Source organism: Stylophora pistillata, chromosome 7, assembly GCF_964205215.1.
Source record: "Stylophora pistillata chromosome 7, jaStyPist1.2, whole genome shotgun sequence".
Taxonomy (NCBI): Eukaryota; Metazoa; Cnidaria; class Anthozoa; order Scleractinia; family Pocilloporidae; genus Stylophora; species Stylophora pistillata.
The window spans coordinates 3,602,316-3,745,756 of NC_142525.1; the positions used below are offsets into that span (position 1 = coordinate 3,602,316).

A 143,441-nucleotide genomic window follows, 5' to 3' on the forward strand; every position below is an offset into this window, starting at 1 on the left:
CTTAAATACACCATACAATAAAAGACTCAATAAACGCCATAGCGGCCCACGTGCTGACATACCAAGAGGAAAATATTTACATTCTTTGTCACACCAACTTACAGTTTAGTTCCGCCAAATGTAAATACATTAATCTGCTCATCATATTTCAAAATCTTCTCATAAAAACTACTTTTCCTTTTCAAAAATATTCAAATTAAAAAAAAAATTAAAAACTATTCATGGAAAGTAGATCGCTATATTGATAAGCTCGGTTTCCATGACGACGCTGTTTCCTTCATACGTGGAAAAAGTAATGTTACGTTCACTGCACGTACTGAAGATATCATGTTCCGAAACAAGAGATATTCTGGCTTGCTGGCTGGCTCCCCCTGCTAACTATTACAATGGCCGCTTGTTATTAAGAGCTGAGGATAAAGTATCAACTCTTAGGAGAGTGTTATTGTTATCTATATTCCCCAGGGTTGTCAGATGACCGGTTGCCTCAATGGGGGTTCCTGTGTTCGCGACATAAAAAAGCAAACCTTCTCATGTTCTTGCAAAAATCCTTGGACTGGTGAAAGATGTGAAAATAAAATGGGTAATTATGACGTTATGGGTAATTATGACGTCATCTTTCAAATACATTCTAATAAAAAAATTACTTTTCCTTTCCAAAATATATTTCAATAAAAGCATAGTTGTATTGGTAAAATGGGTAATTATGACGTTAACCACAAAGAAAGGCAAAAGTTTATGAGTTCCACTTTTCATCTTTTTTCAATGTGCCATTTAATAACCTCATCCACCTCAAAAGATTTTCAAGTGAATAGTAAGCCGGTAGACAGTGAAAGCATCATCCTCTGTGAACAGAGATATGGAAAAAATGAACTTAGCTCATAATGGCACCTAATACATATTCACCTTTCAGCCCCTAATTAAAAGAGTGACAAGCAACTAATTTCTCCTCGTAGTATCCTTACTGAATAAAGCAAAAAACTCATGGGAATTTAGGAAGTAAGCATCAACTAAAGAATACTTTGATTGTCAAACAAATTCTCCTTGTCAGTGCTTTTGGAAATGTATAAAGAACAGTATGGAGAAGATGCATATTGACCTTACGCTGTAAAGGGTTAAAGATGCTGAGGTATAACTGTGAGAATTTTGTCTTTGAGTCACGTAATGAATTCTAACTATTTCGTTTCCCTTCATCTTCTAGGGAGCTCCACGTGCCAGGAAATTTATCATAATAAATTGTAAGTTACTGGTAGAACATTTTCCAATCACTCTTAGTTACAGTCAGTACTGGCTTCTTCCAGCATCAAATGATAAAGTCCTGCTGGTCAGTCTCAGTAAAAAGTTCCTGTAATTACTATGAAAATCGACTTTTACATTCCAAAGACGTAGAAGTATTTTTAGCGACTTCAATTCTTAAGACACAGTAATTCACACTTCCAACCTGTTTTTTCGTGGGAAATAATTCAAATTGAGAGCTTTAAAATGATAACACGAAAAACCCACTCTGTGACTAAAGCCTCAACAAGTCAAAAAACAATTATAATCTTAAAGCCTCTTCATAAAAAATAAAAAAGCGAGGCAAACGTTCCAACAGTTTTGTACTTTTAGTCATCTGACCACAACCCTTATGATATACTTCTCACCTATTTCCTTACGGCAGTTCTTTTGAAATGTCTGTACTGTCGTCATTTCTTCTAAGGCTAATGGGAATAAGGCCTATTCATTACAAATAAGTTCTGACAAGGTTCCCGTGTACTGTCACATGACAAGTCTTGGCGCATGCGGGGATATGGATGGACGCTGGTTATGAAGATGAATGGCTCCCTAGTATGTACTTATTTTGGTTCACCAATTAGGGCTCCTAGGTCTTTTACAAGACGTCCACTTAAAACAGTGAACTGCTTTAACGATATCCTATTGCTTAAGCAAAAATGTTTTGGCATTCCAAGATCTCTTTGCTCAGGTTATTTACTAATATTTCATAAGCACTTTATCGTTAAGCATAAAAACAAACAGAAGCCACAATTTACTTGCAGTCATATGCTTGTCATTGGCCGGGGTCAAAATATATTATAGGTCTTTTCAGTCTTTTCTACGCTGACTAGAGAACTTTTCATTACGATTCTAATCTCTGGAGCAATAATCAAACTATCAATATTGACGGAGGAAAGACTGGATTTGACTCACAAGAGACCAAGTTACCGACCTATTGGAACACATCTTTCACCAAGATCTGCCTCGGTATGAAGATCGAACAACATATTAACTTCATACTCTTCAACCAGAACGCTAATTCCCCCTACTCATTAATCGCTGATGGAAACCATCGCACGACGTCATTGGGTCGTGACAACTGGAGGAAACTGATTGGTTCACAAGCATCGTTACAACCCAATTGCAACCGAGAGGGGTTTAATGTGAAGAGCAATAGATCAGGAAGACCGAAAGCTCGCATTGGAATCCTTGGAAACAACGAGAACAACTGCAACACTTGTGACTCTAGAGTTGGGTTCGGCACAAGAAGTTTTCACGATGACTCCAACACCTGTGGAAACGAAGCTAAGTATGGAAATATACATATCAAAGCGATGGGATACATTCTGATACAATGAGAGAAGAACAAGCGATAGAGATGTGGTTCAAAGTCACTGTCGAGTATTGCAGGGTGCAACCTTCCTGTGCATTATATGACGCATGCAAGTAATCTTGTTTCAGGGACTTCGATCCCTGACTCAACGCTTGGAGCACAGGATCTTTGAGCTCCGCATCCATTGGGTTAGGAACGAGATTAGTGTAATAGGCCTGCGCTCATTAAATAAATTACGCTTTCTTATTTATTGCTAAAGCTCGCTATTGAAAAAAGAACTAAATTGTTACTTTTTCAAAAAAAGTATGTGGCCACTGACAGTCTTTTTTTCTTTCTCTAAATTCTAAATTTATAAGCATCTTCTTAAACTCAACGATGATCGCCGTAATTCTCACCAAGAAAATACTGAGCACACTCTCACCAAAATTACGCGTTCTCTGCGGGCTACAATTTAGAGTTTGAAGACAGTGTCCGCTGAGGTTTTCCTTCTCGCCAGATCCTTGAGTTCTACCATAAATTTTTGTCTATTGGTGTCGTCGGTTAAATTTTTGATCAATACCCGCCAGCCTATTCGAGGAAAGTTTTTTTTTTTTTTTTCATTTTCGAATTCAAAAGAAAGCAGTAACACATCCTGTAACATGTGCAAATATTTTTATTGTGTGGAATTTGCAGGTTTTTGTTCCATTAGGAGTTGAAGAATTGAAATACGTTTTTCAATTGCCGGAATATTTGCTAATTCGCTGTCAGCAAATATATCACTTTCAAGGCGAAATATGTTCATGACATAAGACTGCTAAGGCATAATTAGGCGCTTTCAAAGTGAATGGAAACTGGAGATTCAGTTAATGCCGGACTAGGAAGCAATTCAGTTCTCTCAGAGCGTCAACATTTCTGTTGATATTTTTTTGTTAAAGTAACGGGGTAATTAGTTATTATTACAAAAAGCGACAGGTGTCTCCACATAGTGCGACAAGTTTTAATCAAATTATGAAGCACAGGAAGTGTTATTACAAGCTGCAAAGACTATTCCACTGATAGTGCAACAAAACAAGATATGGCTTCGAATACGACAGTTGTATTGTTATTCTTGTTGGGTAATGTACGTTTATCCGCCGAAGACAACCCCAAAATTTCTCGTTTTTTCCTTTTTTGAAACCTTGCAAAATAGGAGACTCATTGGATATGTTGCCAAACGGCTTTATTCATCCATTTTATTATCTTGCGGTCAGCAATGTCTGAGAAACACCTGGTGTATTTCGACCAACTTTCTCGACCGACTTTCTCGCTGTTACTGAAGGTCAGAATCAACAGTATATGTTCTCTGATTATCTTAGGGAGCGGTCATTCTTTATTTCTAATAAGCAGTTGTTGACAGTCAACTCTCTACAGTCCCCCGACCCTTTCTACTTTGTTGGTGACGACTTAATAAGACAGGAAAATAAATACAATGATACGACGAGAGAGAAACTTACTAAATGGCGAGGGTAATCTAGGAAACACGACACACTTAAACAGAACCAAAAATAATTGATAAAGCACGCACTGCTGTGAGAGCGTAAAACATGGCACATATGAGACGGCGTAACTTACCTTAAGTGCGAAAATAATGGTGATTAAATGAATGAGTGAAAAAGAGAAAAGAATTCGCGTAAATTAAATAAACCTACCGTTTCATGGTGGATATCAGAAGGATGCAGAATAATCTGCTTATCATATTCCAAAATCCTCTCATAAAAATTACTTTTCCTTTCAAAAATATTTGAATTAAAGTTTAGTTCTATCGGTAAAGTAAAAAATTAAAACCCTTCATGGAAAGTAAATCCACCATATTGATAAGTTCTGTCACCATGATGACGCGCTTCTCTTCGTACGTGAAAAAATTAAATGTTACGTTCACAGCACACACTGAAGATATCATGTTCTCAAAGAAGAGATATTGCGGCTTGCTGACTGGCTCCGCCTGCTGACCATCACGATAGCCGTTTGTTACTATTAGCTAAGGATAAAGTATCATCAAATTATGCTGTCTTTCTTACTGCTAAAGCTCGCCATTGAAAGAAGTAAATTGTTACTTTTTCAAAAAAAGTATGAGGCGACTGCCTTTTTTTTTGCCTTTCTATGAAATAAAGGTGGAAACCTCGGGTGATATAGAAAACCTTCAAAAGCTCGAATTACTTGCTGGCTGGCTGGCTAACTGGCCGACGCACTAAATGAGTAGCTTTAGAAGACTTTTACGGTACAATTACATTTATATCTACAGCCTGACCGTGCGCATGTCCCGGAGGAATCTGCAATGCGGACGTCTTATTAGGACGAGTTAACATCAAGAAGCGCGCGATCGTTCATTCAACCGGCTAAGTTTATTATTTATTTATATACTTATGTAACGATTTGCACACTAATTACAATGTACGGGTAGTACGAATAATAAGACATTATGTTTCCCACAAGATTCGACAACTAGCCCAGCCCTTTGGTAATTATAATTTAAAAAAAAAAACAACAACAACAACAAAAAAATACCATTTCCCGATCCATAACTTTACTCTTCTACATTTGGGACAGATAATCTTAAATGAACGAACGTTGTCCCCATCGAAAGCATTATAAAGACGCTTAAAAAAATTATGATTTAAGTTGGCAGTTGAATGAACCCAAGGATTCAGCCAACTTGATATCATTAGGGATACTATTCCACATTATACAAATCATTTGTATAATGTGGAATTACACAATTTATATTTGTGTAATGTCTACTAAAGAAATAGTCCCGAAAGTGCGAGGTACGCTTTCTATTTGTCCTTAGATAAAGCTTAATTAAACATTGATTTGAAGTTAGAGTCTACGGTAGGGGGAGCGGGGGCGGGAAGGAGCACTCCCCTACCCTCATCCCCCCAATATCTTTTCATAGTCGCTCGCCCCTATTGGTTCAAATTTCTTTTTCTCCCCAGCCTTCAGGCTCTGTTAAACTCAAAGATGACGGCCGTAATTCTCGTCAAGAAAATACTTAGCACACTCCCGCCAAAACTACGCGTGCTCTGCAGGCTACAATTTGGAGTTTGAAGACACTGCCCCGCCCGGACCAATACTCATGGTCTTAGAATAGCTGAGGAGAATTTGCTTTCTTTCTATAATATCAAGAAATGGATAGATATTCTACTCTTCTCGGATAAGGACGAATAAACCGTAGGCCCCGTCTCCTGCAGGGTTAGGGGTAGGAGACGTTAATTTCCCACGCCAAGATTACTGTGTGGTGGAAGTCCTCCCCTGGGGTGGGATGGGTGGGTATCATACTCGGAGATACAAGCCCTCTAGCTATTCTAAATCCGAGTTTAAATAAAGTTATATGTATGAATACATTATAATAACAATAATAATAATAATAATAATCTATTTAATAATCCATTTATATAGCACCTTTTCTACAAGATTCAAAGGCGTTGTTCACAAAAATTTGATAAAGCTAAAAAGTAAAAATAATCACAAGAAATTGACATTAAAACTAGGCACTAACTACACAATAGATAAATGTACACGATAGATATCGATTCATAAACATTACGATTCATAAGTTCGAATAAAAAGAAATGTTTTAAGTTTGCGTTTAAAATCGTCAATTGAGTTTGCAGATTTAATATCCTCCGGTAAGTTACTTCCAAAGTTCCGGAGCAGCAATAGAAAAAGCTCGTTTACCATATGATTTGAGATTGAAAAAGAGTTTAACTAATAGATTTTTATTAGAGGATCTAAGATTGCGGTTGGGTGTATACAATTGGAGGAGTTCCTGTATATAGATTGGAGCGCAATCATGAAGCACTTTTGTAGGTAATCTAATTTTTAATTTGATGTGAAGGAAAACAGGGAGCCAGTGAAGATCTCTCAGGACTCCAGTAATATGGCAAAATCTTGAACACTGGCTGTACAAGGCGAGTGGCAGAATTTTGAACATGTTGAAGCTTTCGAATACGATAGGATGGTAGGCCGTACAATAAATAATTACAATAATCAAGTTAGAAACTACGGAGGCATGAATAATGATCTTTGCTACATCATAAGTAAGATATTTACGAAGATGGAAGAAGGACGATTTACAGACTGCATTGACATGAGGTACCATTCAAAGGGACTGATCAAAGATAACACCAATATTTCGTGCCCTGGGGGAGCAGGATACGGTCTCATTTGATATATTAACAGAAGACAGTGGCGGCCGAGGTCAATGGGAAAAGGATATTACGAGAACTTCAGACTTGTCTTTATTTAATTTGAGCTTGTGGGAAAGCATCCATGCATCCATGTCCCGAACACAGTTTACCAATTTGGTGTTACTCAGATTCATACCAGAAACAGACGACGTCCTGAACGTAATATATAGCTGAGTGTCAACGGCATAAAAGTGATAGATGTATGTATGTATATGTATGTAGTGTCTGCTAAAACTTTCCTGCTCGCTAGATCCTTGAGTTCTACCACCATGATATTTTTGTCTATTGATGTCGTCTGTTAAATTTCTAATCGATAACCGTCAACCTATTCGAGGAAATTCCTTTTTCTATTTCATTTCCAGCAAAAAACAGTAACACATCCTGTCACATATGCAAATCTTTTTATTGCGTGAAACTTTGCAGCTTTTTGTCCCATGAGGAGTTAAAGAATTGGAATACGTTTTTTAATTTCCGGAATATATGCTAATTCGCTGTCAGCCAGTTCATCACTTTTAAGGCGAAATATGTTCATGACATAAGACTGCTAGAGCATGATTAGAGGCTTTTAAATTGAATGGAAAACTGAAGACTTGGTGAATCGCTAGGATGCAATTTCTCGCGGAGCGTCAAGATTTTTGTTGACATTTTCGTTAAAGTAGTGGGGCAGTAGCGCTTTGGGCTGTTACTGTAAACAGACCCGAAACTCAGACAAACAAATTGAAATTTACATTAGACAATCCCTCACTTTTGTGTATCTTTTGTCATTAAGGTGAGGAAAATGTCAAAACTCAGACAAAAATTGCAAATTAATCACTTTCGCGTCATTCGTGCGCGGCGCTATTAGTTGTTACCAAAAGCCACATGGTGCTACAAGTTTTATTCCAACTTCGAAACGCTGGAAGTGTTATTACAAGCTGTAGACTATTCCATAGTGCGACAGAACAAGATATGGCTTTGAAGACGACAGTTGCATTGTTATTCTTGTTGAGTAATCTACGTTTTTCCGCCGAAGACAACCCCAAAATTTCTCGTTTTTCATTTTTTGAAACCTTGCAAAATAGGAAGCTCAATGGATATGTTGCCAAACGGCTTGATTCACCCAGTTTGTTATCTTGTGGTCAGCAATGTCAGAGAAACACCTGGTGTACTTCCACCAACTTCAAGTTTTCCTTCAAGGGGAAAGAAGAAGGAACTTGTGAACTGAACAAGCACGACATGTCCACTGTTAACGAAACCAACAATTTTTCCGATGACCAACAAACGACTTTCTCGCTGTTACTCAAGGTCAGAATCAATAGCATATGTTCTCTGATTATCTTAAGGAGCTGTCATTATTTATTTCTAATAAGCAGTTGTTGACAGTCAATTTTTTACCGTCCCCCGGCCCTTTATATTACTATACACGACACACTTAAACAGAACCAAAATTAATTAATAAAGCACGCACTGCTATGAAGGCGTAAAACATGCCACATATAGGACGGCATAATTTATCTAAAGTGCAAAAATAATGGTGAATAAATGAATGAGTGAAAAAGAGAAAAGAATATGCGTAAATAGAATTAATCGTTTCTACCGTTTCATAGTGGATATCACAAGGATGCAAATTAAATCTTCTTATCGTATTTTAAATACATTCTAATAAAAAGTTACTTTTCCTTTCCAAAAAATATTTCAATAAAAGCATAGTTCTATTGGTAAAATAAAAAATTAAAACCCTTCAGGGAAGTAAATCCGCTGCATTGAGAAGCTCGTGACGACGCTGTTCTCTTCATACGTGGAAAAATTAATGTTACGTTCACTGCACGCACTGAGGTTATCAGGTTCTGAAACAAGAGATATTCTGGCTTGCTGGCTGGCCCCGCTTACCAACTGTCACGATGGCCGTTTGTTACTAATAGCTAAGGATAAAGTATCATCTTTTACGAGCGACTCATGTTATCTATACTCTCCAGGGTTGTCAGATGACCGGTTGCCTCAATGGGGGTTCCTGTATTCGCGACATAAAAAGGCAAACTTTCTCGTGTTCCTGCAAAACTCGTTGGACTGGTGAAAGATGTGAAAATAAAATGGGTAATTATGACGTTAACCACAAAGAAGGTTTAGGAGTTTATGAGTTTCACTTTTCATCTTTTTTTATGTGCCTTTCAATAACCTCACCCACCCTAAAAGATTGAATTGTCAAGTGAATAGTAAGCCGGCAGACAGTGAAAGCATCGCGCTCGGTGCAAAGAGATATGGAAAAAATGAAACTCTGCTCATATTGGCACCTAATACATATTCACCTTTCAGCCCCTAAGAGTTCCAAGCATCTAATTTCTTCTCACAGTATCATTGCTGAATCAAACACAACAGAAAACAATACAATATCAACCACACAAGTGATAAGAAAAATTAGGGGTTATTAGTTGATCCAATATCAAATTCTCCAATTCTCATTATAATAATTGTATGGCAGATAGTAAGGAGAGTTAGAGACCAGATCGTGGCAGTGAATTATGAGCAATGGACTGAAATAATTTGAATGTTTGTTGTAAAATTTGCATTTTTCGGTTTGAATTTGATGGTCTGCCGCCTTCAGTCATATTCAGGGATTTAAGGAAGTAACTGTAACGTTCTGGAGTTCGCTTATACAGTTCGCTTACAGTTCGCTTACAGCTCCTTTAGTTATTCGTTATCCTAGATTGTATCACCTCCGTTCTCACTTTACCGTGCATAATAAATACTCGAGTAAATGTCTCTTGGGGCCTTGGGCGTGAACTTGGAGGCCTGGACACTACACCTCCTCCCTTTTCTTTAGTGAGGCTTGAAGTCTCTGTAAATTGTTTCCCACGTGGACGTTCTGGCTCGAACTGATCTCCGGGGTTCCGATGGCGCGATTGTCGGTCCCCTGTGCGTCTCTTGCATGACTATATTTCCTTCTCCAGGAACCTCCCCTACTTCAATATGGCGGTTCGTTGGTCGCCTGCTCATCGGTTGTTGTTCTTTGTCCCAATCCAAATCGTCGTGCTCCTCCTTTCCAGCATACTTGAGTACCTTACAGTGGGAAGAATTGCGGGATTTGACTTCCTTTCCTCTCTTCACAGTGATCATGCTCCCTTTTATTCCAATGACTGCATATGGTCGTGGATCATAGGGCCAAGGCATAATTACCGTGCATAATAAATACTCGAGTAAATGTCTCTTGGGGCCTTGGGCGTGAACTTGGAGGCCTGGACACTACAGTAACCAACAACTAAAGGATCATTTGATTGTCAAACAAAGTTTCCTTGTCAGTGCCACTGGAAACGTATAGAGAACAGCATGGAGAAGATGCATATTGACCTTACGGTGTAAGGAGTTACAGATGCTGAGGTATAACTGAGACAATTTGGTCTTTGAGTCACGCAATGAATTCCAATTATCTCATACCCCTTCATCTTCCAGGGAACTCCACGTGCCAGGAAATTTATCGTGATAAATAGGCCTTTTGCAACAAACTGTCACGTGACCGATTTTCCCTTGGCAACGCCATACTGGAGGGCAAGCCATTTAGTCTTTCCTTGACAACCAACAAAGGGCGAGTTGGCGGAGGGGATACAAAGGTAAGGTTAAAGGTCTTTTAAGGCGTTTGTTTGTTATGATGTCACAAGAAAACAACAGGAAAATATCTCTTTGAAATTTTTACATACAACTGAACTAGTCTCGGACTGAAATCAGTCACTAGAGGCCGAGTTTCAGACTCGTGAAGTTTTAGCATGGTCAGTCTCGTTTGAAGTGATAGCGATGGCGGCAACGTTACCGAAAAATCCCCGTGATTCATTCGACTTTATTGCTATCTTACACGGATATTTAAGCCTTTAGAATGAAAATATTGAGTGATAGTTTCGTTTGAATTTCAGGGAGAATAGCCTTGCATCATAATGATATGGCGACTGCTGGTAGCCAAGCTCTTTCGACCGAATCACGACCGAGTTTCTGTTGGAGGGAGGCTTCTCGCTCACAACAAAAATACTAGCATATTTGATTGCAGTCTCGTTGTTCAGGGTGAACTCGAATAATTTTTCTTATATTCACAGGTGTGGAGTCCAGAGATTCAAGCAAGTTTCCTGATATTTCTTTCGCAGAAGTTGAAAGTTTTGCTCAGAAGGCGTTGCGATGCGAACATACCAGGAAAGCCTACAAGTTTTTCGCTGAACCTGGCTACCTTCATGATAAGAAACGTAAGTAAAATCTGGGATATCCTAACTTCTGTGTGCAAATATAAGCTTAAATAAAGTCGTCGGGTGTTTCTTAATATTAAGGTGGAGGAAATCCTCTGGAGGAAATGACTACAAAATAAAAAATATATATATTTAAGTGGTGATCAGCACCTAAACTGAACTGTATTTAAGCTTATATTTGCTATAAGGTTATAAGGGTATAAGGTTATTTGCTATAAGGTTATATTTGCTATAAGGTTAAGATCAAAATACCAAGAAAATTTCACAACATTGAAAATGAAGATTTGTCCAGAATTTACAAAAATATTGTTTTGTTTAGGTAAAGTATATAATTAAGTTGGAGATATTTGCCGTTCTAAGTTAAACAATAGCCTTTTTTTTTAAATTTGTGATTGAAATAATACAGTACATGCAACCAAGAAAGATGAATGCTAGTTAATTAAGCTTTCAGTAGATGAGAGTTTACAAAATAGATTTTTATGTTTAGTTAACATTATTGCAGTGTTTTCTGGACAAAAGCATTACTAGGCTAATTTTTTTTTCGTTTTTTGCAGTTCAATATTCTACTAACCAGGTCAAAGTAACACCAAAGTGATAATAAACCCTTGGTCACCATGGCTTAGTTTCTCACGAGATAGGAAAGTGTATGACAGCTCAGCTGGGGGGAATGGTTACCTCCCATTTGGACTTTTCGAAACCAAAGTTGTCAAGGAAGGCTCAACTGATTTTGATGGAGTACCTCATATTTACAAAAACCCTGTTGCCAAGCAGCTGTCACTGAAGAGAAACCATGAATACTATTACCAATGGAATGACTTTTTCAGTTATATCAATGAGACAACTTTCTTCTGTGAAAGAATTTATTATGATGCAGAATTTTTTCAGATTGCCAAAGATAATGTGGATGCCTTCTTTTTTTATTTTTACTTGTATAGGAACCTCGAAATGTGCAAACTCCTAATAATTTATGTTTCAAGTACATACTAGCTAGTATTATTATTACAACTACAACAACAACTTATTTGTATCCAGAATCAACTTAAAATAAATTAAATGAACAACAATAAGTTGGCTAGGCATGTACAAGCTCAAGTGCATTGTCCTCAAGACTTGATTCTGCAGTAATCTATTACTGTCTCAAGGTTTTGTAATGCTTAGAACTCCAATTAGGATGTTTTCTTTTATTTCATTTTCTCAATACAAAGAAGCTGCATTAACACATACTACTGAAGACAGATATTTACACTCTTAAAAGATTTTATTACCACTAATGTTTTTAAGGGGGATGAAAAAAATTGAAGTCTTTGCATGGATTGAATAAAATTTACCAATTACAGGTATAGATGTTTAATAATGAACTGTTGTGTCTTCAAGAAACATGTTTGCAGTTGTACAATGAAATAAAAAATCATCTTGGCAAATTTCTTGAAACTATACTCCCTTAAAAGTATTGGTCAATATCTAACCAAAGGTTATTCAGTGAACCAAAAAATTTTTTCTTGTTGCATGACCTTTAATAGCCTAAGGCATCGCCTGGATTTATCACAGTATTGAGCAATATTGTTTATACACTATCTAATACCTTTGACAGAACTATAGTTGTAGGCTTTCCACAATGTTTACCATAAAGTAAAGTGGGCTCACTGTGTATCTCTCATGTATTTTATCTATCCTTCTGCTGATGACATTATCAGTGGTCCCTGGAAGTTCACTAATAAGCAAACTACTGTGTAACCATCTCTAAGCTCTTTCTTGGAGTGTGGTGGAAATCTGCGAAACAATAACTTATTTTCACGGTCGTAGCACTTATCTGCATTGCAACCAGGAACACAGCAGTGAAATTTACTCATCGTGACCACCGTTGCAAGTTGCTTTAGGTAAACTTGTCAGTTCTTAACCTGCTCGCATACATTAAATTCAAAAAATCCAGTGAAAACCCTAAAACCAAACTTCCGCATGAAAAAAGCGATCAAGTCGAATTATTACAACGTAATCAAGGAGATTTTTCGGTTAGGTCACTGCCATTGATATCGCTTCAAGCGAGTACGTGCTAGAACTTCACGAGTCTGAAACCCGGCTTTCACTGATTGATTTCAGTCCAAGACCATTTCAGTTGTATGCAAAAATTCTAGAGAGATATTATCTTATTGTTTTCTTGTGACATCACGACAAACAAACGCCTTAAAAGACCCTTAACTTTACCTTTGTATCCACTTCGCCCACTCGCGCTTTGTTGGTTGTCAAGGAAAGACTGAATGGCTTGCCCTCCAGTATGGCGTTGCCAAGGGAAAATCGGTCACGTGACGGTTTGTTGCAAAAGGCCTATTGTAAGTTACCGGTAGAACATTTTCTACTCACTTAGATACATTCAGTACTGGCTTCCAGCATCAAACGGATAAAGTCGTGGTCAATCTGATTGAAAAGTACCTGTAGTTACGATGAAGATCGACTTTTACAATCCAGAAACAAAGGAGTATTTTTGGCGACTTCAATTCTTGAGGAAGAAACAGTAATTCACCCTTCCAACTTGTTTTTTCGTGGAAAATAATTCAAATTGAAAACTTTAAAATAGATGATACGAGAAAACCATTCTGTGACTAGAGCCTCAGCAAGTCATAAAATACAAATTTATCATTTTAAAACTTCGTCATAAAAAATAATAAAGCGAGGCAAATGTTCCTAAAGTTTTGTACTTTTACGTCATCAAACCACCACCCTCATGCATATACCTCTTACCTATTTCCTTGTTGCAGTTCGTTTGAAATCTCTGTCGTCATTTCTTTTAGGGCTGATGGGAATAAGGCTTATTCATTACATATAAGTTCTGACAAGGTGCCCGTGTACTGTCACATGACGAGTCTTGGCGCATGCGGTGGATATGGATGGACGCTGGTTATGAAGATGAATGGCTCGCTAGTATGGGTTCACTAGTTATGGCTTTAAGGTCTTCTGCAAGACGTCTAGTGAAAACAGTGAACTGCTTTAACGATTCGCGATTGCTTAAGCAAAAATATTTTGGCATTACAAGATTTATTTGCTTTATTTATTCATATTTCATAAACACTTTATCGTTAGGCTTAAAAACGAACAGAAGCCACAATTTTCTTGCACTATATGCTTGTCATTCGTTGGGGTCGAAATAAGTCATAGCCCAGTTTTAATGTACTTGAATGCACTTTTATCCATGCATCGTTCTATCAGTTTGAAAATCGTGAATCACTCAGGTCTTAACGAGACAAACTTTGTAATTAAGAATTAATTTGTTTATGCCGTGTCTAGAGAACGTTTCACTATGATGATGACCTCTGGAGCAATAAAAAAACTTTCAACCTTGAAGGAGGAAAGACTGGGCTTGACTCAAATGAGACCAAGTTACCGACCTACTGGAACACACCATTCACAAGGATCTGCCTCGGTATGAAAATCGGTGAGGAGGACAGCTTTATTGCAATTGACATGCCGGCTAACTCACTATATTCATTGATCGCTGATGGTAAATACCGCGCCACCTCACTGGGTCGTAACTCGTGGAAGAGGCTGATTGGCTCACGGGCCTCTCTGCAGCGCAATTGCAACAAAGAAGGGTTCAATGTGGTGTGTACTAGACCTAATCATTCGAAAGCAAGAATCGGTTATATTGGCAACCGAGAAAGCAATTGTGGCTCCTGTGATTCCAGAATTGGATTTGGTACTGGGGGTAATCCCGATGACTCAAACACGTGTGGTAACCAAGCAAGACATAACCCAGATAACAGCAAAAGACATATCACAGCCATGGGATATATTTCAGTGTAGTAAATTCTTCAACATGGTGGTGCAGCGCATAGAGAGGTGTTACAGTACCAGTTTCGAAATTAAGTTGGCGGAGAAGCACGGAATGGCCGTGAATACGTTTGAGAGATCAGCAGATTTGGAGCATGTAAAAATGAATAAATTGATTTAAATTTTGCGGTAATATTAACTCCTTCACAAACACAAATCTCAATATTATCCGCTAACAGCGAGATTTTTCAAAATATTTTGTTATTGTAATCGTTATCTTTGCAATGACAGTTATCTTTATCGTACCTTTATCGTGCGGCAGACTTTCACTCCTTGGTGATTATAAAACCAAAACCCGAGCTCTCAAACTGGCTGTGATAGAATTTCTTGCAGTTGACGCCTTGGCTGTAGCTTCTCAAAGAATTATGCAAAAATTAATAGTTTCATTTGGTTTATTAAATATTTTGAAGGAAAATTTTTAGATATCGATAGGAAGTACCCATCAAGAGATTATTTATGATAAAATGATAACAGTAGCTATTAATCCTAATAAACGTAAGATTACTGACTCTTTGACTCGCAGAAATGAGGAGAGGAGGAATGGGGAGAGGGACCTAAAACAGTCTGCATCTTGCTTTCAGAGTTCGTTAAGTGCACACTTGCTAGAGAAAAAAAAAAAGAAAGTGAATGTACGAGCCCTCCACACATTTTCAGATGTGTTGTGGTTCGCGACCCAAGCCCAGCGGTCAGGTGTTCCCACAAAGTCAAACTCAAACCGCGGTTCTAAGCTAGCAGTGGGCCTCAAGTATTCCCGGTATGAGGGTTGATTTGATCAGATAAATGAACTTCCACTTGTGATTAGCATTCGGCCCTCTTATCATTTTTCACAAAAATATATGTTCAGAAAAAAAGCTCGGCTAGATTAAAGATGGCTCAGAGCGCGGTTTGTTAAACAACGGCTGAGCTTTGTTTAAATAACCAGCCCTATGTTTAGCTTAGCTTTGTTTCAACAACTGCACCATATGTCAAACGCAAATTAGATAGGCTGTCAGAAGTGGTCGCTGGAAAACGTCAGCGACGTGAAGACTGCCGAGCACGCCTCGAGCATCTCCGATCTCATGACCACAAATGAACTCTGTCAGTCACGTGCTTGTCATCATCTAAACATTTTTAAAAGAAGTAAACATTTAATATTTTATTGGGAGTGCTAAATGTCTCAGGGATCACTTTTTATTTGTCATGGTCAGAGCTGGCTTCCTTTCCAATGGGGTATAACAACATATTATTCTTTTTCCTATTTTAAAATTCCACCATGTTCATCGCCAAAGGAACCTCCAGCTTAGATTCTCGTTCATCATATTTCAAAATACAGGAAAATAAGCAACTCATGGGATTTGTTGTCGAGAGGTCTTACTCTCCCACTCTGTTATCGTGTAGTCGACACTGTCTTAGCAATCTGTGGTGTACGTCGATAAACTTCAAGTTTTCCTTAAAGACGGACGATGAAATCGAAGGAACTTGTGAACTCAACAAGCATGATATCTTCGTTGTAAACGAAAACATTTACTTCGCTGACCGCGATGGAGTCATTTTCTCATTTCTCCTGAGGGTAATTATTGTTTTATTGCATTCATTAGTTAAAATCGTTATACAGAATTTTTTCTCTATCGCTGACGGACTGAATTCAAACCAGTCATTTAACTATCATATTACATTAACAAACAAAACCTTCACTGTGAGCGAAAACGAAAAACATAACTCGGTTGAGGCCTTACACGTAAAAATTAAACATCAACTTCGCAATAATCCTCAGGTAATCAAATTGAGATACTATATGAATATAGAATTCAAAAATAACTTAAAAAGTATCTTGCCCTATGTTACTTTATGAGCCAACTTTCACCTTTTCCTGATTATTCTAAATTTTCAGACCATAACTTCTTCGCGAAAAATCGTACTGAGATTGAATAACTCGATTAGACTGTTTTGAATCCATTCCTTAATAGTTTCCGGCGTTATCCACCTTATCATTTTTGAGACGGATAGATTAATATGCACAGCAAGAAATTTTGAATTTACGGTTCCGTAAAGACGTCGTAAAGAAAGCGTTAAGATCCTCTTTACTTATCTTTACGAGCTTCTTAAGACTTTCGTAAAGAAAGTCTTTACGCGATGTAAACGGTTGAATATAAAGATCACGCAATGAGACTATAAACGGTTTCTTTACGCGTATTGTAAAAAATCGTAATTAGTGTAAGGCGTCTACTCCGGCAATCCCGCGGAGCATGGGACCGAGTTTAAACAAGAATTAAAAAGTCGCTCGGCCAAAGTATTAGGTTCGAGTTTACTTTATGCAAATGAGATTTATGCAAATGAGTCCGAAGTATCGAAGTGCCGAAGTAGTGCCGAAGTGAGAACCGAAGTATTGGCCGGAGAGATGATCAGTCATGTGAGCAGTCAGTCAGGTCATCACCTTTTCACGGATTATAACGTAGACGTAAACGTGATCGGCAGATGCCTTATGTGTTATAAGTGCGTAAGGATTTGATAAGTATATATATGAGACAGTGTGTTACTCACCATCCATGTGGGATGTATCACATCTAACACTGCGCATGTCTACAAAACTTTACGCATGCGTTTTTCAAAAAAATTGGTAAAATACTTCATGTAAGTCTAGTCATCCTATCCTTTGCCGCCGCCGGTCCGAAAAGCCCGCTGCGGGGTTGCTAAAACGTTCCTCGGAATCAGTGTTTTTATTTTTCCTTTCTCTGACATGCCTTTTTCCATTAACATTTCAATTTTTGAAATCTACTGAGGTAGTTTTTTTTTCCAATAAATAATAAATAAATTCCTGGACACGTAGACAATGTGGTTTTCCAAATTTGTTGGTAAACATCTTTAATCTTCATTAAAGACTTAAATAAAATGCAACTTGAGGGGGTGGGCAGAAAATACTGAGTATTCTTTGTTTTCACGTGACGTCATCGATATTCTAAAATGATAAATCGCAGGGCCCCTGAGTTTTCAGCTTTCTTTGGTTATTGAACATCCTAAATGCATCTCGTTTTGAAGGTTTTCAGCTCTTACAGCTCTTATACTCTTACAGCGATTTTTAGCAATCTAAACAGTCGAGGTATCGTGAAAAGTGTTTATGTAAATATCTGCTAGTTGTAAAGGGCGAGCGGATCGATTTTTACAGCAGAAGTGAATTCCAGATGTTTTCAGCGATTTCCGGCCGCCATTACTGTGTCCCAGACTGGGACACAGTAATGGCGTAATGGCATAGAAAACACGCAGGCCAAGGCAATCAGCTGATCTTATGGCTCGAAAAGCTTCCTGTAATAGGCATTATGTAGCTTGTACGCATTTTTGTTCCTCCAATCATACATGTTTCAAAAAGAAAAAAAAAACTAATCTCTCGAGCTCGAAATGGGGAGCGCCTATTTTAAGTTATTAAATATATTGACGCGGACAGCAGGTTTATGCTTGTGTATGAAACAACGTAAAAGAAGAGATTCTGATAACCGCGAACATAAAATTAAAGACGTGTAAACTTATTGTGCGTAAAGAATGATAAAGGTCCGTAAAGAACAGTGCGTAAATAATCGTAAAGGATGTTAAAGACGCGTAAAGTGTCTCCAGCGAAACTGCTCAAAATACATAAAGTTTTACTTAAGACAGACGAAACACGATTATGTCAATTTTTGGGGGGTTACTAACTAGAAAGCAGTGAGTTGTATCCATCTTTGACCCATATTCTTTACGAATATGTAACATTGTTTACGTATTCTTTACGCGTTCCTTGCATTTACGCGTCTTTACGGAATGCGTTACTTTTCCGTAAAGAAAACGCCATATATTTACGGATCTTTACGCAAATGCTAAAGATACGTAAATTCATCATTTCATGCTGTGATGGTTATTGTGCTAAAATCTGCCATTAATTCACTCCTTGTGGCGTAAGTTCTCGTGAAAGCTCAGTGAGGCATAATGGGACATGATATTTGCAATTTCACGAATTTAAATGGCTTCCCACCTGATTTCTTTTTGTATGTTTGTCTCACTTTCAAAGACATCTGGTTTCGTACGCGCTGTGGTTTAAAGTATAACAAATACACAATGTGGAGCTTTTCTATTGAAATTGGAGAATTAAATTAAAAGAATATTTCCCTTTCATACATCATAAGTGACAAAGCTTTCATCTTTTTGTGTAAAGAGGCTCCCCCATCATTACTTTTGACAATTTCCCCGCAGATTCAGTCATCCTGTCGGAAAGAGAAATTTTTAAAATGTTTATACTCCTCCGCCTTTTTGTTTCAGTTTCTTAAAAAAAGAATGTCTCTACTTTTATTTTACGGAAAAATTAAGACTCCCCTTCAAAGTAAATGAACTTGACTTTACTTGTCGAAAGCTGTTCAGAGCTTATGTTAGTATGTTATTTGCCTTTCTTTTTCAGTTTCTTAAACAAAAACGATTTCTCAACTAGTATAACATGAAAGTATTTAAAAATCCCCTGCGAAATAAATGGATTTGACTTTACTTGTCGACAGCGGTTCAGAACTTATGCTATGTTAAGGCGATCGATTTAAAATTGTCTGGACATTTTCCAACCATTACTGGGTATCCTCTTCACATACGAATATTAACGAAATTCTTCAGACTTCTTGATTAGGACTGAGTCTCTTTACTCGTAAGAGTTATACTACTTTGGGTTTTTTCGAAATCGGAATCTCATTCACTTTTCCAAGGGAAGATATTTCAACAATCCGGAGTTTTCTTTTTCTAAATCAGTAAAGTTGTCATCCTTTTCCGGCTGACTTCTCCTGGTGATGGACTTCAAGCTGTCATGTTGATAATTTTGTTCCAGACGACAGATCTTGTATCCACATATGAAAATCGAGGAAACATAAGAAGCAGCTTACACACAGTTTGTAGGTAAAATGTGGAAACTTCACCTGAAATCTTACGTAAGCGTGATCGGGAGACCCTTCTCTTAACTTGCATATCCACACTTTACCAATTTCTAACAAAGACTCGGAATTCTTAAAATGCAAGCGTAGGCAGGGCTAAAAAAGCATATCAGTGGATATTTTAGACACCAATGAGGACACAGATTGCCTCAAACCCGAGAGTACTCAATTGTGTTTACAAAACTTATTTGCATAATTCTGAAAATTAACAAGGACATCTAGCTCTTAGACCGTTCAGCTTCGTTTGCTTATCCTCTACATGTTCTACATAAGTTATGGCGACGCAAAAAAGGAGAATTGGAAAACAACCAAACCATTTTGAAACATGTGTCCGAAACCCTTTTTCACGGGCTATAAGTAAACGAAACTTTGTTTCTCAAACGTTAGTCGAGAAGATCGCTCTTAGCGAGAGCGGCACTTAATTCCATAAACCTCACGTTGTTCTCCCACCCAACAACGCCAATAAGCACACCATTAGTACTCAGGGAGGGGTGGGTGCAGTCAATAAGTACTGAGGGAGGGTGGGAGGCAGAGTGTTATTACTCAGGGAGGGTGGGAGGTGGTTGTAATTGTAAACACTACTGGTTAATGGAGCTTTTACTCGATCGTGCAAATTATTTTATCGGTTTTTCGACTGACTTTTTGTATATCAAATTTTTTGCGCCGGGCCGAGGCGTTTCCTTAATTTTTTTGTCATGTGAAAGCGAAACTGTCATGTAAACACCGGACTTTCATTTGTATTGAAAATATCACGTTTACGATCCTCCACTGTTGAGTTGCCAGTCTGGCATAGGTTATGCGTGTGCCTTTTGAGGCGACTTGTGACCCATCAGTTTTCCTTTGTGTCATCAGACGAGATCACGGAATTTCCGGTCCTTAGCCCTTGACTTAGCCGCATATTGAATTCACAAGCCGCGCATCGCAATTTTACCGTTTATACGTTTACTATATAAAATCATTGTTGGTACAGTCGTACAAAACAACCTTCTCTCGGGTGTCTCGAAAACGCAGACCACAGACCTCGAAAACGCAGACCTCGAAAACACAGACCTCTAAAACGTAGAACTCGAAAACGCAAAAGTCGAAAAATTTGTTTTCGACTTTTCGAGGAGAACATTGGTTCACGCGCAGACGTCCAACGTTGAGCGCGGGACAAGCCATATATGGCTACTGAAATAGACATTAGCGGTGTACCACATTCCTTGAATGCAAAAATTCAAGTCCCTCGGCGATATCAATCACTGCCTTGAGAAAAAGCGGTAAAAAATGTTGAAAGGCTTAGCCTGCTTGTATTCTATCAAGACAAAGCAATAATTCGAGGAGATCTAAACCTGAACATCAAGACCGAATGGTAGGAAATCAAAACACTCGTATTCCATCATATAAGCAACCGGTTTAAGACCGATTAATATAATTTGTACGATCGAATAAACCTCCATTAACCAGTAGAGTTTACAATTACAACCACCTCTCGCCTCTCCCTGAGTAATAACAGTCGGCCTCTCATCCCTCCCTCAGTACTTATAGACTGCACCCACCCCTCCCTGAGTACTAATGGTGAGCTTCCCCCCTTATAAAATGGTAAAAAAAAAAAATGGTTAAAAAAATAATCCAGTCCAGTCCATACTTTACCCTATCCCGAAGCCGAAGGCTAAGGCAAATAATTGATCTGCGAGCTCCTACACTGACAAATCACAATATTTTACGATAACCGAGTTCGATAATTGTTTTATCATTCGATCACCGAGTTTGTTTTCAATTTTTTGGGGGAAGCAGCAAGCGAGTTTGTTTTCAATTTTTGGGGGGGAAGCGGCAAGCGCGCACTACTGCCAGATATCAAATGTTTTCCTTGTTTGTTTTGGTCGATAAAATCTGTGAATACTACGCATGAGCAGAATATTATTTGCAGCAAAGACGGATTTAGACGGTAGTACGCATGAGCAAACCATTACTTGTAGGAAGTTTTTTGTAGATCACGTGGTCGGCTCCCAGCCAATGAAAATGGGGAAAAAAATCCATCGAATGATAATAGTATTTATCCGTCAACAAGCTAAGAGGGGATGCCTAAGTTATACGACCAGTAAAGGCCTTTAAGTCTGTTATTAAAAAATCTCTCTTGTTCATCTACACTGACTAGAGAACTTTTCATTACGATTCTAATCTCTGGAGCAACAATCAAACCTACAATGTTGACGGAGGAAAGACTGGATTTGACTCACAAGAGACCAAGTTACCGACCTACTGGAACACATCTTTCACCAAGATCTGCCTCGGTATGAAGATCGAACAACATATTAACTTTATACTCTTCAACCGGAGAGCTAATTCCCTCTACTCATTAATCGCTGATGGAAACCATTGCACGACGTCATTGGGTCGTGACAACTGGATGAAACTGATTGGCTCACAAGCATCGTTACAGCCCAATTGCAACCGAGAGGGGTTTAATGTGAAGAGCGATAGATCAGGAAGACCGAAAGCTCGCATTGGAATCCTTGGAAACAACGAGAACGAATGCAACGCTTGTGACTCTAGAATTGGGTTCGGCACAGGAGGTATACACGATGACTCCAGCACCTGTGGAAACGAAGCTAAGTATGGAAATATACATATCAAAGCGATGGGATACATTCTGATACAATGAGAGAAGAACAAGCGATAGAGATGTGGTTCAAAGTCACTGTCGAGTATTGCAGGGTGCAACCTTCCTGTGCATTATATGACGCATGCAAGTAATCTTGTTTCAGAGGCTTCGATCCCTGACCCAACGCTTGGAGAACAGGACCTTCAGCTCCGCATCCACTGGGTTAGGAACGAGATTAGTGTGATAGGCCTGCGCTCATTAAATAAATTATGCTTTCTTATTTACTGCTAAAGCTCGCTATTGAAAGAAATAAATTGTTACTTTTTCAAAAAAAGTATGTGGCGACTGTCAGTTTTTTTTGTTTTTCTCTAAATTTATAAGTATCCTCTCTCTATGAAATAAAAGTGGAAGCTCTCGGGCGATATTGGAAACCTTCAAAAACTCGAATTACTAGCTGGCTAGCTGACTGGCTGGCACACTCACTGAATGAGTAGCTTTAAAAGACTTTTACGGTACAAATACATTTATATCTACAACCTGACCGTGCGCATGTCTCTGAAGAGCCTGCAGTGCAGACATCTTGGAAGGGCGAGTTAACGTTAAGAAGCGCGCGATCGTTCATTCAACCGGCCATATTTATTATTTATTTATTTATTTAAAGATTTGCGGCACCAATAACAATGTACGAGTAGTAATAAGACATTATGTCCCCAACAAGATTCGACAACCAGCCCTTTGGTAATAATAATTTAAAAACAAGAGAAAAAACCTTTCCCGATATATCAACCAAAACTAAATAAGTTAATTGATTAATTCATAATTAACGATTGCATACACTATATAAATTTACTCTTCTGCATTCTGGACAGATAATCTTAAATGAACGAACGTTGTCCCCATCCAAAACATTATAACGACGCTTTAAAAATAATGATTTAAGTTGGCACTTGAATGAACCCAAGGATTCAGCCAACTTGATATTCCACATGATACAAATTCTATTAAAGAAATAGTCCCGAAAATGCGAGATACGATTTATATTTCTCCTGTTATAACGCTTAATTTAACTTTGATTTGGAGTTAGAGTCCACGGTAAGGGGAGGGGCGGAAAGGGCCACTCCCATATCCTCACCCCCCTCAATATCTGTTCACAGTCGCTCGCCCCTAATGGTTCAAATTTCTTTATCTCCTCAGCCTTCCGCCTCCGTTAAACTCAATGATGATCGCCGTAACTCCCGCCAAGAAAATACTGAGCACACTCTCACCAAAATTACGCGTTCTCTGCGGGCTACAATTTAGAGTTTGAAAACAGTGTCCGCTGAGGTTTTCCTGCTCCCTAGATCCTTGAGTTCTACCCTATATTTTTGTCTATTGGTGTCGTCTGTTAAATTTTTCATCGATGCCCGCCAACCTATTTGAGGAAAGTTGTTTGTTTTTTTTTTCATTTTCAAAAGAAAGCAGTAACACATCCTGTAACATGTGCAAATATTTTTATTGAGTGAAATTTGCAGCTTTTTGTGCCACTAGGAGTTTGCTAATTCGCTGTCAGCCAATTCATCACTTTCAAAGCGAAATATGTTCATGACGTAAGACTGCTAAGGCATAATTAGGCGCTTTCAAAGTGAATGGAAAATGGAGATTCAGTTAATGCCGGGCTAGGAAGCAATTCAGTTCTCTCAGAGCGTCAACATTTTTGTTGACATTTTTTTGTCAAAGTAACGGGGTAATTAGTTATTATTACAAAAAGCGACAGGTGTCTCCACATAGTGCGACAAGTTTTAATCAAATTATGAAGCACAGGAAGTGTTATTACAAGCTGCAAAGACTATTCCACTGATAGTGCAACAGAACAAGATATGGCTTCGAATACGACAGTTGTATTGTTATTCTTGTTGGGTAATGTACGTTTTTCCGCCGAAGACAACCCCAAAAATTCTCGCTTTTCCTTTTTTGAAACCTTGCAAAATAGGAGGCTCATTGGATATGTTGCCAAACGGCTTTATTCACCCAGTTTATTATCTTGCGGTCAGCAATGTCTGAGAAACACCTGGTGTACTTCGACCAACTTCAATTTTTCCTCCAAGAAGAAAGACGAAGGAACTTGTGAACTGAACAAGCACGACATGTCCATTGTTAACGAAAACAACGATTTTTCTGACGACGAAGGAACGACTTTCTCGCTGTTACTAAAGGTCAGAATCAACAGTATATGTTCTCTGATTATCTTAACTGGAGCGGTCATTCTTTATTTCAAAAGAGCAGTTGTGAACGGTCAATTTTCTACAGTCCCCCGACCCTTTCTACTTTGTTGGTGACGACTGAATAAGACAGGAAAGTAAATGCAATGATACGAAGAGAGGGAAACTTACCAAATGACGAGGGTAATCTAGGAAACACGACACACTTAAACAGAAGCAAAAGTAATTGATAAAGAAGGCACTCCTGCGAGAGAGCGTAAAACATGGCACGTATAGGACGGTGTAACTTACCAAAAGTGCGAAAATTATAGTGATTAAATGAATGAGTGAAAAAGAGAAAAGAATTCGCGTAAATTAATTTAACCTACAGTTTCATAGTGGATATCAGAAGGATGCAGAATAATCTGCTTATCATATTCCAAAATCCTCTAATAAAAATTGCTTCTCCTTTCAAAAATATTTGAATTAAAGTTTAGTTCTATCGGTAAAGTAAAAAATTAAAACCCTTCATGGAAAGTAAATCCACCATATTGATACGTTCTGTCACCATGATGACGCGCTTCTCTTTATACGTGAAAAAATTAATGTTACGTTCACAGAACACACTGAAAATATCATGTTCTGAAAGAAGAGATATTTCGGCTTGCTGACTGGCTCCGCCTGCTGACCATGACGATGGCCGTTTGCTACTAATACCTAAGGATAAAGTATCATCTCTTACGAGCGACTCATGTTATCTATATTCTCCAGGGTTGTCAGATGATTGGTTGCCTCAATGGTGGTTCTTGTATTCGAGACGTAGAAAGGCAAACTTTCTCGTGCGCTTGCCAACAGCCTTGGATCGGGGAAAGATGTCACATGATCAGTCTCGGCGCATGCGGTGGGGGTGAATGGACGCTGGTTATGAAAATAAACGGCTCTCAGGTATAAATTTGTTAAACTGTAATGTTCTCAAATTTGACTGGCTACGGACAACTATAGTGTGGAGGCTTCATTTTGGAATATTAGTCGGAGGGGATGCCTAAGTTAAGTCTGTTATCAAAAATCTCTCTTGTTTATTTACGCTGAATAGAAAACTTTTCACTACGATTCTAATCTCTGGAGCAACAATGAAACCTTCAATATTGACGGAGGAAAGACTGGCTTTGACTCCCAAGAGACCAAGTTAACGGCCTATTGGAACACATCTTTCACCAAGATCTGCCTCGGTATGAAGATCGAACAACATATTAACTTCATACTCATAAACCGGCAAGCTAATTCCCTCTACTCATTAATCGCCGATGGAAACCGTCGCACGACCTCCTTGGGCCGTGACACGTGGATAAAGCTGATTGGTTCACAGGCATCGTTACAGCCCAATTGCAGCCGAGAGGGGTTTAATGTGAAGTGCGATGGATCAGGAAGACCGAAAGCTCGCATTGGAATCCTCGGAAACAACGAGAACGACTGCAACACTTGTGACTCCAGAGTCGGGTTCGGCACAGGAGGTAAGCACGATGACTCCAACACCTGCGGAAGCGAAGCTAAATATGGTAATATACATATCAAAGCGATGGGATACATTTTGGTACAATGAGATAACAACAAGCAATGGAGATGTGCTTCAAGGGTTCTGCCGAGTTTTGTAGGGTGCAACCTTCCTGTGCATTGTATGAAGCATGCAAGTAATCTTGTTCCTCAGGGACTTAGTTCCTTAACTCAACACTCGGGGCACAGGACACTCGGCTCCGCATCCACTGGGGCTGGGAACGAGATTAGTGTAATAGGCTTGCGCTCATTAGATAAATTATGCTTTCTTCTTTACAGCTAAAGCTCGCTATTGAAAGAAGTAAATTGTTACTTTTTCGAAAAAAGTATGTGGCGACTAACTGTTTCTTTATATCTTCTTTCTTTGAAATAAAGGTGGAAAACTTGTCGGGCGATATAGGAAACCTTAAAAAACTCGAATTACTTGCTGCCTAGATAACTGGACGACGCAGTAAATGAGTAGCTTTAGAAAAATTTTACGGTACAATTACATTTATATCTACAGCCTGACCGTACGCATGTCCCGGAGGAATTTGCAGTGCGGACGTCTCATTAGGACGAGTTAACGTCAAGAAGCACGCGATCGTTCATTCAACCGGCTATATTTATTATTTATTTATTTATTGATTGATTTATCTAACGATTTGCACACTAATTACAATGTACGGATAGTATGAATAATAAGACATTATTTTTCCTACAAGATTCAACTACCAACCCAGCCCTTCGGTAATAATTAAAAATAAGAAAGAAACAAAAAAACCCTTCCCCGATCCATCAACCAAAACTAAATAAGTTAACTGATTAATTTATAATTAACAAGTGCATGCACCATATAACTTTACTCTTCTACATTTAGGGCAAATAATCTTAAATGAACGAACGTTGCCCCCATCAAAAACATTCTAAAAACGCTTAAAAAATTATGATTTAAGTTGGCACTTGAATGAACCCAAGGATTCAGCCAACTTCATATCATCAGGGATACTATTCCACATGATACAAATTCTACTAAAGAAATAGTCTCGAAAACGCGAAATACGATTTTTATTGGTCCTGAGATAAAGCTTAATTAACCTGTGATTTGGAGTTAGATTCCACGGTAGGGGAAGGGGGCTGGAAGGGGCATTCCCCTATCCTCACCCCCCTCAATATTTTTTCACAGTCGCTCAGCCCAAATGGTTCAAATTTCTTTCTCTCCGCAGCCCTCCGCTTCCGTTAAACTCAATGATGATCGCCGTAATTCTCGACAGGAAAATACTGAGCACACTCCCGCCAAAATTACTCGTGCTCTTCAGGCTACAATTTGGAGTTTAACGACAGTGTCCGCTGAAATTTTCCTGCTCGCTAGATCCTTGAGTTCTACCATATATTTTTGTCTAGTAATGTCGTCTGTTAAATTTCTTATCGATACCCACCAGTCTATTTGAAGAAAGTTTTTTTTCTTTTTCATTTCCAATAAGATATTTGATCAAGAAAGCAGTAGCATCTCCTGTAACATATGCAAACCTTTTCATTGCGTGGAATTTTGTAGTTTTTTGTCAGATAAGGAGTCGAAGAGTTGGATTACCTTTTTTAATTACCGGACTTGCTAATTCGCTGTCAGCCAATTCATCACTTTCAAAGCGAAATATGTTCATGACATAAGACTGCTAGAGCACAATTAGCTATAGAGGCTTTCAAACTGAATGAAAAAACTGGAGATTCAGTGAATCGCCATGATACAATTTCTCCCAGAGTGTCAACGTTTTTGTTAATATTTTTGTTGAAGTAGTGGGGCAATTGCGCTGTGCGCTGTTACTATTTATAGACCCGAAACTCAGACGAAAAAATTGAAATTAACATTAATCATTCTCTCACTTTTGTCTCTCTTTTTCATTAAAATGAGAAAAAATGTCAAAAGTCTGACAAAAATCGCATTTTTGCGCGGCGCTATTAGTTATTACAAAAAGATACAAGTGTGTTCAAATGGTGCGACAAGTTTTATTCTAATTACGAAGCACATGAAGTGTTATCACAAGCTGCATAGACTATTCCATAATGCATAGTTATCACAAAAAGACACAGGTGTGTTCACATGGTGCGAAAAGTTTTATTCAAGCTGCATAGACTATTCAATACTGCAACAGAACAAGACATGGCTTCGAAGACGACAGTTGTATTGTTCTTCTTGTTGGGTAATGTACGTTTTTCCGCCGAAGACAACCCCGAAACTTCTCGTTTTTCCTTTTTTGAAACCTTGCAAAATAGGAAGCTCCTTGGATATGTTACCAAACGGTTTGATTCACCCAGTTTGTTATCTTGCGGTCAGCAATGTCTGAGAAATACCTGGTGTACCTCCGCCAACTTCAAGGGGAAAGACAAAGGCACTTGTGAACTGAACAAGCATGACATGTCCATTAACGAAAACAACAATTTCTCTGACGACGAAGGAACGACTTTCTCGCTGTTACTTAAGGTCAGAATTAACATTATATTTTCTCTGATTATCTTAAGGAGCATTCGATGTTTATTTCTAATGAGCAGTTGTGGACAGTTAATTTTCTACAGTCCCTCGGCCCTTTATACTTTGTTGGTGACGACTGAATAAGACAGGGAAATAAATTAAATACAATGATACGACGAGACAGAAACTTACCAAATAGTGAGGGAACTAGTAAAAGCGAAACACTTAAACAGAAACAAAAATAATTCATAAGCCACGCACTGCTATGAGGGCGTAAAACATGACACATATGGGAAAGCGTAATTTACCTAAAGGGCCAAAATAATGGTGAATAAATGAATGAGGGAAAAACAAAAAAGAATGCGCGTAAATAAAGTTAGTCGTTTCTACCGTTTCATAGTGGATATCACAAGCATACAATAATTCCTATTTGAATTCACGACTCATACACAAGAGTGGGTTGCAGCTCGAACTAGGATCCCGAGTATTTAATGCCGTCCGACAAAGTAACACAGAGTAGTAAACAACTAGTCATCGCCTGTCGGGCTAAAACGTTCAGTGTGCCGCCGCCTGATACGAAAACCCAAAAACCCAATGGGAAAAATGGGAACGTATTCCCCATCCAAAACTGCAGACGCACCGACCTCTGGGGGTTAGAGGTAAAACAGCTTAATTACATGCAAGATAAAATTTAACATAAAACTAGGAAAGTTCGAGACCTGAGATGCATACATTACAAATGTCAAACCTTAAATACACCATAAAGTAAAAGACTCAATTAACACCATAGCGGCCCACGTGCTAACATACCAATAGGAAAATATTTACATTCTTTGTCACTGCCACATACAGTTCAGTAGTTCCGCCGAATGTAAATACATTGATCTGCTCATCATATTTCAAAATCTTCTGATAAAAACTACTTTTCCTTTTCAAAAACATTCAAATTAAAAAAAAAATTGAAAACTATTCATGGAAAGTAGATCGCTGTATTGATAAGCTCGGCTGCCGTGACTACGCTGTTTCCTTCATACGTGGAAAAATTAATGTTACGTTCACTGCACGTACTGAAGATATCATGTTCTGAAACAAGAGATATTCTGGCTTGCTTGCTGGCTCCCCCTGCTAACTATCAAAATGGCCGTTTGTTATTAAGAGCTGAGGATAAAGTATCAACTCTTAGGAGAGTGTTATTGTTATCTATATTCCCCAGGGTTGTCAGATGACCGGTTGTCTCAATGGTGGTTCCTGTGTTCGCGACATAAAAAGGCAAACCTTCTCATGTTCTTGCAAAAATCCTTGGACTGGTGAAAGATGTGAAAATAAAATGGGTAATTATGACGTTAACCACAAAGAAAGGCAAAAGTTTATGAGTTCCACTTTTCATCTTTTTTCAATGTGCCATTCAATAACCTCGTCCACCTCAAAAGATTGTCAAGTGAATAGTAAGCCGGTAGACAGTGAAAGCATCACCCTCTGTGAACAGAGATATGGAAAAAATGAAGTTAGCTCGTAATGGCACCTAATACATATTCACCGCCTCCTGGTTAGCTCAATTGGTTAGAGCGCCGGATTGTGTTGTGCGGGAGGTCGAGGGTTCGAGCCCCGGCCGGACCAAAACTCATGGTCTTAAACTAACTAAGGAGAATTTGCTACCTTTCTGTAACATCAATGAAATGGATAGATATTCTAGTCTTCTCGCATAAGGACGAATAAATGGAGGCCCCGTCTCCTGTAGGGTTAGGGGTAGGAGACGTTAATTTCCCACGCACGAGATTACTGTGTGATGGATGTCCTCCCCTGGGGTGGGATGTGTGGGAGGAAAAGGTGAGGTCGTTACATGAACTAAAGCGGCTGCCAGAGGCGCCTGATAATGCTGACGTCCGATCTCAACCTTAGTAACACTGTAGACCTTAGCAATTCAGCCTATGTTGCTATTAAGGTATCCAATCTTTCACTTTTACTTTCACTTTCACTTTCACTTTCACTTTCACTTTCACCCTTCAGCCTCTAATTATAAGAGTGACAAGCAACTAATTTCTCCTCGTATTATCCTTGCTTCCTTGCTGAATCAAGCAAAAAACTCATGGGAATTTAGGAAGTAAGCATCAACTAAAGAATACTTTGATTGTCAAACAAATTCTCCTTGTCAGTGCTTTTGGAAATGTATAAAAAACAGTATGGAGAAGATGAAGATGCATATTGACCTTACGCTGTAAAGGGTTAAAGATGCTGAGGTATAACTGAGAGAATTTTGTCTTTGAGTCACGTAATGAATTCTAACTATTTCGTTTCCCTTCGTCTTCCAGGGAGCTTTACGTGCCAGGAAATTTATCATAATAAATCGTAAGTTACTGGTAGAACATTTTCCAATCACTCTTAGTTACAGTCAGTACTGGCTTCTTCCAGCATCAAATGATAAAGTCCTGCTGGTCAGTCTCAGTAAAAAGTTCCTGTAATTACTATGAAAATCGACTTTTACAATCCAAAGACGTAGAAGTATTTTTGGCGACTTCAATTCTTGAGGAAGAAACAGTAATTCACACTTCCAACCTGTTTTTTCGTGGGAAATAATTCGACTTGAAAACTCTAAAAATGATAACACGAGAAAACCATTCTGTAACTAAAGCCTCAACAAGTCAAAAAAAAAATTATCACTTTAAACCTTCTTCATAAAAAATAGAAAAGCGAGGCAAACGTTCCTACAGTTTTGTACTTTTAGTCATCAAACCACAACCCTTATGATATACCTCTTACCTATTTCCTTATGGCAGTTCTTTTGATTTTTCTGCTGTCGCTTTTTCTTTTAGGGCTAATGGGAATAAGGCCTATTCATTACAAATAAGTTCTGAGAAGGTTCCCATGTACTGTCACATGACAAGTCTTGGCGCGTGCGGTGGATATGGATGGACGCTGGTTATGAAGATAAATGGCTCGCTAGTATGTACTTATTTGATTCACCAATTATGGCTCTTAGGTCTTTTACAAGACGTCCAGTTAAAACAGCGAACGGCTTTAATGATATCATATCGCTTAAGCAAAAATATTTTGGCATTCCATGATTTGTTTGCTTTATTTACTCATATTTCATATGCACTTTATGGTTAAGCTTAAAAACGAACAGAAGCCGCAATTTTCTTGCAGCCGTATGCTTGTCATTAGTCGGGGTCGATATAGATTGTAGTCCAGTCTCGATGTACTTGAATGCACTTTTAACCATGCATCGTTCTATATTCGAAAATCATGATTCACTCAGGCCTTAGCGAGACTACAGGCAGCCCAAGCATACTGTGTGTGACTTTGGGTGCAAAGTGCATTAACGGTAATAATTAACATATTAAGATCGAATCTCAAGCGTACGTGTGGGCCGTTAAAAAAGGACAAATTTGAAAAAAAAAATAAGAAAAAAACTTCAAAGGATAATAAAAGCGAGGAATAAAACAGACGACGTCCCTTTACCTTTTTTCTGCAGCCGCTTTGTTGCCAACAGTTGTTTTAACGCTGTTTTAGCGACTTGCTTTGTAAGGCGTGCGGTGTCAACAGTCAACAGTCAACTGTAAAATAGGAAAAATTATAAAAAAAAACTAAGAAAAATTAAAAAGGAAAACAAAAGCGAGGAATTTATGGTACGAAGTCTCCTTTCCTTTTTTCCGTACCTTCTTTTTCCTTTACGGTCCATTTAACGCTGTTATGGCGACTTTCCTCGAAACGCGTGTTGTGCTACCGGTTAGCTGTGTACAATAAAACTCAATGCTGGAAAGTTCAATCGATCCCGAACACCAACCGTCGCTGCTCGAAGGCCGATAAATTCCACAAAAGTCGACCGACCTTCCTCAAGTTTGCACCCGCGAGAGCGCTTAGCTATAGCCTACCCGTTCCAACGGCAAAATTATCTAAATTCCGCTGCACATCCGAGAGCCGCTCCATTTCACCACCCATTCTGGCAAAATCGCTTTGTAGGTACGCGTACTCCTTTCGCCCTTACTACGGGTTTCAAATATAAAAGCTTGGCGACCGCGTCTGTCGAATGAATGACAATCTCCCATGGGAGGGTCGTAGCCTTTTCCCTCTGGCAAAAATATCCGCATATATACACGGTTGACCGGTAGCACCACACGCGTTACAAAGAAGGTCGCCAAAACACAGGCAGCCCAAGCTCACTACTAGAAAAGCGGACCTGACTCTTACAGTGTTGCGCAACGTTTTATATTTATAAAGGTTTGTATGGGATGTTAGTATAATTTCAGAGCTGAACAAAGAGTTTCCAGCAATCTGATTGGTCGAGCGGTTCCTTATAAAAACTAAAAAGTTAACAAATGTTACTAAAATGTTACGATTTTAGAAATTTCTGTATTGTTCAGCTCTGAGATTATACTAAAACAATTATTCGCCTCAGGTTCGGCGAATATTGTCGAATAATGCCCTCGACTTCGTCTCGGTATTTGACGATATTCACCTCACCTTCGGCGACTAATTGTTAATTATCGGTTTGCCTTAAAAGAGGGAAAGAATGTCTTGTTTTGAAATGAAGTGGACTTATCTTATTGCCTTATTGTTTTCTTTGTTGATTACTAACGTCTCAGGCCATTTTGAAGCGTTCTCGGTGAGTTACTGCTATTTTGGTGTTCAACTGCTGAAAAAAGACAAGGCCCGGAAACCCATTTTAGAAGTATCCGTCGCCCGAAGCGAATTTCCAATTTCGAATTAGGCTCGTTGAAACGATCGCGGACCCGTTCGCCGATCCCACATTATGTCGGGTAACAAAAATAAGCACGGCGAGGGTAGCCAGCGGCCTGCAGTCAACAAACAAACCAGTTAGCTCTCCTGGTCGGCCGGCCGCTGGCTACCCTTGCCGGGCTTATTTTTTAGCAGTTGAACACCAAAATAGCGCTAACTCGCCGAAAACGCTTCAAAATGGCCTGAGACGCTGGTAATCAACAAAGAAAATAACAAGGCAATAAGGTAAGTCCATTTTATTTCAAAACAAGACATTTTTTTCTCTCTTTTAAGGCAAACCGATAACATCCCATACAAATGTTGCGTAATACTGTAAGAGTCAAGTCCGCTTTTCTTGTAGTGAGCTTGGGCTGCCTGTGGCCAAAACAGCGTCAAATGGACCGTAAAGGACAAAGAAGCTACGGAAAAAAGGAAAGAAGAGTTCATACGATATATTCCTTGCTTTTGTTTTCCTTTTTAATTTTTTCTTAATTTTTTCTCTAATTTTGCCTATTGACTGTTGACAATACACGCGTTACAAAGCAAGTCGCCAAAACACCGTGAAAACGACCGTTGGCAACAAAGCGGCTGCAGAAAAAAAGTAAAGGGACGTCGCATGTTTTATTCCTCGCTTTCATTATCCTTTGAAGTTTTTTCTTTATTTTTGTTTTTTACAAATTTGTCCTTTTTTAACGGCCCACACGTACGCTTGAAACTCGATCTTAATATGTTAATTATTACCGTTAATGCCCTTTGCACCCAAAGTCACACACAGTATACTTGGGCCACCTGTGCCGAGACAAACTTTGTTATAATGAATTAATTTGTTCATGCCATGTCTAGGGAACGTTTCACTATGATGACAACCTCTGGAGCAATAAAAAAACTTTCAACCTCGAAGGAGGAAAGACTGGGTTTGACTCAAAGGAGACCAAGTTACCGACCTACTGGAACACACCATTCACAAGGATCTGTCTCGTTATGAAAATCGGTGAAAACGACAGCTTTATTGCAATTGACAAGCCGGCTAGCTCACTATATTCACTGATCGCTGATGGTAAATACCGCGCCACCTCATTGGGTCGTAACATGTGGAAGAAGCTGATTGGCTCAAGGGCCTCTCTGCAGCGCAATTGCAACAGAGAAGGATTCAATGCGGTGGGTACTAGTTCTAGTCATTCGAAAGCAAGAATCGGTTATATTGCCAACCAAGAAAACGATTGTGACTCCTGTGATTCCAGAATTGGTTTTGGTACTGGAGGTTATCACGATGACTCAAACACGTGTGGTAACCAAGCAACGTATGATCCAGATAACGGGAATAGACATATCAGAGCTATGGGATATATTTTGGTGCAGTAAATTCTTTCCAAGATAAATGGTGATGCGAACAGAAGTGTTACGGTACCATTATCGAAATGTAGTTGATAGAGAAGCAGGGAATGGCCGCGAATACGTTTGAAAAACAGGAGGCCAAGCTATCGATGCAGTGAAACATGTTCTTCAACAAGATCTGTCTCGGTGTAGGGAACAATCAATATTCCATGCGTGCTGTTCCTAAAAAGTAGGACAGCTATTTTAAAAAAGTTGCAACGATCGCTGCTGGTTGATACTGTGACATCTCTCAGGGGTCGTAACACTGTGAAAGGATGTGACGGCCTCAGGTGGCTCGAATTCTTTGCAGCCGGACTGTGTCATGGAACTATTCAAGGTTACCTACACTGCAATTTAACCAGTCTCGAGAAATTATCAGTCTTCTCTCGAATTTTTCTCTTGTGATTTCAAGAGTTCCTCTTGTTCCGCCGGAGGGATATTAAAATGATTCCAAGCGACAAACCAAATAATAACTTTGAAACATGATGGCTCTCTGTAAACAATGATCGCTGATGGGGAAAATCACGTCACTTCACTCAGCTATGGAACGTGGAAGAAGCTGATGAGCACAAAGGTTTCATGAATAATCAGTTTTAATGAGTGTTTCGCGATTTATTTGTTTCGATCGGCCTAACGTCGGAAAAGGAACTGTTGCTAACAACCAAAAGAGCAATAAGCAGATTTGGAGCATGTAAAAATGAATAGATAGATTTTAATTTTTGCAGTAATCTTAACTCCTTTACAACCACAATTCTTAACATTATTTGCTAACAGCGAGACTTTTAAAAATCTTTTGTTATTTTAATCGTTATCGTTGTAATTATAGTTATCTTTATCGCACCTTTATCGTGCGGCAGACATTCTCTCCTTGATGATTATAAAACCGAAGCCCGAGCTTCAGCTCTCAAAGTGGCTGTGATACAATTTCTTGCAGTTGATACCTAAACTGCTGCTGCTCTAGGAATCATGCAAAAACTTCTAGTTTCATTTGCTCCATTCAATATTTTGGGGTGAGTTTTCAGATATCGATAGGAAGTAACTATCAAGAGATTATTTATGATAAAATGATAACAGTAGTTATTTATCCTAATAAACGTAAGATTACTGACTTTTTGACTCACAGGAATGGGGAGAGGAGGAATGGGGAGAGGGAGCTAAAACAGTCTGTATCCCGCTTTCAGAGTTCGTTAAATGCAAACTTGCTAAAGAAAAAAAAGAAAGAAAGTGAATGTACGAGCATTCCACACTTTTTCAGATATGTTGTGGTTTGCGAGACAAGCCCAGCGGTCAGGTATTCAAGCAAGGTCAAACTCAAACCGCTGTTCTAAGCAAGCAGGGGGCCACAGGTATTCTCGGTATGAGGGTTGATTTAATCAAATAAATATCCTTCCACTTATGATTAGCGTTCGGCCCTCTTACCACTGTTACAAAAATATATGTCCAGAAAAAAAGTTCGGCTAGATTGAAGATGGCTCAGAACGCGGTTTTGTTAAACAACGACTGAGCTCTGTTTAAATAACCAGCCCTATGTTTAGCTTAGCTTTGTTTCAACTACGGCACCCTATGTCAAACGTAAATCAGATAGGCTGTACAAGTGGTCGCTGGAAAACGCCAGCGACACGAAGACTGCCGAGCACGCCTCGAGTATCTCCGATCTCATGATTATAAATGAACCCTGTCAGTCACTTGCTTGTCATCGTCTAAACCTTTATTAAAGAAGTAATCACTTCATAATATATTGGGGAGTGTTAAATGTTTAAGGGACACTTTTTTTCGTCAAGGTTAGAGCTGGCTTCCTTTCCAGTGGGGTTTAACAACATATTGTCCTTTTTCCTATTTCAAAAATCCACCATGTTCATCGCCAAAGGAACCTCCAGCTTAGATTCTCGTTCATCATATTTCAAAATACAGGAAAATAAGCAACTCATTGGATTTGTTGTCGAGAAGTCTTACTCTCCCACTCTGTTATCGCGTAGTCGACAATGTCTTAGCAATCTGTGGTGTACGTCGATAAACTTCAAGTTTTCCTTAAAGACGGACGATGAAATCGAAGGAACTTGTGAACTCAACAAGAATGATATCTCCGTTGTAAACGAAAACATTTACTTTAATGACCGCGATGGAGTCATTTTCTCATTTCTCTTTAGGGTAATTAATGTTTTATTGCATTCATTAGTTAAAAGCGTTATACTGAATTTTTATCTATCGCTGACTGAATTCAAACCAGTCATTTGATTATCATATTACATTAACAAACAAAACCTTCACTGTAAGCGAAAGCGAAAAACGTAACTCGGTTGAGGCCTTACCCGTAAAAATTAAACATCAACTCCGCAGTAATCTTCAGGTAATCAAACTGAGATACTATATGAATGTAGAATTCAAAAATAACTTAAAAGATATCTTGCCCCAAGTCACTTTGTGAGCCAACTTTCATCTTTTCGTGATCATTCTGAATTTTCAGACCATAACTTCTTCGCGAAAAATCGTACTGAGATTGAATAACTCCATTAGACTGTTTTGAATCCATTCCTTAATAGTTTCCGGCGTTATCCACTTTATCCTTTTTGAGACGGATAAATTAATATGGTTATTGTGCTAGAATCTACCATTAATTCACTCCTTGTGGCGTAAGTTCTCGTGAAAGCTCAGTGAGGCATAATGGCGCATGAAATTTGCAATTTCACGAATTTAAATGGCTTCCAACCTGATTTCTTTTTGTATGTTTGTCTCACTTTCAAAGACATCTGGTTGCGTACGTGCTTTGGATTAAAGTATAACAAATAAACAATGTGGAGCTTTTCTATTGAAATTGGATAATTAAATTAAAAGAATATTTCCCTTTCACATATCATAAGTGACAAAGCTTTCATCTTTTTGTGTAAAGAGGCTCCCTCCATCATTAGTTTTGACAATTTCACGGCAGATTCAGCCATCCTGTCGGAAAGAGAAATTTTTAAAATGTTTATACTCCTCAGCTTTTTTGTTTCAGTTTCTTAAAAAAGAATTTCTGTACTTTTATTTTACGGAAAAATTAAGACTCCCTTTCAAAGTAAATGAAGTTGAATTTACTTGTCGACAGCTGTTCAGAGCTTATGTTAGTATGTTATTTGCCTTTCTTTTTCAGTTTCTTAAAAAAAAAGGATTTCTCAACCAGTATAACCTGAAAGTATTTAAAAATCCCCTGTGAAATAAACGGATTTGACTTTACTTGTCGACAGCTGTTTAGAGCTTATGCTAAAGCGATCCATCTAAAACTGTCTGGACATTTACTAACCATTACTGGGTATCTTCTCCACATGCGAATATTAATAGAATCCTTCAGACTTCTTGATTACGACTGAGTCTCTTTACTCGTAAGAGTTATACTACTTTTGGTAACTTCGAATTCGGAATCTCATTCAGTTTTCCAAGGGAAGATATTTCAACAATCCCAAGTTTTTTTTTTTTTCTAAATCAGTGAAGTTGTCATCCTATTCCGGCTGACTTCTCCTGTTGATGGACTTAAAGAGCTGTCATGTTGATAATTTTGTTCCAGACGACAGATCTTGTATCCATATATGAAAATCGAGGAAACATGAGAAGCAGCTTAAACACAGTTTGTAGATAAAATGTGGAAACTTCACCTGAAATCTTACGTTATCGTGATCGGGAGAGACCCCTCTCTTAACTTGCATATCAACACTTTAGCAATTTCTAACAAAGACTCGGAATTCTTAAAATTCAAGCGTAGGCAAGGCTAAAAAAAGCATATCAGTGGAGATTTTAAACACCAATGAGGACACAGATTGCCTCAAACCCGAGAGTATCTCTCTAGTTTTCATCCACCGACATCTTCAAAACAAGTCAATATATAATTGTGTTTACAAAACTTATTTGCATAATTCTGAAAATTAACAAAGCCATCTCTTAGACCGTTAAGCTTCGTTTGCTTATCTTCTAAATGTTCTCCATAAGTTATGGCGAGGCAAAAAAGGAGAATTGGAAAACAACCAAACCATTTTGAAACATGTGTCCGAAACCCTTTTTCACGGGCTATAAGTAAACGAAACTTTTTTTCTCAAACGTTAGTCGAGAAGATCGCTCTTAGCGAGAGCGGCACTTAATTCCATAAGCCTCACGTTTTTCTCCCAGCCAACAACGCCAACTTTTTTGTTAACAAAAGTATCAATATGTGAAGTACACGAAAAGACACATTTTAGCCTCAAATAGACCGTTTGTAAAATGGCGTCGTCAAAAAGTGGTATTATTTATAATGAGGCTTTGTGACTGGCTATTGTCGCTCTCTGAACATTAGCATTCCTCTTATTTATAAAAACTACAATTGTCACAATCCGAAGCTGTTTCCTATCCTAATGCGTTTTAAGAAAATTTTCGATATTTCAATCCGCTTGTCATGCCATATTCATGAAGCTTCATGCTTTTTCTCAGTTTTTAAACGGCGCCTTCGAAACCAAAATTATAACAATATAACCTGACAAAAAGGGTTCCAATATTTCCGTTTTTCCCGATCAATTCTGTCCACAAGTCTACAGGGAGTTCTCTTAACGTCTTCTACTAAAAATGGATGGAGTTCCATCCAAAAGATTTAAATATTTACCTGACAACATTAAAAATTAATACATTTTGGTGGAAAGGTTTTGCTTAACAAAGGAAACAGACTTAAATCTACTACACCTTCTTTTAAGACCGAGGATAAGCAATATGCATCATACAATATAATCAATATCAGGTTTATTCCATGTAACAAAAAACATGTAACATTATACATAAAACGTATAATGAACGTCGGGTTACTTCTTCTTGCAAGTTGATTACGTAATCGTTTCTACCGTCTCGTAGAGGATATCACATGCATGCAATAATGTTTTGCTGATCATATTCCAAAATCTTCTGATAAAAATTACTTTTCCTTTTTCAAAAAGATTTAAATTAAAGCTTAGTTCTATTGGTAAAGTAAGAAAACTATAACTCTTAATGAAAAGTGAAACCGCAATATTGAAAACTTCGGTTGCCATGACGACGCTGTTCTTTTCATACGTGGAAGAATTAATGTTAGGTTCACTGCACGCACTGAAGATATCAATTTCTGAAACAAGAGAGATTCTAACTTCCTCGCTGGCTCCGCCTGCTAACAATCACTATGGCCGTTTGTTACCAATAGCTAAGGATAAAGTATCATCTCTTTCGAGCGACTATGTTGTCTATTTTCTCCAGGGTTGTCATATGACCGGTTGCCTCAATGGTGGTACCTGTATTCGCGACATAAAAAGGCAAACTTTCTCGTGTACTTGTCAACAACCTTGGATCGGGGAAAGATGTCATATGATCAGTCTCAGGCGCATGCGGTGGGGGTGAATGGACGCTGGTTATGAAAATAAACGGCTCTCAGGTAAAAAATTTGTTCAACTGTAATGCTCTCAAATTATCACTGGTCACGGACAACCATAGTGCGGAGGCTTCATTTAGCAATCTTTAACAATTATTGGACGAGGTTGAGCGAAATATCGTGATTTGTCCGTGGCGAGCAGATCAGTTATTTGCCGAAGCCGAAGGCGAAGAGTAAAATATCGACTGGACTGGACTATTTTTTGGACCATTTTTGGACCATTTTTTTTACCCTTTTTTGGACCCTTTTTTAGACCATTTTATAACGGGGCAAGCACACTATTGGTACTCAGAGAGGGGTGGGTGCAGTCAATAAGTACTAAGGGAGGGTGGGAGGTAGAGTGTTATTACTCAGGGAGGGTAGAAGGTGGTTGTAATTGTAAACACTACTGGTTAATGGAGCTTTTACTCGATCGTGCAAATTAGTTTAATCGGTTTTTTGACTGACTTTTTGTATATCAAAATTTTTGCGCTGGGCCGCCGCGTCTCCTTAATTTTTTTTGTCATGCGAAAGCGAAACTGTCACGTAAACACCGCATTTTCATTTGTATTGAAAATATCGAGTTTAAGATCCTCCACTCTTGAGTTGCCAGTCTGGCATAGGTTATGCGTATACCTTTTGAGGCGACTTCTGCCCCAGCAGTTTTCCTTTGTGTATACAGTATCCAATTGCCAGATTTATCTATCCTCTTTTGTCACTGATGTTATCAGACGAGATCACGGAATTTCCATTCCTTAGCCCTTGACTTAGCCGCATATTGAATTCACAAGCCGCGCATCGCAATTTTACCGTTTATACGTTTACTATATAAAATCATTGTTGGTACAGTCGTACAAAACAACCTTCTCTCGGGTGTTTCGAAAACGCAGACTGCAGACCTCGAAAACACAGACGTTTAAAACGCAGACCTCGAAAACGCAGACCTTGAAAACGCAAACCTAGAAAAATTTGTTTTCGAATTTTCGAAGAGAACATTGGTTCACGCGCAGACGTCCAACGTTAAGTGCGGGACAAACCATATATGGCTAATGAAATAGACATTCGCGGTGTACCACAATCCTTGAATGCAAAACTTCAAGTCCCTCGGTGATATCAATCACTGCCTTGAGAAAAAGCGGTAAAAAATGTTGAAAGGCTTCGCCGGCTTGTATTCTATCAAGGCAAAACAATAATTCCAGGAGATCTAAACCTGAACATCAAGACCGAATGGCACGAAATCAAAACACTCGTATTCCATCATTATAGCAACCGGTTTAAGACCGATTGAAATAATTTCTACGATCGAGTAAGGCTCCATTAACCAGTAGTGTTCACAATTACAACCACCTCTCACCTCTCCCTGAGTAACAACAGTCGGCCTCTCACCCCTCCCTCAGTACCTATAGACAGCACCCACCCCTCCCTGAGTATTAATGGTGTGCTTTGTCCCTATAAAATGGTCCAAAAAAATGGTTAAAAAATAGTCCAGTCCAGTCCATAATTTACCCTATCCCGAAGCCGAAGGCTAAGGCAAATAATTGATCTGCGAGCTCCGACACTGACAAATCACGATATTTTACGATAACCGAGTTCAATAATTGTTTTATCATTCCATCACCGAGTTTGTTTTCAATTTTTGGGGGGGAAGCGGCAAGCGCGCACTGCTGCCAGAAATCAGATGTTTTCCTTGTTTGTTTTGGTCGATATAATCTCTGAATACTACGCATGAGCAGAATATTATTTGCAGCAAAAACGCAGTTAGACGGTAGTACGCATGAGCAGACCATCACTTGTAGGCAGATATCTGTAGGTCACGTGGTCGGCTCCCGCCAATGAAAATGGGCGAAAAAATCCATCGAATGATATTAGCATTTATCTGTCAACAACCTAAGAGGGGGTGCCTACGTTATACGACCAATTAGGTCTTGAGAGTATGTATTAGGTTTTTTAGATTCTTAATCTTAGAGGCACGTACGTATTTTGAACGAGCTCTATGAGCTCCTTGACGCTACGTGGGTAAATAAAGTATTGATTTATTGATTGTTGAAGAATGATGCAACTTCGGTAACCTCGTACGCTACCTAACATCGGGTCATCAGGATCAAGGTTATAAAAGACTGTGACATAAATTCTAAATACACTTGTGAATTCCATTCAGACTATACCAGTACAATCATTCGCTGTATTTCCACCCATTGTGTCTTCTCATCATATGTATGAAACAGCAGCTGGGGCCCACGCTGGAGTCCAACCTTTATCAAGTCGTCACCAATCTCAGTCGTACCCTGGCACTGACCAGTTATTAAATTCTGCCAATGACCAGCTCAGTATTGATTCCTCAGCAGCACTTAAAAGAGTAAGCATTCCGAGATATGCTGGATATAAGAAGCATTGTGCGTCTTGGAAGGCAGCCTTTTGCTCGTGTGTTGACCAAGTCAAGGCTGCACCTCAATACAAGTTGTTAAGATTGCGTGAATGCCTCCAAGGTGAAGCCCTCAGAGTTATTGAGAACCTCGGTCATTCTACGACAGCCTATGAAGCCGCTAGGTCCCGACTAGAACGGAAATATGGTGGGGAAGGTAGAGCTCTTACACTGCGTCTCGAAGAGTTAGAAGCCTTCAAACAGTTAAGAGAAGGGAGCAAAAAGGATCTTGAAAAGTTTGCTGAACTACTGGATGCATTGGTTGTGAACTTGATAGATGCTAAACAAGAGGGAGAACTTAGAAATGGATCACTCTACATCACGCTCCATCGCAAGTTCAACAAGAATCTTCTTGCAAAATGCAAGCAGTGGATTTGCGATAATAGAAAGAGCGAAGACGTGAATGTATTACGGGAGTTCATTCGCAGGGAGTGAGAGTTCATGACAACAACCTCGGAGATCATAGCAGGTGTTCTTAAAGATAGAACCAAGAGAGTCGAACCTTCCTAAATAAAGAAGATCGTAGTTCTAAGAAGAAACCTACAAGGAAGTGCAAAGAGCAACATGGTTTGTGGAAGTGTGAAAACCTCAAAAAGATGACGGCGAATGAAAGATGGAACGTGGCAGCGGAGCACAAACTGTGTTATAGATGTCTTAGTAATGGCCATCGTGGAGAGTCATGTTTCCGGAGCAAATCTTGTGGAATAAATGGGTGTCGGTCCCACCATCATCGGATGCTTCATGTACATCCGGGGCCGAGGGTGAGCACAGAGGAGCAAAGTAGAGAAGACCCTCCGAATGCACCAACAAGTGTTACAAACGGGCCTGCTAGAGAAGGGAAGCCGAACGAGAGGACCCACACGACCACAACTGGCGCAGAGCCCCCACCCAGCACCAAATTTGTTGCATTGAGAACTGTCCCAGTCTACTTGGCTAGTGGGAAAAGAAAGATCAAAGTAAATGCGCTCTTGGATGACTGCAGCAGCAGAACCTACTTGAACAGTGACATCGGAGCAGAACTTGGGCTTGAAGGAAGTCCGCATGAGCTAACAGTAAATGTTCTGAATGACAACCAGGAGACATTTGAAACAACAGTGGTGAAATTTAAATTGTTTTTAATGGAAAAGTGTCCAAACAAGCGTCAACCTATACGACCGAGAGAGTAACGGGCAACATGGAAGTCGTCGACCGGAGACGGTATCAGTCCAAGTGGAAGCATTTGCAGAACATTGAGTTACCTCAAGTAGGTCACAGAACAACAGTAGACGTGTTAATCGGAGTGGACCAAGCAGACCTGCTGTACCCTTTGAAAGATGTGAAAGGTCGATCTGGAGAACCTATTGCTAGACTTACTCCACTAGGGTGGACTTGTATCAGTAACCCAGATGGCAAGGCAGAGAGAATCCATGCCAACTTCACCTTCTCCTTGAGTGATTCAAATAAGCTGAACAGCCTTGTCCGTCGGTACTGGGACATTGATGAACCTACAAGTTCAAAAACTAACATAGTGAATCCAAATGAGAAGCTAGCCAGGGACACAGTTGCCAACCGACTGAAAATTTGTGGACGGTCATTACACTGTTGGAATGCCTTGGAAGAGTGGCAAAAGCCTATTGCCAGACAATTACAGCATTGCATTGTACCGTCTGCGATAAACTGAGAAGTTACAAAAGTCCCCTGAGCTTAGTTAAGCTTACGAGAGAGTGCTGTAGACCTATCAAGAAGTAGGATACATCCACAAAGTTCCACAGGAGGAAAAGAAGCCAGATCAAGTTTGGTATCTGCCACATTTCCCAGTACTAAGACCTGATAAATCAACGACCAAAACCCGCATAGTATTTGACGCCTCCTCGAAGTGTAATGGAGTGTCTCTGAATGACAATGTATTACAAAGGCCTAGACTACAGAATGACTTTTTTTCAGTACTACTCCGACTGCGCCGTGAACCAGTGATTGTAATGTGCGAAATCAAAGAAATGTACTTACAGATTAAACTGCAGCCAAGAGATCAGCCTTATCATCGCTTCTTGTGGCGGAATATGGAGATAGACAAAGAACCTGACATTTTTTAATTTAACCGTGTAGTATTCGGTGTGAATTAATCTCCTTTCCGAGCCCAATTTGTTTCCCTAGGACATGCCAAGAGATATCAGTCAGATTTTCCCCTGGCAGCCGAAACCATCTTGAAAAGTACAAACATGGATGATACCATGAATATAGTGCCTGATGTAAAAACTGCAATTTAACTATACAATCAATTGTCAGAGCTCTGGGGCTCGGCTGGGATGTATGCCAGGAAGTGGTTATCAAATAAGCTGGAAGTCTTGCAGAGCATTCCATCTTCAGACTGCGCCACCGAAGTTGATCTTGATCGTGGTAAGTCACCTCAAGTCAAAACCCTAGGAGTCTTTTGGTCCCCCGTGAAGGATGTGTTTAAGTTTCAAGTGAACCAGCCTGCTGAAAAACGTGACAAAACGAAACGAAACTTTTTGAAAGGGATAGCAACATTGTTTGACCCTCTTGGCCTGTTAACACCATACACTGTCCGAGCCAAGATCCTGCTTCAAGAAATGTGGGCGAGTGGTGTGGACTGGGATGAGCCCGTTGGTGAAAACTTGTCACAGCAGGCAATACAATGGTTCAATAAAATGCCAGCACTGTACAGCCTTAAGGTTCCGCGATGCCTGAGAGATCCCACTACTATTGAAGAGATGACCATGCACACTTTTGTGGATTCATCCCAAGAAGCATATGGTGCAGCCTGTTATGTTAGACACCTTTACAAGGATGGAACTGTTTCTTCCCGCCTTGTGGCATCAAAATCGCGTGTTGCACCACTCCAAGCCGTTAGCATACCAAGATTGGAACTCATGGCGGCTGTTGTAGGACTCAAACTTGCAGAAACCGTAGGACAGGTGCTTTGCATTGACAAGAGCAAATGGGTCTTCTGGTCTGACAGCATGGATGTACTTCACTGGATTCGAGGTCAGAGTCGAAAGTTTAAACCATTTGTGGCTAATCTCGTTGGGGAAATCGAGGCGTCGACAAATCCGGAGCAGTGGAGATTTGTGCCGACTAAGCAGAACCCGTCTGACTTACTTACAAGAGGGCTTAGTGTCTCCGCTCTTGCTGAAGAAGACAAATGGTGGAGTGGTCCCACCTTCCTGAAGCAGGACCCTTCTGAGTGGCCAGAGAACAAAATTGAAACCAAGAGAGTGTTAGATGTCGAGATGCGGAAGTCGCACCAGATGAAGAGACGTACTGAGGAAAGAGCATTCCTTTCTTCAAGCAGTGAAGACCGATTAGAACCACGAAGATACTCAAGTTGGAGTAAGCTCACAAGAGTTTCTGCGCTAGTGAACCGATTCATAGAGAACTGTCGTTTACCAGTAGCTCTTCGGAGAGAAGGTGCCCTACAACCCGATGAAGTTATCTCTGCAGGGACGCATTTTATCAGACAAGCACAGGGAAGAGGTCTTCAAGGAAGAGATGTGGGCAGTAAAGATTGGGAGGAAACTACCAAGCACAAGTAAAATGCAACCTTTGAAACCTGTTTTAGATGAAGATGGAGTCCTGAGGTGTGATGGAAGACCTCGCTATGCAGAGTACTTACCCTGGGAGACCCGTTACCCCATCATCTTACCTCGTAATCATTGGGTCACGACCCTCATAATCAAGCAAGCTCACGAGCAGACTAGACATGCGGGAAGCAATCAAGTATTGGCTCAGCTCTCAGTTCAATATTGGATAATCTCAGCTAGAGAGGCAATCAAAGAGTGGGAAAAAGACTGCATGCAGTGCCGAAGAAGGAAAGGTACCCCAGCCGAGCAGATTATGGCTCCTTTGCCTGAATTACGTACGCGAAAGTCTTTGCGAGCCTTAAGCCAAACATCTGTTGACTTTGGGGGACCTTTCATTACTAAACAAGGAAGAGGCAAGACCCGTCAGAAGAGGTACCTTTGTCTAGTCACATGCTTAGCGACAGGGGCTGTGCATCTGGAGGTAGCATTTAACCTGGACACTGACTCGTTTCTGAACGTGTTCTTTAGAATGGCGTCGCGTCTCCGCCTTCCAGAAGATGTTATGTGTGATGACGGTACTAACCTTGTTGGTGGGAACAATGAACTAAAGGATTTAGGAGCCCTAGACAAGAAGAAAGTTCAGGACGCCACCCTAAATTATGGAGTCAATTGGCACTTTAACCCCCCGCTCGCCCCGTATTTCAGTGGTGTACATGAAATTATGAATTAAGGCTGCAAAGAATGCCATTTATGCCATCTTGAACTGTGCAGACATCACGGATGAAGAACTCTTGAGCGCTGTTGTAGGCGCAGAAGGGTAAATAAATTCTCGACCACTGACGTATCAGTCAACCCATCCAACTGCTCTAACCCCTCTCACCCCAACCATTTTCTTCTCGGCCAATTAGGAGGGAAGTTTGCTCCTGAAACTGTCGACGAGGTGGCTTTTAACCCGAGAAAGAGATGGCGCCAAGTGCAGGAACTTGTTCGCCACTTCTGGCATAGGTGGTTACGGGAGTGGATTCCGAGTCTTAGTGGAAGGAAGAAGTGGCATCGTAATAGAGCTGACTTAAAAGTTGGAGATGTGGTTATTGTCATGCCCACAGATACTGCAAGAGGCAAATGGCCTCTGGGCCGAATTGTGAAAGTGTTCCCTGGTAAAGACAACAAAGTTCGAGTTGTTGATGTCCAAGTCGGAAGGAGTGTGTTTCGGAGACCGATTGTGAAACTTTGTCCATTGGAGCATCAGTGACTATTCGATTCCGTTAAGATGAACATTAAGTGATGTGAACAGTTGCGTTAAACATTAATTTAATGAACATTATACAAGGAGAACATCGAATTGATGAGCTACACAATTAAGTTTAAAATTCTATTTGTTCTATTGATATTGCATATCAAGAAGGGGAGAATGTTCCAACGTATTATGATGCAATCGCGTGCACGCATGCGCCGTTCAGTTAGTTACCACAAGGTTTTTCGACTGGCTTTTTCTTCCTTGTTTGTTGTGAACTTTTACCGTCCGTTTTTCCTTAAACAAAGGATCAAATGTTATTCAAACTCCAATCCGGTTGAACATCAAGGACACCATAAACGAGGTGAATTTTTAGAATAGATGTCTTTAATAGCTTGTGGAAGCACTCATCAAGGTCATGGACGGTTTAGTGATGACTCTCAAGGAAGACAGGAGATTTTTATGTGTTTGACTGCCCTATTATGTAAACAATTTTTGCCGATATTATACTTCATGGAGATCCTTTTTTTCTTAGTGCATTCAGCAGCAGTGACGTGATAGGCAAGAAATAAATGCATCTATTTGGAATAAACGTTCTTTCCTTAACTCAAGAAAAAAGTTTTGAGGCTCTGTTGTTGTTTCGCAAAAGCCCTTGAAAACTAAACTAGTCGGAATAAATCGTCATTCTCTTTTAAAAAGCCACCACAACCCTTATTGTACTTTTTATTTCAAATCGTATTATTAGTATTTCCTTCCAGCTCTGACGCCAGCACCCACTTTCGCATTGAAACTACTAGTTGTAAATCAAACCATCTAGGCTCCATCTCAACAATCTATCAAAGTTCCTGCCAAAATGTGTCTGTCTGTTTGCTTTTTAATTAAGTTATCACAATTGTATTACAGACATTATCATATGGATTACCCTGATGGCTGCCCTATTATGTGAGCAATTTTTGCCGATATTATACTTCATTGAGATCATTTTTTTCTCAGTGCATTTAGCAGCAGTGACGTGATAGGCAAAAATGCTTCCATTTGAGTAAACGTTCTTTCCTCAACTCAAGAAAAAAAAGTTGGGGCTCTGTTGCTGTTTCGCAAAAGCCCTTTAAAACTAAACTAGTCGGGAAAAAACCGTAATTTTTTTTTAAAAAGCCACACCAACCCTTATTATACTGTTTATTTCAAATCGTCCTATCAGTATTTCCTTCCAGCTCTGACACAGGCACCCACTTTCACATTGAGCTACTAGTTGTAAATCCAACCATCTATAGACTCCATCTCAACGATCTATCAAAGTTCCTTCCAAACTGTGTCTGTTTGTTTCCTTTTTAATTAAGGTATGACTATTGTATTTCAGACATTATTAAAAACTGGATCATTGGATAATGCAAAACTGGATCATTGGATAATGCAATTCAAGACTTTTGATTGGCTTAGCCATTATGGTATATGAGCCAATATACCATAATCTAATATCTGTACATTGTAACATCCGGTTTCATTTTACAAAATAAAGTCGAGGACATTTGACTAATATCTTGGGGGCGTTTTTTTTTAATAAATCAATTATTACACTCGCGCTTGTTGGATATGAGATGAATACAGCCAACTTGGCGCTACGCGTCTCGTTGGCTATCTATCATCTCATATCCTACGCGTGCTCGTGGAATAATTGTTAATTATCATATGGATTACCATACTTCCTTGGTTACGTCTCAAATATTTTTTTTAACGGTTCACCTGTTGTTGTTTATTTCAAATTTTTCTAAACTTTATAACGTGTGGTCTGGTGTATGATATATTTAATTTAATTTTTTTTAATTCGATTTCGCATGAATTATTTGTTTGTCTAGCTTCGCGAAACTCTTCTAAGCATTTATTTCATTTCCTGTTAAATTTCCCCTTAGCAAAATATCTGTTTAGAAAGGCTGACCTGAACAAAGACCTGAAGACATTCAGACCCAACAATTAGTTCAAATGAAAGATGGGCGGGATATAATCCAAGCATAATAGGCCTTCTATAGATTGCTTCGTCTAACCAACAGTCATGGCTGCGCAGAAAACAGCTGTGTTGTTGATACTGATGCGAACTACAGCACGTCTGTTCGCCGATGGCTACTCCAGAAATTCTCATTTTTCCTATTTCGTAACCTTTAACAATAAGAGGCTCAAAGGATACATTTTCAAACGGTCTGACTCACCCAGTTTGTTATCGTGCGGTCAAGAATGTCTGAGAAACACCTGGTGTAGTTGCACCAACTTCAAGTTGTCTCTCAAGAAGAAAAGCATTGAAGGAACTTGTGAACTGAACAAGCACGACATCTCTGTTGTGAGCGAAAGAAGTAGTAACTTTGCTGATCAGGAAGAAACGACTTTCACATTGCTTTTAAAGGTAAGGTTTATACTGTGCATGTTCTAACAGACCTGTCGTTAATTGTAGCCTGAGGGATGGGATGGAGGATCGGTGGGGAAACATGGATTACAGGGGGGACAGAGGAGGGAAAAGTTGCCGCCAATAGAGTATTAAGAGGGGCGTGGGGACTATGGAAAATGAATTGCCAACGAGTGGGGTCATAAGAAAATTATAGAACCTTCTGATAATCTTTTAATTACTTTCGATGCTTCCCCCTTCCCCCGTGATAAAGACCAGCCCCTGAATGCATTGATAGCACATGATAGTTTTATGATCCAATCATTTGTAAATATGTACTGATCTAAGTGTTCTTAGTATATACAACGGAGGTGAAAAGTGCTTTTTGCGCGCGCTGATATGCTAATTCGGAAGTGATATGCAAATGAGCCTGCCCCGATCGTGCTCGATAACTTTTGATTAACTTTTGGCGTTTGGAGTAATTGCATAGGGCTCTGGCAGGGTCCATCGAGTAATATTTGCTTTTCTCAGCAGTTCTTAAGCAACTTGTAGGTTAAGAGCACATATCAAACTCATGAAAGTCAACGACTTCAAAGTATGCAATTTCTTTTAATGTTTATCAACCATTTGAACTCATTACCTTTCCCTTCACAACGTTTCATAGGCCTATTGTTAGACTTAAGAAAATACTTAGATCTCTCATAATTTTGAGCAACTCTTTACAGCTAAGTTTCACTCTATTTTTCTTGTCCGATCTCAGCAACTATTGTGAACAACGAAAATCAAGCTTCTGATTGCCGTTTATATGAAAATATTAAGATTTTGACCATTTCGGTGGGCAAGGTTCCAGCAATTGGGACAGACCTCTGAGAAGGTACCATTCATCTCCGAACATCTAAGGGACTAAATCGCGCGTCAACAATTTCATTTCCGATTATTTTTCGGTTTAATGATAAATATTTACCTCGCCACCCTTCACCTCCATGCACTTCGAAAAATCATATTCAATTAATCGGCTTAAGTATTTTTAACCTAACCATCTGTGACGAATCCGCGCCACAAAGGTGGGTGCCCCCTAACACAAACAAAACACAGAACATAAACGAGTCCGAGAACACACGCCACAATACAACTAAACGTAGGCCTAGAGATATTTATTATGCTAATTAAAACAATAAAGCGACTAACAATAACGATAATACAATGATCTAATTAATTTACAGGAATACGCTAACTTAAACTACAGTACACTAAAACTATTTACAAGATTATTACTATTAAGATAAAAAAAAGGTTTTTTTTTTTTTTAGTTCAGTTCGGTTGGGTTTCACCTTACGCCCGCGTCCGTGTTCTTCTCTTGTCCACAAATCACCACGCTCCACCAACAAACAGTGCCCTGCCAAACCAAACTCCCGTTTCTCCAACCAGGTTCCTGTCTCACCAGTTCTCAACTTTGCTCGTTTCCTTCGTTTCAACTTTGCTTCGTCTTCTGACAACTTTACAGTTTTCAACTTTTTACTTCTCGTAACTTGATTCGCTCAGACTTGTTATTGAATTAGTTACTATCTCTTCTTCCTTTAGCTCACAGTCTGGTAGATTCTTTGCACACCCGTTCCCCCGCAAATGGTTTTCTACCGTGAAATGGAACGATTATTCTGAATGAATTTCTCAGAAATGATACTGTGCCGAGTCTCCGTCGACTCAAATTTTTCCACGCTCTTCGCTCGTAACTCACAAACCTTCACCTCACTTCTTCAAAAAAAAACCACACCGTACCAAACCACCCAAATCCTTAAATACACATGGACGCAAGGTGCCCGAAAAGAATGAAGAAAACTATTTGATATACACAATAAAGGTTAATTACACAACAGTTTACACAAGTGAAGAATAAAAATTACGTAACAGATACAAATAATCACGAACTACACTGATCCTAAGAGAATAAAAAAAATAATTTACATTTAATAAATAAATTCCTAACACTTCCATGACACCATCTCATTTTCCACTGACTGATAACAATAGGTTTGTCAGAAAAAATGGGTTCTCCATTCTCGATCATGTTATCTGATTCTCGACATCCCAACGCAGAATTGGACCCAGGCCCGAAGGATTTGCATATATACATACAGTATACGTTCTCTGATCATCTTATGGAGCGCTCACCATTTATCCTCGAGGGGAAAGGGACTCGAGGTCTTTTGTGTCACGAAAAATTATCCCCTTAAGCTCTGTAATATTCTTTAGACTCCCCCCCCCCCCACTCCACCATCTTCCTCAACAACGACAGTTATTGACAGTCAGTTTAAACTACAGTCCCCTGGTTCTTTAAACTTTGTTGGTGACGACTGAATAAGACGGGAAAATAAGTAGAAAGGTACAACGAGACAGAAACTTACCAAATACTTAGGAAATATAGGAAAAACAATACCCTTATACGGAAAAGGGTTTAAACAGAACCCAAAATAAACTGAATATGGCACTTTGGCGACAGTGTTTTTACCTGAAACGTGAAAATAATGGTGAATAAATGATTAAGTGAAAACGAGAAAAGAATGCGCGTAAATTAATAAGTCTCAGAAAAATACGAGATGTGAAAGAAAATCGAGAAATTACCAATTCGCCTTAACGCATGTGTATACTCCCAAAATCCCCCCCTCCTTGTTATAAGTTGAAACCAGCTATAATGATGCACTCATGGTATATCATTATATCATATTTTTAAAATACACTCATTTTGTTCGCAATTTAATGGGAAAGGTGGACGATTTTCTATCATAAGGAAACCTCTAGATTAACAAACATCAGTTGTCATATTTCTTCGTCCTTTTTCACATTTAGTTCATTCGCGAGCCTTGAGGTATCTGTGTGAAGGGCTAACAAAATAGAGCCTGAAAGATTTTCATGATTGGATCAAACGCCTCTTGGCTAAAAATTCTTTTTCTAATCATCCACACATTTCTCAATATGTACTGATCTAGTTGATTTCAATCTGCTTGGAGGTTTAATTCTTACTCGCTGATAACAACAGGTTTGTGAAAAAGGATGGGTTCTCCATTCTCGATCATGTTACCTTGTCCTCGACACCCCAACGCAGAGTTGGACTGAAGCCCGCAGGATTTGCAAGAGCCACGGGGGAGATCTACCAGTAATCAAATCTGCCGATGAGAACAAATTCATACGCAAGTCGGTGCAAGACTTGCGTGTATGGATTGGACTTTACAGAAAATCGGAAAATGATCTTTATTGGATTGACGACACTCCTGTGACAAGCCAATTTTCTTCATGGGCAAAAAGAGAACCGAGCAATGAAAGGAATGAGGAATGTGTATATATGTATGCCGGAAAGCATCCTGACTTTGGAAAGTGGAATGGCGCCCTCTGCAACTTTCCGCGTCGCCCTAAGACTACGGCACCGTCAACTATTTGCCAGAGGGGCCTATTTTGATTCAACTCATCCACAGACCCCATCTTAGCGTTGCGTGGATCTGTTGCAACTTTTGTGAAAAGCGCCAATATGAAGTAATTAAGAACGATTTAAGATGCACTTTGATCTATTTAATTGAATTGAATTGAATTTTTTTAATCGCTTCGCTAACCAGCAGGGACACCGCAACAGCTTGCACCAATTACTGTGGACCCAGTAAACCCACCCATCCCACCCCAGGGGAGGACATCTATCTTGTTAAAAGCGTCGAAATGGAGTGATTAAGAACGATTTAAGATGTACTTTGAACTGAGTAAATGGATTTGGCCCTCGTTGGCCTTTGTGAAGTTTAAACCGTAGGTTTTCTTATTTTTATTATTGATTATTTGGTATGTAGATTTGCAAACACAGCTGTAACTTATAATTGTTACCACGAAGTTAAAAAATAGGCAATCTGTGAGTGCATGTATCAACGGGATTATTCTTATTTGATTGACTTGTGTTGGCTAATTATAATCACACTAGTTTCCTACACAGGGGCAGCAGATTATATTAAATGGAATGACCCAATTGTAAACAGGACCGATTAATCGTGTAATTACATTATGTTAGCATATTGACATCTGAACCGCTCGTAGCCGCCCGAACCACGCAATTATCTTCCACGAGAACGCTTTTCTCCTCTACCTTCCCTACCAAGCAAAATTTCGTCCCCAAACTTTCACTATTGTTAGGAGATCAACAAACCAGTCAGAATCTTTCGTTTAAGCATACATTTTGATGATTTTAGATTGTACTAGGGGAGCATCATTCTATGCGTTCACTCTAAATGATCAAATTTGAAAATATGGCGTCCGCGCGACTTACCTGCAAAATTATTAAGTCTGAGTTTTCACTTCTCTGCGACCGAGTTAGACCTTGTGGAACTCAGAATATAAAGAAGTAACGCTATAGAATACTCTGTTAGGAAAAATAATGCATTCAAGGCCTTAAGAGTCACTGACTGTAAATATCGAGAACCCGCCGGCAGTTGCAAAATTTCGTAGTTCATTTTGTCTTTTCTAAAGGACCCTTTTAATGAACCTATATCGAAAATTATATCAGAAAGTTCCGTCGCGCTTTTTTCTACATAATAGAAAAGTTCAAAATACGACTGGACAGCCGTTTTTCCCCCCGTAAAGCAACGAAAAAATTTGCAACTTCGCTAACTTCGTACGCTAGCTAACATCTGGTCATCAGGATCAAGGTTATGAAAGACTGTGACATAAATTTAAACTGAATAATCCATGCAACTGATAATATATTAGATCATAATTTAATCATAACGTGGTACAAGCAATGATTTTTTACCCCACAATTTAATTCCATTTAGCATAGTAAGCTAAATTGTAACTTAGTTTGGATTAAACTCTGACTGATCGGCGAATCCTTTCTCCACAATCGTTCCACGCACAGCATGATATTATTTCGGAGGGTAAAATGTAACATAGCTAGAGTTAAATTAACTTGTATATTAATGCGATCTAAAGACAGCAAGGATACCAACTCCGATTGTCTTGTTCGCAAGAGTCTCTAGTATAACAGGCCGTCCCACCGGTTCTAATAATTCACACAGTTCCTTCACTCCCATACTGATCAGCTGATGCCCCAAAACGAACTTGCTTGTTTACATCTAGAATTTGTTGCCACTGGATTGTCAGGTTATTGGATTGCCACTGGATTCAGACCAGAAATAATCATCCATGGAACTACAACGAATGTCTCGGTAAGTTTTCTCCTGACGGGATTTGGGATCACGGTTTGATCGCGTTAAATGTCTTGATCAAGTAGCGGAACTACAAAATTGTAGACGAGGGTGGATTAACAAAAGGATTACATGAGCGTATATATTCGGTCACGTTATGACCGCGGAACCCTTCCCTTCCTGATGATCCGGACAAAACCGTCCAAAATCAACCGGCAATGTTAGTTTTGTTTGTAATACTTGTATCTCCAACAGCGAAGTTCATAAGATTGAGAAATGTGCCGACGTCTACAACTGGAAAAGTGGAATGACCAGTTACTGCACATTTCCCCGTCACTACCAAGGGTGGGCACCTTTTGTTCTTTGCCAGAAAGGATTATTGTAAATCAAACCATCTATGGACTCCATCTCAACGATATGTGGATCTGGGTTTTTTCCAAAGTGTATTTGTTGGGTTTTTTTAATTTAAGACAAATGTAGTACGTAACAGATATTATCATATATTATAAACCGGCAGTCTAAATCCCACAGGTATCAACGAACGCTTTTCATTCCACTAATTTATTCGTGTTTTTCTCGTTGCCACGTTCCCACCAATCACGTAACTCCATTTTCTGCCTTTAAAAGCACACACAAACCAACAGTCATAGCTGCGCAGAAAACAGCTGTGTTGTTCATACTGATGGAAACTGCAGCACGTCTTTTCGCCGAAGCCAACTCCAGAAATTCACATTTTTCGAAACTTTTAAATATAAGAGGCTGGCATGATACGTTTTGAAACGGTTTGACTCACCCAGTTTGTTATCGTGCGGTCAAGAATGTCTGAGAAACACCTGGTGTAGTTCCACCAACTTCAAGTTGTCCTCCAAGCAGAAAACCATTGAAGGAACTTGTGAACTGAGCAAGCAAGACATTTCTGTTGTGAACGAAAGAAGTAACTTTGCTGATAAGTAAGAAACGGTTTTCACATTTCTTTTAAAGGTAAGATTTACACTGTGCATGTTCTAAGAGACCAGTCATTATTTGTAGCCTGAGGGAAGGGGTGGAAAATGGTGGGGGGGTGCGGCATGTGGATCACAGAGGGGACGGAGGAGGGAAAATTTTCGGCCAACAGAGTATTAAGGGGGGGCAGCTGACTGCTAATGAACTGCCAATGATTGGGGTCATAAGAGAATTACTGAGCCTTCTGAGACTCTTTAAATATCCTCGGATGCTCCCCCCCTTCCCCCGTGATAAATAAAGACTAGTACCTGAGTGCATTGATAGCACATGATAATTTTATGATCCAATCATTTGTAAATATGTACTGATCTAAGTGTTTTTAGTATATACAACGCAGGTGAAAAGTGCTTTTTGCGCTCTAACACGCTAATTCGGAAGTGATAAGCAAATTAGCCTGCCCTAATCGTGCTCGATAACTTTTTATCAACTTTTGGTATTTGGAGTAATTGCATATGGTTCTGGCAGCGTTGATCGAGTAATATTTGCTTTTCTGAGCATTTTTAAGCAAATTTCAGGTTAAGAGCACATATATCAAACTCATGAAAGTTAACGACTTCAAATCATGCAATTTCTTTTAATGTTTATCAACCATTTGAACTCATTACCTGTTCCATGACAACGTTTTACGGCCCTATTGTTAGACTTAAGAAAATACTTAAATCTCGATCTCTCATAATTATGAGCAACTCTTTACAGCTAAGTTTCACTCTTTTTCTTGACCGGTCTTAGCAGTTATTGTGAATAACGAAAAATCAAGCTTCTGATTGACGTTTGTCTAAAAAAGAAACTCAGGTGGCAAATTTTGAGCATCTCAGTGGGCAGGTTTCCAGCATTTTACGAGCGCAATCGGGACAGGCCTATGAACAGGTTCTATACACCTCCGAACAGCCAAAGAGACAGAATCGCGCGTCAACAATTCAATTTCCGATTACTTTTCGGTTTTCTAATAGATAAGACTAACCATCTTGCTTTCCGTGTGCATGTACTAAAACAATTATTTACCTCAGTGCAGGTGAAACTTGTGAACATTTACCTCACTCCACTTCGAAAAATCATATTAAATTAATCGGCTTAAGTAATTTAAACCGAACCATCTTATTTTCCACCGACTGATAACAATAGGTTTATCAGAGAAAATGGGTTCTCCATTCTCGATCATGTTATCTGATTCTCAACACCCCAACACAGAATTGGTCTCAGGCGGAAGTGGAACGACATTATCTGTAGTTTTTCTCGAGAGAACCAACCGGATGTACCCTTTGTTCTTTGCCAGAAAGGTTTATTGTGAATCTATAGGCCCCATCTCAACGCTATGTAGATCTTTTCTAGCTTTTGTGGAAAGCGTTAACACGAGGCAAAAATATATATACACGATGTGTTATTATTGACTAGTAAATGGACTGGGCGCTTGTTAGTCTTTGTGAGATGGAGCTGTCGAAGTAAAAGTCCGCTGAAACTCGCGCTTTAAACGTCAGCTTTGGAAAATCTCTACGGTAGTCAATCTACATTATCAACTCATTTGAAAAAACCAAATTATATTTTAATACCCCCCAGATAATTTACCCCACCTAGACGAAAGTTGATTTTCATGTTTTTAAACTTGAGATTCATAACATTCAAAACACAAATCCGGCGTTTTACGAGAAAAAAATGCCTTGAAATTGTTCGCCTTAATTAATCGTTGAGCGTAAGTCGCGCGGGTTTTGGACATTTTCCCTATGATCAAATTGAATTTAATTGAATTTGCCGCTATGGACAAAGAAAGGGTAAAGAAATTTATAGAATACATATAATTACTATCATAACTTATTGCTTTGATGATTTACAAAACTCATTTCCTTCACTGACACTATCAGGCCAAATTCTTTTTGTGAAGACTCCCACAATCTTTTTAGTCTTCCTACAGCATTGCTACATCATTAGCACAAAAGAGATGAGAATTAAGAAGCTCATCTGAAACAGGATATTAATATTGTAATGTTACTTGGTAAAATAGGAAATTTCGTCCAAGAATTTTTCAAGGGAATTATTATGAATAGATACCTGAAAAATGGAAAATTATGAATCTGATCTTGGGAGTTGGCACCTTTATTAAATTCATTTTGAAATCACTGGTGATCCATGCAATCTGATTGGCTCTTATTAGCACAATTTATTCATAAATTGCACCATTTTAACCTATCAAATTGCAGAAAAATGAGAAAAAATTTGGTCGGACTAAAAAAGTCTGTGTTTTAGTAACTGAATATTGAAATTTCAAATAGAAGTAATTTAGTGATAATTGAACTTCATGTTGTGCAATTTTCGTCTGAAATTATACCTGAAATTTTAAATCGAACTTGCCATGCATACTCATTTGATTTTGAATTCATGCATATGATTTCATACCAAACTACACCACACTCAGTGCAATTACCAAGGCTGTGCTCTAAGAAAAATTGAAGGGAGCCCAGTGCTCTGAGACTGCGAAATCCAGGGTGCCCAGCATATGCTTTTTATGAAAAAAAACTATGATTCCTGAGTCCCCCAAGAGCAAAAGTAAGGTGCCAGGGGCCAGTGGGTGCTGCTACACCACAGCCCTGATTATGTAAAGTTATTCAAGGGTACACTGCCTATTTCACTAGGTTACTGCTTGTCTCATAAAGTCATTATTATAGCTGTTTTCCATAAGAATTGTTGTTTCAAGGTATTAGACACATTTATCACCATGATTGTGAAAGTGGTTTACATTTGACAACTGATTTGCATGATCCATTGCTTACTGCTTTATCACCAGAGTCTTGTCCTTGAGCTCTGGAGCTGCACCATCAAATACAAATATTGGCTTTATTATATGGGACAGCAGCTTGCAGGTTGACTTGAACAATCCTGCAAGGTATGCTGTGGCCAGAGGATTACCATGCTTGCCCCGCATTCCCTTTACAGACTGATTCAGCAGCAAGCGAACATCTGGTCATCAGGATCAAGGTTATAGATGACTAATATAAAGATGAACTGATTATACCAGATCCTAAATTTTAACACAACGCGATAAAAGCAATGACTCGCCCCCCCCCCCCCCCCCACAGTTTAATTCCATTTAGCATGGTAAGCTAAATCGTAACTCACATCAAAATAAACTCTAAATCAGTGAATCCTTTCATTTCTCATCAGTTCATGTGCAGCATGAGATTATTTCAGAGGGTAAAATGTATCATAACTAGAAGTAAATTAACTTATATATTAATGTGATCTAAAGACAGCAAGGATACCAACTCCGATAGACTTGTTCTCAAGCGTCTCTCGTATAACAGGCCGTCCCACCGGTTCTAATAATTCCCACAGTCCCTTGCGACTCCCCTACTGATCAGCTGATGCCCCAACACGAACTTGCTTGTTTACATCTAGATTTTGTTGTCGCTGGATTGTCGGGTTATTGGATTGCCACTGGATTCAACCCAGAAATAACCATCTATGGAACTACAATGAATGTCTCGGTAAGTTTTCTCCTGAAGCGACTGGGGATCACGATCTGATCGCGTTAAATGTCCTGATCAAGTAATGGAACCGCGAAAATGTACACGAGGGTGGAACTGGAACTTTCGCGAAATTACATTCTGTGACCTCGTTAATGAACAACACGGATTGACCAGTTAAAAATAACTCGGCCATGACGGTCACGATCTGAGCGGGGCCATTAACCCGACAATATCTTGTAGGCATGGATGTTCGGAGGATCTCGTTGGGTAAAATGACTTCCACGCCAAGTATTTATTAGTACTCCGTCCTTGTCAGCGCATCTTTGTGAAGGATTACATGAGTGAATTTATTCGGTCACGTCATGACCGCTGAACCCTTCTCTAGGATCCGGACAGAACCGTCCGAAATCAACTGGCAACATTAGTTCTGTTTGTAATACTTGTATCTCCAACAGCGACGTTCATAAGACTGAGAAATGTGCCGACATCTACAACTGGAAAAGTGAAATGAATTTTACTGCGCTTTTCCCCGTCCCCACTGAGGGTTGGCACCTTGTGCTCTTTGCCAGAAAGGATTATTGTAAATCAAACCAACTATAGACTCCATCTCAACGAGATGTAGATCTACCAAAGTTTTTTCCAAAATGTGTTTGTCTGTGTGTTTTTTAATTAATTTAAGACAAATGTATTACAGATATTATTATACATTGTAGTTACCATCTGCCCTTATATTGGCTAAAAGCCCTCAGTTAATTCTGGGAAACAGCGCAACCTACAGATTATTCACTAATCTGTACCTACAGATTAGTGAATAAATCTGTAGGTTGCGCGCGCAATGCATGATTTCTGAAGTAAGAATGGCTTCTCGATTATCTTCATCGACCCAAACAGTTATAGAGAAATTACTTGACGATAAATATTCAGAAAATACTAAAAGATCGACAGTTTTCTTCAATGATACTTTCTTTAGAAATGCATTTAAATTTTCTGCACTTGATTGTTTTACAAAAACGGTGAGAATTTGTTTACTACACAGTTGTACATTTTTAAGTGTTCGAAAATAAACTGTGTTCGCTGCGACAATGCGTTTGGCGTTATCTTGTTTGAAGCAATGTATAAGAAAACAATTATTGGATTCAGTTTTTGTGATATCCGGAATAATCAAGGTCTCGGTTAGTGTTGGCATAGGGTACAATATGGACTGGACTGAACTATTTTTTTGGAGAATTTTTTCGACCCTTTTTTTGGACCATTTTAAGGAAGCACACCATTAGTACTCAGGGAGGGGTGGGTGCAGTCTATAAGTACTGAGGGAGGGGTGAGAGTCCGACTGTTATTACTAAGGGAGGGGCGGGAGGTGGTTGTAATTGTAAACACTACTGGTTAATGGAGCTTTAACTCGATCTACAAATTATTTTAATCGGTCTTAAACCAGTTGCTATAACGATGGAATACGGGTATTTTGATTTCCTGCCATTCAGTCTTGATGTTTAGGTTTAGATCTCCTCGAATTATTGCCTTGCCTCGATAGTATACGAAGCCTTTCAACATTTTTTCCCGCTTTTTCTCAAGGCAGTGATTGATATCGCCGAGGGACTTGAATTTTTGCATTCAAGGAAGGTGGTACGCCACGAATGTCTTTTTCGGTAGCCATATGTGGTTTGTCCGCGCTCAACGTTGGACTTCTGCACGTAAACCAATGTTCTCTTCGAAATGTCGAAAACAAATTTTTCGAGGTTTCCGTTTTCGAGGTCTACGTTTTATAGGTCTACGTTTTAGAGGACTGCGTTTTCGAGGTCTGTGTTTTCGAGACACCCGAGAGAAGGTTGTTTTGTACGACTGTACCAACAATGAATTTATATAGTAAACGTATAAAAGTTAAAATTTCGATTGCGTTTGTGAATTCTATATTCGGCTAAGGACCGGAAATTCCGTGATCTCGTCTGATGACATCAGTGACAAAGGAAGATAGATAAATCTGGTAATTACATAATGTTTACACAAAGGAAAACTGATGGTGCACAAGTCGCCTCAAAAGGCACACGCATAACCTATGCCAGACTGGTAACTCAACAGTGGAGGATCGTAAACACGATATTTTCAAAAAAAAATTTAGGTCCAGTGTTTACGTGGCAGTTCGCTTTCGCATGACAAAAAAATTAATTCACGCCACGGCCCAGCGCAAAAACTTGGATATACAAAAAGTCAGTCGAAAAACCGATCAAAGTAAATTGCACGATCGAGTAAAAGCTCCATTAACCAGTAGTGTTTATGATTACAACCACCTCCCACCCTGCACCCACCCCTCCCTGAATACTAATGGTGTGCTTCCCCCCTTATAAAATGGTCCAAAATATGGTCCAAAAAAATAGTCCAGTCCTGTCTATATTTTATCCTATGCCGTTAGTGTTATCAGCCTCAACCTTCGACTTCGCCTGATAACACTTACCTCGACCTTGATTATTCCGGATGTTACAAAAACCTCATCCAGTAATTGTTTATTATCATATGGATTACCCTACTTCCTTGGTCACGTCTGAAATTTATTATTTTTCAACGGGTTCAGCTGTTGTTGTTTATTTCAACCTTTTCTAAAATTTATAACGAGTGATCAGGTGCAAAATATAATTAATTCAATTTTTTCAATTCGCTTTCGCATAAATTATCTGTTTGTCTAGCTACGCGAAACTCTTCTAAAAAGCATTTATTTCACTTCCTGCTGAATTCTCCCCCAGCAAAATAATTCCATTTAGAAAGGCTGAACTGACATCAACGAACAAAGACTTGAAGACAACCTGTCAAGGAAACTTCATTCAGACCCAACAACTAGTTGAAATGAAAGACAGGCGGGATATAATCCATGCATGATATACCTTCAATAGATTGTTTCGTCTAACCAACAGTCATGGCTACGCAGTAAACAGCTGCAGCTGTGTCGCTGATGGGAACTACAGCTCGTATTTTCGCTAAAGGCTACTCCAGAAATGAGTTCAAGTTGAGAAGTTTTAGTCTAGTTACGAGTTAAAGGAAGCTGCGAAGATTATTACATAGTGCAACAGTACAAGATATGGCTTCGAAGGCGACAGTTGTATTATTATTCCTGTTAGGTAATGTACGTTCTTCCGCCGAAGACAACCTCAAAATTTCGGCTCGTTTTTCCTTTTTTGACAATAAGAGGCTGAAAGGATATGTTGTTAGACGATTTGATTCACGCAGTTTGTTACCATGCGGTCAGCAATGTCTCAGAAACACTTGGTGTACTTCCACCAACTTCAAGTTTTTCTTAAAGAGGAAAGGCAAAGGAAGCTGTGAACTGAACAAGCACGAGATGTCCATTGTTAACGAGAACAACAATTTTTCTGACGACGAAGGAACGACTTTCTCGCTGTTACATAAGGTCAGAATCAACATTATATGTTCTCTGATAATCTTATGGAACGGTCACCATCTACCGTCAAGGGGGGGAGGGGTTAGAGGTCTTTTGTGTCACGAAAAAGTAACCCCTCAAGCTCTGTAATATTCTTTAGACTCCTCCTTCTCCACTCCCCCTAATAATAAACAGTTATTGATAGTCAGATTAAACTGCAGTCCCCCCTCCCCCACCCTTTGAACTTTGTTGGTGACGACTGAATAAGACGGGAAAATAAGTAGAAAGGTACAACGAGACAAAAACTTACCAAATACTCAGGAAATCTAGGAAAAACAATACCCTTACACGGAAAAGGGTTTAAAAAGAACCCAAAATAAACTGAATATGGCACTTTGGGACAGTGTATTTACCTGAAAAGCGAAAATAATGGTGAATAAATGAATAAGTGAAAACGAGAAAAGAATGCGCGTAAATTAATACGTCTCAGAAGCATACGAAATATGAAAGAAAATCGAGAAATTACCAATTCGCCTCAACCCATGTGTATCCTCCCAAAATCCCACCTCCCTCCTTGTTATAAGTTGAAACCAGCTATAATGATGCACTGACGGTACATCATCATATCATATTTTTAAAATACACGCATTTTGCTCGTAATTTAATGGAAAAGGTGGACGATTTTCTATGATAAGGAAACCTCTAGATTAACAAACATCAGTTGTCATAATTCCTCGTCCTTTTTCACATTTAGCTCAGTCGCGAATCTTGAGGTATCTGTGGGAAGGGCTGACAAAATAGAGCCTTAAAGATGTTCATGATTTAATCAAACGCCTCTTGGCTAAAAATTCGTTTTTCAATCATCTACACATTTCTCAATATGTACTAATCTAGTTGATTTCAATCTGCTTGAGAGTTTTAATTCTTATTCGCTGATAACAACAGGTTTGTGAAAAAGGATGGGTTCTCCATTCTCGATCATGTTACCTTGTCCTCGACACCCCAACGCAGAATTGGACTGAAGCCCGCAGGATTTGCAAGAGCCACGGGGGAGATCTATCAGTAATCAGATCTGCCGATGAGAACAAATTCATTAGCAAATCAGTGCAAGACTCGCGTGTATGGATTGGACTTTACAGAAAAGCGGACAATAAGTTTTACTGGATTGACGATACTCCTGTGACAAGGCAATTTTCTTCATGGGCAGATGGAGAACCGAACAATCATAAAAAAAAGAATGAGAATTGTGTAAATATGTATGCCGGAAAGGACCCAAAATCTGGAAAGTGGAATGACGCCCCCTGCAACCTTCGTAGTCACCGTAGGGCATCATCAATTATTTGCCAGAGGGGCCTATTTTGATTCAACTCATCCACAGACCCAATCTTAGCGTTGCGTGGATCTGTTGCAACTTTTGTGAAAAGCCCCAATATGAAGTAATTAACAAAGATTTAAGATGCACTTTGATCTGAGTAGCTATTAAATGGACTTGGCCCTAGTTGGCCTTTATGAGGAGAAGTTGTCCTTCCTTGGATCATGATGATGCAAATTCCAAATGTAAAGTTTACCTCGTAGGTCTGTTTTGTATTATTTATGATTCGGTAGGTAGATTTACAAACACCGCTGTAACTTATAATTGTTACCGCGAAGTTAAAAAATAAGCAGTCTGTGTGCGCAAATGTCTCTACGGGATTAGTTATAGTTGATTGACTTTACGGTGACTAATTTTAATCAAAGGCTAGTTTCTTATTTAGGGGGAGCAGATATAATTAAATGGAATGAACCAATTGTAACCAGAAGCAATTAATCGTGTAAATATATTATGTTAGCACATTGACACCTGAACCACTCGTAGCCGCCCGAACCACGCAATAGGCTCGCGCGAGAAAGCTTCCCCCCTACCTCCCCTACTAAGCGGAGCTTTGTCTCCAAACTTCCTCCATTGTCAGGAGATGAACAAACCTATCAGAATCCGTCGTTTGTGCATATGTTTTTAAAAGCTTAAGAGAGTACTAGAGGGGCATCATTCCATGCGTTCACACTCATGATCAAATCTGAAAACATGGCGTCCGCGCGGCCGACCTTCAAAATTACCAAGTCGGAGTTTTCGTTCCTTTGCGATCGAGTTAGACCTTGTGGAACTCAGAATATAAAGTAGTAATGCTATATAATACTCTGTTTGGGAAATAATGGCTATCAAGGCCTTAAGAGTCACTGACCGTACATATCAAGAACCCGCCGACAGTTGCAAGATTTCGTATTTCATTTTATTTTTTCTAAAGGACCCTTTTAATAAACCTTTATCGATAATTGTATGAAAAAGTTCCGTCGCCCTTTTTATTTCTCCGAAAAATCGAAAAGGGCAAATCACGCCTAAATGGCCGTTGCTCCCCCCCGTAAAGCAAAGAAAAATTATGCAACTTACGCCAACTAACATCTAGTCATCAGGATCAAGGTTATAAAAAACTGTGACATAAAGATGAACTGGATAATCTATGTACTGATCATATATTAGATCATAATTTTGTCCCAACGTGATACAAGCATGACTTTTTCCTCCACAATGGCAGATATTAGATCTGAGCCCACGTAAAAGCAGTTTTGTTTAAAGGTGCACGGAATCGAGGCACTTGGGCCAAAGGCTTTGTAAATTCTTAAAGGTATCACTGTATTTAAAAAAAAACTCGCTTTTTCCTCTATTTTTTTACTTTTATCGACAACCTGAGGCATTCAAAAGGCAAAGATAGCAATGGTTACAAATTGTATTGCATTCGGATGCAACAACCGGAGCGATAAACCACATTGCAAGCATCTTTCGTGGCATTCGCTGCAACTGAAACTTCTGGCGACTTGGCAGAGTCAAGATCAAACGGGAAAACACGCCAGTAAGTAAAAATTCCTTTTATACAGTGAACATTTTGAAAACTAATGCTTTTCCAAGTCATATGCTGGAAGGCTCCGAAGGAAAGACGTTCGATTGATGATGACTTTCCGGCCAGCATATGACTTGGAAAAGCATTCCTTTTCAAAATGTTCACTGCGTAAAAAGGAATTTTTACTGAAGGGCGTGTTTTCCTGTTTGACCTTGACTAGCCAAGTCGCCAGAAGTTTCTTGTTGTTCAGTGCATAGTTAGTAGAGGGGACTACCTCTGCTAACTACGTTCAGTGGCAGTGAATGCCACCAAAGATGCTTGCAATGTGGTTTACCGCTCCAGTTGTTGCATCCGAATGCAATACAATGACCGCTGACTCCTTCACTACCTGATGATCCGGACAGAACCGGTCGAAATCAACCGACAATGATAGTTGTGTTTGTAATACTTGTATCTCCAACAGCGACGTTAAAAAGTGCATAATGAACCGACAATACAAACTAAACTAACTGAGGTTTACTTCTGTCGCCGGGTTCCTGCTAACGTCATTGATCATTCTGTGTAACTCCTCAAAACGTGTAGCAAACACGTGTAAGAACTGAACTGAGCTGAGACCTAATGAGCCTTATATATGAAACGATTAAAAGTGTAGTTTAAATTGTTTGCGATCATTGTCAATCATTAATAATATTTTGTCACAGTAACAGCCAGATAGGCATATTGCTGGCGAGCCCTAGCGAGGCAGCAGCCTTTTCTTCACGCGAGAAAAACCCGAAATTTGTCGGGTGTAAGATTGGAGACATGCGCAGTCGATTGTGTTTTTTATATCCGGGATGCTTGTGATGACATCACGTTAAATGCACGTGGATATATCGTTCGATTTCGAGCAATAGCTGTGTACAGCCGTCCCGCTCTGCTAGAAATCAAGGACACGATAAACGAGGTGAGTTTTTAATATAGATGTCTTTAATAGCTTGTGGAAGTACTCATCAAGGTCATGGACGGTTTAGTGATGACTCTAAAGGAAGACAAGAGATTATTATGTGTTTGGCTGCCCTATTATGTAAGAAATTTTTGCCGATATCATACTTCATGGAGATCCTTTTTTTCTTAGTGCATTCAGCAGCAGTGACGTGATGGACAAAAAAATCAATGCTTCTATTCGGAATAAACGTTCTTTCCTTTACTCAAAAAAAAAGTTTTGCGGGAGCCTGTTGTTGTTTCGCAAAAGCCCTTTAAAACTAAACTAGTCGGAAAAAATCGTAATTTTCTTTAAAAAAGCCACACCAACCCTTATTATTCTGTTTATTTCAAATCGTATTATCAGTATTTCCTTCCAGCTCTGACGCCAGCACCCACTTTCACATTGAACTACTCGTTGTAAATCGCACCATCTGTAGACTTAATCTCAACGATCTATCAAAGTTCCTTCCAAAATGTGTCTATTTGTTTGTTTTTTAATTAAGTTATGACAATTGTATTACAGACATTATCATACGGATTACCCTACTTCCTTAGTTGCGTCTGAATTTTTTTTTTAACGGGTTCACCTGTTGTTGTTTATTTTAACCTTTTCTAAACTTTATAACGTGTGGTCTGGAGTAAAATATATATAATTTAATTTTTTTTACTTCGATTTCGCATGAATTAACTGTTTGTCTAGCTACGTGAAACTCTTCTAACCATTCATTTCATTTCCTGCTAAATTTCCCCAGGCAAGATATTTGATTAGAAAGGTTGACCTGACATCAACGAACAAAGACCTGAAGACAGCCTGTCAGGGAAACTTCATTCCGGCCCAACAATTAGTTGAAATGAAAGACAGGCATCCTAGCATAATATGCCTTCAATAGATTGCTTCATCTAACCAACAGTCATGGCTGCGCAGAAAACAGCTGTGTTGTTGATACTGATGGGAACTACAGCACGTCTTTTCGCCAATGGCTACTCCAGAAATTCTCATTTTACTTATTTCAAAACCTTTAAGAATAAGAGACTGACAGGATACGTTTTCAAACGGTTTGACTCACCCAGTTTATTATCGTGCGGTCAAGAATGTCTGAGAAACATCTGGTGCAGTTCCACCAACTTCAAGTTGTCCTCCAAGGAGAAAGGCATCGAAGGAACTTGTGAACTGAACAAGCACGACATTTCTGTTGTGAACGAAAGAAGTAACTTTCCTGATCAGAAAGAAGCGACTTTCACATTGATTTTAAAGGTAAGATTTATACTGCGCATGTTCTAAGAGACCTGTCATTATTTGTAGCCTGAGGGATGGGGTGGAAGACTGGGGGGGGAAGGAGGAGGGAAAAGTTGCCGCCAACAGAGCATTAAGAGGAAGGGGACTATGGAAAATTGACTGCCAATGAACTACTAGTGAGTGGGGTCATAAGAGAATTATAGAACCTTCTGACACTCTTTTAAGTTGCTTCGATGCTCCTCCCCTTCCCCCGTGATAAAGACCAGTCCCTGAATGCATTGTTATGATCCAATCATTTGTAAATATGTACTGATCTAAGTGTTTTTAGTATACACAACGCAGGTGAAAAGTGCTTTTTGCGCGCGCTACTACGCTAATTCGGAAGTGATAAGCAAATGGGCCTGCCCCGATCGTGCTGGATAACTTTTGATCAACTTTTTACGTTTTGAGTAATTGCATATGGCTCTGGCAGCGTCCATCGAGTAATATTTGCTTTTCTCAGCAGTTCTTAAGCAAATTGTAGTTTAAGAGCACATATCAAACTCATGAAAGTCAACCACTTCAAAGTATACAATTTCTTTTAATGTTTATCAACATTTTTAACTCATTACCTTTCCCTTAAAGGAAGACAAAAGACGTTTATGTGTTTGGCTGCCCTATTATATAAGAAATTTTTGCCGATATCATACTTCTTGGAGATCCTTTTTTTTCTTAGTGCATTCAGCAGCAGTGACGTGATGGACAAAAAAATCAGTGCTTCCATTTGGAATAAACGTTCTTTCCTTAACTCAAGAAAAAAGTTTTGCGGGAGCCTGTTGTTGTTTCGCAAAAGCCCTTGAAAGCTAAACTAGTCGGAAAAAATCGTAGTTCTCTTTTAAAAAGCCACACCAACCCTTATTATTCTGTTTATTTCAAATCGTATTATCAGTATTTCCTTCCAGCTCTGACGCCAGCACCCACTTTCACATTGAACTACTAGTTGCAAATCGAACCATCTAGACTCCATCTCAACGATCTATAAAAGTTCCTTCCAAAATGTGTCTGTTTGTTTGTTTTTTAATTAAGTTATGACAATTGTATTACAGACATTGTCATATGGATTACCCTAATTGCTGCCCTATTATGTGAGCAATTTTTGCCGATATCATACTTCATGGAGATCCTTTTTTTCTCAGTGCATACAGCAGCAGTGACGTGATATGCAAAAATGCTTCCATTCGGAGTACACGTTCTTTCCTTAACTCAAGAAAAAAAATTGGGGGCCCTGTTGTTGTTTCGAAAAAACCCTTTAAAACTAAACTAGTTGGAAAAAAACCATAATTCTTTTTTAAAAAGCTACACCAACCCTTACTATACTATTTATTGAGATCGTATTGTCAGTATTTCCTTCCAGCTCTGACGCCAGCACCCACTTTCACATTGAACTACTCGTTGTAAATCGAACCATCTGTAGACTCAATCTCAACGATCTATCAAAGTTCCTTGCAAAATGTGTCTATTTGTTTACTTTTTAATTAAGTTATGACAATTGTATTACGGATATTATCATATGAATTACCCTACTTCCTTGGTTACGTTTGTTTTTTTTTTTTTTTTTAACGGGTTCACCTGTTGTTGTTTATTTCAACCTTTTCTGAACTTTATAAGAGCGGTGGGTTATAAAATTTTTTAATTTAATTTTTTTAATTGGATTTCGCATGAATTGTCTGTTTGTCTAGCTACACGTAACTCTTCTAAGCATTTATTTCATTTCCTTCTAAACTCCCACTGGCAAAATAATTGTTTAGAAAGGCTGACCTGACATCAACGAACAAAAGACCTGAAGACAGCCTGTTAGGGAAACTTCATTCAGACCAATAATTAGTTCAAATGAAAGATAGGCGGGATATGTAATCCCAGCTTAATATGCCTTCAATAGATTGCTTCGTCTCACCAACAGTCATGACCGCGCAGAAAACAGTTGTGTGGTTGATACTGATGGAAACTGCAGCACGTCTTTCCGCCGAAGACTACTCCAGAATTTCACATTTTTCCTATTTCGAAACCTTTAAAAATAAGAGGCTGATAGGATACGTTTTCTAACGGTTTGACTCACCCAGTTTGTTATCGTGCGGTCAAGAATGTCTGAGAAACATCTGGTGTAGTTCCACGAACTTTAAGTTGTTGTCCTCCAAGAAGAAGATCATAGAAGGAAATTGTGAACTGAACAAGCACGACATCTCTGTTGTGAGCGAAAGAAGTAGTAACTTCGCTGATCAGGAAGAAACGACTTTCACATTGCTTTTAAAAGTAAGATTTATACTTTGCATGTTTTAAGAGACCTGTCATTATTTGTAGCCTGAAGGATGGGGTGGAGGATCGGGGGAGACACATGGATTACAGGGGGGGCAGAGGAGGGAAAAGTTGCCGCCAACAGAGTATAACTATTAGGGAGGGGGGGACTATGGAAAATGGACTGTCAATGAACCGCCAGTGAGTGGGGTCATAAGAGAATTATAGAACTTTCTGACACTCTTAATTTCCTTCGATGCTCCCCCCTTCCCCCGTGATAAAGACCAGTCCCTGAATGTTTTGATAGCACATGATAATTTTATGATCCAATCATTTGTAAATATGTACTGATCTAAGTGTTTTTAGTATATACAACGCAGGTGAAAAGTGCTTTTTGCGCGTGCTGATACGCTAATTCGGAAGTGATAAGCAAATGAGCCTGCCCCGATCGTGCTCGATAACTTTTGATCAACTTTTGGCGTTTGGAGTAATTGCATATGGCTCTGGCAGCGTCGATCGAGTAATATTTAACAATTGGTTCATGCTTTAGCGTGCACTATCGAGTTATGGAGCACGCGGGAGTAGTATAGGACTTGGGGCTCTCAGACCAAAACACCAAAAATGGTAAAAAATCAAGCTTTACCAAAGCAATTTATATCATTCTTCAACCGATTCGCAGCGATTCATTTTCGGTAGGCTCAGGACGACTTGATTTTCACCCTCTATAAAACCAAAAATAGTGAAAAATGAAGCTCTATCAAACTGTTTTGTATTACCATCAACCCTAATTATTCACAAGTTTGATAAAAAAAACACTTAAAGAAAACTCACGTTAACAAAATATTTATCATAAAAATTAAAGTAAAACTTGTGAGTAAACTTCTTGAGTAAAGATTGCTAAAATATTTTACTCACAAAATTTATAATGAAATTTATAATGATGGAAATCATGAGAAAAAATGAAAATCGAAAAAATCAAAATACACTTAAAGAAAAATCACGTTTACAAAATATTTAGCATAAAAATTAAAGTAAAACTTGTGAGTAAACTTTTTGAGTAAAGATTGCTAAAATATTTTACTCACAAAATTTATAATGAAAACACTTCATATTTATCATCCTATGATTGGTTCTCAAACAATAGCTATTAGCTATGACGCATTTCCTTTTTCCCAGACATGTCCAGACTTGTCAGCGGGGAACCCCCTGGGGAACCAGGTATCATGCACTTTATATTTGAATGATATCTAAATGTTCAAAAATGAAGAATACAGCGAAAATCGGTATAGGAATAGTCATTCTTCAACCGATTCGCAGCGATTCATTTTCGGTAGGCTCAGGACGACTTGATTTTCACCCTCTATAAAACCAAAAATAGTGAAAAATGAAGCTCTATCAAACGGTTTTGTATTACCATCAACCCTAATTATTCACAAGTTTGATAAAAAAACACTTAAAGAAAACTCACATTAACAAAATATGGAATGTAATAAAGAAATTCATCATGCTTTAATAAAAGCGGGAACATATTGCTGTCCTTTCTGTGATAAAGTTATCCGGAAAAATAATAAGCCCATTGAAGAAAAATGTTGTGTGAATCAAAGTATTCGTTTAGATAATGGTTTCTTCGTTTGTATTAATTGTGGACAAGTTCATAGCCAATATTTCAAAGATCCTACCAAATTCATTGATTTCTATAAAAATTGGTTCAAATTTAGCAGAAAATCAGTCTATAACAGAAAATACTGTGTAAAAAATATCATTTATGATATTTGTGATAAAACCCGCATTCAAATAAATAAAAACCACATAGACAAAATTATAAAAGTATTTGATCTCATTGAACAAGTTCAATCACAAATAAACAGTTCAAGAAAAAGAATGATATCATTAAAGTTTATCATTGGTAAACTAATTCATATGATGAATTTAACATCAAATGAAATAAAAACTTTAAAATCAAAAAAGACTATTAAACAATGTGAACAGTATTGGGCTCAAATATTAAATCTCATCGGAGACGAAATCGTTTCAATCCTCAATCAACAAATTTCGAATCATAACTCAATAATAATTTATCTGCATCAGGGGCTAGATCAGTAACTACACCATCGATGTAGCTCATCATTTGTCGTAATGAATCGATGTCAAATTCACCACTTCTCAATGTATTTTTGATACTTATTAACAAATGTTGATAACTTTGGTAAGCATAGGTGCAATTCTGAATATTTAAATCTAGGTTTTTATGAGCCATAAATCCTTGGATAAGAACAGAGATTGTTGATATTGCAACTATTGAAATACCTCCTGTCGCTACAGCAGAAGCAATACTTCCTGTTGCAAATATGACAGATAGAGAGTTACCAATTAGTTTGATTTTCTTGAATCTTTTCATTAACTTTTTATAAGCCCAACATTTACGATGGTAAACCTTATAATAAGTTTTTAACTCTACAATTTGGTCTTCAGTCAGTTTGCTTGATATGTGATTCCAATTGAATATTTCCTTTTTCTTCACAGTCATATAAATATTAGATATATTAATCTTGTTTTGCTAACATGATGTAACTGTTGTTTGTTCCATCGAAAAGTGTATTACTATTATCAGCCTGTATTTTTAGTGATGTATTTGCTTGGAAATATAACATTACTGTGTTGGCCATTGTCACCCAAGAACCTTTAGTGTTTTGGTGTTGAATATTAATATCACCGCTAGTAGTCATGAATGGTTTATCTAGAATGAACTTGAGATGTGACAAATGTGCACTTTTCACACCATCGATGAATGTGACAAGATACAAACCAGCATTATTGACAATTAGTTTTGAGGTATCGCTTGAATTCACTGTGAAATCAGCATTACTGCTTTGAGACACGTTGGTGCTATGATCTGATGTTCCATTCACATAAAAATATACTCTCGAATTATTATCATGTGATAGTTTGCCTCTATACCAATTTTTTTTTGTTGCATTTGTTAATGCTGTTTTACTTGCTTTAGTGTCAATGTTTGTTTGCAAAGATGTTTGAACATTGTCAACATATTTCTTAGTCGCTGGGTTCCTAGCCGTTGTTGGTTCTTTATTCAAAACTGCTTCTGGATAAATGTACAGTTTGCTATCGAACAACACATACCACCTATCATAAACTTCAACTGGTATGTCGTTATGATATCCCTTCGAACCATAGATTACAACCCATATATCTAATTTTTGGTCATAAGCCTGGCCTTGTTTAAATTTAACTACAATATCCCACATCAAATAATTTGGTGTTGTATTGCTCCATTTAGTCATATGAACAAGGCTTTTAATATGATTTGAAAATCGATTTGATCGTTGTCTTGTAATTGTCTCAACAGAACTTGCAGCAGCCAGAGTTACTGAATTATATTCAATTTTACTGATTCACACCATATTTCACAAACAACTGTGTATTCCGATTTTGCTGCACTGTACATATTGACTCCAAATCTGCTTGAATAATAACCTTTCGATGAATCGAGTTTTAGTTCAAATGGTTTTACCTTTTTATTGAAGTGATGAAAGTCTTTGTTAATCATTAATTTCCCAGTGATATCGTCTTCATCACTAAATTCGTTGCCTATAACACCATTCATGATATAATCCAGATCATTATTTAAATTGTTACTAATACTATGAGATAATTGGTCGTTCACAGATGTGTCTACATATGTTTTATTACAAAGATCACTTCCAGTTGTTGGTGATGCTGAATTAATTGCTTTATTGTTTCCAAGGTTGAGATTACCAGTCATAGATTGAGAACCATTTCTTAACATAACAGCATTTGAATCTGGCTTTTTTATTATATTTGTGTTAAATGTTGTTGTATCAAGCTTTGCACTCAACCCATTCGTCACAACACTCACATCAGCCTTTTTATTGAGTTCAGTGTTGAACTTATTTAAATTAATAACACTGGTTCCATTAGCTGGCTGATCTGAAATGCCTGTTATTTGTCTGTCGAAACCACTAACACTTGTGAAATTTAGAGCCTTTTCAATATTACCACCTTTGGTTTTATCAAGATAATTACTTAAATCAACACTTCCAATATCATGTTTCTTAGCTAATTCAGTGTCAACATACGTTTTATTACATAAATCAGTTCCAGCTGTTGGTGCTGCTGAATTAATTACTCGTTTATTTCCAACGTTAAGGTTACCAGTCATTGCTTGAGAACCATTTAATAGCATGACAGTAGACGAATCAGATTTTTTCACTATCTCATTGTTGAGTGTTGTAGTGTCTAACTTTTTATTAAGTTCAGATGTGACATAATATTGATTCACAGCTGATGAAGTTTGAGATGGTGTATTGCTTAGACCATTTATTTGCCTGTCAGTACCACTAACATTTGTGAAATTTAAAGCTTTTTCAATATTACCACCTTTGGTTTTATCAAGATAATTACTTAAATCAACACTTCCAATATCATGTTTCTTAGCTAATTCAGTGTCAACATACGTTTTATTACATAAATCAGTTCCAGTTGTGGGTGCTGCTGAGTTAATTACTCGGTTATTTCCAACATTAAGGTTACCAGTCATTGTTTGAGAACCATTTAATAGCATGACAGTAGACGAGTCAGGTTTTTTCACTATCTCATTGTTGAATGTTGTAGTGTCTAACTTTTTATTAAGTTCCGATGTGACATAATATTGATTCACAGCTGATGAAGTTTGAGATGGTGTATTGCTTAGACCATTTATTTGCCTGTCAGTACCACTAACATTTGTGAAATTTAAAGCTTTTTCAATATTACCACCTTTGGTTTTATCAAGATAATTACTTAAATCAACACTTCCAATATCATGTTTCTTGGCTAATTCAGTGTCAACGTACAATTTATTACATAGATCAGTTCTAGCTGTTGGTGCTGCTGAATTAATTACTTTTTTATTTCCAACGTTAAGGTTACCAGTCATTGCTTGAGAACCATCTAAAAGTAATACATCAGTTTTATTAGCTTTATTTACAACAACAGAATTGAGTTTTTGTAAATTGACTACATCTTTGTTATTTGTTGGATCAGCCACATTAATAATCTTGTTGTTTTGCATATCAAGATTACCTGACATGGGTCGTGTTCCATCAGTATGAAGATGATCGTCGGTATAAGCTTTTGTACAAGCATCTTGATTATCGGTTGGATTTTTCAAGTTCTTAAGTTGTTTGTTTTCCATGTCATAATCACCAGAAGAAGTCAATTTAAACCCTACACCTGGTAATCCTCGTTGACGTCTTGAAGTACCACTACCAGATGATTTATAATTTAATAATCCATTTGAATAACTCATTATATATATTAATTACATTATACTTTTTCATCAAAGTTCTTTGAAGTAAATGTTTTCATCTTATCAAGATATACGAATGAATAAGGCTCTTGTGTTGCTTTTTGATAACTATCTTTTGGAATTCCAGTTTCTCTACATATCATATTTCTTTCATTTTTGCTTGGAAAATCATAAATACAAAAATGACTGCAGTTCAGTCTTATATCCTTTGGTGTCTTATAGAAACTCTGACTTAAGTAAATAACTGAACAGTTCTTATGTCTTCCTCTGATGAAATATTCAATCAGTGGATTTTGTTTCTTTTCACACACAAAGTCATCAAATATAACAATTTTCTGTGATTCATTATCCATTTCAGTGACAGGAATAATTTCATCATTGCTTACTTCAAGAATTGGGTAACCCACCTCTTCTGAAATAGGCTCAAATGTTTGCATCATATGTTGATATTTTGTTTGTTCAAGGTTTTTAGCATAAAGATATATCTTATCGAAACACAAAAGTCTATAGATCATATCAAGAAGCAAATTAGTTTTACCAGAACCACTTGGACCACAAATAAGCATTCGAAAACATCTATCTGGCATTAATTTATGTGCCTGCTTGAAGTTAACATTATTGTTATCTTCAACATTGTAATTAGGTATTCTCATTATAATATATACTTATATTATATATGAGTCTTAAAAAATGGCAAAAGTTAGCGAAAAGTAAAACTAATCTTGGAAACCAAATCAATAGAGTTCATGATGCTATTAAGAAAACTAACATCAACCAACAAACAAACCAGACATTATTTAAACAAATGTTTGAACCAGTGACTGGTAAATTAGATGAAGTTATTGAAAGTAATTTGAATACACCTCCAATTAGAAAAAAATCAAAGAAAAAAGGTAAAACTCCACACATTGATTATTACCCGGAAGTGGATCCGTTTGAAGATATGGATGTAGAGGGTCTTTTAGATGATGATCGTGGATATGAACCATATGATGAAAAACAAATTCCAATATCACCACCACCTTATGCTTATAAGGAACCACCAGCAGTGGTGCGAAAAGTTAAGCCTTATGATGGTGATCAATCATTCGGTGAAATGTTGGATTCATTTGAAGAACCACCAGAGTATGACTATGAAGAAGACATTGATTATGGCCTACAAGATTCAGATGCCGCAAACATGATTTTAGATGATCTCAATGTAATTAATTATGATGATCTTGATAAAAGTTTATCAGAAATACCTAGTGAAAGAGGTAAAAGAACAAAATTAACCCGAATCATTAAATACGCTGAATCTCGAAGGAATCAATTAAAAGGATATAAAAGTGATGTTACCAAAAGATATAATAAAGGTGAAATAAATGATGCAGAAAAGCAATTAGAAAATAGAAAAATTGATATAAGACGCTCTGTGTTAAACAAATATATCTCAGATAATAAGAAAAAGTTAAAGACTATTCAAGGTTCAGGTGTTCATTTTTACAATAATCCCAAACAGCTTGTGAAACAACTCGAACTCATCATTGGTGAAATGATAGCCGGCAATAATAGTATTAAAATGAGAAACACAGGTCAAGCCATTCTTGATACTCTCTTGAAGACATCAGTCATAAACAAGAAACAATACACAAAAATGTTTAATAATTATTTCAAAATATAATGTAACCATATCATATCATGGAGAGAGAAATTGTTTTGACAAGTTATAACAATAAATCTGGAAAAAACAAACCATCAGATTTTACAACTCGTTTTGTTCAACCTATAACTCTTGACAAAAATCGTCAGTATGTTATTGGTCTTAACAGAATTATAAACATGAGTTTCACATGGTTCGATGTCAACAGTTCACTCAATAACCAGAAGCTTAAATATAGTAAAGATAACGGTACATCTTTCACTGAAATCGAACTACCAGCCGGTGTATGGAGTTATGAAGATTTCGACAATTACATTAAATCTCTAACAAAAGACAATAACACCTATCCCATAACATTAGAATTTGATAAAACAATTTTTAGAGTTGAAATAACACTGGCTAATAATTATCAACTTGATCTTCGAGAGAGTAACTTTAATGAACTTATTGGATTCAATAAAGCATTACTTACATCAGGAACCGGCATGTTGGTGCAAAAGTTCCCAATTTATCACAAGATACTGATCTTCTAAACATTCATTGTGATCTCATTAATGAAAGCATGGTTGATGGCCAAGAAACAGACATAATTTACAGCTTCAGTACAAGTGTAATCCAACCATCATATAGTTTCACTCTTGAACCACAGAGAGTCACTTTTAGTCCAGTAAACAAAAGCAGAATATCAACCATTCGTATTTATATCACTGATGGAAAACGAAGAATTATTGATTTGAATGGACAAGACACAGCTTTTTCACTATTGTTAAAACCACTCAATTAATATAACTAATTAATATAATGAGATTGATTGAGTACAAAAAAATTTATCATCCAAAATTGGGTCGTTTTGTCTATAAACACAAGGGTTCTGGTATCATTATTGATAATTTATTTAAACCAATAAAAGCCATATTCAAATCAGTTGTTAAACCATTTGCTAAAAAAACTCTTGATGCAGGTGTTTCACATGCTGGAGAACGTCTTGGAAAAGCTGTTTCTCAAAAATCTGGTGATTATATAATGAAAAAATTACATTCAATACGAAACACAAAACCATCAGAACCAAAACAAGAGAGTTCTGTTACAAAACCAAAACCAAAACAAGAGAGTTCTGTTACAAAACCAAAACCAAAACAAGAAGAATCAACAGACATGATTCTAAATCGACTGATAAGTGGTGATGGAATAAGACGTAAAAAATAAAATAATCTAACATATAAATATAATGTTTAGAACAAGTGAATATTTACAACGAAACGAATTAACTCGAATACAACTCGATAATGTTATTAGCAGCCCAGCTAATAATAATACCCAATCTAAAGCTGATTACAAATTCACCGTCAACGATCGAAGTAGTTTTTTCGATTGGTATAATGCTTACTTTGAGGTCCAGTTTCGAGTTCAAAAGCTAGCTGATGGTGCTGCTTTCGGAGCAGATCGAGTGTCAGTAATCAACGGTGCTCATTCACTTATTCAACATATGACTATTAAAAGTGGAGGTAAAATGGTTTACGATACGGATAATCTTCATAAAGTAGTCAACTTGAAAAATTTGATTGAATACAGTGATGATTTCTCAAGAAGCGTTGCCAAAAACAGTCTGTGGTACCTTGATACAGATTACAGAATTGCTAATGCAAATCAAAACGGTGGATTTGAAGCTCGACGATTGTTAACAACTGGAAACAATGATGTAAACGTAATCATTCCTCTCAACCGTTATTCATTTTTCGAAGAGCTTGAAGATCGTATGTTACCACCAATGCAATAACAGTTTACTTTAACTTTGTTAAGTGACGCAAATCTCATCCAAAAACTGGCTGCTGCTGATGATGGTCGTGTGGTTATTGATCGATTTTATTTATGGGTTCCACGATTGATTCCAAAAGATAGTCTTTATCAACAGTTTCTATCAAACTATATGAAAGTTAATAAGTGGACTTATAATCAAGAAATGTTCCAACAATCAGCTGGTACTAGATCATCAGGCTTTTTTCAAATCAGTCCATCCATCGATAATGTAAAACATGTATTTGTCTATTTACAGAGAAATAAAGACAATAATGATTAATTGAATCCATATGAATATGACACTTTCAACATTAACGCTGATCGTGGAAATGGTTCTTACCTTACAACTTGTCGTTTAGAATATGGCAATGGTGTATTTTATCCTGAAGTGGAATACGATAGCGAATCCAAAGTAAGAATATTCAATGATTTGATGAGTTATGCAATGCGTAAGAACGATTATAATTCAGGTACACAACTCAATCTAAGCAATTTCAATTCTCTTCTTGGAGTCATTTATTTCGATCTCACTTTTCAAACTGAAAAGGTTACAAGAGATCCGAAACAGCTTGTTTTCAGATACAAACTGAATGCACAAGCAGCTGCTGATAGTGTTTTTACAGTTAATGCTGTTGTACTTTATGAACAAGAAGTTATAATAAACAAAGTTGGAAATGAACTGTTGATTGTCTAAGACTACAATTGAATAGACTCCCCAGCTAAACGACCTGACACCATTAATTAAATATGTTTTATAATATGAATTGTGTGAAGGTGTAGTCTGATCGTCCGGGTGAGTGTAGTCCTGAGAAGGACTGTTGTCGGTGGCAGTGACTGACGTTTCGACAACCTGTGCGGAAGTCATCATCAGAGTCAAGTGAGTGATTGTTGTCAGTAGAATGTTCTTATTCCAGTTCGTGTGAAATGATCGGTTGGTTTTGCCGTGATGTTATTGGCTGTGAGACTCAAGTGACGTAAGTCGTTCGTGATTGGTCTGTTTCGGTCTGTCGGTAAAGCTAGGTTGTTCTTTTTCGGTCGTTTGTGATGTTTATGTTTATAACATCACGGCAAAACCAACCGATCATTTCACACGAACTGGAATAAGAACATTCTACTGACAACAATCACTCACTTGACTCTGATGATGACTTCCGCACAGGTTGTCGAAACGTCAGTCACTGCCACCGACAACAGTCCTTCTCAGGACTACACTCACCCGGACGATCAGACTACACCTTCACATGTTACCCCCGGGTTCAAACCATTTACTGCAATATGAATTGTATAACATATAATTATAATGGTACAGTTATTTGAAATCGATGTAAAACTATCACCAAATCAAAAAAAGAATTTGAGTAAAGCATATCATAACAAACAGTCAATAACATTGAGATTATCCTCAAACTCATTAAGTGGAAATGATAGACTCTTAGTTCCAAAAACAGTTATGAACAGATTACAAAAAAGTAAACAAATGAAAAAAGGTGTGGATATAAAATTATCAAAAACAAATATTAGAAACCAAATTGGAGGCAGCCTTTTAACATCAATACTCACTATGGGAAAAAGTCTTTTGCCAACCATTGGAAAAACATTAGGTCTTTCTGCTTTGGCTGGATTGGCTTCAGAAGGTGCTTCTCGAGTTGTTAAATCAATTTCTGGATCAGGTTTTCTCATACCACAGAATAAAATAGATCAACTCATTAAATACAAACATTTATTAAGTGAAAAACAGAAAAAGGACATTCTCGATGCTTTACAAAGTGGACAAGGTGTTTATATCATACCAACAGAGACTCAACATGGAGGAGCTATTGGGACTATCCTTGCTTCAATTGGTATTCCATTAGCTATTGACTTTGTTAAGAATTTATTTTCTGGTGGATCAGCTCCTAGATTAGGCCCACCACCTCCATTTATTGGTAATTGGCCAAATGGTAGAACTTATGGCAGAGGTAAAAAAAAAATACAAAATTCCATACAATAATCCCTTTAACAAACTTTGATCTACTTGAATGGTGCAAATATCTGAAAATTCCAATCAACAATATTCTAAGCAGAGATGAAAAGGTTCCTCACAATCACAAACAAGCACTTTTCATTTACAATCTCGAACCATCTTACATGTCAGGATCACATTGGGTAACAACTTTTGTTAAGGATAATGTCATCAATTACTTGGATTCATTTGGAATGCCACCGTTTCAAGAAATGGTTAATCATGCTAAAAAGAAGAATATCACTTTATTACATCAAAACAATCAAATTCAAAACATTAAAACATCAACTTGTGGGTACTTTTGTTTGTATTTCTTAAATGAGATGAAGAAAGGTAAATCATATTTCGATCTTCTACAAGTGTTTGATATACATGACACTATGAAAAATGAAAGATTCATCGCAAAGTATTTTAATTTAATATAAGTTATTTATATATGAAGTCTTATTGTGTAAAAGAGAAAAAAGTTACTGAATGTGTCCCAGGAAGTGAAAGATATGAACCAACAAAAAATGGTAGAATGATGTTGAAATGTATTTGTTCAGACTGTGGTAAAACTAAAACAAAGTTTGTGGGTGGATCATTGTTTGATGTAGGAAACAGTCATTCAATAGGTGAAATGGTTTTCAAAGGATTGGCCAACAGTGGTGCTTATCTTGCCCGAAAAGGTGCTGCAAAAACTATCAAATCAGATTATGCCAAGAGTAAAATCAAACAAACAGCCAACAAATATCTCGATCAAGCTCTTGACAGTTTCACCAATGATCTGAGTAAAAAGATAAGTGGAGGAAACATTGATTATTCGCAATGGTTTCCAATGGAAATGTATTCACCACAAGGTGTTCATGATCCAACTAATCCACTTTACCAAGGAGGCGCTGTTGATATTCATAAACTCATCGGTAAATTACCTAAACCAAAAAGTGGTTGGACTCTTCCAGGTCATAAATACACAGGACCTTATAACGATCTTAACAAACAAGTCAAATATAATCCCACAACCGGTGAAATATTAGAAATATATGATAAACCCACTGGAAAGACTGATGCAATTGCTATGCAGCATGATGTTGATTACAGTGTTTGTAAAGGTGATAAAAAATGCAAAAATATAGCTGATCGTAAAATTGTTAAAGCATTAGACGCAGTACCATGGAATGAGCGTCAATGGGGTCATTGGCTAGCTAGAAATGTCATCAATACAAAACAGAAATTAGGTCTTGGTGTGAGACAAAAAAACGTGAAAAGCCGTCGAGTGAAATAAATTGGCAAGTCAAATTAGCAAATGAATTACACAAACCCATCAAACGTAAATTCACTCGGCGGCGTATAATTGTAAACCACATCGATGAAATATGGACAGCAGATTTGGTTGAAATGCAGAAATTCAGTAAATGGAACAAAGGCTATCGATATCTTCTCATGGTTATTGATGTATTCAGTAAATACGGTTGGATTGAACCTTTGAACGACAAGAAGGGTGAATCAATCACTGCAGCGTTTAAAAGAATATTCAAAGAAGGAAGAAAACCAAAGTTCCTATGGACTGACAAGGGCAAAGAATTTTATAATAAACATGTTGAAGAATTGTTGGATAAAAATAGTGTTAAATTGTATTCAACCGAAAATGAAGAGAAATCGTCTGTTGCCGAACGATGGAATAGAACGATTAAAAACAAGATGTGGAAACAGTTTACTATCCAAGGCAATACTCAATATCTCGACATTTTACCCAAAATTCTAAGTCAGTACAATAACACCAAACATAAATCAATAAAAATGACACCAACAGAAGCGTCTAATAAAAAGAACGAAGGAATAGTTTATTTTAATCTCTATGGTGATGACAATATCTTAACATCATCAAAACAACGTATACCAAAATATGAAATCGGTGATAAGGTTCGAATATCAAAGTATAAAAGACAAGTATTCGATAAAGGCTACACTCCAAATTGGACAGAAGAGATATTTATTATGGACAAGATACAGTACACGAATCCAATCACTTATCGATTGCGAGATTTGAACAACGAAGAAATCAAAGGAAGCTTCTATGAACCTGAATTATTGAAAGCCAAACAAGAAATATTTCGAATCGATAAAGTAATAAAGAGAGATTATAAAAATAAACGAGCTTTGGTTAAATGGAAGGGATATAATAATGATTTCAACAGTTGGGTTTCTTTCAAGGATTTACAAGCTATCTAGGTTGCGTGTTTATAAAGCGTTGCCTTCGACACATGAAATAGACTGCACTTGTAGTAATTGCATACGTCACAGCACAGCTGTGCCGTGACGTCATATGTTGTTAGAGATCCATAGGAGAATCATACATCGGATTGAAATTTAAGATAATTATGTTTCAAAACGTGGTAATCAATAAAATCAATTATTTGGTTGAAATCATTACTTACAATGTAATTATCTTTGTCCTCAACTCTCTTTCTAAATTGTACCTGTTCAGGTCTCATTTCAATCCTTTTACCCGGTCTCTTTAATTCACAGTAAATGACCTTTTCATTATGAATAATGATGATAAGATCAGTGATTCCTTTATGATACACCTTTTGCATCTTTTTATTACGACTTAGAAACTCCCCGAAAGTATTAACAATGAGAACATGTGGGTTATTCTCATAATGTTTAAAAACAGACATCATAAGATCGTATTCAGACATTATACTATATCATTATACTAAATTGTAATGCCCGTATGCGTAACTATTGATACCATCCTTGAGAATATATCGTTTATCATCAAAGCAACTTAATGATACTTTATTTAATTCATAACTACAGATTTCATGTTCGTTACTACGGATGGTTTTCATCTTGTGATGCATTTGTTTTGAATTGAATAAAACATCTTTGTAATTTTCATGTTTGATGTCTTTTTTAATCACGTTCTTCTTAACACCTTTCGCTGTACGACTGCCTTGATTATTATTCTTAATGTAACTATACATCTTCGATCTCAGACCAATAAATTCAACTACTGGAACTCCGGCAGCTTCATCTTTCATTTTACCAATCACTTTCCTGTTCTTTTTGTAAAAGTATGGAGAGTTTTCAGGATAATCACTGTTATCAAACATATGTCTATCCTTCTGGAAGTCTTTGTATACATCGTCCGCTTCAATTTCATAAGTCAGTGAATCAGTGTCTGTAAATAATAACTTTGCTTTATTTCCATATTTTTGTTTGATGTAAACATAATGGAAATTATACATCAAAGTCTTTGAAAGATCAAGAATACACATACCAATATAAGCTGGTCTGTTTAAAGTTAATGTTTCTTTGATTTTGTGTACAGCAACCAGATTCTCATTGAATATTTTACTTGACACAAATGTTGGTCTAGATGCTAATTTCAACAACTTATTCTTGTCAGTGATGAGTCTTACATCAACACGCTTTCTAAGATTTTCCATCGTCTTTCCAAATACAGAATTATTCATTAATTTGAAAAAGTCTTTCTCGAAAGCATTCTTAGCTTGAGTTCTCTTTTGTGTATTAAAGTCGATGTATTGTTTTAACCAGGGTGACTGATTAAATTCAAGCGCTCTATGGATAGTTTTTAATTTCATTCCAAGATCGAGATATAACTGAAGATTTCGGTAATGCAGAACGTATTTCTCTTTGTTTGACAATGTTGGAATCAATTTTGATACAAGACCTGTTGATATGTTAAATTTCTCAGCGATTTGTTTACTGTATGGTGACAACATGTCTGGCGTGACTTTAATCTTTTCTGGCGCTAATGGATAATCATTATGCAAATCATGTAACTCTTTTGGGTATTCAAGATCAACTTCTAGTATCAATCCCTTTTTACTATTTTCTTTATATGAATCAAGGTTGAGTTTATCAATCTTCTTCCATTTGAATCCACCAGTCGGAAGGTATTGTGACATAGCCCAACCATACAGATTATTTGCGTCAAGGTACATAATATACTTTGATGGTTCATTTTCATTGTAATCGTTCATGTATTGGTTGTTTGCTTTTCCATATCGATTCGCAATATAACTTGTACCACCTCTCATTCCTTTTTCAATAAACTGAAACATATTAATATCAGTCATTAATTCAAGTTTTATATTAGTCATTTTCAACATAGCGTCCCAAGATAGTCCAGGGCTTGTGAAATAGTGACAAGGGTCGAGTTTATAATATTGTTGACAAGTTTGTCTGAAGTTTTCAAACACATCAGCCAACAACAATATGTCAGATTTGAGGTATAAATCATGATAATCACCCATTGGTTGTAACTTGAATTTTTTCCATACATTTTGAGCATGTTTGTAATCATCATCTGAGATATGTTCATTATTCAGTATGCTGTAAAATTCGTCTTTTATTGGTAATTCTGTCTCATCGAATTTATCAAAGCTATCCATGTAATCATAAGGGTAAACACCTTTTCTAGTCATGAGCTCGAATTTGGTTTTCTTAAATTGTTCTGAGGTATATTTGAAAGCTTCTTTAGGCATTGTTGACTAGTTTATCAAGACTAGAACTCATGAACTGAAAACTGTCGATGAAAGTGAGATTATTTCCAAGCATGAAAGCCATATACTTTTCCATGTTATTTGGAATTACGTTAATGTTCATTTCACATTCTTCTCCTTTCTTGTTTATATATCTGTTGTTCTTAACAATCTCCCCAATTTCTTGCATAATGAAATGTGAATCGTAACCTCTCAGATTATGAAATATCACAGGTATTTTATCACTGATCCGAAAATTCAAATTGCAGTCTTGATGAGCTGAGCCCCTGAATTTTCCAGTGATGTGACAATGATCTCTCACACTAATATCTTCATTGGTATACTTCTGTTCACAAATATGGCATGTATCAGCGTTTTGAAATTGTTTTTCATCTTCTTTAGTCATTTTAAGCGGTTTGTTAAATTTGGATTTGATAATCTTTTTACAATATCTCGCCTCTTCAAGCATGTGTTCCATGAATTTATAAACAGCTTTCTCGCCACGATATATTTGAATAGGTTTCGTATACTTGTCATCGTAAGTGCAAACAACTTTGTAGCCATATCCACAATCAGTATGTTTTTGATAAGCTTCAGTGAAAGATTTTACATCAGTTTGTTGACAACCTTGGACTTTTTCGGTTATTCCTTCAAAGTCAGCGTAGATTACAAATGGAAGTGGTAGTTGCTTATGATGATTATTGAATTTTAATATGTTGTGGTCTTTATTCGGCATCTTAACAGCTTGAACTCCATTGATTAGGAGACAATTAGCTTTGTGGTCAGTTAAAACTCTTTCAGAACTAAAACACTGTAAACAATACATACAGAAGTGCTTTCTCGCTTTATGTTTAGTTTGGCTATACATAAACCTATTAAAATCTTTAATTAGTATGTAATGTGAATTCTTATTTTCTTCCGTTATTAATAAAAGATTCATATGATTTTTATTCGTTTCCTTACTGATGTATATTGGGTATTTTTCTTTATTCTCATAGCCAAATACGTTGACGTTGATTTTATTTTGTTTTTCAATCTTGTTGATTTGATTAATAGTCACCGGAAATTCAATTCCTGTGTAATCTAATTTCTCAACAAAAGCTCTGTCAACTTTTTTGATCCTCTCAGGTTACTTCTCTTGTGGATTTAAGTGTCTTATATGGCACCAACGGAAACATTCATTATCTGTATTTTTTAGATTGATCAAACCTTTCATATGATGTCTAAGTTCTGATGGAAGCTCAATGTAAGATGAACCTTTGGTTGGATTATATTTCACAATATTTATGTAGTGATTATCAACTGATTGAATACGCCAACCAGATCCTTCAGAAATCCATTGTGCGATTTATAATGTTATATGTTCTTCTGTTAATTTTAAAGAGTCTACTATTTCTGTTCCATTTATTATTGTTTGGGGTTTGCTATTAAAATATGCCGTTTTTGTTTGAACTTCATCACCAATATGTTTCTCAAAGGTAATTTTCATCGTCTCTGTGAATTTGAAACCTTTCATTTTGCCTAATACCTTTTTAAGATATTTACCAACAGCTAATCTTGTGCCTTGCATCTGAAGTAATGGATCTTTATCATTTTTTATGTTTATTTCATCTGATTTAGTATATCCTTTCAAAGCCTTATTTGTCTTATTGATTTTTGTTCTTGGTAGAGGAACAGGCTTTTTTGTTCTTGGTAGAGGAATAGGTGGTTTGATACTGTTTTCTTCATAATCTTGAGCCATCTGTTTCACATTTTTGAACTGTGGAGCGAATTTAAATTTACGCTTCAATGTTTTGGGTTGATATTTTGGAACAGGTCTTAAATTCATGATTACATCAACTAGTTGATCTTTTGTCAGATTCTGTAATTCGTTTCTATTCATGTCTATATATGGGTTAGATAATTTTTGTTTCATTTGATTTTGTGTATTCAATATTTCCAAAGTTTCCTTCATATTTTGTGAACGTGAATTTTCTTTAAGTGTATTTTGATTTTCTGTATTCAATATTTCCAAAGTTTCCTTCAAATTTTGTGAACGTGAATTTTCTTTAAGTGTATTTTGATTTTCTATTTTGTTTAGAGTTTCCATAATTTCCTTCATATTTTGTGAACGTGAATTTTCTTTAAGTGTTTTTTTCTCGAACTTGTGAATAATCAGGGTTGATGGTAATACAAAACAGTTTGATAGAGCTTCATTTTTCACTATTTTTGGTTTTATAGAGGGTGAAAATCAAGTCGTCCTGAGCCTATCGAAAATGAATCGTTGCGAATCGGTTGAAGAATGACTATTCCTATACCGATTTTCGCTGTATTCTTAATTTTTGAACATTTAGATATCATTCAAATATAAAGTGCATGATACCTGGTTCCCCAGGGGGTTCCCCGCTGACAAGTCTGGACATGTCTGGGAAAAAGGAAATGCGTCATAGCTAATAGCTATTGTTTGAGAACCAATCATAGGATGATAAATATGAAGTGTTTTCATTATAAATTTTATGAGTAAAATATTTTAGCAATCTTTACTCAAAAAGTTTACTCACAAGTTTTACTTTAATTTTTATGCTAAATATTTTGTAAACGTGATTTTTCTTTAAGTGTATTTTGATTTTTTCGATTTTCATTTTTTCTCATGATTTCCATCATTATAAATTTCATTATAAATTTTGTGAGTAAAATATTTTAGCAATCTTTACTCAAGAAGTTTACTCACAAGTTTTACTTTAATTTTTATGATAAATATTTTGTTAACGTGAGTTTTCTTTAAGTGTTTTTTTTTATCAAACTTGTGAATAATTAGGGTTGATGGTAATACAAAACAGTTTGATAGAGCTTCATTTTTCACTATTTTTGGTTTTATAGAGGGTGAAAATCAAGTCGTCCTGAGCCTACCGAAAATGAATCGCTGCGAATCGGTTGAAGAATGATATAAATTGCTTTGGTAAAGCTTGATTTTTTACCATTTTTGGTGTTTTGGTCTGAGAGCCCCAAGTCCTATACTACTCGCGGGAAGTTTGGAGAGCACGAAAGAAGCGTAAGAGTTGCCAGAGGCGATAGCCGAGGGCAACTCTAGCTTCTTGAGTGCTCTCCAAACTTCCCACGTGCTCCATAACTCGATAGTGCACAGCTGAAAGCATGAACCAGTTGTGTTAGAACATAGCCGGTGGAATTGTGCATCAAATCTGACGCGAAAAACGGACAACAACATTAGTTGAAGCGAATCGTGACGGTACTGATGCCGAGTCTCCTTTTGCGTTGTTTTTCTCTTTTTCTGCCTCACTTAAGAACTCTAGCCCAAGGGAAAAGGTCGAAACATTTTTGGTTTTCGGACAAGTAGACCGAGTCTCTGTTTGTATCAATTATTGTCGCCAAATATATTATTTTTCCCCACGCTAACAATGGCGCTCGCGCGAAAAAAAAATTTCTGGCGAAGCAATTTGCTGATGCTATCGGCTTGCACTATCGGGATTTTGAGCACACGTACGTAGATTGAATTTGATTGCGCGGTTCTGATAGCTATGTTCTAATTACTTTTCTCAGCAGTTCTTAAGCAAATTGTAGGTTAAGAGCACATATCAAACTCATGAAAGTCAACGAATTCAAAGTATGCAATTTCTTTTAATGTTTATCAACCATTTGAACTCATTACCTTTCCCCTGACGTTTCGCAGGCCTATTCTTAGACTTTAGAAAATACTTAGATCTCTCTCATAATTTTGAGCAACTCCTTACAGCTAAGTTTCACTCTATTTTTCTTGTCCGATCTCGGTAATTATTGTAAACAACGAAAAGGCAAGCTTTTGATTGCCGTTTATTGAAAATATTAAGATTTTAAGTATTTCGGTGGGAAGGCTCCAGCATTTTACGAGCGCAATTGGGACAGGCCTATGAGAAGGTACTATTAATCTCCCAACTTCTAAGAGACTAAATCGCGCGTCAACAATTTCATTTGCGATTATTTTTCGGTTTAATGATAAATATTTACCTCGCCATCCTTCACCTCCATGCACTCCGAAAAATTATATTCAATTAATCGGCTTAAGTATTTTTAAGCTAACCATCTCATTTTCCACTGACTGATAACGATAGATTTGTCAGAAAAAAATGGGTTCTCCATTCTCGATCATGTTATCTGATTCTCGACACCCCAACGCAGAATTGGACCGAGGCCCGAAGGATTTGCCAAAGCCGCGGGGGAGACCTTCCAATAATCAGATCTGCTGATGAGAAGAATTTCATTCTCAACCTGATTCAGAATCAGAAATCAGTACAAGGCCTGGGTGTATGGATTAGACTTTACAGAAAACCAGACAATGAGTTCTACTGGATTGATGATACTCCTGTAGCAGGCCAGTTTTCTTTATGGGCAAATGGAGAACCGAGCAATCAGAATGGGGAGAAATATGCCAACATGTTTGCCGGAAGGCATCTCCCATCTGGAAAGTGGAAGAACATTATCCGTAATTTTTCTCGGGAGAACCAACAGGTTGCACCCTTTGTTATTTGCCAGAAAGGTTTTTTGTGAATCTATAGACCCCATCTCGATGCTAGGTAGATCTTTTCTAGCTTTTATGGAAAGCGTCAACACGAGGCAAAAAAATGTATATACGGTGTGTTCTAGTTTACTAGTAAATGGACTGGGCCATTGTTGATCTTTGTGAGATGGAGTTGTCGAAGTAGAAGTCCACTGAAAAACTCGCGCTTGAAACGTCGGCTTTGGAAAATCTCTGCGGTAGTCAACCTACATTATCAACTCATTTGAAAAAACCAGATTATGATTTAATACCCCCCAGAAATTTACCCCACCTGCACGAAAGTTGAATTTCATGTTTTCAAACCTGAGAACTATAACATCCAAAATACAAATCTGACGTTTTTAGGAGAAAAAAAGGCCTTGAAATTATTTGCCTTTGTGTCAAAATTCATATCACTCATCTTGAAGGCAGGAAATATCTGATTGAGGCATCCGAACCACCCACCTACGTGGAATATGAGTGAAAACTTAACATAACCTGTCGCCAACTGCTGATGTCTAAAGGATAGTTTGACCTTTCAGGAAAATACTACCATACATACATACATACAGACATACATACACACATACATACATACATACATACAGACACACATAGGTTAACTGGCCACTCCCCATAAGGGCTTTTCAGAGCCAACAACCACCCATCCTACCCCAGGGAAAGACATCGACCACACAGTAGTCTCGTGCGTGTGAAATTACCGTCTCCCACCCCTAACCCTGCAGGAGACTGGGTTTAGGTTTATTCGTCGTTATCCGAGAAGACTAGAATATTTATCCATTTCTTGTCATAGAAAGGTAGAAAATTCTCCTCAGTCATTTTTAAGACCATGAGTATTGGTCCGGCCGGGGCACGAACCCTCGACCTCCCGCACAACACAATCCGGCGCACTAACCAATTGAGCTATATTCTGCGCACCGCGCAAAACAAACATCTCACAAATAGACAAACATTCAGCTACCAGTAGGCTTCTCATGAGAAAATGGCAGATGTTTGAGGCTGAAAAATGTTAACACTCCGGTTTTTTCAGATGCAATGAAATATATGAAGTCCATATATTTCATTGTATCAACTTAACGGCCTGCTCCCAGTTGGCTTGTTAGCTCAATTGGTGGAGCGCTGCACTAGTATCGCAGAGGTCAGTGGTTCGAATCCCGTACAGGCCTGATTTTTTTCCAGTCTGATTTTCGCTATTGCTTAAATAGCGCTATCTACTGCGAGGATCGTGCATCATACGTACTCCAGTTTTTGTTGAGCTGGATGTAGTGTCCAGGCCTCCAAGTCCACGCCCAAGGCCCCAGGAGACGTTGATTCGAGTATTTATTATGCACTGTAAAGTGAGAACGGGGTGTGAGACAATCTAGGATAACGAACAACTAAGCGAGCTGTGAGCGAACTGTAAGCGAACTGTATAAGCGAACTCCAGAACGTTACATTGGCCAAGAGGATCATCTCATAGGCGTTCGATCGAATTGTTTCGATCTAGAAATCTCTGCGAATGGCCGCATATGATACAAATCTCAGCTTCGGACCGTTTGACCCGGACCTAGATCCGACATCGGTCGGCACTCGATTCAGGAAATATCTCGCAAGATTCAAAGTATACGCTGCAGCGATGAATACACTGTGCTGGTCCCAAAGTACAGGAGATCTTCGACACACTAGAGGATATGGGAGAAGACTTCGAAACCACAGGAGAGAAACTTCTAGAGTATTTTGAGCCTAAAAGACATCATCTTATTAGCATATACCAATTTCGGCAGTTAGCCCAAGAGGAAGAGGAGTCGTACGATGTTTACACCACGCGTTTAAAGCAAGCAGCGGCTCCGTGTGAATTTCCAGAGGGTTGGCATGAAGTTGAAATACGAATGCAGCTAACTGAAAAGGGAAAATCGAAGAGAGCTAGACGCCGCTTGCTTAGTAAGCCGCACTTGCTTCAGGAGGCGTTAGATTACGCTAGAGCACAGGAATTGTCGGATAAACAAGCGAAGAGAATCGAAATGGAGCAACAAAGTCGAAGGAACAATACCGAGGAAGAGTTGAAGAGGGTCTTTTTAGGAAGGCAAAAGAGCCTGACTGGTATCAACAAAGAGTGTTACTTTTGTGGAGGCGCATTTCCACACGCGGGAGGAAAGGAGAAATGCCAGGCATGGGGAAAGAACGGCACCACATGCGGGAAGCTGAATCATTTTGCCAAATGCAGTAGGAGTAAAAGGAAAGTAAATAAGAGTATCGTAAAGACAGTTCGTCAGGAGGTGCAATCAGATAGCAGTGACGCGGAATCCCTTTGTAGGATCGAAGAAGTTGGGGCTGTCGAAAGCAACACAAAACCCAGGCCAGTAAGAAGTATAGAAATCGAAAACTACGAAGTCAAAGTGCTGATCGACACGGGAGCGTCGGTTAACGTTATGGATGAATGCACCTTTCAGCAGCTACTGGCAAATAAGATCAAATTGGAGAAGTCGACAAGTGTTTTGCGCTCGTACCAAACGAATGAAAACCCGTCCAGGCCATTAACAGTTATGAGCAAATTCGATGCAGTCGTAGAGTCAAACACGAGAATCATCCCGGCAACGTTCCACGTCATTAAAGGTAACACCAACACGGAACCGTTGATAGGATTTCAGACTGCCGAAAGTCTTGGCCTGGTGGTGATTACGAATGCAATACGAACTGATTCTGAAATTTTCACAAGCAAATTACTTGAGGAATACGCAAGCCTGTTCCTGGGGATCGGGAAAATGGAAGGAGTGCAGGTAGATCTACACGTTGACCGTACAGTAACATCAGTTGCTCAACCTCACAGGAGGATCCCGTTCAGCGTCAGGCCAAAACTGGAGGCGGAGCTCAAGAGACTTATAAGGGATGATGTAATCGAGAAGGTCGAAGAGCCTACCAGTTGGATATCCCCAGTTGTGATTGCACCCAAGAGAACGGCGAATGAAATTCGACTGAACGTGGATATGAGAGAGGCCAATAAAGCCATTCCGCGGACCCACACTATTATGCCTGCTCTCGAGGATATCACACATGAGCTCAATGGAGCAACTGTTTTCTCCCACTTGGATATGAATCATGGCTATCATCAACTGGAACTGCAAGAAAACAGTCGGGACATCACCACATTCTCAACGCACATCGGGTTGTACAGATACAAAAGGCTAAATTTTGGCACGAGAACCGCGGGTGGAATCTTTCAAGACACCGTGAGCAGGGAGATCACCCGAGACATACCTGGATGCCTCAACATCAGTGACGACATTCTTGTGTATGGAAAAACACAACACGAACATGATCGGAATCTAGACAAATTATTCAAGAAGGCTAGAGAAAAGAACATCACGTTTAACAATGGAAAGTGTGAATTAAATAAGCAAAGTTGTGTGTATTATGGGATGAAGTTTTCTAAAGATGGAGCATCCCCTGACCCGCGAATGGTTGAGGCTATCAAGGCGGCCGAGTCTCCTCGCAACGCGAAGGAACTGAACTCATTCCTATGTACAGTGCAATACACCGCGAGATTTATGGAAAAGTATGCTCCTCAAACCGACCTTCTGAGAGGTTTACTCAAAGCCAACGTTTTTGCCTGGACGAGAGATCATCAGAAAGCGTTCGAGAGTTTTGAAAGAAGGCCTTAGCTCAGACACAGTCTTGGTCTATTTTGACCCCGCTGCAGAGCATGAAGTTCATGTGGATGGCTGTCCATTGGGAATCTCAGCGACCTTGGTCCAACGTGAGTCGAGTGACAAAGGCTGGAGGGTGGTGCAATACGCAAGCAGGGCCCTCTCAGATGCAGAACGGAACTATTCCCAAATCGAGCTAGAGATGCTTGCGGCAGATTTCGCGTGCAGGAGATTTCATGTATTAATGTATGGCTTGCGTTCAAAATAGTCACCGATCACAAACCACTCGAAGTCATCCTGAACAACCCTAGGCATCAGACGTCAATACGGCTGCAAAGAATGATGGTACGAATGCTCGATTGTGAGTTCAAGGTCGAATATAGACCCGGAAAGACGAATATCTCCGATTATACATCTAGGCACCCGCTGCCTCGTGAAACCTGCACTAGAAGGGAGCCAGGCACTACCAAGGATGTCAAGCAGTACGTGAATTTCGTGGTCGCAAGTGACATTCCCCGGGCTATCAGCAAAGAGGACCAGGTAAAGGCAACGGAAAACGACGAGGAACTAAAAAGGTTAATGATGTGTATACGGGAGAGGAAGACTGACCACAGGAACCTAGACATGAAAGCGTACTTCAATATTTACCATGAAGTGGCTGAGGTTGACGGTCTTGTCTTTCGGGGTGAAAGGATCATAGTCCCTCGAGATTTCAGAGAAACTATGGTGAGAATTGCTCGTGAGGGTCACCAGGGCATCGTTCGTACGAAACAACTGCTTCGTGCCCACGTTTGGTTTCCCGGAATCGCTAAGATGGTCGAAACGTTGGGAATTGCCTAGCTTGTCAAGCTACCATCCCTTGCTACACCAGAGAGCCACTCCAAATGTCGGATCTGCCAGCAGGTCCGTGGAAGAAGATCAGTGTGGATTTTGCGGGACCTTTTCCAAATAAGGACATGCCTTTAGTGTTCTGGGACCAGTATTCAAGGTATCCTGTCGTAGAATTTGTCACAAGTACATCCGCAGAGGCTGTAATTCCCCAGCTCACACGTGTTTTCACTACTTATGGAATTCCAGAAGAGGTGAAGACAGATAACGGCCCCCCATTTAATGGGTCCAAATTTGCAAAATATGCCAAAGAACAAGGGTTCGGGCACAGGAAAGTTACACCCGGATGGGCGGAGGCAAATGGTGACGTCGAACGATTCATCCAGACGGTCAAAAAGAGCGCGAGGGTTGCTAAGATTTAGGGGAAAGCTTTTAAACAAGAAATCCAAAGGACGGTTGGCAACTATCATGCCACACCCCAACCTGTGACGAGAGAAAGTCCCGAAAAGCCTACGTTCGGGAGAGAGATAAGAAGAAAACTGCCAGAAAGGGTCGTTCCCCAGGAAGAACAGCGCCATGAACTATTCCATGAAAGAGACGAGAGAAACAAGAAGCAAATGAAAGCTTATGCTGATAAGCGCAGACACACATTACAAAGCTCGATCAAAATTGGTGACCGTGTTCTTTTGAAAGAGAATAGGGGTAACACGTTGACCCCGGCGTATGATCCACGACCATATGCAGTCGTTGGAATAAAAGGGAGCATCATCACAATGAAGAGGGGAAAGGAAGTCAAATCCCGCAATTCTTCCCACTGTAAGGTACTCAAGTATGCTGGAAAGGAGGAGCACGACGATTTGGATTAGGACAAAGAACCGATGAGCAGGCGACCAACGAACCGCCATATTGAAGTAGGGGAGGTCCCTGGAGAAGGAAATATAGTCATGCAAGAGACGCACAGGGGACCGACAATCGCGCCATCGGAACCCCGGAGATCAGTACGAGCCAGAACATCCACGTGGGAAACAATTCACAGAGACTTCAAGCCTCACTAAAGAAAAGGGGGGAGGTGTAGTGTCCAGGCCTCCAAGTCCACGCCTAAGACCGCAGGAGATGTAGACTCGAGTATTTATTATGCACCGTAAAGTGAGAACGGGTGTGAGAAAATCTAGGAACGAACAAACTAAGCGAGCTGTAAGCGAACTGTAAGCGAACTGTATAAGCGAACTCCTGAACATTAGAACTATTATTTTGGCACTTTAGATAAATTACGCTTTCCCATATGTGTCATGTTTTACGCCCTCATAGCAGTGCGTGGCTTATTAATTATTTTTGTTTATGTTTAAGTGTGTCGTTTTTCCTATTTCCCTCACTACTTGGTAAGTTTCTGTCTCGTCGTATCATTTTATTTAAATTATATCCCTGTCTTATTTAGTCGTCACCAACAAAGTATAAAGGGCCGAGGGACTGTTGAAAATTAACTTTCCACAACTGCTTATTAGACATAAACATTGAATGCTCCTTAAGATAATCAGAGAAAATACAATGTTAATTCTGACCTTAAGTAACAGCGAGAAAGTCGTTCCTTCCTCGTCAGAGAAACTGTTGTTTTCGTTATTGGACATGTCATGCTTGTTCAGTTCACAAGTGCCTTCGTCTTTCCCCTCGGAGGAAAACTTGAAGTTGAAGGAAGTACACCAGGTATTTCTCAGACATTGCTGACCGCAAGATAACAAACTGGGTTAATCAAACCGTTTGGCAACATATCCAAGGAGCTTCCTATTTTGCAAGGTTTCAAAAAAGGAAAAACAAGAAGTTTCCGGGTTGTCTTCGGCGGAAAAACGTACATTACCTAACAAGAAGAACAATACAACTGTCGTCTTCGAAGCCATGTCTTGTTCTGTTGCACTATGGAATAGTCTATGCAGCTTGAATAAAACTTGTCGCACCATGTGAACACACCTGTGTCTTTTTGTGATAACTATGCACTATGGAATAGTCTATGCAGCTTGTGATAACACTTCCTGTGCTTCGTAACTAGAGTAAAACTTGTCGCACCATTTGAATACACCTGTATCTTTTTGTAATAACTAATAGCGCCGCGCGCAAATGCGATTTTTGTCAGCTACATGCATTTATCCTTAAGAACGCAAACGGCCAATGTAAAAATCTATAAAAGCCCAAAAGTGCAAATAAGCGGCAATTAGATACGCCAAACAAATCTAGCCTGGCATGGAGCAAGAATAAAGCCGCTCGTATGTACAAACCACCTACACCGAAATCAAGAGAATGCTTAAATATGAGCGAGAATATCGATCCAGCTTCATCGAAGAGAAACATACCGAAAGAATTGTTGCTTTTAAGCCAACTTCTTGGGCCTCGACAACCTGGTCGTCAACGATGCTTTTCAGAGGGCAAACGACAACCATGCAACAGTTTTTCTCAGTCGTGAGAAGCTTCTTGACTCGCACACCAAATCTAAAACTAATGCTTTTACCAAAGCCTGTCGGTAAGACCGCCAACACATCTTTATTTCTGGAAAGTTGACGTACGGCATCTTGCTGTTCTTGTTTTAAAACAAAGTTTTCTAAGACATCAAAAGTAGCTAAAGAATCGTTCAACGCAAGATCTATCTCCTCTTCGCTAAACGCCATATTGGATGTGATACATAACAAACTGACGGCGCATTCTGCTGTGAATAAAAAATACTGGACCAATAAGAATCGCCCGTTCGTGAGCGAACGGGTTATTCAAATTTTTAAGTACTTCTGGCAGACGTTCCCTTCTCTTCTCTCCCCCTCCCCCACCTTCTAATTATTCACCTCGCTCCATTTTACGCGCGGTCTGGAAAATAAAACAGAAAGCCCGAAGTCCTAATTTTCGCCCAAACTCCACAAGAACGCCTGCTCTGCAGGCTATATTAATTTCAATTTGTTCGTCATAATTTCGGGTCTATAAATAGTAACAGCGCACAGTGCTATTGCCCCACTACGTACTTCAACAGAAATATCAACAAAAATGTTGACGCTCTGGGAGAAATTGTATCCTGGCGATTCACTGAATCTCCAGTTTTTTCATTCAGTTTGAAAGCCTCTATAGCGAATTATGCTCTAGCAGTCTTATGTCATCAACATATTTCGCTTTAAAAGTGATGAATTGGCTGACAGCGAATGAGCAAAAATTCCGGTAATTAAAAAAAGCCTCTTCGACTCCTTATCGGACAAAAACTACAAAATTCCACACAATTGAAAGGTTTGCATATCTTACAGGAGATGTTACTGCTTTCTTGATCAAACGTCTTATTGGAAATGAAAAAGAAAAAAACTTTCTTCAAATAGACTGGTGTGTATCGATAAGAAATTTAACAGACGACATTACTAGACAAAATATATGGTGGAATTCAAGGATCTAGCAACCAGGAAAGTTTCAGCGGACACTGTCTTTAAACTCCAAATTGTAGCCTGCAGAGCACGAGTAATTGTGGCGGGAGTGTGCTCAGTCTTTCCTCCTTCAAGGTTGAAAGTTTTATTATTGCTCGAGAGGTCGTCATCATAGTAAAATGTTTTCTAGACACGGCATGAACAAATTAGTTCATAATTACAAAAATTTACCGGTAAGACCTGAGTGAGTCATGATTTTCAAACGTAGAAGGATGCATGGATAAAAGTGCATTCAAGCACATCGAAACTGGCCGGGCTGTAATTTATCTCCACCCCGACCAATGACAAGCATATGGCTGCAAGAAAATTGCGGCTTCTGTTCGTTTTTATGCTTAACGATAAAGTGCTTATGAAATATGAGTAAATAAAGCAAACAAATCTTGGAATGTCAAAATATTTTTGCGTAAGCAATAGGATATCCTTACAGTAGTTCACTGTTTTAACTGAACGTCTTGTAAAAGACCTAAGAGCCATAATTTGTGAACCAAATAAGTACACTACTAGCTAGCCATTCATCTTCATAACCAGCGTCTATCCATATCCACCGCATGCGCCAAGACTTGTCATGTGACAGTACACGGAAACCTTGTCAGAACTTATTTGTAATGGTAGGCCTTATTCCCACCAGCCCTAGAAGAAATAACGACAGAGATTTCAAAAGAATTGCCGTAAGGAAAGAGGTAAGACGTATATGCATGAGGGTGACGGTTTGATGACGCAAAAGTAAAAAACTGTTGGAATGTTTGCCTCGATTTTTATTTTTTATGAAGAAGCTTTAGAATGATAAATTTTGTATTTTTTTTACTTTTTGAGGCTTTAGTCAATGGTTTTCTCTTGTTATCACTTTTAGAGCTGGGTCATGCACACGGCAAGGTTGTAAATATAAGTGTAATTGTTCTGTAAAAGTCTTCTAAAGCTACTCATTCAGTGAGTCGGCCAGCCAGCCAGCCAGCCAGCCAGCCAGCCAGCAAGTAGTTCGAGATTTTGAAGGTTCATATATCGCCCGAGAAGTTTTCCACCTTTATTTCACGGAAATAACATAAAAAAAAAGACAGAGAGTCGCGTCATAATTTTTTTGAAAAAGTAACAATTTACTTCTTTCGATGGCGAGCTTTAGCTGTAAAGAAGAAAGCATAATTCATCGAATGAGCGCGGGCCTATTACACTAATCTCGTTCCCAGCCCCAATGGATGCGGAGCTGAGGGTCCTGTGCCCCGAGTATTGAGTCAGGGAACTAAGTCCCTGAGGAACAAGGAAGGTTGTACTATGCAAAACTCGGCAGCAACCTTGAAGCACATCTCCATTGCTTGTTCTTATCTCATTGTACCAAAATGTATCCCATCGCTTTGATATGTATATTACCATACTTAGCTTCGTTTCCACAGGTGTTGGAGTCATGGTTTATACCTCCTGTGCCGAACCCAATTCTAGAGTCACAAGTGTTGCAGTTGTTCTCATTGTTTCCAAGGATTCCAATGCGAGTTTTCGGTCTTCCTGATCTATCGCTCCTCACATTAAACCCCTCTCGGTTGCAATTGGGCTGTAACGATTCTTGTGAGCCAATCAGTTTCATCCAGTTGTCACGACCTAATGACGTCGTGCAATGCTTTCCATCGGCGATTAATGAGTAGAGGAAATTAGCCTTCTGGTTGAAGAGTATGAAGTTAATATATTGTTCGATCTTCATACCGGGGCAGATCTTGGTGAAAGATGCGTTCCAATTGGTCGGTAACTTGGTCTCTTGTGAGTCAAATCCAGTCTTTCCTCCGTCAATATTGTAGGTTTGATTGTTGCTCCAGAGATTAGAATCGTAATGAAAAGTTCCCTAGTCAGTGTAGATAAACAAGAGAGATTTTTCGATAACAGACTTAAAGGCCTTTACTGGTCGTATAACTTAAGCACCCCCTCTTAGGTTGTTGACAGATAAATGCTATTATCATTCGACGGATTTTTTCGCCCATTTTCATTGGCTGGGAGCCGACCACGTGACCTACAGATATCTGCCTACAAGTAATGGTCTGCTCATGCGTGCTACCGTCTAACTGCGTTTTTGCTGCAAATAATATTCTGCTCATGCGTAGTATTCCGAGATTATATCGACCAAAACAAACAAGGAAAACATCTGATTTCTGGCAGCAGTGCGCGCTTGCCGCTTTCCCCCCAAAAATTGAAAACAAACTCGGTGATCGAATGATAAAACAATTATTGAACTCGGTTATTGTAAATTATTAAAAACTGGATTATTGGATAATGCAATTCAAGACTTTTTATTGGCTTAGCCATTATCGTATATAAGCCAATATACCATAATCTACAAATATGGTAAGCGTACGCGTCAGCTTAAAAACAAAAGAGAGCTAAAAAATCAGCTTTTTTCTTACAAAATAATAATTTCTTGGGGGCGTTTTTAATAAAACAATTATTCCACTCGCGCTTGTTGGATATGTGATGATTATAGCCAACTCGGCGCTACGCGCCTCGTTGGCTATCTATCATCTCATATCCAACGCGCGCTCGTGGAATAATTGTTAAATATCGTGATTTGTCAGTGTCGGAACTCGCAGATCAATTATTTGCCTTAGCCTTCGGCTTCGGGATAGGGTAAATTATGGACTGGACTGGACTATCTTTTTAACCATTTTTTTTGGACCATTTTATAGGGGGAAAGCACACCATTAGTACTCAGGGAGGGGTGGGTGCAGTCTATAAGTACTGAGGGAGGGGTGAGAGGCCGACTGTTGTTACACAGGGAGAAGTGAGAGGTGGTTGTAATTGTGAACACTACTGGTTGATGGAGCTTTACTCGATCGTAGAAATTATTTTAATCGGTCTAAAACCGGTTCCTATAATGATGGAATATGAGTGTTTTCATTTCGTGCCATTCGATCTTGATGGTCAGGTTTAGATCTGCTCGAATTATTGCTTTGCCTTGATAGAATACAAGCAGGCGAAGCCTTTCAACATTTTCTGCCGCTTTTTCTCAAGGCAGTGATTGATATCGCCGAGGGACTTGAATTTTTGCGTTCAAGGAATGTGGTACACCGCGAATGTCGATTTCATTAGCCATATATGGTTTCTCCCGCACTTAACGTTGGACATCTGCGCGTGAACCAATGTTCTCCTCGAAAATTCGAAAACAAATTTTTCTAGGTTTGCGTTTTCAAGGTCTGCGTTTTCGAGGTCTATGTTTTCGAGGTCTGCGTTTTCGAGGTCTGCGTTTTCGAGGTCTGCGTTTTCGAGGTCTGCGTTTTCGAGGTCTGCGTTTTCGAGGTCTGCGTTTTCGAGGTCTGCGTTTTCGAGGTCTGCGTTTTAAAGGTCTGTGTTTTCGAGGTCTGCAGTCTGCGTTTTCGAAACACCCGAGAGAAGCTTGTTTTGTACGACTGTACCAACAATGATTTTATATAGTAAACGTATAAACGGTAAAATTGCGATGCGCGGCTTGTGAATTCAATATGCGGCTAAGTCAAGGGCTAAGGACCGGAAATTCCGTGATCGTCTGATAACATCAGTGACAAAGGAGGATAGATAAATCTGGTAATTGGATACTGTATACACAAAGGAAAACTGCTGGGGCACAAGTCGCCTCAAAAGGCATACGCATAACCTATGCCAGACTGGCAGCTCAAGAGTGGAGGATCGTAAACTCGATATTTTCAACACAAATGAAAATCCGGTGTTTACGTGACAGTTTCGCTTTCGCATGACAAAAAAAATTAAGGAAACGCGGCGGCCCAGCGCAAAAATTTTAATATACAAAAAGTCAGTCAAAAAACCGATTAAACTAATTTGCACGATCGAGTAAAAGCTCCATTAACCAGTAGTGTTTACAATTACAACCACCTTCTACCCTCCCTGAGTAATAACACTCTACCTGCCACCCTCCCTTAGTACTTATTGACTGCACCCACCCCTCTCTGAGTACCAATAGTGTGCTTGCCCCGTTATAAAATGGTCTAAAAAAGGGTCCAAAAAAGGGTAAAAAAAATGGTCCAAAAATGGTCCAAAAAATAGTCCAGTCCAGTCGATATTTTACTCTTCGCCTTCGGCTTCGGCAAATAACTGATCTGCTCGCCACGGACAAATCACGATATTTTGCTCAACCTCGTCCAATAATTGTTAAAGATTGCTAAACGAAGCCTCCGCACTATGGTTGTCCGTGACCAGTGATAATTTGAGAGCATTACAGTTGAACAAATTTATACCTGAGAGCCGTTTATTTTCATAACCAGCGTCCATTCACCCCCACCGCATACGCCGAGACTGATCATATGACATCTTTCCCCGATCCAATGTTGTTGACAAGTACACGAGAAAGTTTGCCTTTTTATGTCGCGAATACAGGTACCACCATTGAGGCAACCGGTCATACGACAACCCTGGAGAAAATAGACAACATAGTCGCTCGAAAGAGATGATACTTTATCCTTAGCTATTGGTAATAAACGGCCATAGTGATTGTTAGCAGGCGGAGCCAGTGAGGAAGCTAGAATCTCTCCTGTTTCAGAAATTGATATCTTCAGTGCGTACAGTGAACATAACATTAATTCTTCCACGTATGAAAAGAACAGCGTCGTCATGGCAACCGAAATTTTCAATATTGCGGTTTTACTTTTCATTAAGAGTTATAGTTTTTTTACTTTACCGATAGAACTAAGCTTTAATTTAAATCTTTTTGAAAAAGAAAAACTAATTTTTATCAGAAGATTTTGGAATATGATCAGCAAAACATTATTGCATGGATGTGATATCCTCTACGAGACGGTAGAAACGATTACGTAATCAACTTGCCAGAAGAAGTAACCCGACGTTCATTAAACGTTTTATGTATAATGTTACATGTTTTTTGTTACATGGAATAAACCTGATATTGATTATATTGTATGATGCATATTGCTTATCCTCGGTCTTAAAAGAAGGTGTAGTAGATTTAAGTCTGTTTCCTTTGTTAAGGAAAACCTTTCCACCAAAATGTATTAATTTTTAATGTTGTCAGGTAAATATTTAAATCTTTTGGATGGAGCTCCATCCCTTTTTAGTAGAAGACGTTAAGAGAACTCCTTGTAGGCTTGTGGACAGAATTGATCGGGAAAAACGGAAATATTGGAACCCTTTTTGTCAGGTTTATATTGTTATAATTTTGGTTTCGAAGGCGCCGGTTAAAAACTGAGAAAAAGCATGAAGCTTCATGAATATGGCATGACAAGCGGATTGAAATATCGAAAATTTTCTTAAAACGCATTAGGATGGGAAACAGCTTCGCATTGTGACAATTGTAGTTTTTATAAATAAGAGGAATGCTAATGTTCAGAGAGCGACAATAGCCAGTCACAAAGCCTCATTATAAATAATACCACTTTTTGACGACGCCATTTTACAAACGGTCTATTTTAGGCTAAAATGTGTCTTTTCGTGTACTTCACATATTGATACTTTTGTTAACAAAAAAGTTGGCGTTGTTGGCTGGGAGAAAAACGTGAGGTTTATGGAATTAAGTGCCGCTCTCGCTAAGAGCGATCTTCTCGACTAACGTTTGAGAAAAAAAGTTTCGTTTACTTATAGCCCGTGAAAAAGGGTTTCGGACACATGTTTCAAAATGGTTTGGTTGTTTTCCAATTCTCCTTTTTTGCGTCGCCATAACTCATGGAGAACATGTAGAAGATAAGCAAACGAAGCTTAACGGTCTAAGAGATGGCTTTGTTAATATTCAGAATTATGCAAATAAGTTTTGTAAACACAATTATATATTGAGTTGTTTTGAAGATGTCGGTGGATGAAAACTAGAGAGATACTCTCGGGTTTGAGGCAATTTGTGTCCTCATTGGTGTTTAAAGTCTCCACTGATATGCTTTTTTTAGCCTTGCCTACGCTTGCATTTTAAGAATTCCGAGTCTTTGTTACAAATTGCTAAAGTGTTGATATGCAAGTTAAGAGAGGGGTCTCTCCCGATCACGATAACGTAAGATTTCAGGTGAAGTTTCCACATTTTATCTACAAACTGTGTTTAAGCTGCTTCTCATGTTTCCTCGATTTTCATATATGGATACAAGATCTGTCGTCTGGAACAAAATTATCAACATGACAGCTCTTTAAGTCCATCACCAGGAGAAGTCAGCCGGAAAAGGATGACAACTTCACTGATTTAGAAAAAAAAAAAACTCGGGATTGTTGAAATATCTTCCCTTGGAAAACTGAATGAGATTCCGAATTCGAAGTTACCAAAAGTAGTATAACTCTTACGAGTAAAGAGACTCAGTCGTAATCAAGAAGTCTGAAGGATTCTATTAATATTCGCATGTGAAGAAGATACCAAGTAATGGTTGGAAAATGTCCAGACAGTTTTAAATCGATCGCTTTCCGACAGGATGGCTGAATCTGCCGGGAAATTTTCAAAACTAATGATGGAGGGAGCCTCTTTACACAAAAAGATGAAAGCTTTGTCACTTATGATCTATGAAAGGGAAATATTCTTTTAATTTAATTCTCCAATTTCAATAGAAAAGCTCCACATTGTTTATTTGTTATACTTTAATCCAAAGCACGTACGCAACCAGATGTCTTTGAAAGTGAGACAAACATACAAAAAGAAATCAGGTTGGAAGCCATTTAAATTCCTGAAATTGCAAATTTCATGCGCCATTATGCCTCACTGAGCTTTCACGAGAACTTACGCCACAAGGAGTGAATTAATGGCAGATTCTGGCACAATAACCATATTAATTTATCCGTCTCAAAAAGGATAAAGTGGATAACGCCGAAAACTATTAAGGAATGGATTCAAAACAGTCTAATGGAGTTATTCAATCTCAGTACGATTTTTCGCGAAGAAGTTATAGTCTGAAAATTCAGAATAATCACGAAAAGATGAAAGTTGGCTCACAAAGTGACTTGGGGCAAGATATCTTTTAAGTTATTTTTGAATTCTACATTCATATAGTATCTCAGTTTGATTACCTGAAGATTACTGCGGAGTTGATGTTTAATTTTTACGGGTAAGGCCTCAACCGAGTTACGTTTTTCGCTTTTGCTTACAGTGAAGGTTTTGTTTGTTAATGTAATATGATAATCAAATGACTGGTGTGAATTCAGTCAGCGATAGATAAAAATTCAGTATAACGCTTTTAACTAATGAATGCAATAAAACAGTAATTACCCTCAGGAGAAATGAGAAAATGACTCCATCGCGGTCATTAAAGTAAATGTTTTCGTTTACAAGGGAGATATCACGCTTGTTGCGTCCACAATTTCCTTCGATTTCATCGTCCGTCTTTAAGGAAAACTTGAAGTTTATCGACGTACACCACAGATTGCTATGACTTTGTCGACTACACGATAACAGAGTGGGAGAGTAAGACTTCTCGACAACAAATCCAATGAGTTGCTTATTTTCCTGTATTTTGAAATGTGATGAACGAGAATCTAAGCTGGAGGTTCCTTTGGCGATGAACAAAAATGGTGGATTTTTTAAATAGGAAAAAGGACAATATGTTGTTAAACCCCATTGGAAAGGAAGCCAGCTCTAACCTTGACGAAAAAAAGTGTCCCTGAAACATTTAACACTCCCCAATAAATTATTAAGTGTTTACTTCTTTAATAAAGGTTTAGACGATGACAAGCACGTGACTGACAGGGTTCATTTATAATCGTGAGATCGGAGATGCTCGAGGCGTGCTCGGCAGTCTTCGTGTCGCTGGCGTTTTCCAGCGACCACTTGTACAGCCTATCTGATTTACGTTTGACATATGGTGCCGTAGTTGAAACAAAGCTAAGCTAAACAGAGGGCTGGTTATTTAAACAGAGCTCAGTCGTTGTTTAAGAAAACCGCGTTCTGAGCCATCTTCAATCTAGCCGAACTTTTTTTCTGAACATATATTTTTGTAACAGTGGTAAGAGGGCCGAATGCTAATCACAAGTGGAAGGATATTTATTTGATTAAATCAACCCTCATACCGAGAATACCTGTGGCCCCCTGCTTGCTTAAAACAGCAGTTTGAGTTTGACCTTGCTTGAATACCTGACCGCTGGGCTTGTCTCGCAAACCACAACATATCTGAAAAAGTGTGGAATGCTCGCACATTCACTTTCTTTCTTTTTTTTTCTTTAGCAGGTTTGCATTTAACGAACTCTGAAAGCGGGATACAGACTGTTTTAGCTCCCTCTCCCCATTCCTCCTCTCCCCATTCCTGCGAGTCAAAAAGTCAGTAATCTTACGTTTATTAGGATAAATAACTACTGTTATCATTTTATCATAAATAATCTCTTGATAGTTACTTCCTATCGATATCTAAAAACTCACCCCAAAATATTGAATGGACCAAATGAAACTAGAAGTTTTTGCATGATTCCTAGAACAGCAGCAGTTTAGGTATCAACTGCAAGAAATTGTATCACAGCCACTTTGAGAGCTGAAGCTCGGGCTTCGGTTTTATAATCATCAAGGAGAGAATGTCTGCCACACGATAATGGTGCGATAGACCGCGCGGGAGCGCAAGTTGATTTTCCTTTCTTAATCAACCCCAGCAGATGGTTCGATGCAGTATATTTGCTCAGTTGTTTCTAATTAAATATTCCAAATTATTAAAGTTGATTAATGTGTGAATATAGAACATGCTGCATCAAATTTACAACTTTTCCCAAATTTAACTTGCTAGAAACTAACATCAATGTAGTCAGAGGAGGATAGCAAAAATCCATTGCACTAAGTTATAGCAAATCTTCTAACCTATCAGCGTCAAAGGGCTAAAAGCAGATGGTAAAGATTTTCTTTTTATTGTCTGCCGCTAGTTTCCCATCTATGACTTGCTTCATGGCCTTTGTGCTTTTAATTTCGAAGAGTCACCATTGTTACGATCATCTGATCCATCGGTGGAAATAACAATTTCCTCTCCATTTCTTTCTATCATGTTTACTGAAAAATTATTTGTTATTAAAACTAGCATAACACTCGAAGATAGTTTGTTGAAGCTGTTTGTTAGCCGTCACGTTCCATCCTTCTTTGCTCATTGTCATGATGATTATATTTGGAGATAATGTGGTCTCATTTTTTTGTCCACTTGTACTGACCAATAGGAGTGTCCGCAAGGTTGGCATCGTCATGGGAGTTCCTGCTACCTCATTCACGACACCCCAACAACAAACTGGAGCGATGCTCTCGCGTTTTGTCAAAATCACGATGCACATCTGCCGATCATCAAATCTGCTGATGAGAACGACTTCATCTTTCGCCTGATAATGAGCCATCCGAACGCGAGAAATGGTAGTGCATGGAATGGACTGAACAGAAAAAAGGACAATGAATTTTAATGGATGGACGATACTCCATTGGCGGGCCAGTTCACAGCATGGGCGCAAGGAGAACCAAACTGCCTTAGTGAAAAATGTGCTTTTATATTCACCAAAGGAGATCGTCAAAACCAGTGGCACGACTCTCCTTGCATTTTTCACGGTGCAACTGGGTTTTCAGTCCCAGTGGTTCTGTGCCAGAAAAGTATTTCCTGACAGTTATATTCCTCGAGATTTAACCTCAGCTTATATAATGATTCAGTTATGTTCCGTAAGAATAACTGGGAGTTGAAAGTTTGAACGCCGTTATGAGTTGTAGGAATTGCTCTCTTTGTATCATGAGGGCTCTCACATGATTAGGATTTTTAAGTTTCTATTTCATCGTTCATCAATCTTGTGCATTGTTTGCCGGTATTCGACAGAGAAATCACAGCTAACGCGTTTATCAATAGAAACCTGTTTAGCTATAGCTGGAGTTAAATGTCCTTTACATGAACGTTAAATCACAAAATTGATAACTTTATTTAAGGCGAAAATATGAAAAGATATGGCAAAGTTTGTCTTTAGATCAGTCATTAATAATAATATTACTGAAAGAGCATGATTATTGATTTCCGTCACTGTGGATGAAGCACCACAGGAAAATGGCCCAGTTCATGGCCTGCATTTATAGGCACCATAGGTGTCATAAAAAAAACTGGGCTATGACCGCTGTAGATTGTTTTTGGAGAAAACTCTGTTAGATGACTTGAGTATTGTGAACGGTATGGATTTCTAGTGATCGTGTGTCCGTTTAATCCAATCAAAGATCCCGAACCCACACATTAGTTCAGAGATATTTTATTGGAACATTTTATTTTGTGCAGATCTAACGATAGTTAAACCAAAAAAATTAGTGGTGGTTTGTCAAAGGAACATGATAAAAAATGTTCTCTACATATCGCCTATGCAAAGTTATTTTGCAATGGATACTAAACTAACCTAGCCTGGTAACTTTGTTTTCCTAGTTTTTTTGATGACTGAGCTCAGGATTATTTTATTGGGAAGACTATTTCAAATTCTAGCTGCACAAAAGCAAACGAACGCTGTCCATATGAGTGTTTAACTCGAGGTAGAATTAAGTTTCTGTAACTCTTTCGTGTGTTCCCCGAGTGAACATTATTGAATCTTTGAAACTTTTCAGAGAGATAGCTCGGCAGCATGCCATTCCGTGCCTTAAAAACTATTTGGGCTTTCATTCTAGGTACTTTCTCCTGTTCGGCAAGCAGCGCTTTTGATGGAGCATCATGGGTAATTTTGTTTGCAGCGCGCTTCTGTCGACGGAATATGATATAAGAGAGGGTGACGTAGCTATCGCCCCAGATGCGCCATAATCCCAGGATCCTTTAATGAATGGACAAAAGTATTATAAAAGGTAAACCTTGCACTTGAAGTTAGGAACTGCCGGCTTCAAACGTTCTAATAGACCTAGCCTCTCACAGATTTTGTTGATCATCACAGTCATGTTCTTGCTCCGGGAGAGGCTGCTGTCAAGATGAAACCCAAGTAACTTGGTGATACTGAAAATTTCTAGTTCTTTACCCTGTATTGCAGAATTAACCGACAGAAATAAAGAATACTAAACTCCTACAAACTCAACTACTTTGACAGCATGACTGGGCATCCTATACATTTCTAGAAAGTTATATTTTACAGTAACTAAGCACTGAGGAAACGAAGAGTCTGAGGAACAAAATTGTTAGCATGCACGCGTCAAACTATGCGCTGGAAGGAATCATTTTACATTACCAGGCAGTGACCTTGAAATACAATTTTATTGCTGGCTCTTCTCTCATTGAACCAAGATGTACCCCATCGCTTTGATATCCCTTTAAGTAAATACATTACACTTCCGCAGGAGTTGGAATCAATGCGTATAGCTCCCGTACCAATTACAAACCCAATTCTGGAGTCACAAGAACTGTAGTCGTTCTCATTGCTTCCAACGACTCCAATCCGAGCTTTCTTTAGATCTCTATAGCACTTCACATTAAACACATGTAGCCTGACATTGGATTGTAACGATGCCAGTGAGCCAATCAGTTTCATCCACGTGTCAAGGCGCAAAGAGGTCTGGCGACGGTTTCCATCAGTGATTAATAAGTAGAGGGAATTAGCTTGCTGGTTGATAAGTATGAAGTTAACATGTTGATCGATCTTCATACCGAGGCAGATCTTGGTGAAGGAGGTGTTCCAGTAGGTCGGTAACTTGGTCTCTTGTGAGTCAAACCTAGTCTTTCCTCCGTCGACATTGAAGGTTTCCTCGGTGCTCCAGAGATGAGGGTTGTATTGAAACGTTCTCTAATCAGTACCAATAAGCAAAAGAGGATCTCATTAATAGACTGAAAACTCTTCATGGGCTGTATTTCCCGGGTGTCTCCTCTAACGTTGTGGTTACAACAATGCTAAAAATCCTGAGCAAAAGCTCCACATAATAATTGTCCGCGGCGAGTGAAATTTTGAGAACTTTACCGCTTAACAGTCTTAAGACAATTTGGAGCTAAAATTGTAGCTGTATACCTGTGAGCCGTTCATTTTCATAACCAGTGTCCATCCACCCCTACCGCATGCGCCAAGACTGGTCATGCGACAAAATACAGGAGTCGTCTCAGAACCCAATTGTATCGGATAAGCTTTGTTTTCATTTGCCCTGATATATGGTGAATCATTAGAAGATTAAAAGTCAAATGATATGTATGGGAATGTAAAGGGCAAGTAAATATAATGCAATTTCTTCTGCTCTGAGTTTTGGCGAGGGCATTCTAGGAGGGTTTTGTAAATGTTTCAGAAATCAGAGGAAGCCTATATTACAGGAAAGTTCATTACTTGATTCGTGAATTCCTCATTACATTGCACGCGAAAACCGATATCGCACGAATCGCGAAGCGATGAGTGCGTTATTGGTTTTCAAGTGAAATTGAACGTGGAATTCACGAGTCAGGTAATGGATTTTCCTTGAATGGCATAATTGAATGGAAACAAGTAAAAATAAAACAGCATTACTGATAGTTGTTATGTATACGTAAATAAGAAACAATATCACTTAGCCTCGTTTTCAATTCGCAATTCTACGCTAAATACCTCGCTTCGTTTACCAATCAGAATGCAAGATTTTATTTAATGATGGGATCCTACAGGCAATGTTTTAATAAGGTCGTTTACCCATTGTAGGCGTTATATGAAACAGTGAGTATCGTGATACACTTGTATGTCCCATTATTAGAAATAGAAACAGTGTTAGAACTTTCATTGTTACAACGGTAAGTAGACATATCAAGTCAAATTGTATCTACTTTCGTGGATTTCAAGATCTCGTTTTAAAGTCTCTTCTTTAAAGCAAAATGAGTTAAAAGTTGTCAGTATCGAGAGAATTTCCATCATCTGTTGATATTTGTCATGATGTATTATCTCGGCTACACTTAAAAATAATTACTAGAGATTGAAATTGGCTAAATTTTTACTTAACTGAGAGAAATGTTAAAAAAAGGTCTACGACCATAATGTTCTCCACAGTTTCAACAAACTCCAACAACAAGCAAATCACATTACGTCTTAGTTTGGAAACAATATTGACATTACCAATTAATCAATTAACATAGTGAGCCAAAAAAAAAAAATACTTTCAATTTCCCTTCATAAATTTCTTTGCAACTGATCCCTTAATGTAAGGAGACGGAACATTCGATTAAGCGAGGTAAGTTAAACTTCATCAAATATGTATAAAAAATTTTCTGATGAAAACTGTTTAAAATTTTTTGAAAAAGAATCGTAATATTTCCATAGAGGCCAGTACATAACGTTTTGTTTGCTGCCTAAGGAATCGAATACTCTTAGTGCAGCAATCCTGCTCGGCCAATGTTATTCCTTGGTTTGTTTTTGAATAAGATTTCCCATCACCTGTTTTAATTTCACATTTTTCTCCAATGCAAGGGTATTTACAAGCACACGTGAATGTTTGCTTTTTAGTGTCGGGAAGACAGGAACCGCCATTAAGGCAATTAGTTATCTGACAACCCTGCAGGAAAAAAAAACAACATGATAGACAAAGCGGATGCACTAAATCACGTTGATTTGATGTAGCTTAATTAACGTCCATGCTAATTTAGATCACGCTATTTTGTATCATTGTCGTTGAACAGCACCTTCAATTTGTTTCAACTACAAAACCCCATGTGTTCGTAGCCGAGGCACTGGAAAATGCCAAGATCCGAGGGAGTGTTCTCTCTCTTGATCCAATGACACGATAACATTGAGCTTAAATGACTGGAAATGCTGCTATTTGCATGTTGAGACATTTGTACTGCTGGCAGCAAATTCGCTGAAAATAAAGTCAAGCGCACATTGTTTTCGAAATTTCGCGTTCATTTGATATATGTAAAGCTAACTTTTGGAAAATTCGTGTCGAGTTTACGTCACGTAAAGTCTTCTCATTGTCAACATGCATCGTTAATTTGCTTTCGCAGGGTAATCCTTAAAGCGGATTTAAAACTAAAATTGAAATTACCTTCAGCATCATCGAGAAAGTAACATCTTGCTAATGAACAAAGTTGATGTTCTCCTCAACAACCGTGAAGTCGTACTTGTTTAGTTCACAAGTGCCGGGTCCTTTGACGTCGTTTTTGGTTGACAACTTGAAGTTGTGGAAGATTACCATTGATTTCTCAGGCATTGCTGATCGCTCGATAACAAACTAGGAAAGTCAAACCGTTCGAAAGAGTATCCAAGAAGCTTCTTATTCTCCCATAGTTTGAATTGGGATGAACGAGACAACATGGAGTCATGGTTAGCTTCGGCAAAGTAAACTGATGAAGTTTGAACGAACAATAATGACAATACTGTTTCCCTCCAAGCCATTTGCAACCGAAAAAAGTTAAAGCGATGGAGATTTCGGGTTACAGAGGAAAGAAAGAATTTTTGAATTTTTTAATGAACTTTTAAGAATTTCGGATTTTGTAACATCTACTCTGACGTGTTCAATAGAGTGAGGATAATCCAAAGAAAATGAAATATTAAGATGTTTAATCACTTTTGGACCTTGACTTTAATTCCTTGTGAAACCAAGAGGGTAAAAAAAATCAAGTAATTTTAAATGGCGGATGATTCTTGTTCTTTAGCTTTGTACTTCCCCTCTTTTATACAACAGTAATATCTAGAGATAAAAATGTCCTTCCATTGCTCTCCAGCACCCCGTAAAAACAACCAGTTTGGAATATGCAGTCCATTTATGAAATTCTTTCAATTTTTGCATAAGACTCTTGGAAGTCGTTTTGCATTAATTCCCCTGGATTCCCATTCTGAGTACGGTAAGATGATTTTGCATACGAACTCAAATTACCTTTCCAGACAGAAAGCTAAAGGATATCACCAATTCAGCTAAGTTTAGCCCCGCTATAGGCCTGATATCGTTTGATAAGGCTGATAATGCAAGACGGCAGATAAGTCTTCATTCGTATATCACTTTTTATGTAGGTGCCTTTGTAGATGGGAACGTTCGGTTGTCTTGGATTAGATATTTATATATTTTAACTTACTTTGATGGTAAGAGCTATTGAAATGACCGAAAGTCTACGTACTTGACATTACACAGAGTAACGTGGTTACGCAGAGACAAAAAAGTTGTGTTTTTTACGTTCTCTGTCCATGAAAAGTGTAGCAACCTGAGGATGCTTTCCAACATTAAACCGCCGCGCGTCTCTCAAATCCGGTTGACTTCTATCCAGAGTTTTATAATTATGTTTTCAAGTGCAGAATTGAAATTGTTTGAACAGAGAAACTGAAATTAAATTTGATCGAGGGACGTCTCAGTACCATGCAGTCTCTCACGTAATGTTATGACAGAATTTTCGATTGAGATAACATATCTCTTTCATCTGTAACCTTAAATCATCATCTTCGCGGATAACTCACTTTGGTGGCAAATGGCTTGGAGGAATATAATATTGGTAGCACTGTTAGTTCAAACTCCATCAGTCTCCGTGGTTGCCAACGCTAACCACGACTCAAAGTTGTCTAGTTCATCACAATTTAAGCTATGGGAGAATAAACAGCTGCTGGGATACTCTTTCAAACGATTTGACTCTCCAAGTTTAATATTGTGCAATCAGCAATGCTCGAGAAACCAAAGGTGTGCTTCCACGAACTTCAAGTTGTCCTCCACGAAGGATGGTCAGGGAACTTGTGAACTGAACAATCACGAGATGTTCGTTGCTGACGGAAACATCAACTTTGGTCACCGGGACGGCGTTACTTTTTCAGTACGACTGCTGGTAATCTCAGTGCTGCATAATGATATCTGAACTTAAATTTACAAATTGTGCCATTTTATTTTAATTTTTAACAGATGTTGTATTATAGTAACTTTTTTTTGGAAATGTTTATTTTGAACTAACTTAGAAAAGAAAATGAATCTCTAATAGACCTGATAATTCTCGGTCATTTTTGGGTTTCAATTTTTTTTTCTTAATTGACGATTAAAGAAACACTCTTTTATTTCCCTTCAGCTCTCTAGCAAATTTCATTGTTTGAATTTGTAGCAACTGAGCGAAATAGTTCTATCTTTGCATGTGATCCGACGTGGCCATCGTGAGTTTATATCATTTGATAAACATTCTGAACATGGTAAATTGTTTTTCATAAGGAGTCAGAGTAACTTTTCGCGCAGAAAGTCAAAGATTTTACCAACTTAGTTTAATTTACCCCGTTGTTTCGCTTATTTTTTAAGTGGCAGGCGGTTCTTCACTAATATTCCACTATTGCAGGTGGTTTTATGGAGAAGAAGATTTTGTTCTCTTTGAATTTACATTTCTTGCTTTTAAATTAAGTGACACCAATTTTGACACAAAATTTATTTATCTTACTTTTAAATTAGTGCTAGAAGTAATTCTGATGTTTCGTAAGAAAGTCTAAGAGTTCGCGCTAAGCTTTAAAGCTAAGCTTTAGTCATTTCTTGTAGGAGGATTGGTCTATATTTTAATCATAACTTAAGTCGACTCGGTTACAAAACCTTCTAATAACTTTACTTTTTTTCTTTTTCATGATTTTATTTATATCTCTCATTTTCTCCTTAATGCTTCTGGTTCCAAAGGATTGTCCCCAAGGTTGGGTTCTCTTTGGAAGCTTGTGTTATCTCCTTTTGGACACCCCAACTTCGGAATGGAACGATGCACAGAGTCTTTGTCAGACTCATGGGGCACACCTGCCCATTATGAGATCTGCAGATGAAAACAACTTCATGTTAAGTCTGGTTATGAGCCAGCCAAACGGTAAAGTCAGCGGTACATGGCTAGGACTTACTAGGAGAAAACCCATCGGTGACTTCTACTGGGTTGACGATACACCTTTGGAGGGGCAGTTCTCTGCGTGGGCTGACGGAGAACCAAATAATCCACTAGTAGAGAACTGTGCCAACATATTCATGACAGGAAAGCGACAGGGAAAGTGGAATGACTGTTTCTGTTCGGTTCCTGCTAACTCGTCACCGGTGGTTCTTTGCCAGAAGAAACCTTTGTGAGTCACTTTTATTTCCAGAGCATTGACCAGATGGATATATAATTATTGAGGATCTTTTCATTAAAACGCTGACTAATATCCTTTGGCTACATGATAGATAGCCAAGAAGGTCAGATTGTCGTTGAGCTACATAAATTTTTTTGAAAGCTTATTTTAGACAGTAAGTCTGTAGGGACGAGCGGAGGGGTGGGGAGAGCGAAATTAAAAAAAAAACAGAAAGGATTAACCCCTAGTGCATCTTAGTTTCTCCTTCCCAGGCCTACACCGATTTTTTTGCTCGCTCGCTTTTTGGTTCTTTTCCTCTTACTGAGAGTCTGGCTGAGGTTATTCTTGTCACTAAGCGAAAAAACAAAAGCTAATTTTTCTACGTAGGTGGGAAGGAATTTTTATTTGTCTTGCATACAGAATGCGACCTGTTAAATATTTTATTTTTAAAAGTAGAAACGGAAATGGTTAATCAGTCTTGTGATTGTGTTTGGTATTATCAACATTTAATTATTTAAAAGAAGAAAAAAAAAATAAGAATTTAATCTATATATTGATGTCATGGGGTAAATTCGTGTTTGATTTCTAATGGTTGGATGCATTACTTAACCGTGTGAATGGCTGAAAGCAATTAAAGTTATCGCATTGAGTCATTTATGTTACTAGTTTGGTTTCTTTGTTTGTTTGTTTTTTGTTATTGCGATCGACGTGAGGAGAACGCACACTATTCGTGTTGTTTCTTTCTGAATATGTGCAATTTCAGGGTGTGGGCGCTATCTTGAACTAGCTGCCAAATCCCCACGATTTCATGCTTGAGCTTTAAATACTGTTGGCTAAGCGAAGTCCTGCAGGTTGACTCGCTTCGGTTTGGATACCATGGGAAGACATGCAGATAGATGGCAACCAACATACGAGAAAATGCGATAAAAGATGATCTTGATCAACTCATGTATTCCTGCAACGATCACCATATTCCCGAGCTCAAATTCCGCGCCACAGGTTCAGAGGTGAATTGAAAAGGATATTAGGAATTTGAGTAGCCAATCGGAGCACGCCTTCAATGCTATCCGCTGTTGTGATATATACTAACATGAAATATCAAAACTAAGATCTGAGTTATCTGCCAAAGCCGCTGAGGCGGATATTACATACGTAAAGTTTGATAATTGATGATATCAGGCGAAAATCGGATTAAATGATTGTTTTATTACACATTTCTTTAACAATCTACAAAAGAAGGCGCTTCTATCTGAATTTTAAAAAGTTTCAAAACTCCACACGAACTAGGGACTTGGAAACTAGAGAACTTTGAATGCGAAATCCGCCGCTGATATTGCCTATCATGTCAACTTAGGACACTATTGAGTGCTGTCGACCAATTAGGATTACATATTAATTCTAATATATAATGATTAAGTCCAGCAGGAACTGAGCCTTACTCTATCCTACCGGGGTAAAAAAAAGATCGCAGATAAACAGTGTACCAAGGTACCAGAAAGATTTTAGCACAGAGAGGCGGCCAGTTTTAATTTTTCTAGCTCATAATAGATTCAATGTTTTCACAATGTATTCTCAGTTCAATTTTTGACAGTGATATATATTTATAAAAAACATTTAGTCTTGAACCGACTTAGAGCCTAAATGATAATTCAGTGCAAGTTTTCGCATGGAATAATCTTGATCTATGGTATCTGATACAAAGATAACAAACCAGGCAGAGAATTCGTGACCTGTGTAGAGACAGGTGTACAGTCTTAATTATTTTCTTAAGTATTTTTGGTGTCATAAAAAAGATTAAGTGCTTTTCGATATTGGACCTATGCAATAAACACAGCCAAATGCAGTATTAAAACCGCTTGCTCATAGCTTTGCGCTTGCCCTTAACATGGTTAATGTCCGTTATTGTCCTTAATTATGATGTACACAAAACTTTTTATGTCAGTTTTGCTTCAAGTTATTGAGGCTGAAGAATTGGAATTCTCCATCGAGAACTACACAACATATTCTCGTTCATCATACTTTACAACCTTCAAAGATATACAGCTTATCGGATACGTCGTGAATCAGTTTTATTCTGTCAGTTTGTTATCGTGTGGCCAATACTGTCTGAGCAATGCTTGGTGTACTTCAACAAACTTCAAGTTGTCCTCCATAGACAAGGGGAAGGGAACGTGTGAACTGAACAAACATGATTTCTTGGTCAACAGCCAAAACAGCAACCTCCGAAACCAAGTGGGAGTTACATTTTCGCACTTACTTAAGGTAATTAAAATAAGTATGTCAATGATAGCCAGTTAAGTATAGCCCGGGATAACTCTTTAGGCCAGTTATTGACTCGAACTCCAAGCCAAACCACGGTTTTGCGCAAGCAATGGGCCTTATGTATTCTCAGTATGAGCCTCGAGGTTTGTGTTTATTAAATAATTCGGTCCTTCCGCTGCTAGGTTTTGGCTTTCTTGACACTGTTTATAAAATGAAAGGTTGAGATAAAAGATTCAGCTGCACCGACTTAAGATAGTTTAGAACGCGGTTTTGTTAAACAACAGCTAAACTTTGTTTAAATAACTGGCCCTTGCTGTCTTAAGAAAGGTATTCGTCTCTGTTGGTTTGGTAAGCCAAATATAATCATTACAGTCACGATAAGATGTGTCGACAGCCTTACTCCCATGTAGCATTACAATTGTAAAATAACCGCATACTCCCCTTTGGAATCATGTCGTTTCCGAGAGCGGTATATCTGCTTATTGAATCACAACCGAACCAAGTAAGGTAGTTCATATTGTAATACGACTGGAGATTTCTTACAAACATCTGCACATCTGCATCTTTTTTCTTTTTTCTTTTTTTCTTTTTTTTTTTTTTTTTTTTTTTTTTTGCGTTTGAAGCTATTGCATGCAATTTACAGTTTTTTTCTAAATTCCGAGCGCGAAAATTTTATTTATTTGGTACAGCAATTTTAACTTCCCCAAATGGGTTCGTGTTTCACCCGTGGGGTGCTTTAAGCTCATCATTCATAATTAGTGAACTAAAATATCACCACAATAGACAGCTAGGAAGCAATTACTATATAAGCCCCTGCAAATGATAATGAACCAAATACAAATGTACTAGCCTGCGGGTAACTGCCATCAACCCTTAAAAATTGAAATAAACATGCCTTAATTAATAGGCAGCTGTCCTAAGAAATCCTTCGTTTGCGGTGATTATGTCTAAAAACTTTTATAAACGAGAGGTTGTTTACGCTCATTTGATGGAGTCGAAGTCCATCTATTTCTATGTTTGGGTATGATTTGGGTTTGGGAGATATTTCTCACATAGGCATATAACCTCTTGTACACGTATTTCATTTGTTCGTTGAGTCAAACTATTGCATTCATTAAGCGGATAACATCACCACAGGCGGCCCAAGTGAACTGTGTGTAATTTGGGATCTAAAGATCATTAACGGGAATACCCGACTAACAGATTAAGATCGAATTTTAAGCGTAAGCTTGGGCCGTGAAAAAAGGAAAAACTCTAAAAAAATTAAGTCTTCATACCTTTTTTTCCGTAGCTGCTTTGTCGCCAAAGGTCCTTTTAACGCTGTTTTGGCGACCTTCTTTGTAACGCGTGCGGTGCCATCAGTCAACTGTTCATAGTGTTTTTTTATATACCGTTAACTGTAGCACCACACGCTTTACAAAGAAAGTCGCCAAAGCAGCGTTAAAAGGACCATAAAAGACGTACGTTATATTTATCGCTTTTATTATCTTTTTTTAATTTTTATAACTCTTGTTTTTTTCTTATATTTCAAAGGGCTGTTTGATTACCGGTTGCATGAATGGCGGTTCTTGTTTACCAGACACGAAGAAAAACACTTTCACATGTTCTTGCCAAATGCCATGGATGGGAGAAAGATGTGAGATTATGCTTCCCGCAGCAAATGGATATGAGTTTTCAGGTAGGGCATGTCTCCATGAGCCCTTTTTTTTTATTTTTTAGCAAAGAGTGCAGAAAATAAGCTTGAACCAGGCTTGTCTGTGCTTGCCTACAAAGTTGAGGTTAACTTCAAGAATGAGCAGGCTCAGCTTTTCTAACAAAGAATTGCCTAAACTCACTCAAGGCTATACTGAAAAATCCTCAAAAAAGAGTTCCAAAAAGAGAATAATTTCACAGGAAATGGGTTGCCCTTTGCGGTGATTCAACCCGAGATTAAGAAGTCACCCGAGGTTGCATGAAAAGGCCAGTGTGTCACGTGTTTTTTTGTGTAAAATTTTGCTCATTTTGCTGATTCATGTATTTTAACATGCCGTAATATCGTCTTCCTAATAAACTTTATTGTAACCTCACAATAATACCCTTTCGGAAAGCGTGGAATTGGCAAAAGTGGTAGTTCATAGATTTCCGGTCAAATCCTTACCACTTCATAGATCATCTTATTCCGAAAACACTTGAAAGGGCTTACAGAAACTGTCGTCCACTCATTTCGTTTTATCAATACTCAAAATTTTCTTTTTTTTTTTTTTTTTTTTTTTTAAATACAGCATTGTTTATTACACTTACACATGTACTTACACTATAATTACTTTTTACACCATGTTTAAACTACATTAACTTACACTACTTACAATACATATATAACAATACAGTTACACTAGTCAAATTTAATTACAGTTGATTTATTTACCACATTATTGTTTGCATGTTAATTGTCGAGTAACTACAGAAAAAATTTCCATTTGTTCCTGAACTCCTTCTCGTTATTACAAGTGACAGCAATATATTTTTCTAGATAAATTTTGTCGCGCACAAGTGAGACGAAATCATCGAAACGGCAATTTATGGTATTTAAAGCGTTAACATATAAAAAATATTTGCCTAGAATAATGAGATGGTTGAGGGCTAAATAGTAGATGTGACAGCGAATAATTCCGAAAATTTGTTTGTTTGAGGCTTTAATTAGCCCTGAGACGTTGAAAGCAGAATCCTTGTATGAACGAGTGAATCGCAGCGGTTACTGAGTCAATCGTCTAACCTGTAATCTCATTTTTTGTCGAACAGGTAATTGTCCTGAGGGTTCTGGAGCAGTTTTTGAAAACTCGTGTTTCTTCATAATCGATATCCCAACTTCATCTTGGAACTATGCTCGCTGGACTTGTCAAAATTATGGAGGAGACCTGGCCGTCATAAAATCCGTGAACGAGAATAATATCATACTAAACCTGGTTACGAATCAGCCAAAAGTGCAAGCGTTAGGCGTGTGGATTGGACTGTCCAGAGATTTTTTTCGAGATTATGCGTTCTATTGGATCAATAATACTCCCCTGGGAGAGTACTCTGCATGGGCTGGGTCACAGCTAAGCAGCATCCTAGAAGAATGTGTCCACACGTTTACTGAAGGGCAGGAAAATGGAAAGTGGAACGACAATTATTGTAGTTTGAGCGGGAGGGAGCCACCATATAAATATCCTTTAATTCTTTGCCAAAAGGGTATTCCAAAGTAGCCCGTGAGTGGCTGTTGCTCTTTCAGTCCCTTCACTTTGATATACACACCCCAACTGCCTTCATTTTGAAAGAAACCATTTTATTTATATTCTATGCTTGAAAGAAACTTTAATTTTAACCGTAACTAAAACACCTACCAAATTAGTGGAACATTAAGAGTAATGGAATGGCAGTTATAGCATCAACCATGGACTTTTGTCAGTGAAAATATTAGTTATGAAGAATATAGTAAAATAAGATATCATGAGCTTTTGTCTGCTAAATCTTTATTCGTATGATATTGACAGAATGCTATCTTCGGTAGAACATCTCATGAATGCCCCTAACCGCCATCTTGGAAAAAATCTTCGCCATCGCCTGCGTATCCCAACTTCCCTGCTTTCCTGTTCGACGTTAGAACGTCGTTTATCGTGAATCATCCCTTAGACTCGTCAAAAGAATTCGTTTTCAAGCTTGACATGTGTCAGTAATCTGGTTTAAAATCTCTTCTCATAAATTGGTCGGTGAAATCGTCGCTACATGACAAACACATTTTTAAGTTAAATCTCAACACACTTCAATTGCATCATCTGAATTAGAATAGTTTTGTCATCGTTCTTTGGTTACCTTTTCTATGTCTTCTTGCAAATAGCTCTCAGCCTCTTTCGTTCAGATTTTAGTTCTTTCATTTGCGGCAATTTATAAGTGAATGTTATCAAAAATTATCCGAAGATTAACGAAAATATTCCATATGAAGACTTCGGCTGTAGTAACGCGGCAGCCGATCACGGAGACGAAACACCTTTATTATCACAGAGTCGAGATAAGATAAGGCAATTGCATCATGTAATAACATATGAATATCTACTCAGAAGGATATTTTTAGTTAGTTTGTTGATAATGGAGCGTAAAAATATCTTGTTGTTCTTCGTCTTTCAAACTACTGCCGTTATTTCAAATTAGGAATATATATCAGATTCTCATTCATCACTTTTTGAAACGCAAGGAAACAAACAGCCTCTAAGATACTTTGTCAAAAGATTTGATTCTCCCATTTAATTTGTTATCGTGCGGTCATGAATGTCTGCGAAATTCGTGGTGTACGTCCACGAACTTCAAGTTAGGCTCCACCATGAAGGAAGGCGAAGGAAAATGCGAACTGGACAAGCAAAACGTCATTGTAATTTACGACGACATCCACTTTTCTGAAGAGGAGGGAATAACTTTCTCAGTGCTGCTTAAGGTAAAAGAATTTAATTTGTTATCGTTCATATCACATATCTTTTTAAAATGCATACAAATTGTAACAATACGAAAATGCAATGTCTTTGGGAAACATCATCATTTCTAGAATCATTCGTACAATCAATTTTTGTGCTTGCCATTTTCCCCGCAAGATCTCTCGATGTTTCGAATGGATTGTTTCATGCACTTGCATCCGAAAGAATTAAATTCATCATGATCAACAACCCCGGACAAAACTGTTGAGACATTTCAATGCAATTTTTAATTTCCCGCCATGCAACAATCGTTTCCAAAAGGAACAAACTTGTCCCCCTCTCCACCCCTGGTACAATGTTGTTGGGGGCTTAACAGCTCAAGCATGCATTTCTTGTGTTACAGCAAACAACATTGCAATAGGGGAGGGGGGAAACAATCTTTGAATTTGCGACGGTAAGCATTTTTGTCAGGGTGAGTGCAAAAAACAGGCTTTTTTGTAATGTGTCTCAACATGTTTTGTCCGAGGATGGAGGTGTTATTTTTTCAATGCTATAAGAAGTAAACAGCTTTTTGAGAAGCAAACAGGCTATTATTACTGTGATTTAGTTAACAAATAGAGAAGCCTTGACTGTGCTCTGTTCTGTAGTAAAGCCCGCAGGAAGCGGCTAGAGCACGAAAGGAGTGCAGGGAGAAACACTCGACTACGTCTCGTGTTTCTCCCCACTTCTTGAGTGCTCTAGCCGCTTCCTAAGTGCTTTACTACAGAACAGAGCAAAGTCAAGGCTTCTCCATTTGTTTTATAATAAAGAATCTGTTAAATTCCCCACACATTACTTGCAATTTCCAAACAAACTTTATTTTCAAAGCGAACAACAGTGTCGTCAGCATGCTCTATCCTCTGACAGAGCACGCTTACAATAAGCCAATCAGAATCCTTGTTAGAATAGGCAACCTAATTTGATTGGATGAACAAGACCGAAGCTGTCAAAATGTCAAACCATCAAAAGCTATCACGAAGAATCGCAAATCTTGCTTAATAATTCGAATGCATAAAAGTGTATTTTTTGCGTACAAAAACCAATATCTGTAGTAACATGATTAATGAAATCCGGCCGAATTTTGGCCCATGAAAACCTCGACGTTATCAACGTGACAATTTGAAAACAACTGCTTAGACCCTGTGGTTGGAACTTGACAAACTGCTGCTCTGTGTTGTTCTGTGAATAAACAACGGTCGAATTTACAGTAGCGTGAGGATTTTTTGAACTGGTGGCTGCATCAGAGAAACTTGGCTGCGATGGTCTTCAATTCAATGCACCAGAGAGGATATCTGAACAAGCCCTTAGCTGTTCACTGGATGGACGAGTGTTGTAATTCCTCAGGCTAGCGTCATTGCGATGACGAGAGATAGCCATTATGTGCCGCGATGGAACTTGCGCGTTGGACCACAGCGTGATTGCAGTGGCTCTGACACTATGGTTAGTGTAGATTCTCGAAAGAGACGCTAGTTTAGAAATTTCTTTCATTATTCCTTCAATTTTGTTGACCCCCAGAGGCTAGTTGTCGTACGAAACTTTAACTTAAGATTTCACGGCTCGCGTTGGGTACTGAAAAAGTGCTTCGCAGGCAGGATTTAACTTCTGGATAGGCCAAGATCTTTGTTGCTCATTTCGTGGAGGTTCTTGGCAACTTTTCTTTCACTACACCAGGCTATTAAAAACGGCAACGAAAAAAAAAAGGATTTTTATTTGTATTTTGGTGTTCATTTTCTAGAGAAAGTTGAAGTTGTTGGTTAGAAACGTGTGTGTGCTAGCCAGTTTTAAAATCCTCTACTTTCCTTGATTGTTTGTTTTTTTTTTGGCACGAAAGTTTAGAAAATGTGCGTCCACTCTATTCGAGGTTTTCATATGGTATTTATTATATTTTTGCAACGAAAAAACCCACCTTCAAAAACTCGGATAGCCCATATGGCGGATTGTGTGGTTTTCTTTGTTTCTGCTTGTACAATTATCTCGTCTATTGCGGCACTTGACATGTTTTCAAATCTTTGCCTGTTTAAATTGCCGCCGCGCTCATTGTTTTCGTAATTAACTTTGTTGGAAACCTCACTTTCAGTTAAAGGGTAGGTCGTATTGTCATTGACAGTATCCTCTATATCGATCGAAGCTAACAGCTCGTTTTCTCTTTCGTATTCTAGGTCATCGAGGACTTCAGGGTCCAATAAAAATCCAAGAGAAAAATTCTGCATTTGGTCCGCCATGTTACAGATTGGCAGATGGCGTGACAGCTTCAACTCCATGTTCTATACTCTGATAGAGCACGCACTTTCAACCAATGACAGCACGCGTTATATCTGAACTTTATTATAAGAAAATATAGATTAGAGTTCGTTCAAAATTTGACCTTAAAAATAAGTGGGAAATTTTTCGGATTTTGGTATGTTAAAGCTTTTTCTTCTCTCTTTATTTTTCAGAGCGGTATATTTCTGCAGTCCCCAATTTTGTTAAAATTCAATTTCGCTGGCAACCTTTTTAAAGGCATACACTTCAAATAGACCACGTCATTAACACCTCTTTCGCGTCCTTTTACAAGTTCTTTAGTGGAATCATGTTATACTTTATTATTGTAATAATTCCATTAGCTTTTTAAGATAAGAAATACAACATGAAGCTTGGGTTAACTTCCTTCTCAAACATTTATCATGTAATATTATTTTTAAAGTGAAAAAGTTATGTCGTCTGGAGATTTTATCGAAAGCTTGATTTTCTCGGCAATAAAGTGACTTATGGATTTTAGCGTACGGTTCTCATGTTTACCTTCTAATACAAATTTCACCCAAAGGTGCTAAATGTAAGAACATTTTTTTTTTTTTAATTTCTACAGGAGAACATTTGCTGATAAGTACAAGGTGCCTCGTGATCAAAGTCTGGGAAACGACAACAAAGATGCCATGTTGGACTTTCATCAGGGAGGATAAACGTAATTGTTATATTTATGTGACCTCTATCATGATTATTAAGCTTACATAATTTTGTTATGCTTTTGCTCAAACAGAGTATATTATCTGTTGTTATTTTTCTGTTCGTTCCATTAGTTCCTTCGCCTTTCTGCGAATATTGAATTCAGGAATTTGTTATGCAGGAATGTTTGTTTGTTACCAAACAACGCGGTGTCAAATGAATGTGAATAATGTATAATTTGGACAAAGTAGCGCCGTGCATACAACAAAAGTGTGACGATTCAGTGTTGTGTGCACAGCAAAATGATGTTGCAAAAGAAATAAAGTATGCAAAAGAATTCAGATCTCATCATGCGGTGTTTGTCAATCGTTGTAATATTAACAGTGTGATTCAATAATTGAGGAATATCAGTACAGTATGTCTACAGAAAGGGCTTTTGAATCACTCTTGTCACAAAATTACTCTTCATTTATTTTGACAATAGTATGTAAATGGTGTCAGTATCTATCATACTGATAATGGGGGTTATGAGATATTTGATTCTCATGCAAGAGACGAGTATGGCAGAAGCCATCCCTCAGGTACATGTGTGCTATTAGAAGTACCATCTGCTCAGGGCTTAGTACAGTATTTCCAGACTATACACTCCCTCAGTGACAATTATGAACTCAGAGGAGTGCAGATAAGTACATATGAAATAACTGCAGTGAACAGTTTGAGAGAAGAACGCATTTTCTCTCGCAAACAATGCTCTGCTGTAGGGCTCTATGCAATGTGTTATTAAGCAACAAAGTCTTGTAGTTATTAGAATTCCAGAACCCTATGTTGCTTAGCTGACTTAGGAAATAAATTATATCATAACATGGGCATCAACAGGCATCTAAAAAGGAAAGATTTATACACGAGTCTTAATATTTGTGGAGTTGAGATATCAGTCCAAATTAAAGCTCAAAGCTATGGGATGTTGTCCAGTGGTTTAAACTATAAGAAAAAAGTTCGAAAACTTAATTTTCAACAACTGCAGTGGAAACACAGGGTTTTTAAAGGGGCTTGCAAGTTACTGTTAGGTATTACTTGTATTTTTCAACAGTCAGAGCAAAGTACATGTTCTCCTTATTGACCTATGAAGATACTTGTGAACTTGCAAAACAACAAATGAAAGTAAGTGGTAAACCATTATTAGAACAAGCTATTTCTAACATTAATATTGTTACAAAGAAACTTAAAACAGGTATTGTTCGCTATGAAATACAGTTCTTGTCTTGCACATCTAACATGGACCTTCATCAAATCAGACACATGCAAAAGCACAGACGAAAATATAATTATGATAATGTGGAACCCGCTCCAAAAATGAAAAGACTGCTACAGATAAATTTTAGAAACAAAAGCAAATCCAAAGTTAGACAACAGCACGAGAGTGAGACAATCTCAACTATTGATATCTGCATTAATTAACTCAAGGAGAAAATCAGGGAAGGTCCTTATTAGGTGTGTGATTACGTACATATCAGGTATATAATTGTACAATCAATTGAGTATAAATAATGATTATTGCTTAATGTATTACTTTTTTATTCCTTTTTCCCTCTTTGTAAATCTTAAATATAGTTAGTCTTCCTCGCAGCCGTTTTTTTTGGATGTCACGCAACGCTCCCCCAAAAGAACGGCTGCTGACAACCGAACTACATTCCTTTCTCCGAACTGGCCAATCACAGCTCGGGTTCCATTTTCAGGAACCTTTTCGTGCCAGACTCACCTTTTGAGACTCGTCCAATCAGATATCGTTTTCTATCGCGATCCTCATATGGAAAACAGAAGACAAATGGTGGTGTTTGAAGGAGCTTTTCGCTAAACGTCGTCAAAGTTCAAAATTTTCGAGCTTAAAGCTCATCAGAAGCTTGCAATTAAAAAAGTTTTAGTCGAGAAAGAAGGTGTTTTTGTTAAGTTGCCTACAGGATCCGGGAAATCGTTAATATACCAAACACTCCCGCTCGTGTTTGACCATGTTACCGATGAAAGTGGTCATAATTATTATTGTTGTTGTTGCGTTGTACCAACGTGCGGAAACACTCGATAATTCGGCCGATTTCTTGTACCGGTGATAAGAAGCCACGAACATAACTAATCAGGTTCGCTCCAGCTAGCAGCGGACTGGCAAATGAAGAAGCACAAGTAGTGTAGGAGACGTTGGCCGACCTAAATTGCTGTGTTCTCGAAGCTTCACCCGGTTTGTTGACGGCAAGCACGCGCTTTTTAACTCCTGATCTCCATCTGTAGGTCGAAGCAAGCGTTTAGCCCTTGGCCTAGATTGAAAGGCGTCTTGTATTTCCTTTTGATTATTGATGTAATTTACTGTTTCTTATATATTCTGACTTTTATAATCTGTAGTAACCTCTTGAAATAGTGCGAATAAAGAGTTTCAGTTCAGTTTTTAGCTTCTTCTACTTTCTCAGTTGCTCGCTGAAACTTTAACAACCGCTCAAACAATCTAGCGCTCGTGTCGTTGGCGTAGCAGTTGACGTCTATGTTAAGCGTAGATTCTATAATTTCAACGAAATTGTGAGAAGTTTTCCCAAAAATATATACTCTATCTTTACCAGGGCACAACGATGAACATGTGAAACATTTCGAGCTCTCATTGACAAATTTCTTCAGTGTTTCTCCCAACATCCACATTTTCTGGTATGTGATTGGTCTGTTCAATAGACCGCGACCAAACCGCAAGGACAATGAGAAAGGAATGTAGTTCGGTTGTCAGCAGCCGTTCTTTTGGGGGAGCGTTGCGTGACATCCAAAAAAACGGCTGCGAGGGAGACTAAAATATAGTATGCTAGCTTTTAAAAAAATATTTTCCTCGTGAAATCATGTGGTAGTGACCATCTCAATAGCAATTGCTACTAGGGTCACTACACACTTCTCCCTTTCCTACAATATGTAAAACTCTGTTCTCTCTATATTCTCCTTTTATTTTATCTCACTTGTAGTTAATGATATCAATAGGAAAATAAAGGTAATGATGATCATGGTGAGGTATGCTATGCATACAATGTTTTCAGGATGAAATATACTTCCTTGCATTCAGACCGTTATGATTACAATTTCATAATACATCTTTTTAACACGTGCAACAATTGGCATGTACTTATCACCCTTGGAAGGGGGGACTCCTTAGATAAAAGGGACTTGGGTGCTCATTGTGTATTTTAGGGCAACCTCGTTCCCAGGGCACTTTTCCCTTAGCTAGCTCCCAGTTAAGGGAAAAGGCCCTGGGAACGAGGTTGCTTTTAGAGGTTAAGAAAAAGGTGGGTTTGGTACCTCTTAGGCTGTTCAGCCTCAAAAGGTCCACAGTAGCAGCTTCTGTGATACCTTTTAGGGCATTGCACCAAAAAGATGTAAGAGTGCGTTGTTGTAGAATCGGTGTCTCTCAGGGGGAAAAAAAATTTATGCCACGCCCACAAACCAGGACCTTGGTACCTCCGTAGTATTTCTTTTAGAACCACTGCGCACCACGAATGGTAAACACTCATAACAGCACGTCTCCCTGTAGCCCGACTTACGATCTTGGATCGTCTTCTTTCAATAATAAAAGCGACAAGTGATTGAATTTATAACTATCCGTTGAAATGAGTGGACTTCGTATTGCTTTTGTCTGTTTTTCTTTTGTGCCCCATGTCACAGAAAGTGGGGGACTACTTGCTATGACTTCTATAAAAATAATAGCATCGACAGCCCTGACAAATTTACGTAAATCTATGTCGATGTACCCTAAGGAACCAGTGAATATTCATCGCCCAAAATCCACACGAAATGTATTTTTAGCATACGGCACGAATCAGCCCTGATTTGCTAGATTAATCTCAAGACAAATTATTTTACACTATTGTTTTGTTTGGTCGTTTTTCTTTTTCAGGGCTGTCATATTGAAAGTTGCTTCAACGGCAGTTCGTACTTGCCTAAAGAAAAACATTGGACAGGAGACAGATGTGAAATTAAGACAGGTTAGCATTTTTATGTTTCTTACCCAGAAAAGGGAATGATAAATTTAATTTGGAAGAGTTGTGAATTGTTACATTGCAAAAATCATCAATGATTGTGGAGTTTTGATTTAGTTGCATTGATAATTCGCTGATTTAGGTCTCTTCTAGTTTTTTTTATTAATTTACAAACACAATATACATAAGAAAAACAAGACAAAATAAATAGAGAACAATAGTAATATTACAGCTTATATTTACTTACAGTACAAAATGATAGTCAAGACTATTTACATCGTTTAGTTTACATAGCTAGGACAATACAGTTTGTAAATGTACAGTTTTCTTTGTTTTAAAGTTTCGAACAAAAGGTAGCTCTTCTAAAGCTGCTATATATGCACAGTATGGTAAGTACTATATTACTGACCAAAAGAAAATGAATACTATTTAGAACGTTTACTTAGTTAACAAAACAAAGAAAACACTTCATCAGTGCATGTGATAATATGTTGAAAGAATATTTGAAAAGCAGTAAAAGACCTTTTTTAAATGCTAGGTTTTTTCAGTCGGTAGGATATAGTACTGCAATTTTACTTCATTTGAAAACCCACTGGTATATTAATAGCTCAGCATGTGTGTATGTGTTTTTTTTCCACTAGTAGCCTCATGAAATTCATCGTGCGCAGAAATCAATGACAACAATTTGTAAGTTATCAAGGTTCTATGACGTTCTCTGAGTTGTTTCATTCTTTCAACTGTCAAAACAAAACATTTATCACGGACTGTAGTCAGGTGTTGATAGACTCAACACCTCTGTGAACATTGGAGACACTGTAACTGAAATATTAAAAGAAAAAGGGGAAATTAGCTAAACCTGGTTCAAATCCCAGCTTTTAGAATTAAGGAGGGTAATTTCTTAATAAAATGAGGTGCTGCGTCGATGAAGAGGGCGGGCTGGGGGTGGGGGGGGGGGCTCAAGTTACGAGGTAATTTGGTTTTATCAACTGAGTTGTAGAGATTTTTTAAAGTATACCACTCACAACCCACAATCCCCCTTTTTTCCGCTAACAAAGGGCTAACGTTCAAGACATCATTTTAGAAACTCTGCGCCCAATTCACATTATCAACTCAGTTGATAAAACCCGCTAATCCGATTTGTAGAACTGACACGGTATCGACGGTTTTGTCTCTTATAATTTATTCTATCAGGGGCATGAAAAAACAAAGCCTATTTATAGGTAATCAGAGCATTGAGGTATTCTGTCACATGGGTGGGCTTGGCAAATGCCGTGGAAAGGGTTGGACGTTGGTCATGAAGATAGATGGCTGAAAGGTATTCGCAGGTTTTATTTTACACAGCATGAACTGATGCGAGCGATGTAAGAGAAAATTAAGGCATACCCTGGCTGTAAGATACGCAGGGGATACGACTGCTGCATGCGAAATCTAAAGACTGAATTTCAAGTTAAACAGAGCCCTTTTCTGACCCTTTTATTGATATGAACTTCTGGGGTCTGTATTCCTAGAGCGATTTCCTTATTCGCATTGCGATCGACATAGACGCATAACTAAACGAAAGATACCCAAGCTAAAACTTGCAACTATCTGGTGATATTTAAAAAGTGATATCCTCCAGTTTAGAAACTTTTATTGCGATTCTATGAACGTATTCTTTGACAAAATTTGAGTGCATTTTGATGCTGTAAGCAGAGAAGACTTTAAGATATTGTTCATTAAGTCTTCCTGAATAGTTTGCACCTTTTTTCGACTGAAAGCTGTTCTTAAACGTTTTGCACCGCGTGCTGCATATTTATGATAATTACATAAGCCTACCTACGGCTTTATATTTGAAGCTTGTAAATTCGTTCGTGGACATTATCTATTCCTCGAATCTCACAGTTTTCCTCAGCTTTGCTATTAGAAGACTGTTCGTTTCTCGGAACAAATGATATTTACACTGAGACGAATACATATCCCTACTTACTTTCGCGCCAAATGAAAGGCTGTCCTGATAGAATTATGTATGTACTGATACCCAGAGAACGTACAACTTCAACCTCTGGAGCAACAAGGACATCTCGAGGGAGGGAAGTCTGGGTTCGACTTACAAGAGGCTAAATTACCCACTTACTGGAGCACACAATTCACCAAGATTTGTCTTGGTATGAAGATTGACGGTCATGCGCGGTACATAGCTATTGACACGCAGTCGAAGTCTCTCTACTCATTGATCGCCAGCGGTGAATACTATGTAACCTCATTAGGTCGTGACACGTGGAAGTCGGCTGATTGGTTCGAGGGCCTCACCGCAGCCCAATTGTAATAAAGAAGGCTTTAATGTTAAACAAACGCCTGACAAATGGGGAAATCAGGTCTGGTCCAAAGCAAGAATTGGCATTCTGCGTAACGGCCAAAATAACTGCAATAACTGTGTTTCAGGAATTAGGTTTGGCTCTGGAGGACATGGCGACGATGATAACACGCGTGGCAACGAGGCTGCTAAAAATAACAGTGACACATATCAAAGCGATGGGATGCATCTTGGTTCAATGATGTCATTGTTTTCATGAAACGGTATTATTGATCGAATTTTGGACATGAGCGTACAATACAATAATACTCTCAATAATACACTCAATAATATTTCAATCACGTTGATATGACAAACTGATAGAAACTTCTTATCCAGTCACAGTATGTGAACACAAAAACAATAGATCGTGCACCATCAGAGAGCTCTGAAAAGATAATCCACAAAAGCGTTGTTTTCCGCTTCGACTTTAGCCTGCAGGCCTATTTCCGCCCGACGAACTGGGGAAGAGTCAGAAAGTCTGGTACATTGTCTGTGGCATACTAATTCTGCTTATGAAGTAGGGTTGGACAAGCCACAGACTTTTTATAAATATTCCCGATTTTTATCCAATTAATCTTGGTCAATACCTTTGCTCTGTCTTATCTTTTGGATGACATAAGAAGGAAATTAGTTTATTCTGAGTTTTTGTACTGATCAGAGCAAGCGCAGTTTCACCAATCTCCCATATAAACTTCTTTTTGTGCTAACTGTTCTCAGAGGGGGCACTACATGTACGCTAGAACCATACGTCGGTAAAATGTGCATGTATTTAACATTACCATCAATATTTACCTTAGTACCAGAAAAGTTCGCTCGGCATTCTATAATTCATGACTTTGTTCCATCAAATAAAAAGGATGATAGCTATCGTTGGATCTAACTTTTTTCCGACCATGTAAACCAAGTTTATGCCAAAATGCGACATATGTTGTTGCATAGTGCGATGGTACTCATCTCTGTCATGACAAATGATAGACATCTGTTTCATTACAAAGTGCGACAAGCGTTTTTTCAAAATGCGATAAGTGTTATTACACAGTGCGACAAGCGTTATCACAAAGTGCGACAAGTGTTTTTTCAAAGTGCGATAAGTTTTATTGCAAAGTGCAAAAATAGGGTTAGGAATTTAGGAATTTAATTTGTTCGCCACGGGAATGGCAGGAGAAAGGAACAGAACTTTCGTCCCAATTGACACCTAACCCCTTTGTACCCACCATCTCACCCCGGGGAGGACATCCACCACACAGTAATCTCGTGCGTGGGAAATTAACGTCTCCTACCCCTAACCCTGCAGGAGACGGGGCCTACAGTTTAATCGTCCTTATTCGACAAGACTAGAATATCTGTCCATTTCTTGATATTATAGAAAGGTAGCAAATTCAACTCAGTTATTTTAAGACCATGAATGTTGGTCCGGCCGGAGCTCAAACCCTCGACCTCTCGCACAACACAATCCGGCGCTCTAAAGGCTGGTTTTCATTAGCGACGGAGTCGGAGTCGTAGTCGGAGTCGTAAGAGCGCTTATGACCCAGTGAAAGTCGAAAAACGGAGTCATAAGCGGAGTCATAGGCTTGACGGAATCGGAGTCGGAAGAATCAGAACGTTTCCATTTTCTTCCAATTCCGCTTATGACTCCGTCGCTTACGATCTAGTGAAAACTGCATTGTCAGAGTCGGAAGAAGAAGCGGAAGAATAAACCAATCACAATGCTTTATTCCAGGCCCACTAAAGTACAAATTTTGGCGCCAAAGACAGCATCGCGGACGAAGAGCAACTTTGGCTCCTATTAATCATTATTTTGTGCAGGCAGAGACAATACAGGAATAATATCGTTCGAAAAAGAAAGAAATTTTGGGTTCGTGAAATCTATCGGCGTCGAGCAGCTTAGGAAGCTGTAGGGCAAGATGGCGGCCGATTTTCCATATCTTGACTGGGCACAGAAAATTAAAGATTTGAGCAAACTAAAAAAATTTTTGCACAGAAATACTCCACAAAATACGCTTATTTCGTTAGGTGAAAAAAATTTTGGGGTTTAGATGCACTTTAAATTTGTTATGGCTATGTGTGCATTTTGGAAAGATGGAATCGAGCATTGTGATTGGTTTATTCTTCCGCTTCCGCTTCCGACTCCGACAATGCAGTTTTCACTAGATCGTAGGCGACGGAGTCATAGGCAGAATCGGTGTTCTACTTCCGACTCCGTCGGTTTGATCTTCACTAGATCGTATCGCTCCACGCTTCTGATTACGACTCCGACTACGACTCCGTCGCAAGTGAAAACCAGCCTTAACCAATTGAGCTAACCAGGAGCGGTTATTACAAAGTGTGATAAGTGTTATTACAAAGTACGACAAGTGTTAGGGCCAAGTCGCACTAGAGGACAAAACTGTTTATTTATGTCAAAAATCTGTCATCACAATGAAAAACCAAGTGCGACCGATTTGTTCACCAAAGGCCAAAATTTCAGATTTGTCAGATTTGGTCGCAGACGGACAAACTTCAAAGATGCCGTCGACTACCTCTGGAGCAGGCCAAATTGAGACAAATTTTGGAAAACAATAGCTAGGGTGTTTTAATTCGGAAATGATTTGACAGGTGATATGTAGCAGAGTCTCTATGCTATAGTCTTCGTTGTAACATTAATCACGTTCTCATTTCGCAACAACATGAATCGCGGCGCGGGCGACTAATTTTTTCCGTATGAATATCCACAATATCTACCAGGATGGATCTATCCTTCGTAATTTCTGCATAAATAACAGGCACCATATCATTAAATTGACATTTTCCTGCTGCTGAATAACCAGAAAAAAGTAGAAAACAATCACTTCGAGAATTCTTCGTGGTAGCATCTCTTAGATCCCTCGTGTCGCGGTTTTGTGGATGTAAATAGCGAGTAAAGGCAGCTTCGCGGGAAATCGCGGGCAATCACAAGGCGCTCGCAGCATGGTGTTGTGTTTTGTCCCAGATTTTGTTCTGATGTGCCACTGTAGCCTTCCGGACAATTTTTTTGTCACTGGCCGATTTCAAGTCGGATTTGTCCAGAACAAATCTGAAATTGCCCTCTAGTGCGACTTGGCCCTAAGTACAGTGTGATAATTGTTGACACAAGGTGTGACAAGTGTTATTACAAAGTACGACGAGTCTTTTTGCAAAGTGTGACAAGTGTTATTACTTCACAAAGTGTGGCAAATGTTATTTCAAACTTCGACAAGTGTTATTACAAAGTACGACAAATGTTATTACCAACTGCGGCAAGTGTTATCACAAAGTGTGAGTAGTCTTATTTGTACAAAAAACGCGTGGCATGTTTTTAAAGAAATAGTAATTGCCGAGGCTAGGAATGCGTTTAAATAGCTTGAACTACTTGCAGAATAAGACATCACGTCTCGAGTATCACATTCGACGCACGTATAGAAGCTGTAAAAAGAAAATAACACTACTTTAAGAATCTTGAAATATATTTCGCTCTTCGAGCCTCATCAGTCAAAAAAAAACCTCATGTAAGGCGCATTAAAAAAATGCTTGTATCTTCCCAGACGTAATGTAAGCCAACATGGGATAACTTTTTTCATGTGGTCCTGCGTCACTATCGTACGGGGGACGCGGAAACAATTCCACTCGCTCTTAGAGTTCATCAATGAAGGTTCTGGTACTTTGTCTATCCGAACACCCTCAGATATTTGCCTCAGCATGGCGTCGTTGGAGTAAGACCCGGTAACGTTCATCTCGAATTTCTGCCTTCTACTGTTGTGTTTCTCTTTACAATGCTTCCACAAGACTGACCGCTCTTCCTTTTTGATTAGTGACTTCATGTGCCCTTTGCCTCTTGTATATACAATCCTTGACGTTTCTCCGATATAGATATCGCCGTACTCCGCACATAAATCTGTCACACTCTGTCGATCACAAGGCCCTCTCCCACCTTCTTTATACACTGAGCAATCCTCTCTTTCACGTTTTCGTGATTTAAATGGATCGGATCTCTGGAGTGTGAGTGAGTGAATACTTTATTAATGTGTCAAGAGATTTAGCTACCAAGCTAATTGGGGAAACAAAAAGAAAACAAAAAGTTTCCTATCTGCAATATTTTAAAATGATATTCATATTTAACGATTATTCGCCGAAGGCGAGGTGAACATCGTGGAATAATCGTCGAGACGAAGTCGAGGGGATTATTCGACAATATTCACCAGACCTGAGGCGAATAATTGTTTTAGTATAATTACAGAGCTGAACAACAGAGAAATTTCTAAAAAAAAATAACATTTTGGTAACATTTATTAAAATTTTAGTTTAACATTTTGTATAAACCGCGGGGAGCGGTTTGTATAGCGTCATATAAGGAACCGCTCGGCTAATCAGATTGCTGGAAACTCTTTGTTCTGCTCTGAAATTATTCTAAAAATATATACAATAAAATATAAAATCGGAGATATGGATAAATTAAGGCTGATAGTTTCTAAAAAAACTGTCAAGGGCTGCGTCGGTATGGGTAACGAAATAATTTGGATATACCAACAAAGTTAAAATGGTAAAGTGGCCACCATAACGATTACAAAAGCTGGCGTTTCGAGCGTTAGCCCCTCGTCGGAGCGAAAGAGGCTAAATTCGCTCCGAAGAAGGGCTAACGCTCGAAACGTCAGCTTTTGTAATCGTTACGGTGGCCAATTTACCATTTCAACTTTGTTGATATATCCAAATTATATAGATATAGATAAACAGACATGGAGTAACTTTGTAATTGCAACACCAGCTTTCTCTACCACCTTGATTTTGAAACTTTGCGGCTTTATTTCTTCCTGGTACTTCCTCTGTAGCTGTGACTTCGGTGTTGCTTGTACAAATATTACTGCTTCCTTTCCGCCCTTCTTGTACCAGTTGTTTCTCTTCATTACCCTCTCTTGCTCTCGTTCTTCCCTCCTCCATTCCTTTGGTCCATGTAATGGTCTTTCGCCCTCTCGATCGGCCTTCTCTCTCGCTATATACACCCTAAGGGCCGCGTTGACGACCTCGTACCTGAATTTCTCACTGTACCCCGAGTACTGCATCCTCAAAACCATTTCATTAACTTTCTCCACCCGCCTCTCCAATGGCAACAGCTTGCTACAATTAAGTAGAACTCTCAAGACCTCTTGAGTCAATACTGTCCTCTTAGTATTCCAACTTAAAGCAGATCTTGGTATGTGGATGATATCAACCTAGCAGTACAAGCAGCCTCCCCCCTCCCCCCTTGGGATGAGATACAGAAATGGTGAGACCTACATGGATGAAAGTACCGTTACTGAAGATGAAGGAGTAAGCAACGACGAAAGGACAATGCTCTTGATTAAACAAATAGGAAACGACATCCACCCATCGATACAACTTGAAGTAGATTATCCGTCTGAGCACCAAGACCAAAAGCTACCTATTCGTGACTTAAAGGTGTGGTTAGAAACAAGAGGAAAGAAAATAGGGAATCAAGAAGTTGACGTATCGGTGATTATGTACGAGTTCTACTCCAAAGAGATAACGTCTAAAGCTGTCATTAACGCTAGATGCTTAAAGTGCTGCTATTTTATTTTTACAGTTTCTATACGTGCGTCGAATGTGATACTTGAGACGTGATGTCTTATTCTGCAAGTAGTTCAAGCGTGGCATGTTATTTCCAGAGAGCGACAGGTATTATCGCAGTGTTACAATTTTTTACAGAAAACTATTGTAAGAAAGTGTGACAATTTTCGTACAAAGTGCAACTTTAAAGTTTAGAAGTGGTACAGAACAGACTTCAAAAGTCGCATATTTTCCCACTGTAGCCAAACTCTCGGCACAACGCAGGGATTTCATTTTCGTGTAGTGTAAATGAAAGGTAAGGATTCCAAATGTTCAGTTACAGAAAGAACTATAACAGCTAAATAAAATCACGCAAAACAACAATAAAAATCGCGACTCTGGTTAACTTACTCGTAGATTTAAGCCATAGAATAAATACAATCCCTTTTCTCTCCAGCTCTTCACCACAAATATCAAACTTTATCAAAATGTCGCCTAATTCTCCCTTTTTGCGTTTTAATGTCAACGCCAATCTTTGATAAAGAGAGCTTTTTTTAGAAACGCTTATGCCGTAACTGCGTGATCATGGTCATATTTAACTGTTTCTAACACCGATGATCTTTGTTGCTAAAGTGTAGATGTGAAACATCTTTTTCATTTATTTCATAATTTTACTTAAAAATTTTTTTTACGCGGCTAATACGGAGCCTTACAGTCTCTTCTGCCAATTCTGATTAGTGGAATAAATAAGAAAACGACAGCTTGACTTTACGTGTCAGAAAACGACAGCTGCACGAACAGTGCCGATTATCTCCGAGCAGCACTCGCATCATCAAAACATGCATTATTCACAAATTTTTATGACTAGTTTGAGCAAAGATCTTTCGAAAGCACTTTCATTCAAAATACTGGTATCGGCTGCAATGCACAGCAGGAAAGTATTCCACGTTTACTTTGTGTTTTATACAAGCGCTGTCTTCTTCCCCGAAGGAAATTCAGAATCGAGTCCTCGTTCATCATATTTCAAAACCCTGACGAATAAGCAGCTTTTGGGTTATGTTGTCAAACGATTCAGTTCTCCCAGTCTATTATCTTGTGGTCAGCGATGTCTGATGTCCTCGTGGTGTACATCCACAAACTTCAAGTCGTTTTCCGAGAAGGATGGCAAAGGAACTTGTGAACTGAATGCACACAACATTTCAGTTTCCAATGAACACATCAACGTTGAGGACAGGGAACAAGTTACTTTTTCAATGCGCCTTAAGGTAACTTAAACTAGTCGTGTCTCAATTAAGAAAAGGAAAAAAGTGACCCAATCCAAACTATCTCTCGCTAATCAAATTTATCCCATTGCACATCTTTCTTGCACAAAAACCGAAAAAAGCCACCAAGGTTCAAAACCGGCCATTTTTATGATCCTTATCGCCTTTTCAGTCCTCAGGATAAAATCGCAATTTCCTGATAAGAGAAATTAATGCTTTTCAGGTGAACAATATCGATAATCAGGAATTTTAATCATCGCCGTGTGAGATCTGATGCCCTAAAAGCCTGAGGGTTGGCCCAAAATAATAGTCTCACAAATTTCCTTGTAGAACCAATTATCACTTCTTCACTAGAATCAAACTCAGGGTCATTTTAAGTGTTTGCTTCATTTAACGAAAAATTTCGTTTTTGTACGTGATGAGGTTTGCAAGGTAAAAAGTAAACAACATTGTGTTCTCTGTTGAAATTAGAGCGTCTAATGAACACAGTATTTTCTTTTCATTTCTACCTCACACAGTTTTCATCTTTGCATGTAAATAATCCTTATTGGGGAAAATTTTGATCGGAAGTCCTGTTGGCGACACCTTTTGTTTTTCGTTTTTTATTCTCTTTTCAATATTCTTAGGAAATATTGTTCCTACGGTCGTATGCATATCACGATTGAACTCACTTTCCAAAACAAATGAATTATCTAAGTCGAAGACAGGTGTTTTGAACCAACATGTTTGTTCACGCGTAAGGCCCTTTCGTCTTGAACGGTTTGGCTCCAGCAATCAACTCCTTTTAACGCAATCGTTAAAGTTGATACTGGTAGGAACTTTGATATACACTTTCCGAATTTCAGCTTTCACTCTGAGCATTAACATATGGACAATGGCTTGTAGTTATGGCATGATTGCCTACGGCGGCAACTTTAACAGCCTCAAGAGGCGACAATCAGAAAAGCTGGATCTCCCCCGCACCGCATTGTTTGTTTGAGAGAAAAATAATCAAAGCCTGTCCCAAAAAAAAAATCAAAACTAAAAATTGTCAAAACTTTGTCCTCAATGTTTGAAATGAAAACAAGTATCCTAGCAGCAAGTTAATTTCAATTCAGCCCCATACAAGACAATCCTGAGAGCTCATCAATATACATTGCACGGATTTTGATATGACTAAGGCTGTGGGACATTTTAATTATTGAACTGTAACTGCGTAATTAGTTCATCAGGCGGGAAGGGGTGGGGGGGTTTGTAGGGCCTCTGTAGCGCTGCAGCCGCTGCCCTGTACTGCATGGAGAGTGGACGGGTATATATTTCTGCTGTCGTGCATCATGAGTTAGTTTCCGGCGTTTTGAATCCCGAACTGGCTAAACACTTTAAACAGCTTTGATGTGATGTCTATAGAGACAATAACAATCCAACAGGCCGAAAATGTTAACCGCATGCGTTGCTATTCATTCACTTCAATATTATTCTTAATATTAATGTTACTCCTAATTTTATTCTGAATCTGTTTGCCGAGATTCCCAGCAGTCGTCTGAAACTGTGTTTTTACAGTTTTTACGGTTTTTTTTTTCCTGAACAGAGTCGGGAATTGAAAGCCTTAGGATTACGAACTTTCCCAAGCGTTTTGATAATTAAAAAGGAACTTTGCGATCCCCAATCGGAGGTAACTGCATCCTCTGATATGGTGTTTAGCCAAATTACGATTATATTTTCTCTTCCAGTATATACTGTCTGTTATTGTGTCCATATCTTTTACAGGGATGTCAATTAGCTTTTTGCCTCAATGGTGGTTCTTGCTTGCATGACAGGGAAAACCAAACGTTCTCGTGTTCCTGCCAAAATCCCTGGACTGGTGAAAGATGTGAAAATAAAATGGGTAATTATGATGTGGACCTCAAAGAAAGGCAATAGTTTATGAGTTTCACTTTTCACTTTTTTCAATGCGCCGTTCAATAACCTCACCCACCCTAATGGATTGTCAAGAGAATACTAAGCCGGTAGACAGTGAAAGCATCACCCTTTATAAACAGAGATATGGAAAAAATGACCTCAGCTCATAATGGCACCTAATACATATTCACCTTTCAGCCCCTCAGAGTTACGAGCATCTAATATCTTCTCACACTATCATTGGAAATATTGAGAAAACAGCATGTAGAAGATACATATTGACCTTACGGTGTGAAGGATTAAAGATGCTGAGGTATAACTGAGAGAATTTTGTCTTTAAGTCACGAAATGAATTCCAACTATTTCATCTCCCTTCATCTTCCAGGGAACTCCACGTGCCAGGAAATTTATCATAATAAATTGTAAGTTACTGGTAGAACATTTTCCACTCACTCTTAAATACAGTCAGTACCGGCTTCTTCCAGCACCAAATGATAAATTCTTGGTCAGTCTGAGTAAAAAGTTCCTGTAATTACTTTGTAAATCGACTTTTACAATCCAGAGACGTATAAGTATTTTTGGCCACTTCAGTTCATGAGGAAGACAGTAATTCACACTTTCAACCTGTTTTTTTTCCTGCGAAATAATTCAAATTGAAAGCTCTAAAAATAATAACACGAGAAAACCATTCTGTGACTAAGGCCTCGTCAAGTCCAAAAAAATACAAAATTTATCATTTTAAAGCTCCTTCATCAAAAATAAAAAGCGAGGCAAACGTTCCTACAGTTTTGTGCTTTTAGTCATCAAACCACTATCCTTATGATATACCTCTCACCTATTTCCTTATGGCAGTTCTTTTGAGATCTCTGTCGTCATTTCTTCTAGGGCTGGTGGGAATAAGGCCTATTCATTACAAATAAGTTCTGACAAGGTTCCCGTGTACTGTCACATGACAAGTCTTGGCGCATGCGGTGGATATGGATGGACGCTGGTTATGAAGATAAATGGCTCGCTAGTATGTATTTATTTGGTTCACCAATTAGGGCTCTTAGGTCTTTTACAAGATGTCCAGTTAAAACAGCGAACTACTTTAGCGATATCCTATTGCTTAAGCAAAAATATTTTGGCATTCCAAGATTTGTTTGCTTTATTTACTCATATTTCATATGCACTTTATCGTTAAGCTTAAAAACGAACAGAAGCCGCAATTTTCTTGCAGCCATATGCTTGTCATTGGTCGGGGTCGATATAGATTGTAGTCCAGTATCGATGTGCTTGAATGCACTTTTAACCATGCATCGTTCTATATTTGAAAATCATGATTCACTCAGGCCTTAGCGAGACCACAGGCAGCCCAAGCATACTGTGTTTGACTTCGGGTGCAAAGTGCATTAACGGTAATAATTAACGTATATGAGAACGATCCTTCGCAGTAAAGCACTATTTGAGCAATAGTGAAAATCAGACCTGAAAAAAATTTCAGGCCTGTACGGGACTCGAACCACTGACCTCTGCGATACTAGTGCAGCGCTCTACCAATTGAGCTAACAAGCCAACTGGGAGCTCCCAGTTGGCTTGTTAGCTCAATTGGTAGAGCGCTGCACTAGTATCGCAGAGGTCAGTGGTTCGAGTCCCGTACAGGCCTGAAATTTTTTTCAGGTCTGATTTTCACTATTGCTCAAATAGTGCTTTACTGCGAAGGATCGTTCTCATATACGTCTCATAACCGCAGTTCACACATATGTTTCATATGTTTGTTGTTGGTAATAATTAACATATTAAGATCGAATTTCGAGCGTACGTGGGGGCCGTTAAAAAAAGGACAAAATGAAAAAAAAAGGAAGAAAAAGTTTAAAAGGATAATAGAAGCGAAGAATAAAACATGCGAAGTCTCCTTACATTTTTTCCGTGCAGTTTTGTTGCCAACAGTCGTATTAACGCTGTTTTGGCGACTTGCTTTGTAAGGCGTGCGGTGTTAACAGTCAACTGTAAAATAAAAAAAAATATTAAAAAAAAATTAAGAGAAACTTAAAAAGGAAAACAAAAGCGACGAAGTTATGGTACGAAGTCTCCTTTCCATTTTTCCGTAGCTTCTTTGTCCTTCACGGTCTATTTAACGCTGTTTTGGCGACCTTCTTTGCAACGCTTGTGGTGCTACCGGTCAACTGTGTATAATAAAACTCAAGGCTGGATACTTCAACCAATCCCAAACACAAACCGGCGCCGCTCGAAGGACGATAAATTCCACAAAAGTCGACCGATCTTCCTCAAATTTGCACCCGCGAGAGCGCTTACCTAGAGCCTACCCGTTCCAGCGGCAAAATTATCTAAATTCCGCTGCATCGATCCGAGAGCCGCTCTGTTTCACCACCCATTCTGGAAACATCGCTTTGTAGGTACGCGTAATCCTTTTGCCCTTACTACGGGATTCAAATATAAAAGCTTGGCGACCGCGTTTGTCGAATAAATGACAATCTCCCTGGGGAGGGTCGTAGCCTTTTTCCTCTGGCAAAACTATCCGCACTCGGTGACAAAGAAGCTACGGAAAAAAGGAAAGGAGACTTCATACGATATATTCCTTGCTTTTGTTTTCCTTTTTAGTGTTTTCTTAATTTTTACTATAATTTTTCCTGTTGACTGGTGACACCACAAGCGTTACAAAGCAAGTCGCCAAAACAGCGTTAAAATGACTGTTGGCAACAAAGCAGCTACGGAAAAAAAGGTAAAGGGACGTCGCATGTTTTATTCCTCGCTTTTATTATCCTTTGAAATTTTTTATTAATTTTTTTTCAAATTTGTCCTTTTTTAACGGCCCACATGTACGCTTGAAGTTCGATCTTAATATGTTAATTATTACCGTTAATGCACTTTGCACCCAAAGCCACACACAGTATGCTTGGGCCACCTGTGGCGAGACAAACTTTGTAATAATGAATTAATTTGTTCATGCCATGTCTAGGGAACGTTTCACTATGATAACGACATCTGGAGCAATAAAAAAACTTTCAACCTTGATGGAGGAAAGACTGGGTTTGACTCAAAGGAGACCAAGTTACCGACCTACTGGAACACACCATTCACAAGGATCTGTCTCGGTATGAAAATCGGTGAACAGGACAGCTTTATTGCAATTGACAAGCCGGCTAGCTCACTATATTCACTGATCGCTGATGGTAAATACCGCGCCACCTCATTGGGTCGTAACATATGGAAGACGCTGATTGGCTCACGGGCCTCTCTGCAGCGCAATTGCAACAAAGAAGGATTCAATGCGGTGTGTACTAGTCCTCGTAGTTCGAAAGCAAGAATTGGTTATATTGCCAACCAAGAAAACAATTGTGGCTCCTGTGATTCCAGAATTGGTTTTGGTACTGGAGGTTATCACGATGACTCAAACACGTGTGGTAACCAAGCAACGTATAATCCAGATAACGGGAACAGACATATCAGAGCTATGGGATATGTTTTGGTGCAGTAAATTCTTTCCAAGATAAATGGTGATGCGAACAGTGTTACGGTACCATTTTCGAAATGTAGTTGATAGAGAAGCAGGGAATGGCCGCGAATACGTTTGAAAAACAGGAGGCCAAGCTATCGATGCAGTGAAACATGTTCTTCAACAAGATCTGTCTCGGTGTTGGGAACAATCAATATTCTATGCGTGCTGTCTCTAAAAAGTAGGACGGCTACCTTAAAAAGTTGCAACGATCGCTGCTGGTTAATACTGTGACATCTCTCAGGGGTCGTAACACTGTGAAAGGATGTGACGGTCTCAGGTGGCTCGAATTCTTTGCGGCCGGACTGTGTCATGGAACTGTTCAAGGTTACCTACACTGCAATTTAACCAGTCTCGAGAAATTATCAGTCTTCTCTCAAATTTTTCTCTTGTGATTTCAAGAGTTCCTCTTGTTCCGCCGGAAGGATATTAAAATGATTCCAAGCGACAAACCAAGTAATAACTTTGAAACATGATGGCTCTCTGTAAACAATGATCGCTGATGGGGAAAATCACATCACTTCACTCAGCTATGGAACGTGGAAGAAGCTGATGAGCACAAAGGCTTCATGAATAATCAGTTTTAATGAGTGTTTCGCGATTTATTTGTTTCGATCGGCCTAACGTCGGAAAAGGGACTGTTGCTAACAACCAAAAGAGCAATAAGCAGATTTGGAGCATGTAAAAATGAATAGATAGATTTTAATTTTTGCAGTAATCTTAACTCCTTCACAACCACAAATCTTAACATTATTTGCTAACAGCGAGACTTTTAAAAATCTTTCGTTATCGTTGTAATTATAGTTATCTTTATCGCACCTTTATCGTGCGGCAGACATTCTCTCCTTGATGATTATAAAACCGAAGCCCGAGCTTCAGCTCTCAAAGTGGCTGTGATACAATTTCTTGCAGTTGATACCTAAACTGCTGCTGCTCTAGGAATCATGCAAAAACTTCTAGTTTCAAT

The 143,441-nt window shown here is 38.5% G+C and overlaps 12 protein-coding genes, 2 long non-coding RNA genes, 1 other non-coding gene and 4 pseudogenes across 20 annotated transcripts in view; 17 read left to right on the top strand and 2 right to left on the bottom strand.

The window, feature by feature from the left end:
- The window catches only part of LOC148726227 (uncharacterized), a 4,404-nt pseudogene extending 1,568 nt beyond the window's left edge, over positions 1-2,836 (top strand). The window contains exons 2-5 of the transcript XR_015989842.1: positions 463-580; positions 1,199-1,239; positions 1,697-1,824; positions 2,103-2,836. The product of XR_015989842.1 is annotated as an uncharacterized LOC148726227 (transcript). The remainder of the gene's footprint in view (positions 1-462; positions 581-1,198; positions 1,240-1,696; positions 1,825-2,102) is intronic.
- Positions 2,837-10,242: 7,406 nt separating this feature from the next.
- On the top strand, positions 10,243-12,058 carry LOC148726228 (uncharacterized). Its single transcript, XR_015989843.1, has 3 exons — positions 10,243-10,373; positions 10,848-10,991; positions 11,566-12,058. It is a non-coding gene; the product is annotated as an uncharacterized LOC148726228 (long non-coding RNA).
- A 1,727-nt stretch (positions 12,059-13,785) lies between these two features.
- Positions 13,786-14,786, top strand: LOC111346988 (putative skeletal organic matrix protein 5). The gene is made up of 2 exons (XR_015990040.1): positions 13,786-13,907; positions 14,271-14,786. It is a non-coding gene; the product is annotated as a putative skeletal organic matrix protein 5 (transcript).
- A 1,279-nt stretch (positions 14,787-16,065) lies between these two features.
- LOC148726229 (uncharacterized) lies at positions 16,066-22,450 on the top strand. The gene is made up of 2 exons (XM_088728686.1): positions 16,066-16,362; positions 21,864-22,450. The coding sequence occupies exons 1-2, from the start codon at positions 16,066-16,068 to the stop codon at positions 22,368-22,370; spliced, it is 804 nt and encodes a 267-aa protein (XP_088584812.1). The 3' UTR covers positions 22,371-22,450.
- Positions 22,451-23,542: 1,092 nt separating this feature from the next.
- On the top strand, positions 23,543-26,424 carry LOC148726230 (uncharacterized). Its single transcript, XM_088728163.1, has 3 exons — positions 23,543-24,502; positions 25,259-25,432; positions 25,581-26,424. The coding sequence occupies exons 1-3, from the start codon at positions 24,167-24,169 to the stop codon at positions 26,085-26,087; spliced, it is 1,017 nt and encodes a 338-aa protein (XP_088584289.1). The 5' UTR covers positions 23,543-24,166; the 3' UTR covers positions 26,088-26,424.
- Positions 26,425-28,027: 1,603 nt separating this feature from the next.
- On the top strand, positions 28,028-35,683 carry LOC148726231 (uncharacterized). Its single transcript, XM_088728154.1, has 5 exons — positions 28,028-28,496; positions 29,698-29,815; positions 30,794-30,830; positions 31,295-31,424; positions 34,044-35,683. Exons 1-5 carry the CDS (start codon positions 28,116-28,118, stop codon positions 34,560-34,562), a joined length of 1,185 nt encoding a protein of 394 aa, XP_088584280.1. The 5' UTR covers positions 28,028-28,115; the 3' UTR covers positions 34,563-35,683.
- Positions 35,684-43,538: 7,855 nt separating this feature from the next.
- LOC148726232 (uncharacterized) lies at positions 43,539-44,436 on the top strand (annotated as a pseudogene).
- Positions 44,437-44,649: 213 nt separating this feature from the next.
- LOC148726233 (uncharacterized) lies at positions 44,650-45,897 on the top strand. Its single transcript, XM_088728687.1, has one exon. It carries the CDS (start codon positions 44,650-44,652, stop codon positions 45,895-45,897), a length of 1,248 nt encoding a protein of 415 aa, XP_088584813.1.
- Position 45,898: 1 nt separating this feature from the next.
- Positions 45,899-46,615, top strand: LOC148726234 (uncharacterized). Its single transcript, XM_088728688.1, has one exon. It carries the CDS (start codon positions 45,899-45,901, stop codon positions 46,613-46,615), a length of 717 nt encoding a protein of 238 aa, XP_088584814.1.
- Positions 46,616-49,166: 2,551 nt separating this feature from the next.
- On the top strand, positions 49,167-53,170 carry LOC111346989 (C-type lectin domain family 4 member A). Its single transcript, XM_088728174.1, has 2 exons — positions 49,167-49,511; positions 52,525-53,170. The coding sequence occupies exons 1-2, from the start codon at positions 49,167-49,169 to the stop codon at positions 52,939-52,941; spliced, it is 762 nt and encodes a 253-aa protein (XP_088584300.1). The 3' UTR covers positions 52,942-53,170.
- Positions 53,171-61,642: 8,472 nt separating this feature from the next.
- LOC148726235 (P-selectin-like) lies at positions 61,643-64,294 on the top strand. The gene is made up of 2 exons (XM_088728173.1): positions 61,643-62,521; positions 63,437-64,294. Exons 1-2 carry the CDS (start codon positions 62,192-62,194, stop codon positions 63,851-63,853), a joined length of 747 nt encoding a protein of 248 aa, XP_088584299.1. The 5' UTR covers positions 61,643-62,191; the 3' UTR covers positions 63,854-64,294.
- Positions 64,295-66,239: 1,945 nt separating this feature from the next.
- Positions 66,240-89,752, top strand: LOC148726236 (uncharacterized). Its single transcript, XM_088728175.1, has 3 exons — positions 66,240-66,307; positions 67,080-67,582; positions 89,248-89,752. Exons 2-3 carry the CDS (start codon positions 67,241-67,243, stop codon positions 89,614-89,616), a joined length of 711 nt encoding a protein of 236 aa, XP_088584301.1. The 5' UTR covers positions 66,240-66,307; positions 67,080-67,240; the 3' UTR covers positions 89,617-89,752.
- Positions 77,806-79,294, top strand: LOC148726237 (uncharacterized; annotated as a pseudogene).
- Positions 89,753-93,591: 3,839 nt separating the features above from the next.
- On the top strand, positions 93,592-94,089 carry LOC148726238 (uncharacterized). The gene has a single exon (XM_088728689.1). It carries the CDS (start codon positions 93,592-93,594, stop codon positions 94,087-94,089), a length of 498 nt encoding a protein of 165 aa, XP_088584815.1.
- A 3,344-nt stretch (positions 94,090-97,433) lies between these two features.
- On the bottom strand, positions 97,434-105,981 carry LOC148726239 (uncharacterized; annotated as a pseudogene). Its single transcript, XR_015989839.1, has 3 exons — positions 104,668-105,981; positions 101,720-101,893; positions 97,434-99,342 (listed from the first exon to the last, which is right to left on the bottom strand). The product of XR_015989839.1 is annotated as an uncharacterized LOC148726239 (transcript).
- Positions 105,982-112,331: 6,350 nt separating this feature from the next.
- On the top strand, positions 112,332-114,986 carry LOC148726240 (uncharacterized). Its single transcript, XM_088728170.1, has 2 exons — positions 112,332-113,101; positions 113,920-114,986. The coding sequence occupies exons 1-2, from the start codon at positions 112,754-112,756 to the stop codon at positions 114,343-114,345; spliced, it is 774 nt and encodes a 257-aa protein (XP_088584296.1). The 5' UTR covers positions 112,332-112,753; the 3' UTR covers positions 114,346-114,986.
- A 1,180-nt stretch (positions 114,987-116,166) lies between these two features.
- On the top strand, positions 116,167-120,060 carry LOC148726241 (type-2 ice-structuring protein-like). Of its 3 annotated transcripts, none has more exons than XM_088728164.1 (3): positions 116,167-116,591; positions 118,125-118,269; positions 119,370-120,060. In XM_088728164.1, exons 1-3 carry the CDS (start codon positions 116,244-116,246, stop codon positions 119,810-119,812), a joined length of 936 nt encoding a protein of 311 aa, XP_088584290.1. In that variant the 5' UTR covers positions 116,167-116,243; the 3' UTR covers positions 119,813-120,060. The 3 variants fall into 3 exon arrangements, with proteins under 3 accessions (XP_088584290.1, XP_088584292.1, XP_088584291.1); XM_088728166.1 differs by lacking the exon at positions 116,167-116,591 and adding an exon at positions 116,665-116,734; XM_088728165.1 differs by lacking the exon at positions 116,167-116,591 and adding an exon at positions 117,509-117,612.
- A 16,476-nt stretch (positions 120,061-136,536) lies between these two features.
- LOC148726242 (uncharacterized) overlaps positions 136,537-143,441 on the top strand; it is a 7,025-nt gene continuing 120 nt past the window's right edge. Inside the window, exons 1-6 of one of the 2 annotated variants that reach the window (XM_088728552.1) lie at positions 136,537-137,103; positions 138,847-138,964; positions 139,364-139,400; positions 139,864-139,993; positions 141,632-141,700; positions 141,938-143,441. The exon at positions 141,938-143,441 is cut by the window's right edge and continues 120 nt beyond it. In XM_088728552.1, the coding sequence (XP_088584678.1) occupies positions 136,678-137,103; positions 138,847-138,964; positions 139,364-139,400; positions 139,864-139,993; positions 141,632-141,700; positions 141,938-142,456 (1,299 nt within the window). In that variant the 5' untranslated portion in view covers positions 136,537-136,677 and the 3' untranslated portion in view covers positions 142,457-143,441. The remainder of the gene's footprint in view (positions 137,104-138,846; positions 138,965-139,363; positions 139,401-139,863; positions 139,994-141,631; positions 141,701-141,937) is intronic. The other variant, XM_088728553.1, reaches the window with a different exon arrangement.
- Positions 138,810-141,406, bottom strand: LOC148726243 (uncharacterized). The gene is made up of 5 exons (XR_015990001.1): positions 141,274-141,406; positions 140,878-140,964; positions 139,814-139,865; positions 139,432-139,614; positions 138,810-138,937 (listed from the first exon to the last, which is right to left on the bottom strand). It is a non-coding gene; the product is annotated as an uncharacterized LOC148726243 (long non-coding RNA).

Bases quoted from the DNA above. Each gene is read 5' to 3' on its own strand.
- LOC148726229 (XM_088728686.1), top strand. From the start codon at position 16,066: ATGTTCATCGCCAAAGGAACCTCCAGCTTAGATTCTCGTTCATCATAT. The intron at 16,363-21,863 runs GTAATTATTGTT...TACACTGACTAG, and splicing joins TTTTCTCATTTCTCCTGAGG to AGAACTTTTCATTACGATTC.
- LOC148726230 (XM_088728163.1), top strand. From the start codon at position 24,167: ATGGCTTCGAATACGACAGTTGTATTGTTATTCTTGTTGGGTAATGTA. The intron at 24,503-25,258 runs GTCAGAATCAAC...TATATTCTCCAG, and splicing joins CTTTCTCGCTGTTACTAAAG to GGTTGTCAGATGATTGGTTG. The intron at 25,433-25,580 runs GTATAAATTTGT...TACGCTGAATAG, and splicing joins TGAAAATAAACGGCTCTCAG to AAAACTTTTCACTACGATTC.
- LOC148726231 (XM_088728154.1), top strand. From the start codon at position 28,116: ATGGTGCGAAAAGTTTTATTCAAGCTGCATAGACTATTCAATACTGCA. The intron at 30,831-31,294 runs GTAAGTTACTGG...TTTTTCTTTTAG, and splicing joins GAAATTTATCATAATAAATC to GGCTAATGGGAATAAGGCCT. The intron at 31,425-34,043 runs GTATGTACTTAT...TGCCATGTCTAG, and splicing joins TGAAGATAAATGGCTCGCTA to GGAACGTTTCACTATGATGA.
- LOC148726233 (XM_088728687.1), top strand. From the start codon at position 44,650: ATGTATGCCAGGAAGTGGTTATCAAATAAGCTGGAAGTCTTGCAGAGC.
- LOC148726234 (XM_088728688.1), top strand. From the start codon at position 45,899: ATGCAACCTTTGAAACCTGTTTTAGATGAAGATGGAGTCCTGAGGTGT.
- LOC111346989 (XM_088728174.1), top strand. From the start codon at position 49,167: ATGGCTGCGCAGAAAACAGCTGTGTTGTTGATACTGATGCGAACTACA. The intron at 49,512-52,524 runs GTAAGGTTTATA...TGATAACAACAG, and splicing joins CTTTCACATTGCTTTTAAAG to GTTTGTGAAAAAGGATGGGT.
- LOC148726235 (XM_088728173.1), top strand. From the start codon at position 62,192: ATGGCTTCGAAGGCGACAGTTGTATTATTATTCCTGTTAGGTAATGTA. The intron at 62,522-63,436 runs GTCAGAATCAAC...TGATAACAACAG, and splicing joins CTTTCTCGCTGTTACATAAG to GTTTGTGAAAAAGGATGGGT.
- LOC148726236 (XM_088728175.1), top strand. From the start codon at position 67,241: ATGGCTGCGCAGAAAACAGCTGTGTTGTTGATACTGATGGGAACTACA. The intron at 67,583-89,247 runs GTAAGATTTATA...ACCCCAACGCAG, and splicing joins CTTTCACATTGATTTTAAAG to AATTGGACCGAGGCCCGAAG.
- LOC148726238 (XM_088728689.1), top strand. From the start codon at position 93,592: ATGGTACGAATGCTCGATTGTGAGTTCAAGGTCGAATATAGACCCGGA.
- LOC148726240 (XM_088728170.1), top strand. From the start codon at position 112,754: ATGGCTTGGAGGAATATAATATTGGTAGCACTGTTAGTTCAAACTCCA. The intron at 113,102-113,919 runs GTAATCTCAGTG...CTGGTTCCAAAG, and splicing joins CTTTTTCAGTACGACTGCTG to GATTGTCCCCAAGGTTGGGT.
- LOC148726241 (XM_088728164.1), top strand. From the start codon at position 116,244: ATGATGTACACAAAACTTTTTATGTCAGTTTTGCTTCAAGTTATTGAG. The intron at 116,592-118,124 runs GTAATTAAAATA...TATATTTCAAAG, and splicing joins CATTTTCGCACTTACTTAAG to GGCTGTTTGATTACCGGTTG. The intron at 118,270-119,369 runs GTAGGGCATGTC...TTTGTCGAACAG, and splicing joins AAATGGATATGAGTTTTCAG to GTAATTGTCCTGAGGGTTCT.